Genomic DNA, 109959 nt, shown 5'->3' on the forward strand with positions numbered 1-109959 from the left:
CCTCCCAGAAGGTCCGAGGTTCCTTCCGTGGGATTCTTGGTTGCCACCCAGACTTTCCGCATGACCCAATCTCCGACTCGGAAAGAGCGGACTTGACCCGGAGTCATAGTACCGAGACGCGTTGTTTGTAGGCTTGCCCGGGTTGGCTTGTGCTCGCGCTCTTCGAGTAAGTCGAGGCTTAGAGCTAGCGCTTCTCATTTGCCTTCTGCGAAGGTTTCCGCTCGTAGGAGGGCTCTCCGATCTCTACCGGGACCATCACCTCAACCGAAAGCCATGGAGAATGGTGTTTCGCTGCCGTTCGGTAAGATGTCCGTATGGCCCATAGCACCTCCTAAGCTTTTCGCCATGCCTTTGGCTTTGTCAAGCGCCGCTTCAACAGCCTTCTGACAATTTTGTTCATGGCTTCGACTGTCTGCTCAATTGGTGGTGTGCCGCAAGCAAAGAACAGTTGATCTTGAGTCGCTTTGCGTAATTGTCGGAAAACTTCCGAATCAAATTGCTGCCGCTATCCGTGGACGATCGCGTAGGGATGCCGAATCGGCAGAAATGTTTGTCCAAACGAAATCCTCGATTCGCTGCCGTTATTGTTGCTAGTTCTTTGGCTTCTACCCATTTGGTGAAGTAGTCTATGGCAACAACAACAGATTTTACCTCGACTTGCCCTCCGGCATCGGACCGATTAGATCCATTCCCATTGGGCGAATGGTCATGGGCTCACGACGGTGATGCGGTGGCTCGGCGGGAATGTGAGGGACACTACCGAACTGTTGGCATTTGTCGCACTTCTTGACTAGTGTGTTGGCATCCCGATGCAGTCGGCCGTAAATAACCTGCCGGAAGACCTTGTGTGCGAGCGATCGGAACTGTAATGGTCCCTACAGACTACCATTGTGGACCTCCCGGGATGTAGTCCCCTTGCTCTTTGGTCGCATTTTAAGCACGGCCGTGTAGCCTCGCTTGTACGTAACATCGCTTGATGACCGTGTGTATCTTGCCGATCGGTAGCGGAGTTTCCGAGCTTGGGATTTGTCGGTAGGAAGGGTTCCGCTTTCAGATAGGCATAGATTGGGGACATCCATGTATCCTCGACCGAACGGTACATACCTCGGCCGCGGTTGTACTTGGTTGGGATAATATCTCCACCGGTACCTTCCTTCCGATCCTCGCTCATTTATTGCCGGGCCAATCGCGAGAGTGCATCGGCATGGCTATTTTCGGACACCGGGATCCGCCGATCTCATAGGCTTCAAATTTCAGAGTAGCCGTGGGCTGCCGATAGATAGGCGGACATGGAGGCATCATTTGCTGCAAAGTCCGCCGCTTATCCGGTTTACTATGAGCCGGGAGTCGCTGTGAATGCCGACCGCCTCGTTATTGGAGGTTGGAAGTTGAATCGGAGGCGACTCGATTTTTCTACCGTCGAGTGGTTAACACTAAGCGGCACCACACCTTGCTGGTTTGCCGAGCCGCCCACATGCGGATCCAGAGAGTGGGCGTGTCGAAACGCTCGTATTCATTTTCTCAGTGCGGTAGGGACGACGCCGGTGACGATGGTTCCGATAAAGCAGGTGTGAGCTCGAGATGAAGTCGGCAACGGCCGGCCTTTTCGCGGCCTTGGTTTGAACTGTATGTCAAACTCCCCAACTCGATTGCCCATTTGACCAATCGGCCGATGTTTCCGGCTTTGGAGCACTGCCGAAGGGGTTCGTCCGTAACCGTGACTTCGTGAGCCGAAGTAGGGACGAAGCTTTGCGCCAAACGACCGCCGCTTAGCCGTTCCAAAGGTGGATACCAAGCTCTGCGCCCGGAGGCCTTGCTGATATAAAAGATTGGTAGCTCCGCCTTCTCCGGCTTCCTTATCAACACCGGTGTTGGATACCGAAAGGTACAAAGAAGAGTACCTCGCCCGCAGTGGTTTTGATAACAATGGTGCTTGGCTCATGTAGTTCTTCAAGTTTTGAAATGCTTGGTCGCATTCGGGAGTCCATGTTATATGATGTTTGCCCCCTTTCAAAGCTTTGAAGAACGGTACGCATTTATCGGTGGCCTTGGAGATGAAGCGTGTCGTCAGCGACACGCCTGAAGGCTCAATGTCCTTCGCGTCTTCGCGCTCCACGTCGATTATGGCTTTTATTTTTCGGATTGGCCTCGATTCCCTTTGACTGATCATGAAACCGAGGAATTTACGGAAGATACACCGCGCACGCGGATTCACCGATTCGGTAGTCCTTTAGAATGCCGAACATGAGGCCAAGTTTTCCAGTGATCCTCGCTTCGGCTCTTTACCAACATGTCGCCAACATAAACCTCCATGATGCCGCCGATGTATTTAGTGAAGATCCGGTTGACGAGCCGCTGGTAAGTTGCCCCGCGTTCTTCAGCCGAAGGCATGACATTGTAGCGATACAAACCGCGATCGCTGATGAATGCCGTATGTTCTCGATCGGCAGGTCCATGAAGATCCGTTGTATCCTCGAATACGCGCCCATGAAGCCGAGCGATTCGTGCCGGCGGTGGCATCGACTAGCCGATCGATCCTCGGTAAAAGCGTCTTCGAGAGGCCTTATTCAGTCGGTATAGTCTTGACACATTCGCCATCCTCCTCGCCTTCCAACCATGACCGAGTTGGCAAGCCACAGTGCGAGCTTTCGATAAAGCCGATGGCTTTGAGTTTGTCAACTCGGCACGACGCTTCATACCGCTTCGCATCGTACGATCGGCGCTTTTGGCCCGATCGTTTGTGGGCGGGAGATGCTTGAGCTTGTGGCGATGACGCCGGTGATATGCGGGCATGTCGCCATAAGACCAGCGAAGACTTCCGCATGCCGCCGTAAGAAGTCGGCGAACCGCCGAGGTCGGGTTCCAGATTGGTGCCAATCTTCACCCACCGATCGGGAAGTCCTTGTTCGTGATTATGGTCTCCACCTCGGCCGGGTGTGCCATTGGCGTTAGGTTTTCTCCCGGTCGTCAATTGGTTCGTTACCGCTCGTAGTCCCAAGAAGGTCATGGCCTCCATTGGCGGTTTCGCTACCGACTTAAGGGCGCGGCATAGCACGTCCGCGGGCCGAGCCGACGCCGGATGGCTCCGCACCGCGTGTCGGGAACTTCATCAGCAACATGTGTGTGGATAGGTGGGCCTTGATCCCGGTGAGCGCCGTTCGCCTATGATGACGTTGTATCGTTGGGCGTCAACAATGAGGAATTGGTCATAGGTCATGGTCTTCCGGGGAGCCATGCCGAAGGCAATGGGTAAACTGATGCTACCGACGGTTGTACCACATCCCGAGAAACGAGGAGAGGCGGATTTGCCGATTGACCATGCTGTCCGCAATCCCGTGCCCTTGAACGATCGGGCAAAGATCACGCTTCACCGAAGCTTCGGTGTCAATTAGCACCCACCCACGCCGTAATCGGCGATCTCGCCCGAATGATCATCGGGTGCGCCGTGGGGTAGATGATTCCCTCCTCCTCTTCTTCACTTTGAATGTGATGGGCTCCCATCCCACCTTCGCAACTTTCGCACCGATCCTCCGCTATGCCGAAAACCGAGGCGATGGGCGGCGCGCAGATATCTTGCTTTCGCCGAAGCGGTTGGAGGGTCCGCCAGTGGGGCCGCCGCTAATCGTGTTGATCATGTTGATCCGCCGATTCGCATTCGTGCCGGCCCGTGGGCGGCCTCGGCAAGGTATCGATCCAACTTCCCTTCCGAATCAGCGCCGACAATTTTCCTTAGACCGATGCGCGTCTTGACAGGTCGCTTCCGCCGTGATATCGGCAGAATTTGCCAAGATCCCGATTATCCTACCGATTGGGCTTCCGCCACGGCCGGATCTGGTCGTGTTCGCTCATTAGAACGGTCTCGCACGCCGTGTTCAGCAGGTGAAGACTTCCGAGCACGATCGTGATTCTAGGGTGCCCTGGTGGTCGCTACGACCGCATTTCCCACGCCCTTTCTTTGAATTTCCCGCAGTTATCCGGCCGTCCCTTCCGCTTGTGTCTCGCCGACGGTTCGTTTCGGCTCGATAGCTTTTGGCCGATTCCCTTCCGAGCCGGGCGCCCGGTTTGGAGTTGAAGTATTCGCCGCATGGATCGCCGCCGCTTCATTAACTATACGTCGCCGATTGCTACGCGTGCACGAGGTGGGCGAGAGGACCGTAGGCTACTCTTGAAGGCGCCATAGGCTGCCCTATCGTCCGCTTCGGGACACCTCGAGTACTGCGTGATCAAGCGCCTGCGTATTCTCGTAGGGGTTCGCCCTCCCGCTGCCGAATTGTGTACGATCATCGGCAGAATACAGACGGTCCGTCTCAATCGCGAAGTGGTTGAGAAGATCTGCTTTAGTTCTTCAAAGGAGTGTACCGCCCCGCCGAGACGGTAGAACCCGATTGCGGCTCCGTAAGGGACGAGGAACAGCAGGCATTGTCCTCGTCCGCTAAGGCCCTTACATCCAACCGCCGATTGGAAAGAGTGAAGGTGCGCGAGGGTCCTCCACACCGTATAGAAGGGTATGCGCAACTACGCACCTCCCCGCTCGTCCGGACCTCTTGATGCGCTTTAAAGGGCGGCCCGGTCGAAGTTTTCCCGTGACACAGATCGGTTCGGCTTCCTCCATCTTCGGATTCTTTGAAAAAGTAGTCGGATGGCGGGTCTCACTGGGACATTCTCGAATCAAAGTCTTCGAAGTTTTCCTGACTTGGCGATCTCGCTTTGAGTACTCGGGAGCTCGAACGTGAGCTCGATCGGTGTCCCCGTGGGGATGTACTCATCGCCGATTCTCGCGCCAATCCAAACCCCGAGCCCTCCGGCGGGCGACTTGTCCCCAAGACCTCATCCGAGTCTCTGTTGGCGCTTTAGTCCGATTGGGGACCTATGCCGCTCGGTATCCTTCTTGTCGCTGATCCGATGACGACAATCGGTGTATACCTTCTTCGATGCGTGCGGTTGGCCTGGGTGCCGGACTACACCGCTTGGAAGGCGCGGCGCTGTTTTGCTCTGCTTTCCCTTCTTCGCGGCCGGGTCCACGACTGGAAGATTCGGTGGTCCGAACGTTTTGCGTTCCTCGGCGATTAAGCAATCATGGGTTTCGTCCACTTTGGACGAGAGGAGATTGTTACGCTCTTGAGTTTAGCCATCTCCTTCGGAGGAGGTCATCCGAGCCAAAAGCTCGTCGACCGCGGTCGAGCGCAGGGATTACCGGGAGTGCTAGGTGCGGCGGGCTTGCTCCACTTGGCATACCGTCACGGTAATCCATCCTCCGATAGGAACTGTTGTCCCGAAGTGGTTCCCATTTGTTTTGTTTAGGAATTGTAGGTCGATTATATCGATTTCCCACAGACGGCGCTAATCGCTGGCGCAAAAAATGGTTCTCGCACTTTCCGCGCAACTTAGTGATTAAGTCTCTTGATCCGATGTCCTCTTGGGTGTGCGATCCGTAAGATAGCAAACACACGGTAAATCTAGGGCACCGGTGGTACCGGCCAAGGCTCTCCGATGCTTAAGTAAGGCACGGATTTAGTAAGTTTTAATCGCAGATCAACAGCGGTATGCCGTAAGTTCCGATTCCTTACCTTCAGCCGTGATAGGTGTCCCTTTATAGGCCTTGGGAGGTGTGCAATTTGTCTAGAGTTTCGATGTGGGACTCAGGGCGTCAATCGTGAGCCGCCACGCGCAGGTGGGCATGGTTGCCTAATGTTGTGATCGGTAGGTCTAGTACAGAAGGTGAGTGCCGAAGGCACACGTAGCCCTCGGAATAGTCCACGTGGTTGATGTTCATTGGGTGTTCATTTTGGTATAAACAATTTTATTGTCCAAAAATCGCTAGCCGTTGGATTAAAATTTGGAATCAAATCGAGCGGGGGATCGCCACGTGGCTTCCACCCGCTGTGGTGGCGTCGGATGCGGTTCGCGTTAGCGCGCGCAATGCACGCGCGCAACGTTAAAAATTTGAATAACGCGTGACGACGCTGCCGACGTCATGACGCCAACTCCACCGAGTTTTGGACTTGGGGCGAAAGTTGCCGCCAGCCGGTTGGTGGGTCCCACACTTCGGGCCAGGCTTCGCCGCTAGAACCATTTTTTTGGCTTTTTCCCCCCTCCCCTCGGGGTGGGCTGCATGGTTGGACTTGCTCTAATAGTTTGCTTTTGCCCATTCAACTGACGTGGAATTGGGGCATGCACATTTTGGCCAACCTCACACCACAACCCTACAAAATTGTTATTAATGGTGAATTGGCTGCATTTGCTTTCAGGTCGTGCAAAAATATGCAGAGCACTGGTTTGGTTTGTGTCAGTTGGAAAACTAGTGGATACCCACATTGGGAACCACAACTACCAAGCGTTTAGCCAACAACACTTGTATCATAATTAGAATCTTAATTAGTTTGCATTTCATGTCCAACCGGGTTCAAGTTGGTCCATTTTCAATCGCTTGAACCTTGACCTCTCTCCTCTCACACTCTTTCACCAAAGCAATAATTGAGTACCAAATGTTACATGCTGTAGTTTTCCTTGAGCAATTAGCAATATTTCCTCTTTTTGCTTTTTGACCTGCTGCTTTCTCATCAAGTGTTACGCCTTGTTGATTTTGTTAAACAATATCTATTCAAGGCCAACATGGTCTAACTTGCAAACAAGAGGTCACTATCGCTTGCACTGAAAAAAACAATACCTATTTAAGTTTCAACTTTTGGAGTTTTGAGATCCAATATGTGATTAGAATTTTACTGCATCTGCTAGTTATCCAAAGTGCGGTTTGTAGTTGCTGTTGGAAAAGTTCTGCAGGCCAGGAATGGTCTTGGCTTGGCCTAGCTTGGGCTTCAAACTTGAAAATATCAAAAAACAAAAGCAGAAAATATGTTGTTAATTGCAAAGATACAAAAGGATGAGGTGGAGATGCAGGGTATCGAACCCTGTACCTCTCGCATGCAAAGCGAGCGCTCTACCATTTGAGCTACATCCCCATTTGATATGTCATATATATATTAGGTGTTAATATTTCGTCCTAGAAATTGGGCCTCGAAAGGCAGTGGCAGTGTTTTTAAATGTTTGATAGTAAATGGGCCGGTCTAGCCCAGAGCGCTTCAAGTTTTGAAAAACCGGTCGACTCGGAAGGGACCAATCCAGATCAGTTGTGCGGGGACGCTGGATAAGGCAAAAGGCAGAAAAACCTCATCTTCGTCTTTGGGGATAACACAGAAAGAAAGAACTGAAGACGAAGAAGAAGAAGAAGAAGGCGGCAAAAGAATGGCTTCAATAACAGCAATGTCATTGTCACCTTGCCTTTCAAGTAGAGGCATACAGCAAGCCTCCACACCTTCTGCTTCTCTTACATTCCGCACTGGGTCAAGAACCAGGAAGAGCTCTGTGTCTCTCAACGCTGCCACTCCTCGTTCTTCGTTGCTTCACTGCTCCTTCGTCCCTTCATCCTCTCTCTCTTTCCCTTCCTCGTTTTCAGGTAACAAAGTTTGATGCTTGAATTACTTGGTTTCTCTTTTTGCCCAAGATTGTGAATTGATGCAAATTTTGTTGAAATTTCTCTCTTAAGTTCAAATTGTGGGATTTTTTGTGTCCTAACTTGTGATGGGTCTTCTTAGTTTATGAATTTGGACAGACATTGGCATTCCTCTGTTTGTTTGAAATTTTGTTGATTTTTGGTTTGGTCAGAGCTTCATGAACGGAAGTTTCTTGCTTATAGGCTTAAAATTAGAGCAGTTTTTCTTAGTAAAGCAACATAAGTACTTCAATTGGCAATCAAAATATGCCATGCAGCTTAGTGAATTAGAGAAAGGAATGGTTAGACATTTTGGTAGGTTTTTCTAGATGAATATATGAGTACTTTGTTGGTCTCTCAGGATACCAATATTGCATTTGTAATGTAGTGATTATAAATGATAATACTATGTCATTTTCCTCCTAGGAAAGGCCTTGATCTAAAATTGATTTTTTTCAACTTGAAGGTTTATCTCTTGGGTTGGATTTGAGTTCTACTATTGGGGTTGGAAGAAGAAGAGGCTCTGGCTTAGTGGTGAGGGCTGGGAAGGCTGCTCTGTGTCTAACCAAGAGAAATAGGTCCCGGAAATCTTTGGCTCGAACTCATGGCTTCCGCAGACGCATGAGAACCACTGGTGGTAGAGCAATGTTGAAGCGCCGACGTGCTAAGGGACGGAAGATCCTCTGCACGAAGACCAATCCCAACAGTGGAAAACGTGCCTGATTGTGTTTTTTCGCATCCAGTTTATCAGGTAAATGAAATGAAATGAAATGTAATGATGTCTACTAGCTGGTTCTTGTGAACATTGGCAGAATTTCAAACTTATTTCACATGATATCCCTTCTGTATTGTTTCAATCAGAAAGGCTTTTGTTTGTCCGAGCCCATTTTGCATATTCACTGTGTCCTGTTAATTTTATTGTCTGAATTTGTTCTTAGTTATGCCAATAAATGTATCAGAACCCAAATGGAAGGCTCACTCTTAATAGGGGCTCCAAAAACCTGGTGATTGCTTGTAATGCCATATTGTTTTGTTGTTACACTTCACACGTATGTGCAGATCTTGTCAAGAGTACATTAGCTAGTACAAGATGGGGCATTTTCACAACCAATAATAGTAATTCTGCATAAATATGAAAAAGGAGAATCTGGTAGTCTTGGGTTCGGTCTACAGCTATAGGTGAAGTCGACAAGATTTTATAGTTACATGACAATAAGCATATAATTCAGAAAGCCTTGTTGATGGAAAGCTTTCTGAGCAAGGCCACAAACACCTTCTGGGGCATCCTCATGCCGAGAGACTTCTCCTGTGGCGGCAATGGCAACGCAGGTTGTGCGGATACAGCCTTGAGTTGGTCGATTTCGCTATTGGGAGGCACCTCTCTTCATGACCAGAAGTTCCATCCAGACTCTGGTATGGGTAACTGTCTTTAGTGCATTGCTAGGTGGATCAGTCGGCCATACTTTTGCATATTAGCCTTCTTTATCCTTTGTTTTTCTTAGTTATTTTCAACAAGAAAAAAGCCGTACCTACCAACATATGCAACATCATCGTACAAAAAAACTGTCATCAAACATTGAATAATGACATGACAATAAGCTAACATACATAATTCACAAAGCCTGGCTGGTCTGGCCCTGGCCCTAGTCCCGGTCCCTCCTACTACTTATTCGAGATAATTAAGGACGACTATACTCTTCTAAGCCGACTTAGCCGAGTGAGCGTGATAGGGCAAAGAAGTCTTAACCTAGAATATGACTTAGATGAGTCAAATCAAACAGCAAATAATAAAACAAAATTATACAATATTTGTCCAGGCAAATAGTATCGAGGGTTTATATAGAAGATGATCAGCATATGTTTGCATGTGTACTGCACACAGTGATGATGTAAGTGGCCGAATTGGGAAGGGAACTAAATTCCAGGCACGTTCCTTCTAGAAGTTGATATGTTGTCTTGTGGAAAATTAAGAAGTCCAACTTGAGCATGCAGCCAAGTCCTAACAATTTGTGAATTCTTAATTCGCTACCGTGTTGGTCTAGAATTCTGGATTAATTTGGTCATCAAACTTTCACATCGAGCTAGCACAATCCAGTCCTTGATGTGAATTTGATGTTCAAGAATGCTAAATCGTTGCAGTTGCTGTCTAACTCAGATTTGCAAAACTAGTGGTGCTGCAATGCAAGCTTCCAACGTTCATTTTGTTGCAAATGGTAGGCTCTAAAGGGATGATGATGTGTGTAGAGGATTTCAATTATATTGAACTAATATCATGACCTTGAAAAGAAAAGAAAAAAAACCTAGTATCACGACTTATGTTTGATGAATTTATAAATATTTGGAGTGGACTTATTACATTATACACCAATTTTTGAATACCAACTTATGCAGTAGTGTTATTTATCGCATTACATATTACTTATTATATCAATCTAATGCACTACATACATAGATTACTAAGTAAAAGGACACAAAAACACACTTTTAACAAGGGCTCCAGAGAAACCTGGAGACTAATTGCATGTATTAAGCCGATACGGGCATTTTCACAGCCAATCATTAATGATAATACACTCACTTAGATATGGATTCTATAGCCTATATAAATATATATAGATTACGCAGTCGGATAGCTAGCCAGCTGAGCAAGGCCACAGACACCTTCCTCAATGAGACTTGATTTGTTATTTTTTTCTATTCGGCAAAGACCAATGAGACTTTTGAGGTCTTCCCTGCCAAATGGGAAAAAACCAGAGAAAAAAGAGACTTGATTTGTTATTTTTTTCTATTCGGCAAAGACCAATGAGACTTTTGAGGTCGTCGGTCCTGTAATCCATCGTAATTTATGCATAATAAGACTTTGGGCAGTTTGGCGGAATGAATAGGAGTACAAGTAGTAACCCATGTTATTAGTTCTTGAGTCTCAATTTCATCAAGTAGAGGAATTATATAGAACATTAAACCATATAGGCATTTTCACAGCCATTGATAATACATTCACTTCGATATGGATTCCATAATAGCCTATATAAATATATATAGATTATGCAGTCGGATAGGAAGCATACTGAGCAAGGCCACAGACACCTTCTGGGGCACCAGCATCCCTAAGAATTTTCATATAGCCATTTTCACCCCAGCTTTCACCCCATTGATTCTTGAGTAACCAATACTTAATGCCGTCCTCAGTCATCCCGTACCCAACGACGGTAACAGCATGGGTCGTTTTCGTCCCACAATCTGTGGGCGAGAAGACCCCACTTTGGTAATTCATAAACTCCGCCCCGGAACCATCGATGATTATTGAGACTGGCTGCCTGGACACAGCCTTGAGTAGGTCTTCTTCACTATTTTCAGGCACCTTTTCATAACCAGTGATCTGGACAGCAGGCTGATTAGCGTTACATGTTCCCTCCACAGCCTGGTACGGGTAGTTTTCTTCGCTGGCAATTCCTCCGTTTTGTTGGATGTATTGAAAGGAACTAGTCATGAAACCACCATCGCAGCCTTTGTTGCCATAGCTGCTGGTACAGTCCAGAAGTTGTTGCTCGGACAGTGAGATCAGTTCCCCAGTTTGGATTTGGTTAATCCCTTCCACTGCTGCCACTGCAGAAAATGCCCAGCAACAGCCTACATATATAATACAAAAACAAAAACATCAATACTTAGTAAAGAATATGGATGAGTTAAGAAGGTAATTAATATAAGGAAGGTGGATCTCTTAATTACCACAGCGTAATTGATTCTTTATGGGGGTGACAGCTCCTTTCTCCCTCCAGTCAATGCTAGGCGGAACATCAGTCGGGCTGAGGTCTTTGTACCTGAAAGATATGTTTGCGGATGAGGTTGATTCAGTGGCCCTTTTGTATCCAGTACGCTGCCGGAGGAATTCTTCATCGCTCAAATCAGAATGTTCATTCAGTCCTAACTTGTAAGTCTTGTTCCCTTCAGAGTTGAACTGCTCCACAAACTGCAAGTTCTTCTTGAATATGGCGAAACGCCTTTCCTTCTCTGCATTGTCCTCATAAACACGGTCATACTTTGTCATCCATTGATCATGTTTTGCAGCAAAGGAAGCTTCGGACAGTGTGCGGGATGTGGCTTGAGATGCCAAAGTCCCCAAGACGATGAATATGGCAATGACCACAAGGTTTTTCTCAAGAGCCATTGTTCGCAAAGTATAATATTGGCTTAGATTTTTAGTGATATTGGAAAGCTTAGCTAGCTGTGAAGAAGCAAAGCATACGATCGTGGGTTTATATAGAGGATGATCAGCGTGTTTGCATGTGAACACAGTGTTCATGTTATTAGCGGAATTGGGAAGGCAGCGAAATTTCCAGGCACGTACGTAGCCGAATACTATTAAGTTGATATTTTGTTTTGTTTGTGGAAAATTGACGCATAGTAATGAAGGCATAATAGTAAGTCACAGGGGTGGCCCTGAGGGTGTGCAAGTGGTGCCACCGCACAGGGCCCCTGATTTTGAGGGCCCCAATTTTTTTTTATGTATATAATATATGTAGAGTGCTACTATTTTCACCCACCTGTCCTATTTTTCAACCCACCTTATTTTAAAAAATTTAAAGGCAAATTTATCCCTTTGTAAACGACTTCTAAAACCCTAAAAATAAATTTTAAAAATAAAATAAATTTTTTCTTTTAACTCTCCATATTCTTTCCATCTTCCTGACCTCAACAAATTTAGCGAGCACTGATCTACCCATCCCAATCCTTTGAAAAGTAAAAAAAAAAAAATCAAATCAAATTCTCAACTCCACCTTTAATATTGTGGCTGGGTTGGTGGGTGTTGATAATAGAGGCCAAATTGTCCTTTAATTTTATTCTATTTAAAAGATTTTTTAGTCTGATTAACCCACATGCGGGTCCTTATTCCATATAACATCACTTCAATTAAAATCCATTGTAGTCTTGTTGGTCGTGTGTTGTTGTGGTGGTGGTGTCGTGGTCGTGAAGCCACCAGCACTGCTAAGGGGTTGATGAGAATATTAATATGGTAGGGTAAGGTCGTGATGTTGAAAACACACGAAGAAGATGAAGAAATTTTTTTTTTTTTGGGTTAAAATTTTTATGTTTTTAACTTGGAGTTGATGGTGTTTGGTTGAATTAATAATTAAAGGGTATTTTAGGAATAATGGTGGGTGGAAAAGTAGGATTTTATTTTTTCAAATTTACATAGTGGGTGAGAAAATAGGACAGGTGGGTGGAAATAGCAACACTCCATATGTATAACAAATGTTATATATATACAGAGTGAGCAAATTGTTGACACAAGACGTTTCTAGTTGTGTTGGTTTGTTGGGCCTCAACTTCTATTGAGGGCTCGACTTCAAAACTTGCTTGTGTTAAAGGCTTGTCCGATGTCAACACCAACATTCAATATCCAATCTAGTTTCACAACCACAAACTGAAATAATAAATACTCGATCACAAGGAATTAGTCAGTAATTATGCTCAGATATTCATTTTCGCAAAAATAATGCATCCAACTAAGTCAACCAAAATAATTGCATCAAATTAATGATGGTGGAATTAGTCAGTAATTATGCTCAGATATTCATTTTCGCAAAAATAATGCATCCAACTAAGTCAACCAAAATAATTGCATCAAATTAATGATGGTCTTGGAATATTGATACAAAATAAATTAGGTGTTAAAAAATATTTAATATCTGAATATGATCTATGATGACAAAGACTCATCGTCACAATCATTGTGATTATTCAAAAGATGTAACATCTCTGACCCAATTTAATCGATTTAATCCCATTTAATTCTTTTGTGAAATTTCAATTTTGTCCTTGGGAATAGGGGTACTTTGGTCACTTTAAGAAAAAAACATTCATTGTATGGCATTACGTAATGGTGTAAGTTTGTGTTAGCTTATGTGAGGCCCTAATTTAAGGTTCGCACAGGGCCTTCAAAATCTCAAGACCGGCCCTGGTAAGTCATGGAGGCATAATTGGCGCAAATCATCATTCACCCGACGTCTATGGAGGTACAATTGGAGCAAATCATAATGTATGAAAAGAGTCTTAGCTAAGCATGGCCAGTTTGGAAATGCTTTTAGATAATAGAAAAGTTGATATATATCCAAATTTCCATCCAGAAGTTGGGTTTAATCCTCGGATTTTGTGACTTTGATACAAGTCCTTTGACTTTTGTGCCACATAGGATTACATTCTTTTTTAAATATTGTATGATGTGATCTTTTTATTTTTATATTTTTAAAATCACTTTTGGTTCCAATATTGCCCATTATCTTAGATTACTTACCTTAATGAGATAATTAGCCAATATTATATTTCTTTCCTTATCCAATTTACCCTTGAGCACATAAAATGTAAGAAATAATGAAGTTATTAATTGCAGCAAATTTTTATGGTGGTTTTATAATAAATTACTAAATTTATGGTAAGTAAAGCACCTAATTAGGAAGACTTTTTTCTTTTTAAATGTTATACATTGACATAAGAAAGAAATAATGGAGTGAGTTTGACAGACCGTCCAATTTCCTAACCCGAGATTTAACCTCGGAGACCCGCATCACCCCATGCCGGGTTCACTCCTTAAATCTATGTCCTCGCTTTACAGAGAGGATTAGGGCACGAGACCTCCTGCCAAATTTCGTGAGTCTCCCCATAAATTGAACATTTCCCCAAAATTTCCACCTGCATAAAACACATTTATAACCCAAATGCCAGCATGCACAATATAATCTCATGCAATTTACAAAAATGGCCTTCGGCCTTCAAATGATTTTAGCAAGACTGCCCACAAAGTTCTTAAAATAACTTAATGCATCAAACATGCATATAACAACTTCAAAATCTAAAACGCACACCTTCACTTGCTCAGTCCACAGGACGAGTCTCAATTCAACCAAGTTTTGGGACCAACAACGAGGTCCAAACCAATCCCAATAAGACCACCTAAGTGGGGTCTAATCTGTGGCTGCACCTAGTAACTTCAGCTCGCCACGACTTCTTGAGGATCAAGCCACACGTAGCTCTTTCCTAACTATCCTGGCTCCTAATATCAAAAAAACCATTAACACCACACAATTACATACATTCAAATATTTATCAATCACAACCCATCAAACACAATCACAATATCACCCTTCATACGACGGGACGCACCCGGCCTCGTATGGGGCCTGTCAACACGCCGGCTAATCCAAAGACGCGCGACGACCACCTGGGGCTGGCTACATTCTCACCACCTCACACAACCATACCTCCTCATACGTCCGGGACGTACCCGCCACGATGGGTCCGCATCAACACGGCTAATCCAAAGTCGCGTGCGACCTCACACCGGGCACGGCTACATTCTCACCATCCCGGCTGGCTACATTCTCACCACCATCACATAATCACATCTCCTCATACGCCGGACGCACCGCCACGTGTGGGTCCGCAACACGCCGGCTAATCCAAAGACGCGCGTGCGACCTCCTGGGCTCGGCTACATTCTCACCGCCGCTACATTCTCACCACCATCACATAATCACATCTCCTCATACGCGGGACGCACCCGCCACGTATGGGGTCCGCAACACGCGGCTAATCCAAAGACGCGTGCGACCTCACACCGGGCTGGCTACATTCTCACCAGCCGGGCTACATTCTCACCAGCCATCACATAATCACATCTCCTCATACGTCCGGACGCACCCGCCACGTGATGGGTCCGCCAACACGCCGGCTAATCCAAAGACGCGCGTGCGACCTCACCGGGCTCGCTACATTCTCACCCCTCAACACGTTCACAATATGGGGAGGTACGTGGGGTAGTGCGTATAGCACTGTAAGCTAACATTCAATCGCTTTATTTACCTTTATACATCCACACAATTAATTATAGAAAATATAATTTCTAATCTTATATAAGTCTCTACAAATAAAGCCTTTCATAAACTCCCCCATTTAAATTCACTAATTTATATCTTAAGCTCACGGTCTCCTTTTCACTCAACAACGCTCGAGACCTGTCACTAAGGTCATTCTAGCCCTCCTGGGATGGTAGAACTACAAGGAAAGTCTAGCGGTCAACCCAGGGTCAAACTACCCAAACTTGGTCAAACGGGCCCGCGGGGCCCACGACCTCCAAATTTCGATCCGAAAGTTCCTATAGGTTCTACAAGGTCTAGGACACACGTCCTGCAAGTTTGGTCCAGATCGGACGGTCGGATCGCTCACGATCGCACGATCGGACGGTCGCTAAAACCCTAACCCTAGGGTTAGCATTTCTGGAGTATCCGGGACTCCATTTTACGATCCGTCGAATCCTACATGATCCTGGAAATACCCAGATCAACATATTATAATTTCAGGACCATCCAACGGTCCAAACCTAGCGAACCCGAAAATGCGCGATATGCGATATCCGTTCGAACTCTAACGGTATCCAAAATGAGATCCGAGCACACCTACGCGCTCGTGACATCGAGTGGATCACAATGGGACAAAAATGCCCTCACTACGGTGCCCACGCGCCGCCACACGCGCCGGCGCGTGGGTGTCTAAAGCGATATCGCATCGCCGGAAATCCTCCAAATCGTGAGCCAAGACTCCTACCCTAGGTAATACACCTAATTTGGAGTCACTTTTGTTCTTGGACATACCCCAAAAACTGACCGGAAGTGGCCGGAATCGCGATCGCAAAACTGGCCGAATTTCAACTCGTAGATCGAGCTACCTAGCCTCAAAATTTATGAAATCCTACCCAACCATCAGCTAGAGCATGCAGAAGGGATGAATTTCCATACCTTGATTGCCAAAAATGGCGGCCGGACGACGGAGAACGGCCGCGGTTTACTGTCAAAACCGCGCTTTCTCCTCGTTTCCGCGGCTCAAGGCGAGACCCTACTGGGTAGGAAGAGGACGGCGTCATTTTAGTCTGTCCCAGTCGACTTTGGTGGCGGACGAGAGCGGTGGCCAAAACGTGGCGGCCTCCATTGCGGTCGCGAACCAGCGGAGGGAGAAGGAGAGACACGCGGAGAGAGAGAGAGACAGACGGGGCATTTCCGTCTTTTAACCAAAAATTCATTTTCCAAATATTTACGATTATGCCACTGAGCTTCACTTGACCATATCTCTCTCGTTACAACTCCGATTCGAGCTCACTACGTGTCTACGGACTCATCTCACCGTGCTCTACGCAACGGTACAACCAAAATTCCCAAATTCCTTCCGGGTAAGAAAATGACCAAAATACCCTTATCCCACGGGTAATTTCTCAATTCCACTTAAATTAATTAAACATTGAATAAATTTGGGGTCGGGGTGTTACATACTACCCCCCTTATAAAAATTTCGTCCCAAATTTCATACTGTCATTCCAAAAGGTGTGGGTACTGGGCCCGCATCTACTACTCGGGTTCCCATGCTTCATCCTCCACAACCAGGTTGACAGCCAAGCCATTAGCTCTATCCAAACAAGCAGAGGAAGAGAAGTCTCTTTCTTCCACTAGGAACATCCTTTAATAGCTGCTGTAATGCTTAATCTTCCTCTGAAAGCTAAACGCTTCCATTTGTGATTTGATTCTCTTCCATCTCTCCCATGAAGAGAATCCAAACTCTTTGACTTATTGATATCTTCCTTCTTTCTTTAGAATCAATAAGCAATATTGCCAACACGATTCTTTGAAAGGGATGTCAGAAAGGGTCATTTTTACCGAATTGTAATCATCATCTTCCTCTCTCTACCATGACCCATTTCTGATTCCGATAAAGATTTCTGCTCAAACGTGCTCACATGAGGTGAGACCCCAAAGCATTCTCTTCATCTCCACGGTAAGTTCACCCAATCCATCTAGGTCTCATTCGTGGATTTGACTGGAGTATTCCCACCACACACGAGCCTCCTTCTATAAGAGGATACGGCTATCTAAATCTTTTTCCACACTTGTGGTTTCGATTATACTAAAGCCGTTCTTCAGATCATGAATCTAGTGATTCAATCTTCGAGAATTCACTCTTCTCAAAGAAAGGTTGAGCTCTTAATATCTTCGACTTCGTGCTCACTGCACACAATCGAGAATTAGCAACATGTTCAGGCAATGGAGGATCTCTAGAAACGAGTTTATCAACTCCATGCCCTCCTGCCCATAAGAACTCAACAACCTCTGTCTGTGGTAAAGCTCTAGCTCTACTTCTGCCTCAACGGCCTTTGTACCTTTCTTCTTTCTCTTTCCCTATTGGTTCCCTTTCCAGAGGGGTAGACAGAAGTGATCCAAGTCGCCGGTCAAACTCCCAATGGCCGGACTTCCAAGAAATTTTGGAGTTCATATTCACTGCGTGAGAGAGCAAGGAAAAAGAACCTTGAGGTTTCACTCCACCAATTGCGACATTCAAGCCCACGCGAGTGAGATGATACTCCACCCAACACTACTACTTCTCACTTTAATATGTCACGACCCTCCTTGGTCGGACTCACAACTCCTTCACTCCCTTGTAACTTGTCTTATCACCTTTCTCTGACGATTTCATCTCGTCTCAGCGGATTCAATACTTTCAGCCCTTCCATTTTCCTTATACATAGGATATTGAGATGTGACAATTTGGATAGACACGTTTCTAGGAACGTGACACCCTTCAGCGTACTCATCAATATCCTAAATCCATCCATATTCAACAGTCCTCCGCGTCGAGCGATGACGCCCCGTGACGGAACCCATCATAATCCCACAACTTAAGGATGCACACACAAGGTGCGGGGTCCACAAGAAGTTGAACCTAAGCTTTGATACCAAGCTGACAGGGACCCGTCCCGAATTTCCCGAACCCGAGATTTAACCTGCGGAGACCCGACATCACCCCATGCCGGGTTCTACTCCTTCAATCTATGTCCTCGCTACGAGAGGATTAGGGCACGAGACCTCTGCGAAATTTGCAGAGTCTCCCCTAAATTGAACATTTCCCCAAAATTTCCACCTGCATAAAACACATTTATAACCCAAATGCCAGCATGCACAATATAATCTCATGCAAGTTACAAAAATGGCCTCCGGCCTTCAAATGATTCTAGCAAGACTGCCCACAAAGTTCTTAAAATAACTTAATGCATCAAACATGCATATAACAACTTCAAAATCTAAAACGCACACCTTCACTTGCTCAGTCCACAGGACGAGTCTCAATTCAACCAAGTTTTGGGACCAACAACGAGGTCCAAACCAATCCCAATAAGACCACCTAAGTGGGGTCTAATCTGTGGCTGCACCTAGTAACTTCAGGTGCCTACGCACTTCATCGAGGGATCAAGCCACACGTAGCTCTTTCCTAACTATCCTGGCTCCTAATATCAAAAAAACCATTAACACCACACAATTACATACATTCAAATATTTATCAATCACAACCCATCAAACACAATCACAATATCACCCTTCATACGACGGACGCACCCGGCCTCGTATGGGGCCAACACGCCGGCTAATCCAAAGACGCGTGCGACCTCACCACCGGCTGGCTACATTCTCACCAGCCCTCACACAACCATACCTCCTCATACGCCGGACGCACTGCCACGTATGGAGTCCGCCAACACGCGGCTAATCCAAAACGCTGCGGCGACCTCACACCGGGCCTACATTCTCACCAGCCCGGCCTACATTCTCACCACCATCACATAATCACATCTCCTCATACGCCGGACGCACCGACCACGTATGGGGTCCGCAACACGCCGGCTAATCCAAAGGCGCGTGCGACCTCACCGGGCTCGCTACATTCTCACCGCCTGCTACATTCTCACCACCATCACATAATCACATCTCCTCATACGCCGGACGCACCCGCCACGTATGGGTCCGCAACACGCGGCTAATCCAAAGACGCGTGCGACCTCCACCGGGCTCGCTACATTCTCACCGCCCTCAACACGTTCACAATATGGGGTACGGGTAGTGCGTATAGCACTGTAAGCTAACATTCAATCGCTTTATTTACCTTTATACATCCACACAATTAATTATAGAAAATATAATTTCTAATCTTATATAAGTCTCTACAAATAAAGCCTTTCATAAACTCCCCCATTTAAGTTCACTAATTTATATCTTAAGCTCACGGTCTCCTTTTCACTCAACAACGCTCGAGACCTGTCACTAAGGTCATTCTAGCCCTCCTGGGATGGTAGAACTACAAGGAAAGTCTAGCGGTCAACCCAGGGTCAAACTACCCAAACTTGGTCAAACGGGCCCGCGGGGCCCACGACCTCCAAATTTCGATCCGAAAGTTCCTATAGGTTCTACAAGGTCTAGGACACACGTCCTGCAAGTTTGGTCCAGATCGGACGGTCGGATCGCTCACGATCGCACGATCGGACGGTCGCTAAAACCCTAACCCTAGGGTTAGCATTTCTGGAGTATCCGGGACTCCATTTTACGATCCGTCGAATCCTACATGATCCTGGAAATACCCAGATCAACGTATTATAATTTCAGGACCATCCAACGGTCCAAACCTAGCGAACCCGGAAAGTACGCGATATGCGATATCCGTTCGGAACTCTAACGGTATCCAAAATGAGATCCGAGCACACCTACGCGCTCATGACATCGAGAGGATCACAATGGGACAAAAATGCCCCTCAGCTACAGTGCCCACGCGCCGCCACGCCGCCGGCAGCGTGGGTGTCTAAAGCGATATCGCATCGCCGGAAATCCTCCAAATCATGAGCCAAGACTCCTACCCTAGGTAATACACCTAATTTGGAGTCACTTTTGTTCTTGGACATACCCCAAAAACTGACCGGAAGTGGCCGGAATCGCGATCGCAAAACCGGCCGAATTTCAACTCGTAGATCGAGCTACCTAGCCTCAAAATTTATGAAATCCTACCCAACCATCAGCTAGAGCATGCAGAAGGGATGAATTTCCATACCTTGATTGCCAAAAATGGCGGCCGGACGACGGAGAACGGCCGACGGTTTCAAAACCGGCGCTTTCTCCTCGTTTCCGCAAACACTGGCGGTGGGCGAGACCCATGGGTAGGAAGAGGACGCCCGGTCATTTGGTACGCCGTCGACTTTGGTGGCGGACGAGAGCACGGCCGGCCAAAGCGTGGCCGGCCTCCATTGCGGTCGCGAACCAGCGGAGGGAGAAGGAGAGACGCGCGGGAGAGAGAGAGAGACAGACGGGGGCATTTCCGTCTTTTAACCAAAAATCCATTTTCCAAATATTTACGATTATGCCACTGAGCTTCACTTGACCATATCTCTCTCATTACAACTCCGATTCGAGCCTACTACGTGTCTACGGACTCATCTCACCGTGCTCTACGCAACGGTACAACCAAAATTCCCAAATTCCTTCCGGGTAAGAAAATGACCAAAATACCCTTATCCCACGGGTAATTTCTCAATTCCACTTAAATTAATTAAACATTGAATAAATTTGGGGTCGGGGTGTTACAGAGTTTAGTGCTCAAAGGAAGCCAAACACTCGTTAAAATAGATGAGAAAATAATTGAGATTCAGAGTTGGGGTTCATCCCAAGGCACAAATGACCAAGCATGGTCTAATATCCATTTGCTATGCAGTCATAGTATCGACTTTTTCTTTTTCTTATTCTTCTTCTTTTATTATTATTATTATTATTATTATTTTATGTTGAATATATGCTCAAATTTGAATCAGGTTCAGTTATTTTGTTCTTTATAGTTGTTCTTTTAAGTATGGTATACCTGAGATATAGGTAATACATTTTTTTGATATATTTTTCTTCATATTATATATATATATATATATATATCTAAATTATAGGTAACAGAAAAGTTATTAATTGACTTGTGTTTGTGTTTTTACATACATGAGATATAGGTACCACACTTTTTTGCCTTTTTGTTTATGAATCTAAGTTATAGGTAACATACGCTTTACCACTTATCTTTTTTATGTATCAGAGATATAGGTAGCATATATTGTCTGACTTATGTTTTTGTGCACCTAAGTTATAGGTAATTTAATATTCTGCTTGTTTATTTTTCCACCTTACTTATAGGTAAGATGTTTTGTGGTTTGTTCAGCCTATGATGTAGATATATTATCCCATGGTATAGATATATTGTCCTATTGTCCATCGCATAGGTATAATATGAGGGTCTTACTTTTATTGATTAAATGGTATATATTAGGTAAATATTATCAAGGAAAGAATTCAAAATTCAATTACAAGGAAATTATGCATTAAATTTAGATTTTCAATATGTTTTTCTTATCTATCTCAAAGGGTAAAATCGATACAACAAAAAAAGTAAATAAAGTCAAAGGACCTACATCTAAAACTAAAAACGCGTGGACTAAATCCAATACTAGCTAATTGTTTTGGGGGACATTTTGGAAAAAGCAAAAGGAGAGAAAAAAAATTTAAAAGAAGCAAAAATGGACAAAAATGCCCTTATTTATTTTTAGATTTCCTAAGTAATCCAATACATTTGCATGTCTTTGATTTGAAAGTTGAGTGGTTTTTTTGTCTTTTTTGAAAAAACTTTGGATTTTTCCAAAAGTGAAATTTTTTTTATGTCTAAAACCTAAAAAACCTTTGTTTTGGACATAGATCGAAGAACCCTTTTAGATAATCAAACAAAAGCGCGTTTTTGCATTGTCTGACATAAAATTAAAAATAAATAAATAAATAAAGTGCTAATTGCCTATAAAACTAGTTCCAATTACTTCTTTCACCATAAAGATAAAAGCACTTGAATTTTTAATAAAATTTACATTTTCTTATAATAAAAATATTTATCATAAGAAGTGCTTCCTAAACAAATATTCTATATACTTTCTACAAAAGCATTTTTCAAATAAAATTAAGTGACCAGAGTTGTAAGGCTCAAAATCAACAAGGCCCACGTCTACAAGTGCTGACCATATTATTAGTTCTTGAGTTTCAATTATACGAAACAATTAAATTAACCCATTACTTTTTGTGTTGTTAATGCAAAAATGTATGCGCACCAAAAAAATCTTATTAGTAGTTAAATTTCTCGAGGTGATCATCAAAGAGGATGTAGGCACAAAATCTTAGTGTGCTTTGTACAACACTACGTACTCAATTGTGGAACTGAATATGGAAAAACAGCAGCTTTATTATACCACTACCAATTTTTGATTGCAATGCCATTACTCGAGCTGTTCAATACATATGCAGCCATATGCCAAGGGAGGGTTATCCAACTGGATAAGAAGCATACATGGCAATGCCACAAAGATCTTCTGGAAAACCAACATCTTTGCGCAATCTCATGTAGCCACCCTCACCCCAGTTCGCTCCCCATGAATTCTTTACCAACCAATACTTAATGCCCTCTTCATTTTCGTCAAAGGCAACGATTGTAACACCATGGTCAAGTGATCCCACAACCTCCAGAAAAGACCCCACTGGAGTAATGTCGGAATGTCATTCCTCTGCCTGCAACTGCAGCTGTGACCGATTGCATCGAAGCAGTCTTCTGCAGTGCCTCCTCCCTGTCAGATGGCACAGATTAGTAGCCCGCAATACAGGCAGCAATGTTATTTTTCTTCTCAATGTCACATGTTTTATTATTTCCTATGTATTGGTAACTTGTTTCACTGGTGATACCGTTTGTTTGTATGTAATCGAAGGCATCGAGCACATTACCAGTTTCGCAACCTTGGTTGGCGTCATTTTTGGAACAGTCCACTAGTTATATAACTAATTAAGCAGCTTGAGATCAAGCTTTACCAGTTTTGATTTGTGTAGGGAGCTTTGAGTGCATGTGCATGTGCATGTTATATAACTAATTAATGATAAAAAAATAATGTTCATGTACATGTTATATAACTAACTAGTTTTGGTAGGGAGCTTTGAGTTTTGGTGCTCATCTTACCACATACCCCTTGGAATTTTTGTTGGAATTAATGTACTTCCTTCATTCTCTAGAATATCTCTATTTATTGCAGCAGCTGTAGCTGTCCTTAATTAATTTGGTAGAGTTCCTATGCAATGTATTTTAGGTTCTCTAGGAAGTATTCTCTTATCATTGTAAACAGAAGCTAAGTGAATCCGAATACAAAGAGCTCTGTTGAAGCAACTCATATTTCCAGCACCTCATTTTCCATCACAAAACCAACAACTGGTATCAGAGCAGTGTTCGATCATATCTGGGCGCTGAAATCAATTCTAGAAGATGTCATTAGGAGCCAAAGAAGGTCCATTAGTCCTACTCTATTCTCCCAATCTTTGGAGGTGATAATTATGATTTCTGGAAGGTGAAGATGAGAACTATACTACTGTCAGAAGGACTTTGGAGCTTCGTTGAAAGAGGGCTTCAAGAACCAGAGGATCTAAGTCAACTTCCAGCAGCAGAAAGAGAGATGTTCGAAGCAGAAGTCATGAAAGATGCTAAGGCTCTCTCAAAGATTCAGAACGGAGTCACTTCAGACATTTTTCCAAGAATCACAAGATCTAAAACAACAAAAGAAGCCTGGGATACATTAGAAAAGGAGTTTCAATGTGGCAGCAAGGCCATAACAATCAAGCTATAGAGTTTGCGCAAGGAATTCTATAATATGAAGATGAAAGAATCTGAATGCATCCAAGATTATGCCTCCAGACTAACTGAAGTTGTGAATCAAATGAGAACACTTGGTGAGGAGATCTCTGACCAGAGGGTTGTTGAAAAAATACTGATCAGTTACCTGAAAAATATGATTCCATTGTTGCTGCTATTGAAGAGTGCAAGGACATCACCAGCTTATCAATTGAACAATTGATGAGTTCTTTAAAGTCTCACGAGCAGAGAAGGTTGACACGAAATAATCAATCTGTTGAGAGTGCTTTCCAATTAAAACTAAGTTTCAAATCTCAAAAGTCCTCCAAGAAAGACAATTCTAGAAATGACCAGCGAACGGGGGAGCAAAGAAGGTGGAAGAAAGGAGAATCCAACAAAAGAGATGATGACAAATCGCCCCGAATTCCTCGGAACCCGGGATGAATCCTGTGGAATTCCCGACATAACACCCATGTCGGGCTCACTTTTGAACTAAATGCTCTTTTCCGGAATTAAGGAAAAAGAGTACAAGACTTTTTGCCAAAATTTCAGAAAATTGAATGGTTCTTCCACAATCATGCTCTATATTTTTCTGTTAAATTTTAGCTAAAATATATAAAAATTATTTTAGGAGCTCTCTATAAAATTTAAACTCCAATCACGCTCTATAGTTTAGAGAGTCATAAATGCTATAACTCTTTTTTAATTGGTCCATCTCTATTGAAAAATAATATATACAATAGTTAGCATTAATTAAAGGTTTGAAATACTCATTAAATAAAGCAGCATTAAATTATAGGGAGCCATTATGAGTCATTTCTCTTCGGGACATTTTGGAAAAGGCCAAAGGAGAGAGAAATATTTTTAAAAGAAGCCAAAATGAACAAAAATACCCTTATTTATTTTTGGATTTCCTAATAAATCCTTTACATTTGCATATCTTTGATTTGAAAGTTGAGGGGTTTTTATGTCTTTTTTGGAAAAGTTTTGACTTTTTTTAAAAGTGAAAGTTTTTGTGTGGCTAAAATCTAAATTTACTTTTCTCTATTTGCTAAGATTTAGGAGCTCCTAAAGGTCTCCCTATTTTAGGAGGTGAATAGGGAGCATGGTTGGAGTTGTCTTTTTCCAATTCCTCCTTAAAATTTGTCTAAGGACATGATATAGGAGTCCATTGTGGATGTTCTTACAATTATTATATTATAGATATAAACATACTTTTAAACCTTTACTTAAAACTCAAATTTAAGCCAATGGTTCTAACCCAGTGGAAAAGGGCATTCATTTGTAGACAAGAGGACGTCTCAGGTTCGAATTCCCATGACATCTTGATTGTGTGTGTGTGTGTGTATGCAAAAGTCCCCCTCCTCTATAGTTTAGACTATTGTTTGTACCAAAAAAAATCCAAATTAAAAATAGGTTTCCATGTAAGATAGATTTGTCCTAGTATTATTAACTAAATTACAATATTCTAGCTTCATATTTCTAAAAAATTTTGAACCAAAAAAAATCCCTAAATCTATATCTAAACCCTATACATTATTTACACACACACAAAAAAAAAAAAAAATTGTCAGTTACTTTTGTAATTGAAATTTCTATACATTTTTCAAAAATGAAAATTAGGTACATAATAATTTATATACATTATAGATACATTATTTACAAAATATATATAGGTACTATTTACAACAACAACAAAATGAAGGTAGTTTTTGCCAAAAAAATAGGTGCGTTGTGTAATTGAAATTTTTGCACATTTTTCATAAATTAATAATAGGTACATTATTTATAAAATAACAAGTTCAATATTTAGCAACAAGAAACGGTACATTATTTAGGGAAAAAAAAGTTCATTATTTAGCAAAAAAATTGGTACATTATACTAGGTAAATTGTTATTTATAAAACAAACAATAAATCGATTATCAAATTATTTATAATAAAACAAGTAATGTACATTATATTTTTTTCTTAACAATTATTCATAAAACACTAATAAAATAGATTACTAACCATGTATAAAAGGAAAATAACATAATTTTTTAATATTAAATAAACCAACTAGGTAAGTACTTTTTTTTTTGCAAAAAGTAGCTAGTATGTTATTTAATACGGAGACCGCTGTCGCACCGCGAAATGAGAGACTGACTTCAATTGGCCAGGTGAGAAATTGGTACGATGCGGTGTGGTTTTCGCAAACATCGATGGTAGAGAATTGGGGCAGACATGTTGGGGACTCGACAACCATTAATTTCATGGCTTGAAGTATGGGGAGGAATAAGAAGAAGCCAAAGAAGGAGAGAGAGAGAGAGAGAGAGAGAGAGAGAGAGAGAGAGAGAGAGAGAGAGAGAGAGAGAGAGAGAGAGAAAAGAAAAAATAAAATACTATTATTATTTTTTTAATTCTTTTAGTATTTTTTAAACCCCTTTAATATTTTTAAATTCTTTTAGAAAGTTATAAATACTATGATTATACTCATATTACACAAGAAGAAGAATCAGCCTGGTGGTATTTGGGCGTTATTCTAACATGCATGTTAAGGTTTGAGTCCTCATCAGAGCATCAAAATTTTGCATTATTAGGCAATTGCATGGTGGCGGTCCAATTTGGATTTTCATCGATTTGGGAGAATTTAAATCAGTTCATGATTAGTTCGGTTGGTTTTCCTATCAATTTCATTTCGGGTTTGACTAGTTTGGTCGGGTTTTCGGTATAAATGCCCAGCCATACAAATTTACAAGTCCAGCTCAGCATGCAACCAAGTTGTAACAGCTTGTATGTGATCACAAACAACTCCAACTTCAGCTAGTCTTTCAGCATAATGCAAGAATTCTGTAGTGAGGGTCTTATCCAGATGAGACCCTATCTCTTAACTATTGGATTAAATTTTAATTAGTTGAATCGAATTGGATATTTTAATTGATTTGATGAGAGGATTGAACCCCACAAATAAGTTCATCACTCTAAATTCCTCGTGGTAGAAGCTACCAGCATAATGATGTAGAATAAAAAATTAATGGGCCACCTCTTTACCTGGGTACAATATGTTGGTCTACCATGGGTCAAGTCCATGAGAAAGGAAAAATCATGACATGGAATTGTAGACTAAATGTGCATGCATGAGATACACGTTGGTGTTCGTCTAAAAAAAAGAGACACACGTTGGCGGATGTTCAATTGGTGGCATGCTTTGTGCGTTCACAATGGCTGTGGAGGTAGTCCCTCCCATGTGGAGGATTACTTGTTTGTCAACAATTGATGGCTTGTGCTTTCGACTGGGAGGCAAGGCAATGATAGTGCCTACCAATGGCTGCATGATTTGAAATGATGTGGAGCCATTTTGACCGAGTGGTTAGGCTGGTTTTGAAGTCTTTGTCTCCATACGTTGATAGCCTTCGTTGCTTATTCATGCAAGGTGTGCTTGTGTCACACCAAAGGGAAGGAAATGAGGGAGTGGGCTGCCTGTGAGATGCAAGCAAGCAGTCCCACGAATTCCAGGAAAATCCATCAAGCCAAGTATTCCACTCCACTCCAGGAGAGGGAGAGTGAGAGATAGAAATAAGAGAGTTCCACTCCAAGTTGTGTGAGTTCCACACCATAATAGTGAGTGAGAGAGATATTGTGTACCACTTGTAAAGTGTGTGAGTGAGAAGTGTTGAGCGTACAGTGTGGTGTTTTGTACTCTTGTTTGTTCATCAAGCCCTGGGCATTGGCTTGATAAGATCTTTTTTGTTGTACTCATTATTTGTTATAGTGGAAGAGTTTATATCGATGGTTGCTCCGCGGACGTAGGCATATTGCTGAATCACGTTAATTCATTGGTTTCATTACTCTATTATATATATTTTATTCAAACAAAAATAAAGAGATGGATTGCAGTTGAGGAAAAATGACTTTGAAGGGGTTAAGCTAAATTTACTAATATATTATATTATTTATTGTTGGTTGAGTTTGTGAATTCCCATTCTGGCACTACCAACCGATCCTAACACAATACCAATTGCTGGGGGAGTTTCAGCCTTAATTTGCGACATGACTGAAACTCTCCCAAACGGTATATAGACTTAAAAGGGATTATGTTGTGTGTATTTGTGGTTAAGTAAACTTTTAATGTCTGCCCTGCCAAATGAGAAGAAAGAACAGAGAAAAAAGAGGCTTGATTTGTCATACTTTTCCACTGAGCGAGACCGATGGATTCTTGAGGTCGTCATCGTCGATCCTGTAATGCATCATAGTTAGTGTGTACTGAGATTTTGGGTAGCTTGGTTGGGACTCTATAGTCCAGTCCAGTCTCAATCACCAAACGTACATACAATCATGTAATGCTTTTTAAACTTTGTCTCTAATTCAACAATAATATTGTTATAATTGGCGCAAATCATCATTCACCCGACGTCTATGGAGGTATAATTGGAGCAAATCGTAATGTATGAAAAGAGTCTTAGCTAAGCTTGGCCAGTTTGGAAATGCTTTTAGATAATCAAACAAAAGCATGTTTTTGTATAGTTTGACATTTAAAAAAAATTAAACCGCTAATGGCCTATAAAAGTAGTTCCAATTACTTTTTTCAACCATAAAGATAAGGGATTTTTGAAGAAATGTAACATTTACTTATACATCAGTTTTAATTTGTCACTTTAAAAAAAAATTTAAGCAAAATGTCACCTTAAATATTCAAAATCTATGATTTGTTACCTGACTTTAACATCATCCAATTTTCCATCCATTTTGAAGGGTATTTTAGTCTTTCCAATATGTAAACCCTCTTTTTTATATAATTTAAATATAAAGCTATGTAAACCCCTTGCTTGGAAAGACTAAAATACCCTTCAAAATAAATGGAAAATTGGATGATGTTAAAGTCAGGTAACAAATCATAAATTTTGAAAACTTAAGATGACATTTTGCTTAAATTTTTCTTTAAGGTGACAAATTGAAACTGATATATAAGTTCAGGTGACATTTCTACAAATATCCCTAAAGATAAAGCACTTGAATTTTTAATAAAATTTACATATGCTTATAATAAAAATATTTATCATCAGAAGTGCTTCCTAAACAAATATTCTATATACTTTCTACAAAAGCATTTTTCAAATAAAATTAAGTGAGAGTTGTAAGGGCTCAAAATCAACAAGGCCCGCGTCTACAAGTACTGACCATATTATTAGTTGTTGAGTTTCAATTATACGAAACAATTAAATTAACCCATTACTTTTTGCGTTGTTAATGCAAAAATGTATGCGCACCAAAAAAAATCTTATTATTAGTTAAATTTTCCGAGGTGATCATCAAAGAGGATGTAGGCACAAAATCTTAGTGTGCTTTGTACAACACTACTCAATTGTGGAACTGAATATGGAAAAACAGCAGCTTTATTATACCACTACGAAGTTTAGATTACAATGCCATTACTCAAGCTGCTCAATACATATGCAGCCATATGCCAAGGGAGGGTTATACTAGTGTTTTCAAAGGCATGCTTTCGCGGCCGGAGCGCTCAGAGCGAGGTGGTCGGTTGTTTCGCGAGTTGCACGCTTAGCACGAGGAAGACATGAGGAGGCATTACAAGGCGTTGCAAGGCGGAGCGAGGCGGAGCAAGGCGCTCGAGATCTGGACACTCTGAAACGGAAGGAATTTTCAGCTTCTGCAAATTCGGTGCGACTCTGCGAGGAAGATGATACCGCGAGGAAGACGACCTTTTTTTTTTTTAGGTTTTTACAAACGAAACGATGTCGTTCGTGTTAATGTATGGTTTTTGTTACTTTCTTTTGGCTTCCCTTGACAACTTTGTAATAGGATGTGTATTGTTATTTATCAAGCTCAAGTTTAGATTAAGGAAAACCTTTCTTGGTGTTCTTCTCTAATTTATGCTCCATGGAGGTTCAAGCAAGTTGACAAAGGTATTGTGCATTGCATATCATTACATTAAACAGTCTTCATAAAATGATGACTAGTCATCCGTTTCTCATATGACTAGTCATCCTTGCTCTGTAGGATTTCCAGCTGGATAACAAACTATTTTGTCCTATTCTTCTTTCTCTCTCTCTCTGCTGCCATGTGGGTTTTTGACCTAAAGAATTTTTTGGTCTGTAAAGGCTACGTTTTTGCTCATTTGGCTACTGTCTCTTTTAGGTGGAAGTTTTGGAAAGTTTGGCTTGCCATCTTTCGCTTATTCTTCCTCGAGAGAACCATCTTATTTCATCTATGAGTTTTACCAATTGATTTCTTTTTGAAAAACTGCTTTTGAAACCCGAATATGCATCTAGCTACTTAAATCATCTCTCATTTATATTTAGGTCATATTCAAGACTGATTTCTTCAAGAGTATGGTTTCTTGAAGAAATTGGTCATTCTCCTTTGAATCCAAATATTGGTTTCGGTCTGTGTTGGAGCTTGCAAGCTAGTGTCATGGGATGAACGAGCTGGAGAAAGAGTTGTCATTGCCATGAAGAACTGAGCTTCAAGTTTTGCTAAGTTTGAGAAGAAGATTGCACAAAGGAGGTATTACTCATATTCCTAAATAGACCTAGGTGCTTCTTGAGCTTGGTTGTGTTTCCTTTGTAAGAATCTTTTTCTACTTAGTGGAGTGCCTAGTCGGTTGATGACTCCCAGTTTTTCCTAATGGTGGGTTTCTAGGTGAACAAAATCTGTTTTGCATATATGTAATTTTTCTGGGTTTGTGTTCTTGGTGGTTGACTAGTCATCTTTATGGTTCAATAAAAATTAGCTGTACAATTTAATTGTATTGTATTATTCATAAATTTTTCTTATTAAAATAAATTAATGTTCAAAAGGTTTACGCCTCAATGCTTCAAGGCTTATGCCTCGCATAGAGCTACTAAAAACGCCTCACCTATACGCCTCGCCTTTGAAAACATTGGGTTATACAACTAGATAGGAAGCATACATGGCAATGCCACAAAGATCTTTTGGAAAACCAACATCTTTGCGCAATCTCATGTAGCCACCCTCACTCCAGTTCGCTCCCCATGAATTCTTGACCAACCAATACTTAATGCCGTCTTCATTTTCGTCAAAGGCAACGACTGTAACACCATGGTCAAGTGATCCCACAACCTCCAGAAAAGACCCCACTGGAATAATGTCGGAATGACATTCCTCTGCCTGCAACCGCAGCTGCGACCGTTGCATCGAAATCTTCTTCTGCAGGCCTCCTCCCTATCGATGGCACAGATTAGTAGCCCGCAATACAGGCAGCAATGTTATTTGTCTTCTCAATGTCACATGTTTCATTATTTCCTATGTATTGGTAACTTGTTTCACTGGTGATACCGTTTGTTTGTATGTAATCGAAGGCATCGAGCACATTACCAGTTTCGCAACCTTGGTTGGCACCATTTTTGGAACAGTCCACTAGTTGTTGGACAGTGAGATCAAGCTACCAGTTTTGATTTGTGTAATTCCCTCCACAGCTGCCAGCCACTGCTGTAAATGCCCAGCAACTTCCTATATAAATTAATGATCACAAAAATAATGTTCATGTGCATGTTATATAACTAATTAGTTTTGGTAGGGAGCTTTGAGTTTTGGTGCTCTTCTTACCACATACACCTTGGAATTTTATGGGGGTGACAGCTCCTTCGTTCCTCCAGTCAATGGTTGGTGGAACATCAGTCAGCTTTTTCGTTCCAGAAAGAACTATTTTTGAATGAGCTAGCTTGTGGTTTGTATCCAGTATGAAACATGGTGAATTCTTCATCTGTAAGGTCTGAGAATTCGTTGAGGCCTAACTTGTAAGTGTGATTCGCTTCCTTATTAAACTTTTTGATGAATTCCACATTTTCCTTGAATATCTTGAAACACCTTTACTTTTCTGCATATTTCATCGCCATTGAAGCTTCATCCAACGCGGTGGATGCGGCTTTTGATGCCCAAGTCCCCGAAACCCCTATGAACATGGAAATCATGAATTTCCATTCAAGTGTAAAAGCCATTGTTATTAGCTGATTGATGATCACTAGGTGTGAAGAAGCAAGATCAAAATTTCCATATATATAGATGATGAGCATCTTTGTTCTTCACTGTTAAGGAATATCTTTGGATATATGTGGAAAGGAGCCTGCATATTGAAAAAAACCAATAAAAACTTCAGTCAGATCGACTCATTTTCTGCTTCACTGTGATGAAATGAAACACATTTTCAATATTAGGCCATTAGAACTCGATTAATTCTCGTATAGAGTTTGTCATACCTAGCTAGCATATAAGATGCATACGCATACTTACATATATATCACTCTGATCTATTTTTGTAAAAAGAAAAAGTGCATCAAATTCACTTTTAAGCAATTAGGCTAACAGACGTGGATAAGCATAAACAAATATAGTCTAAATAGCCAAGTGAGCAGGATATGACAAGGTCTGCAGGCACAGATAGGCATCAACCATATACATGCTATGTGGTTTACACCAGTGATCTTGTTGGCCATATATATATATGATGGTAACTCACATATCAACATCTTCGCAAATTCTCATGTGGCTAGCCAGCCTGTTGTTTTAGATTCTTTAAAATAAACTCAAAGAAGAAGCAAGGCTTAATTTCACCAGTACCGATCTATTTAGTAGTTCGAGTGCACTAATGTATTGCCTAAAAATTCAAGAAACAATGTTCCATCATTAATTCCAAAACCTACATACTAAGAAATTACATGATCAATAAGAACACACAAGATGAAGATTGAATATTTCCTAATAATTGCTATAGAAATTCAAGCAGTAGGAAGCTTTCATGGTAATGCCACAAAGGCCTTGCCTAGTATGCACATCTCTTTGAATTCTTACATATCCACCCTCACCCCACTCTGCACCCCATGAGTTTTTGACTAACCAATACTTGGTACCATCAGCACCTGTCCCATACCCAACTACAGTGACACCATGGTTCAAATGAGTTCCACAATCTCCTGTGAGAATTCCACGTGAGTAAAACTGGAATTCGTATCCACCGGCATCAATTGCAACAGAAACAGGCTGATTGGCAACGGCCTTTCAACAAAGCCAACTCGTTGGCTGGTACATCTTCATAACCTGTGATCTTTGCTGCATGATATGCTACCTTGTTCTTGTTGCAGATTCCATCAACTCCTCTATAGGGGTAGTTTGCTTCAGCTGCCAGGCCTTTGTTGCGCATTAAAAACTGAAAGGCATCATCCATGAGACCACCCTCACAGCCTTGGTTCCCACCCTGAGTGTCACAATCCACTAGCTCTTGCTCCGAAAGAGACACGAGCTTCCCACTTTTCAGCTTTGTAGTGCCTTCTGTGGCTGCCACTGCAGAAAATGCCCAACCGCATCCTATATACCATATCACAATACAAGCCCGAGTTAGAAAAGATTAATGCGAACCACAGAGTTGAAAACAAAAATTAGGATGAGGGTATTAGTGATTTTGGATAATTACCACATTCACCCCGGTCCTTGATGGGGTGACAGCTCCCTTTTTCTCCAATCCATGCTTTGGATGGGATTGCGATCACGTTCTCATATCTAAAAGGTGTCTTAGATGACATGGGATTGAGGGATGTTCTGTATCGGTTGCGAGAGGCTTGGAATTCTTCATGACTCTGGTCTGCAAATCCATTGATGTTTAGCTTGTAAGGCTGATTGCTAGCATAGTTGAAGGACTCTATGAACTCCACATTGTCCTTGAATATCTGGAAACGCTTTTCCCTCTCTTCATCGTCCTTGTAAATGTGTACATATCGAGCCATCCACTGCTTATGTCTATCTAACATGGAAGTATGAGCATCAAGCAATGTGCGTATTGGTGGATTTAGCTTTATGCTCATACACTCTAAATGTGAAAGGAGAAATACAATGTAACAAACTAAAGAAATAACATAATTTTGGAGATGTGAAGCCCGAAGGCTACACAGAGCTCTTACACAAACTTACTTGAAACAAACTTCAATAAGATTGATACTCTTGTTACTCACTTGATACACCCTTGACACACACTTGATACACCTTTGACACACACATTACATACAGTGGATACGCCGCCTATTTATAGGCCATAAGATTAACTTAACATTAAACATAACCATAATCACTATACCAACTAAACCTCACTTTTACTTCAACTCATAAACTAGACATAATAGCTAAACCCTTTATATTCTAACTCTTTATTTCCTTAACTCCTGACCTTTGAAGTTACCCTAACAATCTCTCCCGTACTTTCAAAGCTTATTAACATAGATATTTTCCCCCTTACTCTTCTTCCATGTCACTTATGTTCACAATAGTTTGAGGCTGGCCAATGCCATCTTCTGGATTTTCATCTTGTGTTAGCATTCCAATATCTAGCTCTAGATCCATCACTTGATCTTGTAGCGTCTCAATATCTTCCTGCAGCTTTCCACCTTCAATCTTGAAATTCATCAACGCATTAAAGTTGACATCGAGCACTTTAATGATGTCATGTTCAATCCAATAATTTAGACAAAAATATGCCGCCAAGTGTTCAGCATCCTTCTTTGTGTTTTTCCATCTACTTGAAAATTTTGGATGTGCGCCTCCATCAAAATTAATATGACACATGAATTGCATTGCATGAGCCGTTCTCTTGGTTGCAAAATTAAAATGTGATTCAATATTAAGGTTGCGTGCAGCTTCAATCAAAATAGGCTTGAATGGCACAACGACTGATATACTCTTCCTTTTCTCTTTCTGGCTAAAAGAGAGAATGCAATTAATAACCAAACACTTTCCTTCATGAATAAAAAACACTCAATTTTCTTTCTTTTTTTCTTATGGGTGCACATTTGCCCCAATCTTCAAAGGAAACATTGTTCCTTTTTTCTCTTCAGCATCCTTGTGCCCTTCTCTCTTCCTTCGGCATCCATGTGCCTTGCTTTCTTCATTCGGCATCCTTGTGCCTTTCTATCTTCCTTCGGCATCCATGTGCCTTTCTCTTTTCATTCGGCATTCATGTGCCTTTTTCATTGGCATTAATATGCCTCTCACTTACAGCCAACACACACAAATAAATATTTTTTTTCTACACATCTCAAGCCCACGATAAAACTTTTTAATAGCAACCAAAAAAAAATTTCATCATGCCAAAACAATTTAAATATAGAACCACAACCAATGCTTCATGGTACATGCCAAAAATCATTTAAAAATTGGACCATGCTCTAAACCCCACATCTTTCATACAGGTCCTCATGACCGTATCAGCTCTAATACCACTTATTGGTGAATTTAGCTTTATGCTCATACACTCTAAATGTAAAGGGGAAATACAATGTAACAGACATAACATAATTTTGGAGATGTGATGTAACACCCCGACTCGTTATTTTTCCTATTTAATTTAATTAAGGAAAATATTAAATTACTCTGGGTTAAGGGTGATTTTGGTCACTTTCTTATCAGGAAGATTTTGGGACCGTGAGTGGTGTGGTTGCGAGGTGGTAATGAGACGAACCAGAGACAAAAGGCCTGAATCGGAGATTTAACGGCTTTGGCTTATCAAAACTTGTTAAGTGGCGAACTGTAATTTTTTTCGACGCCAGTTTAGTAAAAATCTGATTTTTCACATTTACCTCACTCTCTCTCTCCTCCCGCTGACACTCTCTCTCTCCTCCGCTTTCTCTCTCCCGATTCTCTCTTTCTCTCTCTTCTCACAGCCCAGAACGGAAGAGCTGACCGTCCTGCTTCGACTCACCTTGAAGCTCCGATCATAACCCACCCCATTTCCTCACGGAAAACTCCGATTCCAACCGACGGTTCGGGTTTTTCACCCGACTTTCACCACGGGCGCAGCGATTCCGGCCAGCTTTTTCCGCGAGTGTGGTATGTTTCAATCCTTTCAGATGCTCTAGCTGATTTTGGGTTAGGATTAGATCAATTTGAAGTTTGGAACCGAATTGAAACCTAGGTTTTGGCCGGATTTCAATTTGAAATTCCGGCCACTTGTCGTCCGGATGGACGCGCCGTAGTTGAAAAAGTTGCTCCTTTCTTCGAGTAGTATCTAGGATTGAAGGGTGAACGTTGGTTTGGAGATTTTCCGTCGCGAAATCTCTCTACACACCTGCCGCCAGCGCGTGTGGCGGCGCGTGGGCAAGGTGGGTGAAGTTGTTTTTCGTCCTGTTGAGATCCTTAGGTTGTCACGAGTGCGTAGGATTTCGCGGATCTCAATTTGGATATCGTTGACTATCGAACGGATTTCGCATATTGTGCGTATCCGGTTCGATAAGTTCTGACCGTTGGATCGCTTTCCAAATTGAAGTATGTTGATCTAGGAACTCTTAGAAACCTGTACGGAATTTGCGGATCGTGAATCGGAGCCCCGGATGTTCCGATTCAATAATGTGAAGTTTAGAAATCGCGATCACCGTGCGATTGGGAAGCGAATTCCAATCAGAATCGGACCTTAGGATGTTCCTTTGGACGGAGCGCACCGGGAACTTGGGGATTTAAGTTTTCCTCCGTGAATTCCCGCTTGGAAGTACGTGTTAATCAAGGATTTGTATCTTGGAATAGGTACTTCGGTGATCACTGCAGAGCGGACTCACGGGGCGGGAAGCTTGGGATTACTTGTGAGTGGACTTTGTTTTAAGCATATGCATGGTTTTTAATTATGAAAGTTTTGTGCATATACTTTAAACGATGGTGACTTTGATTTAATAAATCTTTGGTTGATGATTTGAATATGTTTATATGTCTTGGCTATATATTTTTGAGTATAGACATATATATTTGAGTATGATGATTATGTTGATATGGATTTTGGGATGGCTATCTATATTGTCTATGTATAGAGTATGAGAGGTTGTTGTGGTGAGATTGTGGAAAGTTAGGAGTTTGATGGATGGTTGTGAGATATGAGTATGGTAGGTGAGTACCATTCCCTAGTTACTAGGCTTCCCACACACGCCTGGCAGTGGGTGGGAAGGCCATGAGATTACTGGTCTCACGATGGCGCTGGCGGCGGTGTGAGACACTTTCCATACGTGTTGCGGCGGCGTATGGGAGAGTATGTATATTGCTTGAGTATCATCACACACGCGTGGCGCGGTGGGGTGATGATACCGTCTCGCGTGAGGACTTGATATGAGATTTGTGAGCCACACGTGTCGCTGGCGCAGTGCCGGCGCAGTGAGCTATGGAGTTCCGTCCCCTTGGACTACTCATCCCGGACGCTGTTAGTGTTCGAAATCCTGCATACCAACAATCCCCTGCTGGATTGTCTCCCAGTACATTAGTATGGAGAGGAGTATATATATACTATACTAGAGTCCTAGCTATATACAAATATATTTATATATGGGTATTTACGGGTTGTTGAGAGTTGTATATATATTTTGGGAAATGAGTTGTGAGCTTGAGATGTGGAGATGTTTCGGACTTTGGGATTTTTGTGTTTGAGTTTTGGTTTCAAATGTGAAACTGCATGCTAGAGCATTATTTTTACATGGTGGGGTTACTATGTTGTTTTAAAGTGAAACTTTATTTCATCCACTCACATCTTTCGCTTTTGCCCCTCGATGAGTTGCTCAAGGCATTCGAGCAAGTCACGAGCCCGAACTTGTCGCTCTAATAGGGTCTGATAAATTCTTTCTACTCCGCTTGTTGTAAACAAATTCTGAGATGCTCGTTATTGCCTATGTTAGGCTACTACTTGAGGCCGGAGGCCATTTTGTGTTGGATTGTAGTTTGTAAAAGCATGTGGGCAGTTGGGTTGTATATTGATGTAAATTATTGCAGGTTGTTTATTGTTGGTTTGAGCATTTTACAGGAGACTCTGCAAAATTTTGGTAGAATGTCTTGGGTTTTAGTAAGTGGGCCCGCATCGATGATGTCGGCACTAAGATGGGTCCGCCTGCCGGGAAATTCGGCTGTCTGTCACATGTGAAGCCCGAAGGCTACACAGAGCTCCTACACAAACTTACTTGAAACAAACTTCAATAAGATTGATACTCTTGATACTCACTTGATACACCCTTGACACACACATTACATACAGTAGATACGCTGCCTATTTATAGGCCATAAGATTAACTCAACATTAAACATAACCATAACCACTATACCCAGTAAACCTCACTTTTACTTCAAGTCATAAACTAGACATAATAGCTAAACCCTTTATATTCTAACTCTTTGTTTCCTTAACTCATGACCTTTGAAATTACCCCAACAATGCGGTAGTTGGCTTGGGAAGCCCACACCCCCAAGACTAAAAGTGTTAGTAGAATAGATGACGACTTTCTAAGTGTGAAAGCCATTATTTATTGGTTGAGGATTTGTGTGACATGAACTTTGTTTATGCTTATGCTTATAGAAACAATCATGTAGTAACTAGCAGGCACACATTTTATCCCTCAAGATATCTGAGTATATATAGAAGATCTGGATCTCAATTCCCGCAATCTGTGGTGGCTTTGGCAACCAGGTTGCATTCCGGATATGTTGTCATGTTAGCGAGCGAAGTTTTCTTCTGCGGTTGATTAGGACTAAAGATAATTATCTACTAGTACTGTTTCACTATACTGAAATAGTCTTGGAAGTCGTTAATCTAAGCATCAATGTTTCATTTTGGTTGCTGAACCTGAAATCTAATGTGTTTGTTATTTAAGAAAAATGGCCACTTGGATCTAGAAGGTTATACTAAAGCAGATTATGCTGGGAATATTACAGATAGACATTCTACATCAGGTTACTTCACCTTTGTTGGTGGTACCTAGTTACGTGGCGTAGCAAGAAGCAAAATGATGTGTCTCGGTCCTCTGCAGAGTTTGAGTACAAAGGGATTGCCCAAGGGGTTTGTGAAATACTGTGGTTGAGGTGGTTACTTGCTGAAATTGGGTTTAGACCGAATGCTGCAACAAAGCTCCACTGTGATAATCAGTCTGCATTTGAAATTGCTAACAATCTGGTGCAACATGAACGAACTAAGCATGTAGAAGTTGATCGGCATTTCATTAAGGAGAAGCTGGAGCAGAAGTTAATTTCTATACCTTTTGTGCATTTTTCAGAGCAGTTTGCAGATATGTTGATCCATGTCGTGTCAAAGCATCGATTTGAAGACTCACTTGACAAGTTGGGCATTACCGATATCTATGCACCAACTTGAAGGGGAGCGTTAGCGTGAGTTAACGTTCCTATTAGGAATAGAATTTATATTTTATTGTAATTATCTAATTTGAATAGAATTAAGAGATTTTGTACATATTTTCTGCTTGTACCCACTCTGTATGTAGTATATATATTCCTCCTTGAGAAAAGAATAAACATATCAGTTTGAACCCTAATTATTTTGAGTTAAACTCCTGCCCGGCAGCCTTGATGCCTATTGAGACTTGCAGCATGGACACAGCCTTGAGTAGGTCGTCTTCACTATTGGCAGGCACCTCTTGAATTAGACAGCAGGCCGATTTGCCCTGTCAACGTCACATGTTCCCTCCACAGCCTGGTACGGGTAATTTGCTTCACTTGCGATTTCCTCCTTTTTGTTGGATGTATTCAAAGGAAGTGACCATCAAACCACCACCGCAGCCTTGGTTGCCATAGCCTCTGTGCAGGATGATGTGGCTTGAGATGCCGAAGTACCCAAGATGATGAATACGGCAAACACCACAAGGTTTTTCACAAAAGCCATTGTTTACAAAGTAGTGACTGGAAAGCTAGCTGTGAAGGAGCAGAGCATAGTATCGAGGGTTTATATAGAAGATGATCAGAATATGTCTGCATGTGCACTGCACACAGTGATGATGTAAGTGGCCGAATTGGGAAGGGAGCTAAATTCCAGGCACGTTCCTTCTAGAAGTTGATATGTCTTGTGGAAAATTAAGTACAACTTGAACATGCAGCCAAGTTCTAACAATTTGTATGCGAATAACTCCAAATCCAGGTGGGGTTCAGTATGCATGCAGCCAAGCTTTAACTATTGTCATCTTCATTAATTAATGGGCCACCTCTTGATGTAATCAGTACAATACCTGCATACTATTTTCTGGAGGAGTTTAAGCCTTAATTTTTGAGATATGACTAAAAACTCTACCAAGTTTTTCAAGTTCCCAATCCTTAATTCGCTACCGTGTTCGTCTAGAATTGTGGATTAATTTGGTCATCAAACTTTCACATCGAGCTAGAACAATCCAGTCCTTGATGTGAATTTGATGTTCAAGAATGCTAAATCGTTGCAGTTGCTGTCTAACTCAGATTTGCAAAACTAGTGGTGGTGCAATGCAAGCTACCAACGTTCCTTTTATTGCAAATGGTAGACTCTAAAGGGATGATGATGTGTGTATTTGTGGTTGAGCAAATTTTTTATGCCTCCCCTGCCAAATGGAAAAAAAAAAACAGAGAAAAAAGAGACTTGATTTGTTATTTTTTTCTATTCGGCAAAGACCAATGAGACTTTTGAGGTCGTCGGTCCCTGTAATCCATCAAAATCAACACGGCTCACGTCTACAAGTACTAACCCATGTTATTAGTTCTTGCGTGTCAATTTCATCAAATACAAGAACTATATAAAACATTAAACCATATCACTTCTTGGGTTGTTGATTTAAAAATGTATGTACGGGAAAATTTCAAAAACTCCACCATATGCTTCCTATATGCTCCAATTTTTGAATACCAACTTATGCAGTTGTGTTTTATTTATCGCACTACGTACGTAGTTTACTACGTGAAAGGATATAAACATATTTGCTAGCTCCTGCCTTAGCCGATACAGGCATTTTCACAGCCAATCATTAATGATAATACACTCACTTAGATATGGATTCTATAGCCTATTTAAATATATATATATATATATATATATATATTATGCAGTCGGGTAGTAAGCGTCCCGAGCAAGGCCACAGACACCTTCTGGGGGACCAGCATCCCTAAGAATTTTCATATAGCCATTTTCACCCCAGCTCTCACCCCATTGATTCTTGAGTAACCGATACTTAATGCAGTCCTCAGTCGTTCCTTACCCAACGACGGTAACAGCATGGTCCAGTCTCGTCCCACAATCTGTGTTCGAGAAGAGACCCCACCTTTGTACTGCCTAAACTCCACCCCAGAACCAGCGATGGCTATTGAGACTCTCTGCATGGATACAGCCTTGAGTAGGTCTTCTTCACTATTGGCAGGCACCTTTTCACAACCAGTGATCTGGACAGCAGGCTGATTAGCGTTACACGTTCCCTGCACAGCCGGGTACGGGTAGTTTTCTTCGCTGGCAATTCCTCCGCTTTGTTGGATGTATTCAAAGGTAGAAGGAATGAAACCACCATTGCGGCCTTGGTTGCCATAGTCGCTGAGTCCAGAAGTTGTTGCTAGGACAGTGAGATCAGTTTCCCAGTTTTGATTTGGATAATCCCTTCCACTGCTGCCACTGCAGAAAATGCCCAGCAACAGCCTACACATATAATACAAAAACAAAAACATCAATACTTAGTAAAGAATATGGATGAGTTAAGAAGGTAATTAATATAAGGAAGGTGGATCTCTTAATTACCACAGGTTTCTTGATTCTTTATGGGGGTGACAGCTCCTTTCTCCCTCCAGTCAATGCTAGGCAGGGCATCAGTCGGGCTGAGGTCTTTGTACCTGAAAGATATGTTTGTGGATGAGTTTAATTCAGTGGCCCTTTTGTATCCAGTACGCTGCCGGAGGAATTCTTCATCGCTCAAATCAGAATGTTCATTCAGTCTTAACGTGTAAGTCTTGTTCCCTTCAGTCTTGAACTGCTCCACAAACTGCACGTTGTTCTTGAATATGGCGAAACGCCTTTCCTTCTCTGCATTGTCCGCATAAACGCAGCCATACTTTGTCATCCATTGATCATGTTTTGCAGCAATGGAAGCTTCGGACAGTGTGCGGGATGTGGCTTGAGATGCCGAAGTCTCCAAGACGATGAATATGGCAATGACCACAAGGTTTTTCTCAAAAGCCATTGTTCGCAAAGTAATATTGGCTTAGGTTTTAAGTAGTGATATTGGAAAGCTTAAGCAAAGCATGCGATGGTGGGTTTATATAGAAGATGGTCAGCGTGTTTGCATGTGAACATATTGTTCATGTTATTAGTCGAATTGGGAAGGCAGCGAAATTTCCAGTCCAGGCACGTACGCAGCCGGATACTGTTAAGTTGATATTTTGTTTTGTTTTGTTTTGCATGTGAACACAGTGTTCAATGTAAACCCTTAAAACTATTATATTCTAGATATAAACCCACATACTTTTAAACATTTACTTAAAACTCAAATTTAAGCCCATGTGGCTAACTTAGTGGAAAATGGCTTTCGTTTGTAGATAAGCGGACGTCTCAAGTTCGAATCCTCAGGATATCTTGATTTTGTGTGTGTGTGTGAAATCTCCCCTCCTAAGATAGATTCATCCTCTCTCTCTCTCTCTTTCCCTTCCTCATTTTCAGGTAACGAAGTTTGATGCTTGAATTACTTGGTTTCTCTTTTTGCCCAAGATTGTGAATTGATGCAAATTTTGTTGAAATTTGTCTCTTAAGTTCAAATTGTGGGATTTTGTGTGGCCTAACTTGTGACGGGTCTTCTTAGTTTATGAATTTGGACAAACATTGGCATTCCTTTGTTTGTTTGAAATTTTGTTGATTTTTGGTTTGGTCAGGCACTCTAAGCTTCATGAAAGTAAGTTTCTTGCTTATAGGCTTAAAATTAGAGCAGTTTTGCCTAAAGCAACATAAGTACTTCAATTTCCAATCAAAAGATGCCATGCAGCTTAGTGAATTAGAGAAAGGAATGGTTAGATGTTTTGGTAGGTTTTTCTAGATGAATATATGAGTACTTTGTTGGTCCCTCAGGATACCAATATTGCATTTGTAATGTAGTGATTATAAATTATAATACTATGTCATTTTCCTCCTAGGAAAGGCCTTGATCTAAAATTGATTTTTTTCAACTTGAAGGTTTATCTCTTGGGTTGGATTTGAATTCTATTATTGGAGTTGGAAGAAGAAGAGGCTCGGGCTTAGTGGTGAGGGTTGGGAAGGCTGCTCTGTGTCTAACCAAGAGAAATAGGTCCCGGAAATCTTTGGCTCGAACTCATGGCTTCCGCAGACGCATGAGAACCACCGGTGGTAGAGCAATGTTGAAGCGCCGACGTGCTAAGGGACGGAGGATCCTCTGCACGAAGACCAATCCCAACAGTGGAAAACGTGCCTGATTGTGTCTTTTTCATATTCAGTTTATCAGGTAAATGAAATGAAATGAAATGTAATGATGTCTAATAGCTGGTTCTTGTGAACATTGGCAGAATTTCAAACTTATTTCACATGATATCCCTTCAGTATTGTTTCAATCGAAAGGCTTTTGTTTGTCCGAGCCCATTTTGCATATTAACTGTGTCCTGTTAATTTTTTTGTCCAATTCATTCTTAGTTATGCCAATAAATGTATCAATGGAAGGCTCACTCTTAATGGGGGCTCCAAAAACCTGGTGATGGCTTGTAATGCCATATTGTTTTGTTGTTACACTTCACACGTATGTGCAGATCTTATCACTGAGACAGAGGCGGAGCCACGATGGGGTCGTCGGTCGGACGACCTCTTGGAAGCCATGGAAATAGCCTTGAGGTCCCTTGAGTTGGGCGCGACCTCTTGGAGCTGCACACCACGTGGTCGACGGAATGCTTGAAAGAAGAAGGAAGAACAATTTGAAGAAGAAGGAGGCGAGGCTGCTCTGGCGTAGCGTCGCTTTTTTAAAACAACCGGGCAAAACGCGTCGTTTTGGCCCGAGAATGTTTTAAATGACTGCCAAAACGACGCGTCGTTTTGGCCAGTCTGAACAAAAAAAGAATGCCCAGCGTATCCCTTCACCTCTCCTTCTCCTCCACAGACTCAGAATCGATTCTTTCATTCAAAAAACCCCAAATTTCTTTTGTTTTCTCCTCCTCCAACCCTAAGTTCCAAACTCAATCCCCCCCAAGCCTTCAACTCCATCTCCTCCCTTGCTGCCGCCATTGAGGTGTCTTTCTGCTGCCGTGCGTCTTGTGGTGGTGGTGCCAGCTTCTCTCTTTATATTTGCTAATTGTCATTGTGAAATTTCACAATTCAAGTAAGTTCTAAGCCCTATATATGATATATTTAATTTAATTGAAACATAATTCATGTTTATTTTGATTATATTGGTAGTTTGATTATATTGTGAGTTTTTATTTTCATTATTTTGTATATGTAGAATATATTTAATTTAATTGAAATTCAATTCATATTTATTTGATTATATTGATGGTTTGTTTATATTGTGAGTTTTATTTTGCAAGTTTTTGTATATGTAGAATATATTTAATTTAATTGAATATCCAATTCATGTTTATTTTTATTATGTTGATGGTTTGTTTAAATTGTGAGTATTTATTTTGAATATTTTGTATATGTAGAAGTATTATGGAACGGTTTTTTAAGAGAAAGTCATCATCGGGTTCCGGTAGTTCGAATAATGTTGATAGTTCAAATACTGTTGGTAGTTCAAGAACTCCAAGTTCAAGACAAAGTCAGTCAGATGGTGTTTTGGGTAATCTTCAAGCGGATCCTGGATTAAGAACTCGAATGATAGATTATGATGCTAATATGAGAGATGAGGTCCGAAGATCATATCTACAAAAAGGACCTTGTCAACCTAGAGGTCATAATTTCCCGATAACTAATATGTCGGGAATTAATCGACGCTTCATTCCCCAATGGTTTGATGAGTTTGATTGGTTGGAGTATAGTATATCTAAAGATGCGGCATTTTGTCTCTATTGCTATCTCTTTAAAACCAATTTTGAACAAGTGGGTAGTGAAGCTTTCACTGGAGATGGATTTAAGAATTGGAAGAAAGGGAGAGAAAGATTTAAGATGCATGTTGGACCGGTTGGGAGTGTTCATAATAAGGCTAGAGAAGCTGCTACAAATTTGATGAATCAAGCTACACATATTGAAACGGCAGTGAGCAAACACTCTGACCAAGCTCGTAAGGCTTATCGCACATGTTTGATAGCATCAATCAAGTGCACTAAGTTTTTATTGCGACAAGGTCTTGCTTTTCGTGGCCATGATGAAAGTGCCACTTCAAGTAATAGGGGAAATTACTTGGAGCTATTACAATTCCTTGCAGATAATGATGATAAAGTTAAAGAAGTTGTGATGGAAAATGCTCCGGGGAATCTCAAATTACTAGCTCCTTGCATTCAAAAAGAAATTGTGAATTCATGTGCCCTTGAAACACTTGATGCTATCATGGATGGTCTAAAAGATAGATTCTTTTCAATATTGGTGGATGAAGCACGTGATGTATCGGTGAAAGAGCAAATGGCTATGGTGTTGCGTTATGTGGATGACTCCGGGCATGTAATTGAAAGATTTGTGGGTATCCAACATGTTACCGACACTACTTCAAGTTCACTAAAGGATGCTATTGACACATTCTTTTCTCACAACGGTTTGAGCATTTCCAAGCTACGAGGACAAGGTTATGATGGTGCTAGCAATATGAGAGGTGAGTTGAATGGCCTTAAAACAAAGATATTGAGAGAACAACCTTGTGCATATTATGTTCATTGCTTTGCTCATCAACTTCAACTAGCTCTTGTTGCCGTAGCAAAGAAGAATATAGACATTGCCTCTTTTTTTGCAACGGCTAATAGTGTGGTTAATCATGTTGGAGCATCTTGTAAGCGGCGTGATTTACTTAGAGGGCAACTTCAAGAAGAGCTTGTGATAGCTTTTGAAAATGATTGTCTTATAACGGGGCGAGGCTTAAATCAAGAAACAAGTCTCAAACGTGCCGGTGACACACGATGGAACTCACACTATGGTACCTTGATTAGCATCATTTCTATGTTTTCATCTGTGGTTCATGTGCTTCAAATGGTTGTTGATGATAATCCCAATGAAAGTGCGGGTGAAGCAAATAAGTTAATGAGAGAAATACGGAGTTTTGAGTTTGTGTTTCACCTTTTCTTGATGAAGGTCATATTGGGACTCACAAATGATTTGTCACAAGCATTGCAAAGGAAAGATCAAGAAATTGTTAATGCAATGGCTTTAGTGAAATCATGCAAGGAAAAGCTACATTGGATGAGGAATAATGGGTTCGATGCATTGGTTGATGAAGTATCTTCTTTTTGTGAAAAACATCATATTTATGTTCCTAACATGGAAGATGCATTTATACTTCCAGGGAGGTCAAGGCGTAATGCTCCAATAAAGACAAATCGACATCATTATCGTGTGGAGCTATTTATTTATGTCATTGATGAGCAAATTACGGAGTTAGAGGATCGCTTTAATGAGGTAAATACCGAGTTGCTTATTTGTTTGGCATGTTTGAGTCCGAAAGATTCATTTGTAGCTTTTGATAAATCAAAGTTACTTCGTCTTGCTCAATTTTATCCTCAAGACTTTTCGGATGAGGATCGTTTGGCACTTGAAGATCAACTTGAGATTTATATTCATTATGTGCGTTCCATGGGTGATTTCTCTCAATTGCAAGGGATTGGTGATCTTGCAAAAAAAATGGTGGAGACAAGGATGCATCAAGTATTCAATTATGTATATTTGCTCATTACATTGTCTTTAGTTTTACCGGTTGCAACTGCTTCAGTGGAGAGGGCATTTTCTGTCATGAATATTGTTAAGGGTCCACTTAGGAACAAAATGGGAGATCAATGGTTGAGTGATAGCTTGCTTGTTTATATTGAGAGAGATATTTTTGCTTGTATTGAAAATGAAGCTATAATGCTTCGTTTTCAAAATATGAAACCTCGTCGTGGACAATTATAGCTTGTAATATTATTTCCGTTATGAATTATGAATGAAAGTACTATGATTTCATTTTCAATATGTTTTTCAATCCTAAATTTTTATTTGGACTTTTACACTATGACCCCTTGTGGTATGATTCCTGGCTCCGCCACTGGTCACAGAGTACATTAGCTAGTACAAGATGGGGGATTTTCACAACCAATAATAGTAATTCTGCATAAATATGAAAAAGGAGAATCTGGTAGTCTTGGGTTCAGCCTACAGCTATAGGTGAAGTCGACAAGATTTTATAGTTACATGACAATAACCATATGATTCAGAAAGCCTTGTTGATGGAAAGCTTTCTGAGCAAGGCCACAAGCACCTTCTGGGGCATCCTCATGCCGAGATGCTTCTCCTGTGGCGGCAATGGCAACAGAAACTGCAGGTTGCGCGGACACAGCCTTGAGTAGGTCAATTTTGCTATTGGGAGGCACCTCTCTTCGTGACCAGAAGTTCCATCCAGACTCTGGTATGGGTAACTGTCTTCAGTGCATTGAGGTCTTCCCTGCCAAATGGGAAAAAACCAGAGAAAAAAGAGACTTGATTTGTTATTTTTTTCTATTCGGCAAAGACCAATGAGACTTTTGAGGTCGTCGGTCCTGTAATCCATCGTAATTTATGCATAATAAGACTTTGGGCAGTTTGGCGGAACGAATAGGAGTACAAGTAGTAACCCATGTTATTAGTTCTTGAGCTTCAATTTCATCAAGTAGAGGAATTATAGAGAACATTAAACCATATAGGCATTTTCACAGCCATTGATAATACATTCACTTCGATATGGATTCCATAATAGCCTATATAAATATATATAGATTATGCAGTCGGATAGCTAGCCTGCTGAGCAAGGCCACAGACACCTTCTGGGGCACCAGCATCCCTAAGAATTTTCATATAGCCATTTTCACCCCAGCTCTCACCCCATTGATTCTTGAGTAACCAATACTTAGTGCCGTCCTCAGTCGTACCGTACCCAACGGCGGTAACAGCATGGGTCAGTGTCGTCCCACAATCTGTGGGCGAGAAGACCCCACTTTGGTAATTCATAAACTCCGCCCCGGAACCAGCGATGGCTATTGAGACTGGCTGCTTGGACACAGCCTTGAGTAGGTCTTCTTCACTATTTTCAGGCACCTTTTCATAACCAGTGATCTGGACAGCAGGCTGATTAGCGTTACATGTTCCCTCCACAGCCTGGTACGGGTAGTTTTCTTCGGTGGCAATTCCTCCGTTTTGTTGGATGTATTCAAAGGAACTAGTCATGAAACCACCATCGCAGCCTTTGTTGCCATTGCCGCTGGCACAGTCCAGAAGTTGTTGCTCGGACAGTGAGATCAGTTCCCCAGTTTGGATTTGGTTAATCCCTTCCACTGCTGCCACTGCAGAAAATGCCCAGCAACAGCCTACATATATAATACAAAAACAAAAACATCAATACTTAGTAAAGAATATGGATGAGTTAAGAAGGTAATTAATATAAGGAAGGTGGATCTCTTAATTACCACAGGTTTCTTGATTCTTTATGGGGGTGACAGCTCCTTTCTCCCTCCAGTCAATGCTAGGCGGAACATCAGTCGGGCTGAGGTCTTTGTACCTGAAAGATATGTTTGCGGATGAGGTTGATTCAGTGGCCCTTTTGTATCCAGTACGCTGCCGGAGGAATTCTTCATCGCTCAAATCAGAATGTTCATTCAGTCCTAACTTGTAAGTCTTGTTCCCTTCAGAGTTGAACTTCTCCACAAACTGCAAGTTCTTCTTGAATATGGCGAAACGCCTTTCCTTCTCTGCATTGTCCTCATAAACACGGTCATACTTTGTCATCCATTGATCATGTTTTGCAGCAAAGGAAGCTTCGGACAGTGTGCGGGATGTGGCTTGAGATGCCAAAGTCCCCAAGACGATTAATATGGCAATGACCACAAGGTTTTTCTCAAAAGCCATTGTTCGCAAAGGAATATTGGCTTAGGTTTTAAGTAGTGATATTGGAAAGCTTAGCTAGCTGTGAAGAAGCAAAGCATATGATCGTGGGTTTATATAGAGGTTTTGATCAGCGTGTTTGCATGTGAACACAGTGTTCATGTTATTAGCCGAATTGGGAAGGCAGCGAAATTTCCAGGCACGTACGTAGCCGAATACTATTAAATTGATATTTTGTTTTGTTTGTGGAAAATTGACGCATAGTAAGTCATGAAGGCATAATAGTAAGTCATGAAGGCATAATTGGCGCAAATCATCATTCACCCGACGTCTATGGAGGTACAATTGGAGCAAATCATAATGTATGAAAAGAGTCTTAGCTAAGCATGGTCAGTTTGGAAATGCTTTTAGATAATAGAAAAGTTGATATATATCCATGGGTTTAATCCTCGGATTTTGTGACTTTGATACAAGTCCTTTGACTTTTGTGCCACATAGGATTACATTCATTTTTAAATATTGTATGATGTAATCTTTTGATTTTTATATTTTTAAAATCACTTTTGGTTCCAATATTGCCCATTATCTTAGATTACTTACCTTAATGAGATAATTAGCCAATATTATATTTCTTTCCTTATCCAATTTACCCTTGAGCACATAAAACGTAAGAAATAATGAAGTTATTAATTGCAGCAAATTTTTATGGTGGTTTTATAATAAATTACTAAATTTATGGTAAGTAAAGCACCTAATTAGGAAGACTTTTTTCTTTTTTAAATGTTATACATTGACATAAGAAAGAAATAATGGAGTGAGTTTAGTGCTCAAAGGAACAAACACTCGTTAAAATAGATGAGAAAATAATTGAGATTCAGAGTTGGGGTTCATCCCAAGGCACAAATGACCGCTGAAGCATGGTCTAATATCCATTTGCTATGCAGTCATAGTATCAACTTTTTCTTCTTTTATTATTATTATTATTATTTTATGTTGAATATATGCTCAACTTTGAGAAAAATGACTTTGAAGGGATTAAGCTAAATTTACTAATATATTATATTATTTATTGTTGGTTGAGTTTGTGAATGCCCATTCTGGTACTAATAACCCATCCCAGCACAGTACCTATTGCTGGAGGAGTTTCAGCCTTAATTTGCGGCATGACTGAAACTCTCTCAAGTCTTTCCAGCAGTCTGCAATATCCTTAATTCTCTACCGTGCTCATGTGGAATTGTGGATTGATGTTGGTCGTAAAATTTTGAAAATCGAGCCAGAATAATCCAATCCCTGACGTGAATTTGATGTTCAAGTAAGGATGCTAATTAATATACCGTGTTAACTCAGATTTGTAAGACTAGCAGTGGGGCAGGAATAGAAGATGATCAGCATGCATGCAGCCAAGCATTGGTTAGTCAGGAATTGATATGTTGTCTTGTGGAAAATTAAGAAGTCCAACTTGAGCATGCAGCCAAGTTCTAACAATTTGTATGCGAATAACTCCAAATCCAGGTGGGGTTCAGCATGCATGCGGCCAAGCTTTACTTATTGTCAGCTTCATTAATTTTTGAGATATGACAAAAAACTCTACAAAGTTTTTGAAATCCCCAATCCTTAATTCGATACCGTGTTCGTCTAGAATTGTGGATTAATTTGGTCATCAAACTTTCACATCGAGCTACTAGAATAATCCAGTCCTTGATGTGAATTTGATGTTCAAGAATCCTGAATCGTTGCAGTTGCTGTCTAACTCAGATTTGCAAAACTGGTGGTGGTGCAATGCAAGCTTCCAACGTTCCTTTTATTGCAAATGGTAGACTCTGAAGGGATGATGATGTGTGTATTTGTGGTTGAGCAAATTATTGATGCCGTCCCTGCCAAATGGGAAAAAACCAGAGAAAAAAGAGACTTGATTTGTTATTTTTTTCTATTCGGCAAAGACCAATGAGACTTTTGAGGTCGTCGGTCCTGTAATCCATCGTAATTTATGCATAATAAGACTTTGGGCAGTTTGGCGGAATGAATAGGAGTACAAGTAGTAACCCATGTTATTAGTTCTTGAGTCTCAATTTCATCAAGTAGAGGAATTATATAGAACATTAAACCATATTACTTCCGGAGTTGTTGATTTAAAAATGCATGTTTTATTTATCGCATTACATATTACGTATGCTATATCAATCTAATGCACTATGTAAGTAGTTTACTACGTAAAAGGGCACAAAAACACACTTTTAACAAGGGCTCCAGAGAAACCTGACGACTAATTGCATGTATTAATTAATGCCATTTTCTTATAATATTATTTGTTATTTAGAACATATCTTGCACATGGGATATTAATTTAAAATTTTAATTTTCAAAGCCATTGATTATACATTCACTTCGATATGGATTTCACAGCCAATCATTAATGATAATACACTCACTTAGATATGGATTCTATAGCCTAGCTATATAAATATATATAGATTATGCAGTGGCATAACTAGCCAGCCGAGCAAGGCCACAGACACCTTCTGGGGCACCAGCATCCCTAAGAATTTTCATATAGCCATTTTCACCCACCCCATTGATTCTTGAGTAAATCATAATGTATGAAAAGAGTTTTAGCTAAGCATGGCCAGTTTGGAAATGCTTTTAGGTAATCAAACAAAAGCGTGTTTTTGCGTTGTTTGACATTAAATAAATAAATAAAAAAGTGCTAATTGCCTATAAAAGTAGTTCCAATTACTTTTTTCAACCATAAAGATAAAGCACTTGAATTTTTAATAAAATTTACATATGCTTATAAGAAAAATATTTATCATCAGAAGTGCTTCCTAAACAAATATTCTATATACTTTCTACAAAAGCATTTTTCAAATAAAATTAAGTGACCAGAGTTTTAAGGCTCAAAATCAACAAGGCCCACATCTACAAGTACTGACCATATTGAGTTTCAATTATACGAAACAATTAAATTAACCCATTACCTTTTGCGTTGTTAATGCAAAAATGTATGCGCACCAAAACAATCTTATTATTAGTTAAATTTCTCGAGGCGATCATCAAAGAGGATATGTAGGCACAAAATCTTAGTGTGCTTTGTACAACATTACTCAATTGTGGAACTGAATATGGAAAAACAGCAGCTTTATTATACCACTACCAAGTTTAGATTACAATGCCATTACTCAAGCTGCTCAATACATATGCAGCCATATGCCAAGGGAGGGTTATACAACTGGATAGGAAGCATACATGGCAATGCGACAAAGCCCTTCTGGAAAACCAACATCTTTGCGCAATCTCATGTAGCCACCCTCACCCCAGTTCGCTCCCCATGAATTCTTGACCCACCAATACTTAATGCCATCTTCATTTTCACCAAAACCGACGACTGTAACACCACGGTCAAGTGATCCCACAACCTCCAGAAAAGATCCCACTGGAGTAATGTTGGAATGCCATTCCTCTGCCTTCAACCGCAGCTGTGACCGGTTGCATTGGAACAGTCTTCTGCATGTTAACCATATAGATGCTGAGGTGTGCAGACTTTGCTATGAGCTGGAGAGTGGTCACGTGCTTCTCAGTGCACAACTCGTGATTGTTAGTTAGGCTACGTAGAGAAGATTATCAGCTATATAAACACTAGATTAAGCAGTGCTTTAGTGAGTTAGAATTGTAACAGCTTTTTAGTAACAGAAATATACAGACCTCATTTCTCTCTCTCTCTCTCTCTCTCTCTCTCTCTCTCTCTCTCTCTCTCTCTCTCTCTCTCTCTCTCTTCGAATTTCTCTGTCAAAACCCAAAACCTAACTTTCTTTCCTCCATGGTTAACATGGTATCAGAGCTGCAACAGTGGAAGGGCCCCAAACATCTGTATGTAGCTTAGTAAAGGGTCTAAGACTAGTGGTAGATGAGGAAGAAAAAGGCAATTTGATGGACCGTCCCGAATTTCCCGAACCCGAGGCGAACCTGCGGAGACCCGGCATCACACCCAGCCGGGTTCACTCCTTAAATCTATGTCCTCGTTTGAGAGGACTAAGGGCACGAGACTTTCTGCGAAAATTCGGCAGAGTCTCCCCTATAAATTGAACATTTCCCCAAAATTTCCACCTGCATAAAACGCATTTTATAACCCAACCGGCAGCATGCACAATAAAATCTCATGCAATTTACATAAATGGCCTCCGGCCTTCAAATGATTCTAGCAGAACTGCCCACAAAGTTCTTAAAATAACTTAATGCATCCAACATGCATATAACAACTTCAAAATCTACTCACGCGCACCTTCACTCACTTAGTCCCCAGGACAAGCCTCAATTCAACCAAGTTTTGGGACCAACAACGAGGTCCAAACCAATCCCAATAAGACCACCAAAGTGGGGTCTAATATGTGGCTGCACCTAGTAACTTCAGGCTGCCTACGTACCCTACTAAGGGATCAAGCCACACGTAGCTCTTTCATATCTATCCTGGCTCCTACTATCAAATAACCCATTACCACCACACAAATACATACATTCTAATATTTATCCATCACAACCCATCAGTCACAATCACAGTATCACCCTTCATACGACGGGACGCACCCGGCCTCGTATGGGCCTGTCAACACGCCGCTAATCCAAAGACGCGCGGCGACCTCACCGGGCCCGGCTACATTCTCACCAGCCTCGGCTACATTCTCACCAGTCATCACACAATCACATCTCCCATCATACGCGGACGCACCGCCACGTGTGGGTCTGCATCAACACGCGGCTAATCCAAAGACGCGTGCGACCTCACCGGCCGGGCACGCTGCATTCTCACCAGCCTCACACAACCATATCTTCCCTCATACGCCGGACGCACCCGGCCACGTGGGGTCTGTCAACACGCCGGCTAATCCAAAGACGCGCGTGCGACCTACCACCGGCTACATTCTCACCAGCCCTCACACAACCATATCTCCTCATACGTCCGGACGCACCGCCACGTATGGGGTCCGCCAACACGCCGGCTAATCCAAAGACGCGTGCGACCTCACCGGGCCGCTACATTCTCACCACCCTCACACAACCATATCTCCTCATACGTCGGGACGCACCCGCCATGTATGGGGTCTGCCAACACGCCGGCTAATCCAAAGACGCGTGCGACCTCACCAGGGCTCGGCTACATTCTCACCACCACACAACCATATCTCCCATCATACGTCCGGACGCACCCGCCACGTATGGGGTCCACAACACGCCGGCTAATCCAAAGGCGCGTGCGACCTCACCACGGGCTGCTACATTCTCACCACCCTCAACATGATCACAATATGGGGTACGGGGTAGTGCGTATAGCACTGTAAGCTAACATTCAATCGCTTTATTTACCTTTAACCATCCACACAATTTAATATATAAAAAAAAAATATAAATTCTAATCTTATGTAAATTTCAACAAAAAAAGCATTCCAAAAACTCCCCCATTTAAATTCACTAATTTATATCTTAAGCTCACGGTCTCCTTTTCACTCAACAACGCTCGAGACCTGTCACTAAGGTCATTCTAGCCCTCCTGGGATGGTAGAACTACAAGGAAAGTCTAGCGGTCAACCCAGGGTCAAACTACCCAAACTTGGTCAAACGGGCCCGCGGGGCCCACGACCTCCAAATCATGATCCGACAGTTCCTATAGGTTCTACAAAGTCCAGGACACACGTCCTACAAGTTTGGTCCCGATCGGACGGTCAGATCGCTCACGATCGCACGATCGGACGGTCGCTAAAACCCTAACCCTAGGGTTGGCATTTTCGGAGTATCCGGGACTCCATTTTACGATCCGTCGAATCCTACATGATCCTGGTAATACCCAGATCAATATATTATAATTTCAGGACCATCCAACGGTCCAAACCTAGCGAACCCGGAAAATATGCGATATGCGATATCCGTTCGGAACTCTAACGGTATCCAAAATGAGATCCGAGCACACCTACGCGCTCGTGACATCGAGAGGATCACAATGGGACAAAAATTCCCCTCAACTACGGTGCCCACGCGCCGCCACACGCGCCGGCGCGTGGGTGTCTAAAGCGATATCGCATCGCGGAAAACCTCCAAATCGTGAGCCAAGACTCCTACCCTAGGTCATACACCTAATTTGGAGTCACTTTTGTTCTTGGACATACCCCAAAAACTGACCGGAAGTGGCCAAATCGCGATCGCAAAACTGGCCGAATTTCAACTCGTAGATCGAGCTACCTAGCCTCAAAATTTATGAAATCCTACCCAACCATCAGCTAGAGCATGCAGAAGGGATGAATTTCCATACCTTGATTGCCAAAAATGGCGGCCGGACGACGGAGAACGAAGCCGAAGTTTCTCAAAACCGCGCTTTCTCCTCGTTTTCCGCGAAACACGGCGGTTGGCGGCGAGACCCTGGGGTAGGAAGAGGACTGGCCGTCATTTTGGTACCGGCCGTCGACTTTGGTGGCGGACGAGAGCACGGCCGGCCAAAACGTGGCCGGCCTCCATTCTTGTCGCGAACCAGCGGAGGGAGAAGGAGAGACGCGCGGGAGAGAGAGAGAGACAGACGGGGCAATTCCGCTTTAACCAAAAATCCAATTTCCAAATATTTACGATTATGCCACTGAGCTTCTTCTGATCATATCTCTCTCGTTACAACTCCGATTCGAGCCCACTACGTGTCTACGAACTCATCTCACCGTGCTCTACGCAACGGTACAACCGAATTCCCAAATTCCTTTCGGGTAAGAAAATGACCAAAATACCCTTATCCCACGGGTAATTTCTCAATTCCACTTAAATTAATTAAACATGGGATAAATTTGGGGTCGGGGTGTTACACAATTTGTGCATTTTGCCTTGTAAACAAGAATCACACATCTCAGTAGTGGAATCTACAGACAAAGGAATATTAGAGACCTTTAACATGTGATGAAGAACATCATTAGAAGCATGGCCCAGTCGAAGATGCCACAACTTGGTCTTGACTTGTTGACCCAAGAGTGCATGCGGTCTTGAATCCTCTTGTTCTGCTGGAGGTAGATACAAGGCTTTATTGTTGGCTGCGTCTTTTTTGCTATGACAGGAATTGAAGAATCCAAGGGTGACTTGTGAATTTGGGAAAGTTGAGGATGAATATGTGGAATGGGATAGAGCCCTTTGTCACTCTGACCTTTGTACATAATCCTGTGGGTTTGCTTGTCCTGCACATATATGTGATACTCATCAAATATAACATTGCAGTTGTTATCCTTACAGAGTTAGTACACAGATAATAGATTGGCAGCAAGTTTAGGAACATGATACACTTGTTTTAAGTGTAAAGTGCATGGTAAGGCTGATAAAGTAGAATGGCCAATATGGTCTATGCTTAGACCTTCCCCATTGCCGATAGTAATCTTGTCTTCAGAAGAGTAAGGGGCAGACGCTTGCAATTGATGCACATTGGGTGTCATGTGATGGGAAGCTCCACTGTCTGCTATCCAAAGATCATTGGAGTATAAGGAGAGGACAAATTGGCTGTCATAACTTGAAGAGACTGTGGAGGAGGAGCACCTTGATATGCAAAGTTGGCTCGGTGATAACAGTTCAATACTATGTGCCCTTTCTTACCACACATTTGACACTCAAGGATAGGTGTGGATGAGTTATCTGGAATCCTGTAGTAACAATTTGGTGTCGTATGTCCTCTCTTATTGCAGATTTGGCACTCAGGTATGGCATGTGATCTAGGAGCAGAAGAGAACCGTGGTGAAAAACCACCCCTGTGACTATTATGATTATGGAATCGACCATTGGTAAAGCCTCTACCACGAGGAACAAACTGATTGGTAGAACCATAGGCATTATTAGGCTGGGAAAATGAAGGAGAGAACTCTGATGACTGATAAGCTCCATGAGAAGTATTGGTCTGTGACTTAACCCCAGTAAAGCCCATAGAAAATGAAGCTTGAGGGTGAGCAGTGATGGTACCAACTGTAGAGGCAGTACCCTGAGTCTGAGAAGCATCTTGAGAATGGGATGATGAGCCAATTTCAAACGGACTAACACTTATCATACCGGTCATGGAGTGATTCATTGCTAACATTCTGGATTCAATATTCTTTTCAACAGACAGCAACTGAGCTCTAAACTCCTTAAGAGCTATAGGTGTTTTTCTTGCAATGAGCACAGTCTTGATCATGTCAAACTCCTGTGGTAAGCCATTTAAGGCGGCAATGATAACACCACCCTTGTGGATAGTGTGCAACTCAATTTTGAGTTTATTCACCCGAGCCCTTGAGACGAAGCATACTGATCTGTAAGGCTTAACCATGCATCCCTGGCTGTTTTACAACCAATGACATACTCTATGGCCTCATCAGACAGAGTTGCAATAAGCAAACTGAGCAAAGATTTATCAATTTGAATCCAGTGACGATAATCCTCAGTTAATTCAGTAGTAACTCCTGCAGACTCAGTTATGACATATTTAGATGGACACACAGATGTGCCATCAAAATGACCATAGAGGTCGTATCCTTGAAGAACATATTCCAACTGATAGTTCCACTTCACAAAATTATCATCATTCAACTTAATAGTCAAAACACCTAATAAGGTCTCAATTTTCGGAGCAGTAAAAGTCATGGCAGTATAGAATCAAAGAATCAGAAATTACTTCAACGAATCAAATGATGATCTTCCAAGAAAACACAGATCAAAAGAATAGCAGCTTCGTGCTTCAAGAAAACAGATCCAGGAAATTGCTTTGTGCTTCAAGAAAACAGAGAAATTGCTTCGTGCTTCAAGAGAACTAAAACTTGCTTAAATCGGCTTCGTGCTTCAAGAAATTACAGAGCATGCTTCGTGCTTTTAATGAAATCGCATCATACTTAAACTGAAATTGAAGACAGAATCAGCATACCGAAGATGAATATATCATCGAGTCAAGACGCTTGCAAAATCGCCAGAAATAATATCAGACTTTAGGAAAGCATTTGCATCCAACGAATCGCCATTGATGCAATCGATAGCTTGAGCCTCAGAAATTGCTTATGATATAGTAGAGTGGAAGCAAAAAGGATCAGGAATCAAATAGCCGAAGCTCTGATGGCACAGATTAGTAGCCCGCAATACAAGCGGCAATGTTAATTTTCTTCTCAATGTCACATGTTTCATTATTTCCTATGTATTGGTAACTTGTTTCGTTGGTGATACCGTTTGTTTGTATGTAATCGAAGGCATCGAGCACATTACCAGTTTCGCAACCTTGGTTGGCGTCATTTTTGGAACAGTCCACTAGTTGTTGGACAGTGAGATCAAGCTATACCAGTTTTGATTCGTGTAGGGAGCTTTGAGTGCATGTGCACAGTGGCGGATTTGTGTAAAGGGCAGGATGGGTGCCTGCCCATCCCAAAGTTTTTTTTATTTTAAAAACCTATATATGTTATAAGGGCAGCCCAAATTTAAAAACTTAAAAGCTAATCCAATATAAACACGTTGCCCATCCAACTTCCAAGAGGAAGTGGTCCCATATATTTTGTCTTTTCTCTTTTGCCACAGCTTGTTTATCTCTTCTATTCTATAGCGACCACAACAACCTCTTTTCCCCCGCTCTATTTGCTGCATATTCCTATTATACTGGCTGAGCAGTGGGCAACTTGGCAAAATCATCTCCTCTCCTTCCTACAACAAGAAGTAATTTCTAATTCTCTCATTTTCTATATATCTTTAATTATAGTTTTAATTTAAAATTGAATATTCTAGGATTTACTTAGAGATTAAATTATAATTTTGTGATTTTGTTGAAATTAAGTTGGGGCTTTGATTTTAGGAATTTTGTTGAGATGTTTCAATGTTTAATTTGTTGTTTGTTCATATTGTTGAGATGCTATTATTATGAGAATTTGTTTGATTTTTTGTTGGTATGTTTGATTTAAATTATTTCTTTTACATGTTATTCGTAGGTTATCTTTCACTTGTGGTTTTTGTTTTTGTTGTTAAGCTTTTATTTATGTATAGATGTATTTGAGGGTAAGGCTCACTACGTTCCCCCTGACTAGGTGTATATTTTTTCTGATTATTAATGAAATTTACTTATATCGTCGATTTTAGTATGTAAGTTCCGCCCAATTGGCTTTCCAATCCTGGATCCGCCACTGCATGTGCATGTGCATGTGCATGTTATATAACTAATTAATGATCACAAAATAATGTTCAGGTTCATGTGATATAACTAATTAGTTTTGGTAGGGAGCTTTGAGTTTTGGTGCTCATCTTACCACATACACCTTGGAATTTTATGGGGGTGACAGCTCCTTCGTTCCTCCAGTCAATGGTTGGTGGAACATCAGTCAGGTTTTCGTTCCAGAAAGAACTATTTTTGAATGAGCTTGTGGGTTTGTATCCAGTATGAAACATGGTGAATTCTTCATCTGTAAGGTCTGAGAATTCGTTGAGGCCTAACTTGTAAGTGTGATTCGCTTCCTTATTAAACTTTTTAGTAAATTTGGCTTACACCTTCAAATTCAATTTGTCGTACCTAAAACCCTTCACTTTTTGTTCTTATAAATAATACCCAATTTGTATAAGTAAAAACCCATGACTAGAATCCAACTCAGCAAGTTACCTAATTAAGCATAAAATCTGATTTATTGTACTTTTCAGATTCCAAAAATACCCCCAACTAAGCCATTATTGCATTTTGTATATTAATGTAGGAATCAATATGGAAACAGTTTTTAATTGGATTGTATATAATGACAGATGTTGAATTTGGAAAGATCTCCAAATGGTTGTAATGGATGTATGAATTAATTTTGAAACATTTTAAAAAAATTAACAATAAATTCAAATTTAGGTAATCGGTTTGTTTAATAAAATGTTTATGTTATTTTCTTTTTATGAATTATACATGACTAATAATCCACTTTATAATTGTTTATGAATAAAACTATACATACTAATTATGTTGAAAAAATAATGTACCTATTACTTGTTTGTTTTATGAAAAACATAATTTACCTACTATGAAAAGTGTACATAATTATCTATTTCAAATAATGTACCTATACACATTTACAGGTATATTGTAAAATAATTTACTTGTGGGTAAATAATGTACCTATATTTTATATAAATTATTGTGTACCTATTTTTAATTATGAAAAATATACGCAATTACAAAGTAACTGACTTTGTTTTTTTTTTTTTTGGTAAATAATATACCTATATTTTATATGTATATATTTATATTATATTTTTCATAGGTACATTATTGGATATGTAATTTATAGATTTTTTGTTTGTTTGCAATTTTAGGGGGCGAGATGTGAGAGGGAATGACAACTAAAAGAAATGGGGTGATTGATATGCTATTAATATGGAGCATATTAATTACAATTATGACAGTTAATGAAATGCTTGAAATAAATTATAAATAAAACATGAAGTTTAGTGGCAATGATGTAAAAACATAGAAATACTACGACCTCTTATATCCTACTAGTTATTTAAATTTGAAATTGGGTTTTACTCATAGATTTATAGAGTGATGGGTATATGTCTAGGAAATAGAAAATGTAGGGATCTATATTGGAAATGCTTGAAATAAATTAAAAATAAAATATGAAGTTTAGTGGCAATGATATAAAAACATAGAAATACTACGACCTCTTATATCCTACTAGTTATTTAAATATGAAATTGGGTTTTACTCATAGATTTATAGAGTGATGGGTATATGTCTAGGAAATAGAAAATATAGGGATCTATATTGGACAAGCCCTAAACTTTTTGATGAATTCCACATTTTCCTTGAATATCTTGAAACACCTTTACTTTTCTGCATATTTCATCGCCCTTGAAGCTTCATCCAACGCGGTGGATGCGGCTTTTGATGCCCAAGTCCCCGAAACCCCTATGAACATGGAAATCATGAATTTCCATTCAAGTGTAAAAGCCATTGTTATTAGCTGATTGATGATCACTAGGTGTGAAGAAGCAAGATCAAAATTTCCATATATATAGATGATGAGCATCTTTGTTCTTCACTGTTAAGGAATATCTTTGGATATATGTGGAAAGGAGCCTGCATATTGAAAAAAAACCAACAAAAACTTCAGTCAGATCGACTCATTTTCTGCTTCACTGTGATGAAATGAAACACATTTTCAATATTAGGCCATTAGAACTCGATTAATTCTCGTATAGAGTTTGTCATACCTAGCTAGCATATAAGATGCATACGCATACTTACATATATATCACTCTGATCTATTTTTGTAAAAAGAAAAAGTGCATCAAATTCACTTTTAAGCAATTAGGCTAACAGACGTGGATAAGCATAAACCAATATAGTCTAAATAGCCAAGTGAGCAGGATATGACAAGGTCTGCAGGCACAGATAGGCATCAACCATATACATGCTCTGTGGTTTACACCAGGGATCTTGTTGGCCATATATATATGATGGTAACTCACATATCAACATCTTTGCAAATTCTCATGTGGCTAGCCAGCCTGTGTTTTAGATTCTTTAAAATAAACTAAAAGAAGAAGCAAGGCTCAATTTCACCAGTACCGATCTGTTTAGTAGTTCGAGTGCACTATATTGCCTAAAAATTCAAGAAACAAAGTTCCATCATTAATTCCAAAAGCTACATACTAAGAAATTACATGATCAATAAGAACACACAAGATGAAGATTGAATATTTCCTAATAATTGCTATAGAAATTCAAGCAGTAGGATAAGAAGCTTTCATGGTAATGCTACAAAGGGCTTGCACATGAAATGCCACAAAGGCCTTGCCTAGTATGCACATCTCTTTGAATTCTTACATATCCACCCTCACCCCACTCTGCACCCCATGAATTTTTGACTAACCAATACTTCGTACCATCAGCACCTGTCCCATACCCAACTACAGTGACACCATGGTTCAAATGAGTTCCACAATCTCCTGTGAGAATTCCAAGTGAGTAAAACTGGAAGTCGTATCCACTGGCGTCAATTGCAACAGAACAGGTTGATTGGCCACGGCCTTCAACAAAGCCAACTCGTTGGCTGGTACATCTTCATAACCTGTGATCTTTGCTGCATGATATGCTACCTTGTTCTTGTTGCAAATTCCATCAACTCCTCTATAGGGGTAGTTTGCTTCAGCTGCCAGGCCTTTGTTGCGCATTACAAACTTAAAGGCATCATCCATGAGACCACCCTCACAGCCTTGGTTCTCACCCTGAGTGTCGCAATCCACTAGCTCTTGCTCCGAAAGAGACACGAGCTTCCCACTTTTCAGCTTTGTAGTGCCTTCTGTGGCTGCCACTGCAGAAAATGCCCAACAGCATCCTATATACCATATCACAATAAAAGCCCGAGTTAGAAAAGATTAATGTGAACCACATAGTTGAAAACAAAAATTATGATGAGGGTATTAGTGATTTTGGCTAATTATCACATTCACCCTGGTCCTTGATGGGGGTGACAGCTCCCTTTTTTCTCCAATCCATGCTGGATGGGATTGCAGTCACGTTCTCATATTTAAAAGTGTCTTAGATGACATGGGATTGAGGGATGTTCTGTATCGGTTGCGTGAGGCTTGGAATTCTTCATGACTCTGGTCTGCAAATCCATTGATGTTTAGCTTGTAAGGCTGATTGCTAGCATAGTTGAAGGACTCTATGAACTCCACATTGTCCTTGAATATCTGGAAACGCTTTTCCCTCTCTTCATCGTCCTTGTAGATGCGTACATATCGAGCCATCCACTTTCATGTCTATCTAACATGGAAGTATGAGCATCAAGCAATGTGCGGCAGTTGGCTTGGGAAGCCCACACCCCCAATCCCAACAGTGGAAAACGTGCCTGATTGTATCTTTTTCGTATTCAGTTTATCAGGTAAATGAAATGAAATGAAATGTAATGATGTCTAATAGCTGGTTCTTGTGAACATTGGCAGAATTTCAAACTTATTTCACATGATATCCCTTCTGTATTGTTTCAATCAGAAAGGCTTTTGTTTGTCCGAGCCCATTTTGCATATTCACTGTGTCCTGTTAATTTTTTTGTCTGAATTCTTTCTTAGTTATGCCAATAAATGTATCAGAACCCAAATGGAAGGCTCACTCCAAAAACCTGGTGATTGCTTGTAATGCCATATTGTTTTGTTGTTACACTTCACACGTATATGTGCAGATCTTGTCACAGAGTACATTAGCCAGTACAAGATGGGGCATTTTCACAACCAATAATAGTAATTCTGCATAAATATGAAAAAGGAGAATCTGGTAGTCTTGGGTTCGGTCTACAGCTATAGGTGAAGTCGACAAGATTTTATAGTTACATGACAATAAGCATATAATTCAGAAAGCCTTGTTGATGGAAAGCTTTCTGAGCAAGGCCACAAACACCTTCTGGGGCATCCTTATAAATATCTATAGATAATGCAGTGGGATAGCTAGCCAGCCGAGCAAGGCCACAGACACCTTCTGGGGCACCAGCATCCCTGAGAATTTTCATATAGCCATTTTCACCCCAGCTCTCACCCCATTGATTCTTGAGTAACCAATACTTACTGCCGTCCTCAGTCATCCCGTACCCAACGACGGTAACAGCATGGGTCGTTTTCGTCCCACAATCTGTGGGCGAGAAGACCCCACTTTGGTAATTCATAAACTCCGCCCCGGAACTATCGATGGTTATTGAGACTGGCTGCCTGGACACAGCCTTGAGTAGGTCTTCTTCACTATTGGCAGGCACCTGTTCATAACCAGTGATCTGGACAGCAGGCTGATTAGCGTTACATATTCCCTGCGCACCCTGGTACGGGTAGTTTTCTTCGGTGGCAATTCCTCCGTTTTGTTGGATGTATTCAAAGGAACTAGCACCACCGCAGCCAAGGTTGCCATAGCTGCTGGTACAGTCCAGAAGTTTTTGCTCGGAAAGTGAGATCAGTTTCCCAGTTTTGATTTGGATAATCCCTTCCACTGCTGCTACTGCAGAAAATGCCCAGCAACAGCCTACATATATAATACAAAAACAAAAACATCAATACTTAGTAAATAATATGGATGAGTTAAAGAAGGTAATTAATGTAAGGAAGGTGGATCTCTTAATTACCACAGCGTAATTGATTCTTTATGGGGGTGACAGCTCCTTTCTTCCTCCAGTCAATGCTAGGCGGAACATCAGTCGGGCTGAGGTCTTTGTACCTGAAAGATATGTTTGCGGATGAGGTTGATTCAGTGGCCCTTTTGTATCCAGTACGCTGCCGGAGGAATTCTTCATCGCTCAAATCAGAATGTTCATTCAGTCCTAACTTGTAAGTCTTGTTCCCTTCAGTGTTGAACTTCTCCACAAACTGCACGTTCTTCTTGAATATGGCGAAACGCCTTTCCTTCTCTGCATCGTCCTCATAAACACGGCCATCTTTGTCATCCATTGATCATGTTTTGCAGCAATGGAATCTTCGGACAGTGTGCGGGATGTGGCTTGAGATGCCAAAGTCCCCAAGACGATTAATATGGCAATGACCACAAGGTTTTTCTCAAAAGCCATTGTTCGAAAAGTAATATTGGCTTAGGTTTTAAGTAGTGATATTGGAAAGCTTAGCTAGCTGTGAAGAAGCAAAGCATACGATCGTGGGTTTATATAGAAGATGATCAGCGTGTTTGCATGTGAACACATTGTTCATGTTATTAGACGAATTGGGAAGGCAGCGAAATTTCCAGTCACGTACGTAGCCGAATACTATTATGTTGATATTTTGTTTTGTTTCGTTTTGTTTTGTTTTGCATGTGAACACAGTGTTCAATGTTGACCCTTACAACTATTATATTCTAGATATAAACCCACATACTTGTAAACACTTACTTAAAACTCAAATTTAAGCCAATGTGTCTAACTTAGTGAAAAATGACCTTCATTTATAGACAAGCGGACGTCTCAAGTTTGAATCCTTAGGACATCTTGATTGTATGTGTATGAGAAATCTTCATCTTAAGATAGATTTGTCCTATCCTAAGTCACATACCCAATAAATAATGTACCTATAAAAAAAAAAATAAAGAGATGGATTGTAGTTGAGGAAAAATGACTTTGAAGGGATTAAGCTAAATTTACTAATATATTATATTATTTATTGTTGGTTGAGTTTGTGAATTCCCATTCTGGTACTACTAACCGATCCTAACACAAGTACCAATTGCTGAAGGAGTTTCAGCCTTAATTTGCGGCATGACTGAAACTCTCAAGTCTTTCCAGCAGTCTGCAATATCCTTAATTCTCTACCGTGCTCATGTGGAATTGTGGATTGATGTTGGTCGTAAAATTTTGAAAATCGAGCCAGAATAATCCAATCCCTGACGTGAATTTGATGTTCAAGTAAGGATGCTAATTAATATACCGTGTTAACTCAGATTTGTAAGACTAGCAGTGGGGCAGGAATAGAAGATGATCAGCATGCATGCAGCCAATCATTGGTTAGTCAGGAATTGATATGTTGTCTTGTGGAAAATTAAGAAGTCCAACTTGAGCATGCAGCCAAGTTCTAACAATTTGTATGCGAATAACTCCAAATCCAGGTGGGTTCAGCATGCATGCGGCCAAGCTTTACTTATTGTCAGCTTCATTAATTTTTGAGATATGACAAAAAACTCTACAAAGTTTTTGAAATCCCCAATCCTTAATTCGATACCGTGTTCGTCTAGAATTGTGGATTAATTTGGTCATCAAACTTTCACATCGAGCTACTAGAATAATCCAGTCCTTGATGTGAATTTGATGTTCAAGAATCCTGAATCGTTGCAGTTGCTGTCTAACTCAGATTTGCAAAACTAGCGGTGGTGCAATGCAAGCTTCCAACGTTCCTTTTATTGCAAATGGTAGACTCTAAAGGGATGATGATGTGTGTATTTGTGGTTGAGCAAATTTTTTATGCCTTCCCTGCCAAATGGGAAAAACCCAGGGAAAAAAGAGACTTGATTTGTTATTTTTTTCTATTCGGCAAAGACCAATGAGACTTTTGAGGTCGTCGGTCCTGTAATCAATCGTAATTTATGCATAATAAGACTTTGGCAGTTTGGCGGAATGAATAGGATTACAAGTAGTAACCCATGTTATTAGTTCTTGAGTCTCAATTTCATCAAGTAGAGGAATTATATAGAACATTAAACCATATTACTTCCGGAGTTGTTGATTTAAAAATGTATGTTTTATTTATCGCACTACATATTATGTAAGTAGTTTACTACGTAAAAGGGCACAATAACACACTTTTAACATGACGACTAATTGCATGTATTAATTAATGCAATTTCCTTATAATATTATTTGCTATTTAGAACATATCTTGCACATGGGATATTAATTTAAAATTTTAATTTATTCATGATGTAGTTGGATATAGGCATTTTCACAGCCATTGATTATACATTCACTTCGATATGGATTCCATAATAGCCTATATAAATATATATAGATTATGCAGTCGGATAGCTAGCCTGCTGAGCAAGGCCACAGACACCTTCTGGGGCACCAGCATCCCTAAGAATTTTCATATAGCCATTTTCACCCCAGCTTTCACCCCATTGATTCTTGAGTAACCAATACTTCATGCCGTCCTCAGTCATCCCGTACCCAACGACGGTAACAGCATGGGTCGTTTTCGTCCCACAATCTGTGGGCGAGAAGACCCCACTTTGGTAATTCATAAACTCCGCCCCGGAACCATCGATGATTATTGAGACTGGCTGCCTGGACACAGCCTTGAGTAGGTCTTCTTCACTATTGGCAGGCACCTGTTCATAACCAGTGATCTGGACAGCAGGCTGATTAGCGCTACATATTCCCTGCGCACCCTGGTACGGGTAGTTTTCTTCGGTGGCAATTCCTCCGTTTTGTTGGATGTATTGAAAGGAACTAGTCATGAAACCACCATCGCAGCCTTTGTTGCCATAGCTGCTGGTACAGTCTAGAAGTTGTTGCTCGGACAGTGAGATCAGTTCCCCAGTTTGGATTTGGTTAATCCCTTCCACTGCTGCTACTGCAGAAAATGCCCAGCAACAGCCTACATATATAATACAAAAACAAAAACATCAATACTTAGTAAAGAATATGGATGAGTTAAGAAGGTAATTAATATAAGGAAGGTGGATCTCTTAATTACCACAGGTTTCTTGATTCTTTATGGGGGTGACAGCTCCTTTCTCCCTCCAGTCAATGCTAGGCGGAACATCAGTCGGGCTGAGGTCTTTGTACCTGAAAGATATGTTTGCGGATGAGGTTGATTCAGTGGCCCTTTTGTATCCAGTACGCTGCCGGAGGAATTCTTCATCGCTCAAATCAGAATGTTCATTCAGTCCTAACTTGTAAGTCTTGTTCCCTTCAGAGTTGAACTTCTCCACAAACTGCAAGTTCTTCTTGAATATGGCGAAACGCCTTTCCTTCTCTGCATTGTCCTCATAAACACGGTCATACTTTGTCATCCATTGCTCATGTTTTGCAGCAAAGGAAGCTTCGGACAGTGTGCGGGATGTGGCTTGAGATGCCAAAGTCCCCAAGACGATGAATATGGCAATGACCACGAGGTTTTTCTCAAAAGCCATTGTTCGCAAAGGAATATTGGCTTAGGTTTTAAGTAGTGATATTGGAAAGCTTAGCTAGCTGTGAAGAAGCAAAGCATACGATCGTGGGTTTATATAGAGGTTTTGATCAGCGTGTTTGCATGTGAACACAGTGTTCATGTTATTAGCGGAATTGGGAAGGCAGCGAAATTTCCAGGCACGTACGTAGCCGAATACTATTAAGTTGATATTTTGTTTTGTTTGTGGAAAATTGACGCATAGTAAGTCATGAAGGCATAATAGTAAGTCATGGAGGCATAATTGGCGCAAATCATCATTCACCCGACGTCTATGGAGGTACAATTGGAGCAAATCATAATGTATGAAAAGAGTCTTAGCTAAGCATGGCCAGTTTGGAAATGCTTTTAGGTATGAAAACGTGTTTTTGCGTTGTTTGACATTAAATAAAAATAAATAAATAAAAGTAGTTCCAATTAATTTTTTCAACCATAAAGATAAAGCACTTGAATTTTTAATAAAATTTACATATGCTTATAATAAAAATATTTATCATCAGAAGTGCTTCCTAAACAAATATTCTATATACTTTCTACAAAAGCATTTTTCAAATAAAATTAAGTGACCAGAGTTTTAAGGCTCAAAATCAACGAGGCCCACATCTACAAGTACTGACCATATTGAGTTTCAATTATACGAAACAATTAAATTAACCCATTACCTTTTGCGTTGTTAATGCAAAAATGTATGCGCACCAAAAAAATCTTATTATTAGTTAAATTTCTCGAGGTGATCATCAAAGAGGATATGTAGGCACAAAATCTTAGTGTGCTTTGTACAACATTACTCAATTGTGGAACTGAATATGGAAAAACAGCAGCTTTATTATACCACTACCAAGTTTAGATAATGCCATTACTCAAGCTGCTCAATACATATGCAGCCATATGCCAAGGGAGGGTTATACAACTGGATAGGAAGCATACATGGCAATGCGACAAAGCCCTTCTGGAAAACCAACATCTTTGCGCAATCTCATGTAGCCACCCTCACCCCAGTTCGCTCCCCATGAATTCTTGACCCACCAATACTTAATGCCATCTTCATTTTCACCAAAACCGACGACTGTAACACCACGGTCAAGTGATCCCACAACCTCCAGAAAAGATCCCACTGGAGTAATGTCGGAAGGCATCGAGCACATTACCAGTTTCGCAACCTTGGTTGGCGTCATTTTTGGAACAGTCCACTAGTTGTTTGTATGTTATATAACTAATTAATGATCACAAAATAATGTTCAGTGCATGTGATATAACTAATTAGTTTTGGTAGGGACCTTTGAGTTTTGGTGCTCATCTTACCACATACACCTTGGAATTTTATGGGGGTGACAGCTCCTTCGTTCCTCCTGTCAATGGTTGGTGGAACATCAGTCAGGTTTTCGTTCCAGAAAGAACTATTTTTGAATGAGCTTGTGGGTTTGTATCCAGTATGAAACATGGTGAATTCTTCATCTGTAAGGTCTGAGAATTCGTTGAGGCCTAACTTGTAAGTGTGATTCGCTTCCTTATTAAACTTTTTGATGAATTCCACATTTTCCTTGAATATCTTGAAACACCTTTACTTTTCTGCATATTTCATCGCCATTGAAGCTTCATCCAACGCGGTGGATGCGGCTTTTGATGCCCAAGTCCCCGAAACCCCTATGAACATGGAAATCATGAATTTCCATTCAAGTGTAAAAGCCATTGTTATTAGCTGATTGATGATCACTAGGTGTGAAGAAGCAAGATCAAAATTTCCATATATATAGATGATGAGCATCTTTGTTCTTCACTGTTAAGGAATATCTTTGGATATATGTGGAAAGGAGCCTGCATATTGAAAAAAAACCAATAAAAACTTCAGTCAGATCGACTCATTTTCTGCTTCACTGTGATGAAATGAAACACATTTTCAATATTAGGCCATTAGAACTCGATTAATTCTCGTATAGAGTTTGTCATACCTAGCTAGCATATAAGATGCATACGCATACTTACATATATATCACTCTGATCTATTTTTGTAAAAAGAAAAAGTGCATCAAATTCACTTTTAAGCAATTAGGCTAACAGACGTGGATAAGCATAAACCAATATAGTCTAAATAGCCAAGTGAGCAGGATATGACAAGGTCTGCAGGCACAGATAGGCATCAACCATATACATGCTCTGTGGTTTACACCAGGGATCTTGTTGGCCATATATATATGATGGTAACTCACATATCAACATCTTTGCAAATTCTCATGTGGCTAGCCAGCCTGTGTTTTAGATTCATTAAAATAAAATAAAAGAAGAAGCAAGGCTCAATTTCAGCAGTACCGATCTATTTAGTAGTTCGAGTGCACTAATGTATTGCCTAAAAATTCAAGAAACTAAGTTCCATCATTAATTCCAAAAGCTACATACTAAGAAATTACATGATCAATAAGAACACACAAGATGAAGGTTGAATATTTCCTAACAATTGCTATAGAAATTCAAGCAGTAGGATAGGAAGCTTTCATGGCAATGCCACAAAGGCCTTGCCTAGTATGCACATCTCTTTGAATTCTTACATATCCACCCTCACCCCACTCTGCACCCCATGAGTTTTTGACTAACCAATACTTGGTACCATCAGCACCTGTCCCATACCCAACTACAGTGACACCATGGTTCAAATGAGTTCCACAATCTCCTGTGAGAATTCCAAGTGAGTAAAACTGGAAGTCGTATCCACTGGCGTCAATTGCAACAGAAACAGGTTGATTGGCCACGGCCTTCAACAAAGCCAACTCGTTGGCTGGTACATCTTCATAACCTGTGATCTTTGCTGCATGATATGCTACCTTGTTCTTGTTGCAAATTCCATCAACTCCTCTATAGGGGTAGCTTGCTTCAGCTGCCAGGCCTTTGTTGCGCATTACAAACTTAAAGGCATCATCCATGAGACCACCCTCACAGCCTCGGTTCTCACCCTGAGTGTCACAATCCACTAGCTCTTGCTCCGAAAGAGACACAAGCTTCCCACTTTTCAGCTTTGTAGTGCCTTCTGTGGCTGCCACTGCAGAAAATGCCCAACAGCATCCTATATACCATGTCACAATACAAGCCCGAGATAGAAAAGATTAATGCGAACCACATAGTTGAAAACAAAAATTAGGATGAGGGTATTAGTGATTTTGGATAATTACCACATTCACCCTGGTCCTTGATGGGGGTGACAGCTCCCTTTTTTCTCCAATCCATGCTGGATGGGATTGCAGTCACGTTCTCATATCTAAAAGGTGTCTTAGATGACATGGGATTGAGGGATGTTCTGTATCGGTTGCGAGAGGCTTGGAATTCTTCATGACTCTGGTCTGCAAATCCATTTATGTTTAGCTTGTAAGGCTGATTGCTAGCATAGTTGAAGGACTCTATGAACTCCACATTGTCCTTGAATATCTGGAAACGCTTTTCCCTCTCTTCATTGTCCTTGTAGATGCGTCCATATCGAGCCATCCACTGCTCATGTCTATCTAACATGGAAGTATGAGCATCAAGCAATGTGCGGCAGTTGGCTTGGGAAGCCCACACCCCCAGGACTAAAAGTGTCAGTAGAATAGATGATGACTTTCTAAGTGTGAAATCCATTATTTACTGGTTTAGGATTTGTGTGAAATGAATTTTGTTTATGCTTATGCTTATAGAAACAATCATGTAGTATATATCTAGCAGACGCATTTTATCCCTCAAGAGATCTAAGTATATATAGAAGATCTCGGGATCTCGATCCGGCAATCTGTGGTGGATTTGGCAACCAGGTTGCATTCCGGATATGTTGCCATGTTAGCGAGCGAAGTTTTCTTCTGCGGTTGATTAGGACTGAAGATGATTATCTACTAGTACTGTTTCACTATACCGAGATAGTCTTGGAAGTCGTTAGTCTAAGCATAAATGTTTCGTTTTGGTTGCTGAACCTGAAATCTAATGCGTGTGTGTACATCTTGCATCCCTTTTTCTCCGTACCCTTTACATGGAAATGACCAAAAACAAAAAAAGAAGCCAATTAGGCAATTTATGTCCCCTGAAAAGCTAAATAAACATGGTGTTATCCATTATTTGTTCAAAGAACTGCAGGGCTCTACATACATCAACGTTCTTGAGCCTTCAACGACATTATACTTGGGCCTTAATAGACAGCCGTATTAAACACAATTCACTCCTACGAAAATCAACACTCGTTTAATTATGAAATGACAACTAGGTTTTGGAGAATTGTCTAAGGATTAATTTCTCATTTTCTTTACCCAAAAAAAGAAAGAACGAGCACATAAAGAAATATTCAAATTGCTAACCCTCATACATGGGCCTTAACGAACAATGGTATTGACGTACAAAAGACATGTATATATATATACACACACAAATCATTGAATACATAATAAAGTTCCATGCCCAAAAATGCAGTGACACTGTCACGACTATCTAAGTCAATTCTGTACATAACTGGAAAGCACCTTGTGAGAGGTGTCACCGTCTCTAATTCTAAGTGGGCATATAAACTGCTGCAATTCAATTGAATTAGGGTTTCAACCTTCAAATAACACAAACAACTTCCCATCTACATCCTTGAACTGAAGATCACCTCAAGTCAAAATAAACCAGAAAGTGTTCCTGAAATCAAACATAGTCAAATTTTAACATTAGTCACGTAATTGCAGCAAAATCTCCGGAAACATGAACTAGTACTTGATATGGAGAGCTGCTGTAAAAAGATTGATTTGCTGTTGAACTTGTACCTCATGAATAATGAAACTAATGAACAGCCACATGAAAATTACCATGCTTGCTCCTTTTTTCACTGTCATTAGACTACCGCCGTAAGATTTGTACTCGTGTATCTGCCTATCACGTCAACAAGGGCTTGTATTAACGACTTTGGGTCAAATACTACACCAGCTTTTGGATCATGTATAGAATCAACAACGATCTGCAGAAACTCACTCTCGTCAGAGCTTTAATATCCAGGTAACAAAGGAAAGAAAGATATTTGTGGCCATCAAGCACACTAAAAACAGGAAATTGATAGGACAAAGCACTCAACTTAGCCATTATGATGACATGACACTAGAAGCATTATATTTTATAACAAGGGCTTTAATCAAAAGTGCCAAATTACTCTCCATAAGAACTTGAATATCCTAGTCTAGGTTCATGAAAAATATCCAAGAACAGATATTCATCATAGTAAACGTAAACCTTTATAATTCCATTCAAAATTCAACATATATTTCTTTAGTTTATTATAAGTAACAGAAAGCATTTGGACTCTGTTGAAAGTGGAGTTAAAACTACACATACCACGTTAAAGATTCCTTTGGCAGCCAAGCGTTGAACATCTATAGCAATCTCACCACCTTTGGGCACTAATACAGTATTGATGTATTGGCTGGGCTGCATTGAATTACAAATTTGTAATAAATTACATGTTTATACATAAAACAAAAGGAAGCTTTCTTTTTCTTTAACGAGCACCAACAAAAAGAACCCCTCTTCCCCCAACACAAAAAAAAACAAAGAAAAATACTTTTAAAAAACCATGTTTGCCACCAGAGATGTGACATTAACAATAATAGAAAACAACCATCTGTAACTGCACTGACTAACTTACAAGGTTTGCAAGACAGTTATGAGGATTTCCATATGTTCGATTTAATGCATCTGTGATAGCAGTTACAAAGCAAGAAGCTGAAAAGCCACTGGTCTCTCGGTCACGTGTACCATTTAACAAAAGCACCTAGTATCAGGACAAACTGAATCAACTCAACAAGTAATTTGACATGGAAAATAAATAATGCATTTGTTAATGTCTATCTATAAGATGACCCTGGGTACGTCAGAAAACTTTGCAACAGTCAAAGAAGAAACAATATGAAGACTTGTACGATTGGAACTTGTATCATGTAACATGTAACTTAAGAGTGATGAATAGGTACCTTGGGGCAGGACCTTGAAGATATAATCTCCCCAATGCCAATTAATACCTAAACAATGAGGCATAACAAATTAAAAATATGAATATACAGGTTTCTCAGATGTCCAATCAAGAATTATCAGCTGGGCTCTAGAATCTTCTGAAAAAAGAAGAAGCAAATTCTAGTAAAATAAATAAGAAAATGCAGCATATTTAATATGGGAAGTAATGTTACCAGTGATGGGCAAATAGAAGTAAAGAGGGATCCCATAGCATAAACTACGCAATCCACATTACGTAACTGATCCAAGACAGATGGGTTTGCAGCAGGGAAGACCTAATCATTGTGAAAACCATTGTTATGAGTTCTGATTTCAGGAACTGCAGAAGCATATGCATGGAATATGGAAGCATTTTAATCATTAGAAAAATGGGAGCCACATACCAGTATTTTTTTCATAAGATGAGAAAATTAAAATTTTAAGGGTAGCGCCTGATAAAATGTTATAATGTTAAAAACCTTGCAATATCAGAAAAAGGATAAAGATTTAACAAAAGACTCCATTATTGACCCTTTATTTAAGTATACCAATAAAATCAACAAGGAAAACTTTAGGGCATTACATGAAACTGAAAAGAAAAGAAAAATATATGAAGTATTATTCACCTCATGCAGCAAGTTTTGGCCCTCACTTGACATGTAGAATACCCGCTTTATGCTCGAAGGAAGTGCTGGAAATGAAGAGCTTTCCTGTCCACAGTAAGTCATCACTTTCAATAAATGAGAAGTTCTTTACTATGATCCTGCCTCTAGAATTTGAGTAAAATGCAAAAATCAATCAGCCCTTAAATGTCTTTCCCAGTCTTAACAAGATATGATGATAATGTGAATAGATCTTGGCTGGGTAAAATTACAAGAACCAATTAGAACGCCCAAACCCAATCAACTATGGTTGGTCAGAAACCCAAAGTGGAATTGAAACACCATCAAGATTTTAGTAAATGACTTTTATAAAACAATACCAAGAAATTGAATTAATAGTAGTGACATCATTTTCTGTTTCTGGACAGCCAAATTCTCTCTCTTCAAACATGCACTATTACCTCGCCAACAACACCATTACTACCATAGCATGCACCCACCACATTGACATCATCGAATCTCTCAAAACCCCTATATGTTTTTTTATAAGGAATGAAACATTCTGAAGAATCCATGTCATGTATTCTCAGGAAAAAAACTTGAACTATCAGAATACTTCTGACAGAGAACCTATAGATTGAGACTTCCAGATCAAGAAAACCATATCAGCATACCTTATTGACAGGTTCCATATATCCCTTGGTCGGATGAGAAATTTTGTTCTGGCCTCGTATTATAGTTCCATCCTAGGGGGCACAATAAGGAATTCAGCATAATCAAGTATTGGCAGAATCTTGCAAACTTTACTTGTTACATGAATTGATGATGATGGAAAAAGAAAAGAATACAACAAAAGGTTTGAATCATTTTCATAAGGAGCATACAATTGTTATGTTGCATATCTTCTGCAAGTTCCATAAATGAGAAGGTGCCAGTAGCATGGTTGGTAAAGTCTCTTAGCCAGACCTTAAATTAAACATACAATGCAATTTCAACTATGGTTTGAAAGTACACATGTATCTTGCGTTGCACCAGGTCAATTAGTAAACCAATACCATAGTATAAAGTATATGCATGCATATCTCAGGGCACATGAGTTGTATGTCAACAATCATACCCATAATTCACATCCTAATGTAAGCCTGTCGTTAGTAGAAATCACTGGGAGGACCAGACTCTCTGAGGGGATATCTGACACACGGGAAAACAAAAATATTGCAGCATCTAAGGACTGAAAAAATGTGCGTGCTCCTGCAAAGAAGAAATTCCCAATGCTGCAGAAATTATGAAATCAGTTAAGCAAAGAAATAATATTATCACATAGTGAAATCCAATCATGAAAGATATATTATTGTAGTGCATCTTTCAAAAATTTCTTAGTTAAAGAAAGTGGATTACTGAATTTCAATTAAGCACCATAATGAAACAACACAGAAATACACCAAGTCATAGCTATTGTGAAGATTTCACACCTGCCATTACTGAAGCAAAATGATTCATCAGATCGCCGGAGTATCTGCATTTGAAAAAGGCAATTGAAGAAGTTCAGAAGAGTTCAACAGCAGTTCGAAATCAGAACACATATAAATCAAATTAATAGAGGCAATATAGCATTGCCAACCCGATTACTAACCTGATTCTGAAAATAAACTAGAAAAGCTCGAATGGTTTCCCTGTAGGGTTTTGATACTCCCGTCCATAGCGAATGTTCTCCTTCCACAATATCATACCTGTCAAATTCTCAACTCAGCAGACTGTTACTCAATACCCCACCATAGTATCACCTAGCACGTAAATGAGAATAATTTAGGATATAGAATAACATACCACCTAGAAATGACAAATACAAAAGAAAGTAGGCAGGACCCCAACTATATACATTGTTGAAAATCAGAAGAAATGTCCATAAACATCATCATACTTCACTATTTGCTCAACATTTTTGCCTAACATCAGTTCTAATGCAGAACACTGCTATAGAATTTCCATAAATAGTAGTAAAAGCAACAAAAATACTGGTAGCAAAACATTACCATTCAGATTTGGCTTGACGCGAATCAAGAGGTAAACGGTGACCAAGCAATCTCCGGACTGCCACAGCCTCAGAAGAGCTCTTGTCAGCCAATCTCAAACATCTGGACCGTATATCTCCGACAGCAGGACCACCTAATACACAACCACGAGCAATGAGAAAAAAAATACCAGATACGAAGAAATTGAAAAGGAAGAGAGAAGTTAATTACCGAGAACACGAACGATCTCAGCCGTACTTCCTCCATCGTCGGAAACAGGAAGGACGTGAGCTACGCGAGTAGTGAAATTCTTGAGCTCCTCAACGACGCCGTTGAACGCAGTCCCACCTGCAATTACGAAACGAGAAGAGGTGAGCTTTGTTTCCTTTTCCTGAAATTTTCTATTGCATTTGTTAATTAACGTGGCGGAGAGGGACCTGAAAAGACGAGCAAGGAAGGCATGACAGGGCTAGGGTTAGGGATGGAGGAGAAGGAGTAGCAACGGAAATGTTTAGGGTTTTGGGAGCGAAGGGTAGACATGGAATGAGATCTCCAAGGAAATTGGGGGAAACTGAGAGTGAGAATCAGAGAGGGAGGGCGAGAGGGACATGGGCCCAACCAACCGTCCGCCATATTCCCGCGTCTTTCCTACCGCACCTTCTCTTTTCTTTTCTTTCCCTTTTTTTTAGGGAAAATCTCTTCCCATCAATCTTTTTCCTTTTTTCAGGCCAAAAAATAAAATATATTTTTCCATTCTGACAAAAAACAGAGTATCTTTTTTCACCCCAAAAAAAAACAGAGTATCTTTGTGAGCGGATTATAGCTCACAATGTGGGTTTGCCCATAGGTTCTAAACTCCCATGCAACCATGAATGCTGAGTGGAGTATAGCTCATTTTTAGTATTACTCTAAATTGACATGCAAGCAACAATTATATATATCCTTATCACCCCATAATTCACAATAAATTTGCAGTTTATTTTCATCATTTTTTAGGGTGATATTCTAAATCATTCTCCGTTGTAAGAGGTTGGCACACTACACTGGCCAACTGACCTAACCACATTGCATTTCCATCGCAATTTTTACTCTCGACAAATGCAATTGTGGATACCAAATATCATTAATCTAGTCATAAAATTAACTGCTTTATTAATTTATGTTAGGATGTTGGGTGTGAGAGTTTAATTTAAATGTGATGGGTTTGGTTTTAACATAAAGAAAACAAAAAACTTTGGTGGGATGTTCATATCAGTATGCAACCTCAACCGACCAAAGCCTATAACATGCAAGAAGCTCTATGTCAACGAAAATGAATTTTTGTAGGATGTTTCAAGTCATCTCATGGTGAGAGACCAACTTCATAAATAAAATATTCATTTGACATCTTGTTTTTGGGATATCAAAAATAACATTTCAACCTCAAGTATTCATTCCACATCAGTTTTGACATATCGATTGGAGTGATGTGATATTTTATTTCTAGTTGTTAAATGTACTATGTGGCACGTTTGACACATTGATTGAAGATGCTCTAAAACTCAACCAAAATAGTGAGCACATTTAAAACAAATTCTGAACCAATGTGTTGTTTTCATTAAAAAATAAATAAATTAAACAAATTAAAATTGTTTGACAGACAAAAACGTGCACCGCATCTTTCTTTCTTTATTTATTTTTTTCAATAAGAAAATGAAATCATGGTTTATTGAATGAAAAATCGGCCAAAAGTATTCAAAGAACACAAGCACGTAAGGCCAAATCTTTGAGAAACAAAACCCATAAAACCCCAAATAGAAATGAATATTTTAAAAAATAAATATTAAATTTGTATTTAATCTAATAGTTTCTTCAATCAGTTGAATCTAGGCAAAGATCCAAACACCAAGTTAATACAATAATAGTAAAAAAATGACTGGGACTTTTACGTGACAGAGGGCTGATGTGGAAAGTATGGAAGGACCACCGATGACAAGGCAAGACCCTCATATCCTCTTTAAAGAAAGTCTTCCAAATATATTATATCATTAGCATTTTCTGTAGCAAAGTTTCGGTTTTTGCTTTTGTGTTTGTTTATTTATTTTATGGCCGGAGTCTGATGTGTGTTTTGAAGGGCGAGTTGTTGAAGGCAACTCAATATTGGCCCTTGCGTATATGTGGACTTTTGAGCTTGCCAAAAGGAAAAAGGAGTTTATGCAAATAAAAAAATAGTAAATTGACGTTGCGCGGTGTATAGGTTTTCATAAATAAACTCATTTTAACATGACATGTTATCGCTCATATTTTCTTTTACGTCTTGTTGATGAGCGGCCAACCTTGAATATCTTAACCTTCCTAAAGACAATAATGGCAATATTCTGTATTTTAAGTCTTAACAGCATAACCTCGTTGACCAAAAAAGAAAAACATGCCCCAGAAACTTATTATAGTTAAATGTTGAATTATGGCATTATGTTTTTGTAAATCATTCTTAATTTTTTTTAAATTTTTTTCCTTTAATGAAGATCACCCCCACGTGGATCTAATCCCCACATGAATGAATTAATGTGGCTGGCTGTGATGAAGTTTGCCACATGAAGAGGTTTTGGCATGGAAATTGCTACATTTTTCACCCTAAGTAGATTAAGCAAATTTGAAAAATTCGAGTTAAACTTATACTTGATGATCAAAGCTTATACAATTTCATTTATTTTATTTTTATTTATCACATAAATCGTACATTAAAACAACGTCGTTTTAGCCATATCAATGCGCAAAAATATACGTAGTAATTTTGTTCACGTTCATTTTGTATACTTTTTCATCTCAAGAAATTGTCTATTTTATAACATGTCTTGAGGAATATGTTTTGTCATGTATGTATATAAGTGAAATAAGTTTGGCATTTTTTATGTATTATATATGTTAAAAATTATTGCTATCGATATGATAGTGGATTAAAAATTATTGCTAGCAATATATATATGGTGGGACTTGGTTACTCCTCCGTCTCAAACTCCACAAAACATTTGTTCTCATCCCTTCTCTGCTCCTTAAAAAGACGCCTTCTTCCTAACATTTGCTCTCCGTGAACCAGTAGCCTTTGACTCTCTGTCTGCCTTTCTTCTTCATCTGCATCGAAAACCCAACAAAGTTTTCACCTTTCACGTTATTATAAATCTCTTTCCCGAGAACCCAGTTCCCAAAACCCTCTATTTCACTCTGCTTTTCGCCTTTTTGAAATCCTCGACTTCGAGACCATGAAGAAGAAAATGTGGATGTTTTCTCATTGATCACCTCCTCCAAACCCCCAAAGCTTGTCTTTTGCGTAATGGAAGGTATGACCAAACCCACAAGAAGTGTCACTGCCACCACCACAGCCACCATAATCAACACCTTGCTAAGCAACAAAGCTGGTTCTCAAAGCTTCCCTTTCCCAAAGCTCTCTTTTTGGTTTGCCCCAACTACTCGCCCTCCTGGTCTGCTCTTCTCCAGCTTTGGTTCATAGGTTTGTGTATCGAAAGACTTAGAAAACCCATATGGCTTTTTACAGTTTTAACTCCAACTCTTCATTTAGGTCTGAATACTCGAGCCTCTTCGACCCTTTTACGCATGGCTCAAGTGGGTTTGGTGGGGCTCTGCGAGGAGGTGGGTCTGTTTTGCCTCACTCTCTGGTTTTGGATGGTGAGAAAGGTGAGCTTGTTAAGGCTCCAGCGAGAGTGGGAAAGAAAGGGGTATCAGAGGCAAAGGCCTTGGCGGCTTTGAAGAATCACAGTGAGGCTGAGAGGAGGAGAAGAGAGAGAATTAATGCACATCTCTCTACGCTTCGTGGTCTCGTGCCCTGCACTGAAAAGGTAAAGTATAATTTTCATGTAATTTCAATCATACTGGTTGATTATACTTGAGATTGTTGGATTGTTGTTATAGCTTATTAAGTTTTAACTGGTTATTAGATACTAGTCATTGGAAAACATTACTAGTAAGAAATTGGTCTTACCTTAAATTTGAAGTTCTTTATCGAAAAGTTATTCGACATCTTTTTGCTGACTGTAAAGTAGTAACCTACCATATGAAACTTAGATTCTTTAATCAGACCATAAGTGAAAATAGAATTGTACAGATCAATTTAAGATTAACTTCGAACGGCTATTTGGTCTAATTGACCAAATATTTCAAATATGAAACTTTTGGCTTAAATATGATAAGTTTTTTCTTCCCTTTTTGTGGCAACAAGGGGTTGATCAGAATATGACAACCGGGCAGAGCTGAGAGTGTTTTGCTTTTAACAGTCATTGTTTTCTGTGCCAAAAAGCGAACATGTTTAAACAAATATTTGGTGCTATGAGAATTCTGTTGAAGAGTTATTGAATTGAATACATAGATTCTGAACTCTAATGAAGCTTTTCTCTATCAGGAATCTTGTTCTAATGTATTTTTATGGATCCTGTATTCAATTTTGCTCCAAGAAGCTTAAGGTGATCAATATGAAATACCCCTTCTAGTGATATGCTGTCATTATCTGAGTTATGAAATCATGAAAGAGAAGATCATTCGTGCTTTAGTGCACATCATTCAAATTAACAAAGGTTTTCATTACATTATTTGTGCCTTTGCAGAGTCAACTCTAGTATGGAAGTTACAAAAGTCAACTCTAGATATGTTAAATAATTTGAAAAGTAAACTTCTTCCATACTTAGAGAGCTTCAAAAACATCTGGAAAATGAATCTGCTCAACTCATGGATATGTTAAATTATTTGAAAAGGTAAACATCTAAAATACTCAGAGCTTCAAAACCATCTGTAAAATGAATCTGCTGTAAATGTCTAGGTGCACTTTGGATTTGCATTTTTTCAATTAAATTCAGAAATCAAGCATTAGGGGTGGGTGGGATGGGGTGGGGTGGATTTTCAACCTGTTAGGTACAGCACACTACGCACTATGTTGGAAAGAAACGTAGAAATGGTTTTTTGTTGGCAGAGAAACTCTGACTTTAGCTTATAAATCTACCAAGTCAAATGCACCTAGAACATATTATAATTAAGTAAGCTGAACAGTGTTTCACGGGAACTTCATCTTATTTATTAATTTTATAAGTCTGTGGTTGTTTAACACTAAGTATATATATGGGATGCTTTGCTGTCAATAGCTTCAGTCTTTAGCAGACCATTCTATGTGTTTTGGGAAGTACTAATGATTATGATTGGATGATGGGGTACAGCGCCAGCTGTGTAGTAGATGCCAACATAAGGTCTACATCAGGACTATAATTTATGGCTTAGATGTGTCTTGCTCAACCGTTCAATTAAGATATTATATCATGTTTGGGGCGGTAAGCAAGAAAATATGCATGGGGCTAACTAATAAATTTTTTATGTTCAAGCTTCAGAGAGTATCTTCTAATAAAAATAATTTTTTTAATCACACATTTCTTTCCTTAATGTGTCATCTACCCCGATTTCCAAGTCGAAGCAAGTTGGATGACTAGCTCTGTATTTCGTGGGCTAAGTCTATCCTCTGATAACTTATGAGCAAGGTTTTTCTCATGCTACTATTTCTTAAATATTAAGTCTACCTAGGTGAGCTTGGAAGTATGTGGAAGCTTGTATTGAAATTGTTAGGTAGCAGGGGAGGCCCTGGGAACAGGCGGGCAAGGCGGCCGCCTAGGGCCTCCAAATTGGGAGGGCCCCCAATTTGTATAATGACTAAGTTAACTGGGTTTATGCTATTGACAAAGAAGACGTCATGCTGATGTTAGTAATACCAGCCAATAGGTTGGCCTTGACTTGTTGTGAATGACCCTTAATATGTATATTATATATGCATCATGTATTTGTGTGTGCATGTATATGTAAGCATATTGGAGAAGCTATGGTGTTGGCTGTTGATGGCAACTGATTTAAGTCTTTAACCTTGACCTAATTGCTGCCTATAGATGGACAAAGCCGCATTACTTGCTAAAGTTATCAGCCAGGTGAAAGAACTGAAGAAGGATGCCCTAGAATCTAGTAAGGGATTTCTCATTCCAGTTGATGCTGATGAAGTGCAAGTTGAACCCTATGACACTGGGGCAGGGGATGGAACCATATCTGTGAGAGCATCCGTCTGCTGTGAATACCGGTCTGAGCTTCTCTCTGACCTAAGAGAAGCTCTCGATTCCCTTCACTTGAAAATGGTGAAGGCAGATATAGCAACCTTGGGAAACCGAGTGAAAAATGTGTTTGTTTTCACCAGCTGCAAAGAGAGAAGCAATGATGCTGATGCTGATGCATTCCAACTTCTTGCAAGTTCTGTTCACCAGGCCCTGAGTTCTGTCCTTGATAAGGCTTCTGCCTCACCAGAATACTCCCCGAGAACAACGCTGCCGAGCAAAAGGCGGAGGGTCTCTTACTTCGATACCTCGAGCTCATCCTCATGAGAGCAAGATTGTGTTTGTGTTGGCGGTGATGAAGATGTGCATATTGTATTGTAATATGGATTCTGTATTCGTATCTTTAGACATGGATGTGCGGAAGATAAAGTATTTGTGAGATCTTTATGTATACATTGTATTACAAAACCCCCAATAAAGTATGAACTATATACTAAGGAAAGACAATACTGGTTGTATGTAAAATATGTATGTAATTGTGAATTTCATGGAAAATTAGACTCCCATTATTTCGATGTCCTATATTATATTTATATTTTAAAAAACACGTAACATTTGGAAGCAAATATTTGAAAAGACAAAAAAGAGAACCTTGGGGCATCTTAAGTCCGTCATCAGAGCATCCACAATGAGAGGGTGTATAAGGGGGTGTATGTTAAATATACACCCTTTGTCACCGGAATAATCTCCAATGGGGAGATGTAAATGATTGTAAACATACATCACAACTATGGAGATGTAAAATAAAATGCACATTTGCATCTATTTTTACATCTTTTGCAGGCAGGACCCACCCGAAAAAAGAGAGGAAAAATAAAGAAAAGGGGATGTAAGAGCAACTTCACCCATTTGCCATTTGCCATGGCAAATGAAGGGCTAGGGCAGCCACTATTCATGTGAATAGTGGTTGCCTTGCAAAAAGCCATTTCTGTTTCCACACGTTGTCATGGCAAAGGGCAATTACTATTCATTTTTTCAATAATTAATTTGGATAATATTTTCGGGTTCCTACGTGTCAATATTATTCATATCTCATAATCGAATAAAATTTTCAATTTCAAATTTCAGATAAATTTTTTATAAAAAATTGGCTGGTATTTATAGAAAAAAATTCATTAATTTTTGGGTATTTTTAAAAAAAATTTCTGAATTTTTTCCAGTCTTTTATTGCAAAAAAATTAGCGCCATTGGATTAGAGAAAAAATCTGACGGAGAGTCCAGGATGACGCCATGTGGCAAAAAAAATGAGTGGGTTGGCGCTAGCCGGCGTCGGCAATGACATCACCCAACCCTCGGGCTTGAGCTCGGGTTGAACTGGCTTGAGGGCTAGCCCGTCTTCATGGGTCCCACTCCCAACCCAGGCTTGGGCTCCTTGTTGGAACGTCATTTCCCTAGACTTGGGCTCACTCACTGGTGGAGTTGTTCTAAAAGTGGTTTTACATCGTTTCTCATTGAAGCAAAAACGATTTATACCTCCCGAAGATGTAAAAGTGCATTTACACTCTCGAAAATACACTCCCCACTGTGAATAATGCTCTCAATACAGAACAAGACTTGGATGGGACTGGGTGTGTTGTGTAGAACGGGGGGTGTGAATGGAAGTTTTGTTAACTAAAAGCCCATATGACTATGCAGTGGGTCCCAAGTGCTGAGTTGGCGCAATTTCATTAGAAACTACCCGTAAAGGCTTGAAAGAAAGGAGGGGGAAGGCAACCGTAGAGAAAACAATCTCCTCTCGCCAACACAACACAACAACACAGCCGAGGTATCTTCTCCTTTTTGTACTTGAACTGTCTCTGACAATTTCCTGGTGACTTTTTTACTGTTTATTTAATTTTCACAAACCTTCAAAAACAAGAAAAGAAAAAAAGAGGACAAGAAGAAGAAGAAGAGGGCAAGCAGCTAATCGCAGTAGAAAAATCATGGAGGGGAGCAGTGGCAAATCAATACTTCAATTCGCACCGTTTCAGAGCTCGGTGGACGAGGGTTTCTGGCACCGACTGTCTTCATTGAAGCTCAACAAGTTTGGCATCGATGACTCTCCCATTCCCATCACTGGTTCGCTTCCTTTCATTGTTTTTCTCTAATCAGATTATGAAATTTCTGGAAACAAGAAAAGAAAGAAAATTTCAGCTATATCAGATCATGATTTTTGGAAATTCCTTTTCTATATTCTTGTTAAAATATGCTGTGTAGTGTCTGAGTTCTTTTGTTTTGTAAAAATTGGTGATTTGTACTGTTTTAGGTGCTCAATGATCAAGCATTTGGACTATGAGGGGAAAAAAAAAAAGTCGACTTTTTCTTTTGCTGAGTAAATTTGAGGAAGCAGGAAAAAGCAGCACAAGTTTTAAATTCTTGTGTCATATTGAGCACTAGCAAAAATAGTAACTCATGAAACTAACTAAAAAAACAAAGCTTTAGTTCAGAGATGAATGCTATACAATGTTCTTAAATTCTATTATCCAAATGTAAATTTCTCTATAATCTGAGATATGGACCGACCCTGCTCCAGGTTTCTATGCACCGTGCTCACATTCTCAAGTATCAAATCATTTAACTCTTCTAGCTGAGTCTTTGCCTTTGGATTCAAGTGAAGAATCAGATGTACCAGAAATAAGTCGAGGGAATAGGAACAGATGCTCCGTCCCTGGCATCCTTTACAACACCAATACGGTAGAAAGGTTTCATGGACTTGACAAACAGGGCTTACTTAAGGCAGAAGCACAAAAGGTATTGCCTTCAAATGGATTTAGTTTCTAAATTTGTTTAATTTTTTGGATGAAAGTATTACATCTTTGAATGACAGTAAACTATATGATTCAGTTGAAATATCGTGTAGGTAGATGAATCTGATTGCTAAAAGTGAATTTAAAATGATCCATGTTATGTCTTGCTTCTTTTCTGTAATCAGATTTGGGAGGACATCCATAATGGAAGAGCTTTGGATGACAGTTCAGTACTTTCCAGGTTCCTCCTTATCTCTTTTGCAGACCTGAAAAAATGGAGCTTTCATTACTGGTTTGCTTTTCCTGCTCTGGTGCTTGATCCTCCAGCAACCTTGGTTGATTTGAGGCCAGCTTCACAATGTTTTAGCTTGGAGGAGGTATGTACGATATTTTTCTTATTGGATGCACAGTGGCAAGGCATTTAGATTTCATCCCTAACTTCAACACTAATTTCATATGTATTAGGCGGAATCTCTTTCAGCAGCGTTTAATGAGTGGCGTAACTCAAGCTTAACAGCAGGTATATAATGTCTCCTGTGTTATTTTATGGATTGTCTGTAGAAACATCTTATGTGCTCATATGTTCAGATGCAAGCTTGTGATTTCGGTGGCTTGTGGTTTATATATAGGCATGCATAGTTTACACTTGCTTAGTGTTCCTTTCTAACCTAAGTTATCTGATTCAGATGTGCCGTTCTTTTTGGTTCAAATTGATACAAATTCACACACTACTATTAAGCATCTAAAGGATTGGGAAACCTGCCAAAGTGCTGATGGTCACAAGGTCTGTCTCCAAACTTTTTCTTTCAAACTATAGCTAATCATTTAGGTGATGGGAAACTGGAATGAATTTAGATATTAGATTTTGGGGTTCAACTTCCTTAGAGCTGCTTTGCATGCCATTGCAGTTACTATTTGGCTTTTACGATCCATGCCATCTTCCAAACAATCCTGGTTGGCCTCTTCGCAACTTCCTTGCACTTATTTGCTCAAGATGGGATATAAAGTCTGTTCACTTTTTATGCTATAGAGAGAATCGTGGTTTTGCAGATCTGGGATTGTCCCTTGTTGGTGAAGCTCTGATTACAGTTCCACAAGGTAGAGCTGCAGAAATTGGGTAACAGCTTATTTTTTATTAAGTTTCTTTCTTCTGCAGTTTGAATATGCTTGCATTTTTAGGTACTCTAACTTGGATTTTTATATCTGTTTAGGATGGAGAGATCATCCTTATGTACCTAATGCAGTGGGGTGGGAACTTAACAAAGGGAGAAAAATACCCAGGGGTATTAGCCTGGCTAAATCTATGGATCCAACTAGGTATGTCGTTTGTATTGGCTCTCTGTAGTCTATAATGTTAGTTGTCCTTTGTCATCTCGGTGTCTTATGATAACTTGTACAGGCTGGCCATATCTGCTGCAGATTTGAATTTGAAACTAATGAGATGGCGTGCTTTGCCTTCGCTGAACTTAAATAGCTTGTCTTCTCTCAAGTGTCTCCTCCTTGGAGCAGGTACACTTGGATGCCAGGTTGCTCGCACGCTTATGGTGAGTGCTCCAAACTTTCAAAAAAAATCTGGTTCTATTCTATCTATTTGGGTGACTGAAGATTATGAATTTTACAGGCTTGGGGTGTCCGCAGAATTACGTTGGTTGACAATGGCAGGGTGGCTATGTCAAATCCATTGAGGCAATCCCTGTATACATTAGATGATTGCCTAAATGGTGGTGAGTTTAAAGCTACAGCAGCAGTTAATAGTCTCAAGAGAATATTTCCAGCTGTGGTAATTAATTTCATCTGTTTGTCCTCTAAAACACATGGTTAAGCCAAAAATTTGTTGATTTTCTTATATTGTTCATCCATCTCTTTCTTTTATCAGGAAGCAAAGGGTGTTGTCATGTCTATACCAATGCCTGGACATCCTGTTCCTAGTCAAGAAGAGCAGACTGTGCTTGATGATTGTCAATCCCTACATGATTTAATTGATTCTCATGATGTAGTTTTCTTGTTGACTGATACAAGAGAAAGTCGGTGGCTACCATCTCTTCTTTGTGCAAATACTAACAAGGTCTGTTGACTTAATCTTTAAAAAAAAATTCACTGTGGTATAATGTGGCACTATATTCTCACATCTAAATGTGAGTCACATCTGCGTTAAGACAATCTACTTACCTGATTCAAGCATATAGGATATTTGGATTAGGTATCTTTATCGAATCGGCATTCATGTTGTCCAATAAAAAATAACTTTTGTTTATTTGTTTGCAGATTACTATAACTGCAGCTTTAGGATTTGATAGCTTCTTGGTTATGCGCCATGGAGCAGGTCCTTTTAGCTCTAGCCATGACTCAAAAGCTGAAGCTGCAAATTCTTTATCTGCTGATATGAGCAACCTTGGCCTGACTGATAGAGATGGAGGGAAGAGATTGGGCTGTTACTTCTGCAATGATGTGGTTGCGCCTATTGATGTAATTTTCTAGAATGCAATAGATATGATATTTTAGCTGTTCAATGTATGTCAAGTACAGCCATAAACCTTTTGTTCTCTGTGCAGTCAACTTCAAACCGCACACTGGACCAGCAATGTACTGTTACACGCCCAGGCCTTGCTCCTATTGCCTCAGCTCTTGCAGTTGAGCTCTTAGTAGGAATCCTACATCACCCTCATGGGTAAGTGGTTGGAAATTTTTGAAAAGGGCCTGATTATTTATTAGATTTATGAGGGTTCCAATGTGTTTAGTTTTCATGGTTAATAGCTAAATAGAAATTCCACTTCAGTTTTTTGTTTTTTTCAATGGTTGACCTGAGATTTCGGTATTAAACTGCTCGTGTTCAGGATATTTGCGGAAGGTGATGTTTTAAACTCCAGTAATAGTGAAAGCAGTGAGCAGCCTCTTGGTATTTTACCCCATCAAATTCGAGGTTCCCTTGCGCAGTTTTCACAGATGACACTTGTGGGCCACTCCTCAGACAGTTGTACGGCTTGTTGCAGCACTGTAAGTTTTCCCTTGCTTGTTGACTTTTTCCATGGCGGTACCCTGAGAAAGTCACAGCTTGTTCTTAAACTGTTTGAGCTATTAGTTCTATATGCTATTCAGGGAATAAACAGTTCATATGGTTCAATGAATAAGTAGTATTATTGGATGAGAAAGTCACAACTGAATTAGTAATTATAGGGGCCTGCATCCTGACATTTTGATACGCAAGCATTAATATGTTCATTTCTATCAAATATTATATGAGGGGTGTTATTTTTATTCATAATTGTAGCAAATATAAAATGAAATTACAAAACCAGTAGCAGGCGTCTCATTCTACTTTGTCAAGTCTATAAAACTAAAGAACTACTTTTAAAATATATTTTCTAATTATTCTACTTATTAGTTGAGATAAGGATTTCCTTGGGTAGAATAATTAGAAAACATGTTTTAAAAGTATAATAATTTTAACTAAAGGAAAAAATTATGAGGAAGCTTGATGGGAATGAAAATGGTGATAATCTGCTAGATTCTCTTTGTAGTTTACTCCTTATGCATTCCTTTTAGCAATGTCTTGTATATAACTATAATTTCAAATAAATAATTGCAAAATGAATATTTCATTCAGGTGGTGTCTGAATATCGGAAAAGGGGAATGGAATTTATACTGCAAGCAATCAACCACCCTACCTATCTGGAGGACCTAACTGGACTGACGGAGTTGATGAAATCAGCTAGTTCATTCGATTTGGACTGGGATGATGGAACAGATGAAGATGATGATGATTGCATTGAAGTCTGATTTTTTATTTTCTTTTGATAGGTGGGCGGTTCTAAATTTTTTATGCTGCAATATATTCTCAACTGTACAGATGCTTAGGAAAGTTATATTCAATCATGTATGTATGTTTCAATTTGTTCCCACCACGATTGTTTCTAAACTGCAAACCCTACTTCTATACGAAATAATATATTCGATGGGGCTATTCATTACAATTTGTATGCTATGAAACAGAGAAGACATTGGTGGTTGTTCTTCCGACTATCATAGAAGAAGAAGAAGAAGAACCAATATCAAATGTATGGCAGAGGGGGTAGAAAGTTAAAAACCGTCAACCAAAGTGCGAAGTGTGACCTGAAAATTATGGTCAGAGACCACAATGCTGCGTATCTGAGCATATCATGGCATAAGTTGGCAGCCTAAGATTTGGCCTAGCAGCGGGTCTAGTCGTTTCAATGACTTCTGAAAATTTCGAATGGTGCTGCCGCCACTTCAAATCACAAACCTTAAAACTGCTTACTTTTGAAAATCAGAACTTGAAAGGAAGCTTCAAGCTTGGAGCTCCAAAAGCAGAAAAAAAACAACATTAGAGTCTTTTTCTCTCAAGGAAGTAGGATGAGAAGAAGTCTCAAACTCAAAGTCTGCCACTTTAAAGTCTTGGCTAGCTAGACTTGCTTAAGGTTGAGGCTCAGTGGGTTTTGCACTTTTTGTCTCACTCAGTCTCATGAACCATCATGAATAATAGAATGTTGTTGTTTGTGGCTTGTGGTTGGGTTTGGGTTTGGGATGATACGAACGATATCAGTTAGTTCAACGTAGTTAGTGCAGCTGTGGTTTGGTTCCGCAACCCTTGAATATATATATGACTAATCTTCAACCTGAGCACATAGGTTAGTGGACTCTCCAATTCGAGTTTTAGCCTTAGTTATCCCAATGTGTGTGGATCACGTGCTCGGTTGCAATATAATCCAATTCAATCCTAGTCATCGAACATAATAGAACAACAATCCAATCTTAATCACCAACCATAACAGAACATCACGGAGTAGCAGGAGCAGCCAGCAGTTGTACGAAAAAGGTAGCAATGGTTGATGGTGGTACACATCATAAAAGCACTACTAGTTTAGGTTCTTGTCATCATTTGGGTTCTCCCTCAACACCTCCCGCTCGTGTTCCAACAATCTAAAGCCCTCCCTCCCTTCCCTCCTATTGCGCTTGCTGTGGCTACTGTTTCACACGTTGGAAAAATTCAATGTTTTTTAGGACTCAAACAAAACTCAAATGATAAATTGGTGGTGGAACCTGCCCACGCCATCATCATATTCATGTCATAATCTCTCTCTCTCTCTCTCTCTCTCTCTCTCTCTCTCTCTCTCTCTGTGTGTGTTTTGGATTTTGCCGTAATGCGACTCCACCAAAAAAACATACTTTGAATGAATTGGTCAATATTGGTGATCAGTGTTTCTGTCAAAGTGGTGCACTAAACTTATCAGATAAGCATTGTTTCGATTTGTTCTTGACCATCAGCAAGCAAGGCACCGCTAGAGCTAGAGTTGTAATACAATTTTAAAAAACCCATAAAAATTGTTAGTACAAGTTTAGTTCCATTTTTGGCACTTTGGTCCCCAATTTGGACTCGTAATTGGTCTTTTCTCAATTCATGCCAATATGGGATATAACCTAACTACTATAGAATATAGACCTCTGCATTCTGCCCGAAAAATGTAGAAAGCTACAGGTGCAAGATGACCAATATTTTCCATAGACCAACCAAATCTGGCAGATCACAGATGCAATACCTAATTCCTATTTTCAAGCATAGAATCCAATTGGAAAAAAATGACTTCAATTTTGACCCGAATGACAACCTCAATATCGTTGCATGTGAATGACTTGAAACCGTTGTATCTTTTTAGGTCAGATCTCATAATAATATAATAATAATACAATATGTGTTTATGTTCTATGTCTATGCCACTCTGTCCTATAAACATAATCGGATATACCTGCACGAATTTAGTGTAACAAGCTGTTCTTTTTTTTTCCAAGCAAGATCGATTCCATTAATTTATGTAACATTAGTTAAGCAGCTATGTTTTTGTTTCAGCAACACATCCTGCAGACAAATCCACCAAAAGAAACTATGCATGTGAGAGAATCTCAAACACTGATAAAAGATTAAAGGAAAGAAAAAAACAAATGCTAGATCTGACTGAGGTTTAATTGTGCAGCATAAGTAACCCATTAATTCTGTGCATGCGTGACACCTGTACGAGATCAAAAATTTCTGACCGTGCAAGAAAATCAGTGCAGGTGCCCTTTGTCTCTGATCCCACATGCCATTAATGTAGCTCACATCTCAGAACCAAGATTAATTAAAGATAATACATTGCTAATAAATAAATAAAAACTTCAGCTCAGCAGAGTGTCATTCCCAGAAACTATGGCACATAAACATTGATAATGGGGACAGTCAACAATAGTCTAAGCCGTCGGATATAGATTACATCCAAGCAACTTCCCCTCAATGGAGTTGGTGATATATGTAGGGCCCCTCCCCCCGTACACAAGTAACACAACCCCAAAATTCAAATTATGCAATGACTGATATAGACACATACGTCAAACTTTCGTAAGAAGAAATGACTGGCACTATATCGATTTGGTTGGAATGACATTTTGGTAATTAGAGAAATTAAACGGCGGCATTATGGGGATAGGAGTGAATAATACGAATAAAGATCACATATAATCTGTGTTTTTAAAATATCTATCACGGTTTGTGAGTTCCAATAGACTAGTCAGCACTGTTTGCTCTGCATGTGCTTTGTGCTCCCTCTGTTTTTCATCTTCTAAAGTCGTCCTTCTTCTTTGTCCCACAGATCCCATAAACCCACAAACACCTCTCTCTCTCTCTCTCTCTCTCTAAAAGGTCAGACTTCCATAGAAATTTATATAAAGAAACGAAAACCCAACACAGTTTCTCAACCCCCCTCTACTCTCTCTCTCTCTCTCTCTCTCTTTGTATTTCTCTGTCTCCCTTATTCAAGCACCAAACATGTCTGATTCTAATTCTACTGCTACCTCTTCTTCTGCTTCTCCTATATGGTTATATTCTTACATCAAGCTTCGGTTTTTCAATCGAATCCGACGCTTCCTGCTCTCCAAAAACGCCCGCAAGCGCCCCACGCCGTCTGATCACTTCGACACATCGTCATCAAGACCCGCCAAAGTTATAAGTAATAACAACGAAGCAACAATGGCAGGGCAAGTTTTGGAGAAGCAGAGTGGCGATGATCATGAGGATGATGTGTTGGGGTTGCAGAGGACGGTGAAGAAGCTTCACTTTGGAGTTTGTTGGGAAGAGAGGGAGTTGGCTGCTATGGAGATTGGGACGTTGGCTAAAGAAGATGTCAAGGTCAGGAAGTTGGTGGGTGGGCTTGGTGTTATACCGGTTTTGGTGTCCATGGCGGCGTCCGAGGTGGTTTCCAGGCGACGAGCGGCGGTGTCCGCCTTGATTGAGCTTGCTAATGGAACTTACACGTAAGCTCCTAGTCCTTATAATTATATATATATATATATATATTTTTATATATTTATACTTTTAGTTTTAATGCATAGTTAAACTTACATAATTTTGAATTTGATCTGCAATGTATTTTTGTTTGAATGTAAGGTCAAAATTGCAAGTCTCACATATCATGCTAATAAAATTTTAATATATATATATATATATGTCATTTTACGGGTACAAAGTCAAGTGGTGATGTCTACTCAGTTCTAATGACCAAATTTGACTTAAGGATAGAGTTATCTGATTTTTCTTGAGGGTTATTAAACATGAATTATTGTGATCTAGTAGAGTAGAAAATGATTTTGACTTACGGAATTGGTCATCTCAACTTCGAATTCTTTTGAAATTTTGGTAGTATGTGTGAGAAATCTCTCTTTTTTGTGTTTAAATATATATATATATATATATTATTAAAGAAGAAAAAAGGGATCCATATTCAGTCGATTAAGAATTAAGTGAGTTAAATTTTTCATTTGAATCCTGCCAGACTCAAGTGATGATGTGACAGAAAATCGCTGAGTTTGCTATAAAGGCAATGACATTTTTAATGGTGGGGTAGGTTTTAGCCAGTTAGTGAAGAGAAGCAAGAATATAGCAGACCTAAAAGAATAGTATATTTGAGTGGTTCCTAACCCATTGTCCAATCAACTTGGCCATATGCAGCAGATATGCTATCTATCTTTCATGGCTGCATTTATTTATGGCCCAATTAACTTGACAGTATAGCTTAAGCACATTTTGCAACTTAATTAGCAGTTGAAAATGGTTGCTTTAATTATCATGTGCATTATCTGAAATCCTTGAAGCAGAGAAGCCCGCAGGCTGCGGTGACTGTCGACCCACAAACCCTAGTGGTTGGGAGAGTTGGAGGAGTTGGGAGAGTTGGAGGAGTTGGAAGAGTTGGAAGGGAAACAATATAATCGAAGCTAACGTGACCCTTTTTTTCAAATGAGACGACTTATTTAGGGTTGTGAGATTTGTAGTGTAGTTGTTCAGATTCCATTTGATTTTTGGACAATAAATTACCCCATTTTGTTGACCTCCAAATCTTGGAATCTCGTTGACTTCATCACTCTGCTACAAATTTCTTTGGTTTGGTTCATATAAAATGTTTATTTAATTTTATCAGTCGGTCACATTTCAAACCCATTATTGACTTGACCTGTTTAGTTTTATTCGTATTGTCATCATGAAGTTAGACAGAATAATAAGTTGGAGACATTTTGTGCTTCTCTCTCCTAATTCTCTCTCTGCATGATCTGTTTCTTCAGGAACAAGGCTCTCATGGCGGAGGCAGGAATATTCTCCAAGCTACCAAAAGACATCAACATTCTTGATGATCCAACAAGGCACCAATTTGCAGAGCTGCTCTTCTTGTTGTCCTCACTTGCAAATACCCAATTTCCTCTGTCCTCATTAGAAACTCTCCCATTTCTTGTTGGCATTATTGAGTCAGGAACTTCAAGCATTGAAACCAAAGAGACATGTTTGAGTGCTTTGAACAACCTCTCCACCATGCTGGAAAATGCAGGCAATTTGGTCTCCAATGGGGTGGTGGAGGCTCTGTTGAATTTGTCCTCCATCAAAGAGCTTTCTGAGAAAGCTCTAGCCACATTGGGGAATTTAGTTGTGACCCTAATGGGAAAGAAGGCTATGGAGAATAGCGCGGCGGTGCCGGAGAGCTTGATAGAGATTTTGACATGGGAGGACAAACCCAAATGCCAGGAGCTGTCTTCCTACATTCTAATGATTTTAGCTCATCAAAGCTCAGATCAAAGAGTTAAAATGGCCAACTCAGGAATTGTGCCTGTACTTCTTGAAGTGGCCTTATTGGGGAGCTCTTTAGCTCAAAAGAGAGCACTAAAACTATTGCAATGGTTCAAGGATGAGAGGCAAGCCAAAATGGGCCCACATTCTGGGCCCCAGACAGCAAGATTTGCAATTGGGTCCCCACTTGGTTCACCTGTAAACCCAAGAGAGGCTCAACAAGGGAAGAAAATGATGAAGAATTTGGTGAAGCAGAGTCTTTACAAGAACATGGAAATGATAACAAGGAGGGCCAGTGCTTCTGGGGACTCATCTAAGCTCAAGTCTCTGATTATCAGCACAAGCTCTAAGAGCTTGCCTTACTAATTCAAAGACACAAGTGAAAACAATTAAAAATTTGCATTTTGTTGTGCATATAGCTTTATGACAATTGTACATCTGATCTGAACAAATCTTATCCAGATGGGTAACAATGAACCCTTGCATGGGGCACAAAGGAATGTAGTGGCTAGTTTATTTTTATTTTTATTTTTATTTATTTATAAATTTTATTCCTTTGTTTCAATGTGTTAAGGAGTGCACCATTCTTTGTGTAAAATAATAATAATAATAATAATAATATATTTTCTGATTTGAATAATAGAATATTTTCTTCCATATTTATTTATTTATTTTCTTGAAATTTCCACTTTTATTTGTCTGAAAAACCCAATTTCTCTATCTCAAAATTATTGGGCCAAATAAACCAGATGGTAAGCCCAAGTAAGGCCCATGATCATTAGAGCCCCAGGCCTACTCAGCCATAACGACACCAAGTATAATGTCGTATAAGTTACCCCGAAATTTACAGCGAACAGCTCTCTCTCCCTAGGTCTAGGGTTTATACAAACTCGCGCAGTCCAGGCTCCGACTTCCTCCCCAGAATCCCAAACCAACCAAACACACCATGGACTTCACGAAGAAGCGCAAAACTGAGCTGAACGGCACCGTATCACTATCTCCAACTTCCCAATCGAGTTCTCTAACCTCAGAAGACGCCCGCAAGCTCCTCCAACCCTTGACCCAGGACCAGCTCATCGACATCCTCCAAAACGCCGTCGTTCGCCACCCCGACGTCCTCGACTCCGTCCGCTCCGTCACCGACAAAGACTCTACCCTCCGGAAACTCTTCATCCGCGGCCTAGGCGCTGACACCACCTCCGACTCCCTCCGCTCTCTCTTCTCCGCCTTCGGCGACCTCGACGAGGCCATTGTAATTCCCGACAAGGCAACCGGAAAATCCAAAGGCTACGGCTTCGTCACGTTCAAGCACGCCGACTCGGCCCTTCTCGCTCTCAAAGAACCGAGCAAGAAAATCGATGGTAGAGTCACTGTGACGCAATTCGCCGCCGCCGGCTTGACGGCGTCGTTTAGCAACAGCAACTCTAATTCCGCCGATGTCTCCGCCAGGAAGATTTACGTGGGAAGCGTACCGTTTGATATCTCTTCGGAGAGACTGTTGTCGACTTTCTCGGCGTACGGAGAGATTGAGGAAGGACCGCTAGGGTTCGATAAGGCCACCGGAAAATCAAAGGGGTTTGCTTTCTTTGTGTACAAGACTGAGGAGGGTGCCAGGGCTGCACTTGTTGAACCCATAAAGAACATCGACGGTCATCAGGTGGCTTGCAAATTGGCGGTGGACAACAAGAAGAGCAAACCTGGTGGGGCCCAAGCAGCTCCTGTTGATAACTCCGGCGTCCCTCCACCGCAATCTACGATGCCACCGGGGTTGTATCAGGGCCCGCCGCCGCATCAGCAGGGTCCATATTCCGGTTATCCTGGCGGGCATCAGCCTTTGCCTGGGCTGCCTGGTAATAGTTTCGGTGCTAGGTATAATGCCAATTTGGGAGGTGCATATGGTTTGCCGCCTCCAGGTGAATTCACAGCTCGGTTGCCGCCAAGTTCTATAGGAATGGGTCATGGAGGGTATTCGGATGGTCCACAATATGGTTTAGGAGCATCAATGGGGCTTCCTTCTCAGCATCAGCAGCCTCCTCCTGTACCTAGAGTCCCGCCTGGTGGACTTTACCAGGGCATGCCACCATACTACTGAGTACTTACTAAGGTAATTTTTGCATTCATAGTTTTCCTTTTTGTTTTTTTTCAATATATATATACACACATGGTAATTTACAAATTTAAGAATTTAACTTGGTATACCAGAAGGGTCACAAATGTTTTATGTTGTAAAATGCCAAACTTGAATCGAAAAGTTCTTGTTTTTTTTTTTTAATTGTCTCTTGGCTTACTTGTCCGTCAGTCAATTTCATCTTATGTGCTCTGTTCGTAGTTGCTTTTGGTTTATGGATACTTCCCCTCAGTTTGATTTGGATTTTGATCAAAACTCACTTCTCTTTTTGCGATCAAGTTTCATATAATTTTCTTTAGTTAGTCAAATGTTTTAAAAGATTTACAATCGGCTGTACTATCTTCTTTTTGCATCTGACTGCAGAAGCTTTTCGTTTTTGGTTTGTTTAGATTTTGATTACTTTGTTTGAGTGGTGAATGGGTATTTGGTTCAGGTCCTTGAGAAGCTTCTTGGGCGCAAATGCTTTAAATGGTTATGGTGATTTCATGAATGCAGACAATGAAATCTTTGGATTGATTATATGGACTGCTGTGATTCTGTTGCTGCTTCACTTCATCTGCTTCTATGAGTTGTGCCTTGTTTTCTGATCGATGTTGATCTAAATGTAGAACTTATTCGAAAGGATAGTGTACCTTTTGTGATAAATGATGTGCTGAAATAGGGACTTCCTTTTTTGTTGAGTTGATGACAATACTTCCTGACAATACTTCCTCTGTTTTGTGTAAACTTCCTTGCATTTCTTTATGCTATAATGCTGATAGTTGTTTTCTTTATGTGATAATTTGTGGCTTTACCTTTATATGTGGCCCATGAAAACCTCTAATTTTTATCATGACATACATGATGTCTTTCTTTGTTCGACTTTGGTTGGGTGTTTGAGAGAAAGTGTTCATATTCATGATTGTTTTGTAATGTGGGCTTTGATGTAAGCTTTCCATTCTGCGGGTTCTCTACGTCCTGCCCAGTGATTTGATAGTTTGTCGTCTATTCGATGCTTCCTCACCACTAGATGAAAAGTGCAAAGTTGGTACTTTTCTATTTATTGAGTTCAGAATAGCTGTACAACTGGCACAGATCATAATGTGTCTTTTTCCATCTCTCTTATGAACCTATAGATGAAGATCCTAAAAGTGATTCCTTTTTCCATCACATTCATGCTCAGTTTGGTCTTTGTAATGAGGGAGTTTAACCTAAAATTTCAGGTGAAATATCTATCTTCTCAATATAACAAAAATAGGACACTTTATTCTCTCTCAAACACTTCTCAGTTCTGTGATCTGTCTCCTACCACTTATTTCAGTTAGTTTATGTTGAAAATAAAGTTGTTATACAGCCTTCCACATCATTTCGGATAGTTGCTAGTATCTTTATTGGTTAGCTTATGTTAATTTTGTCTCTTGTATATCATGTTTGACTAAGCAGGTTGTGGGTTTTGTGAACTTGTTTACGTATGACAGAGTTTAAATTGCTTTAGAATGAGCCATGATGTGCAATTAAAGTGATTATGATGTCTTAGGTGTGTAAGTCATTCTGCTGAACTGATATGAAAATTATCATATACATTAAAGCGCAAGTATCATTCTGTCTTTCTTTCTATTGGAAATTCTTGTCTACTGCTTTCCCTATTCCCTCAATTCAAGTGAAGCATAGAGGGAAGATTCTTAAAATGGTTTCCTTCCGTTTTTTTTTTTTTTTTGGCTTTTCATGCCCCACCATCTATAGAAAGCCTAATGCATCATATAATTAGAAATGGGTTTTCTTATTTTCTCTCCCAGACGTAATGTTGAATTGTCCTTGTAGCATTTGTTATCTTTGTGTATTTTGAGTGTGGTTGATGTACGAGGAAAGCCACTTCCATATATTATACGTATTATGCCCTGTGGTTTCTGTTGGCTTTTGTGGATATCATGACTCAGGCTTACCCTTTTCTCGGCTGCTGCTAACTAATGAACTCGGAGTTGGCTTCTCTGTTCTTTGTTGGTCCATTCTTGTGATGTGGAAAAACATATATGGCCCTCGTGGAGGTTGGATCCTAATCAGTGTGACCTGCTTAGTCATTATAGTTTATCCTCATCTTGAGATCAATGGCCTTATTATGATGGGTGGTGCTGGAAGTGTTTAGTTTTATGACATTGCGTGGGATGAAACTTTAATGCATGGAGTTGAATTTGTTTTAATGTTTTGCCAGTTATGTTTATGTGTATTTCTGGATTGTGCCAGACGAAGAAAAGAAATATTGAGATAGATGAGTGCGATTAGAGTTAAACATAAAAGATGTTGCTGTTCATGTATGTCCGATCTTAATTATTTCTCAAAGTTGGTTGTAATGATACAGTTCCAGTTCTTTATTCTTACTTGCCAAATCTTGAGACTTGCACAACCAAAATCAAACCCTGATATGTTGATTATTCTGCTTGATAAATGAATTGATCTTTCTATGATAGCAGGAGGAGTTTCTTCGTGCATCTTGGTGACATTCTACAAAATGCTTTTGTTAAATGATTTAACATAAAACTGATCATATGCTTTCGATTGTGAAGTCACAAGTCCTTCATGAAAATTAAGTTGCTGGAGAGTAACATTACCAAACGTTGCATGTATCATTAACATATATTAATAAAGGAATTAAACACAACTTATCCTAACCGTCGTTCGTTTTATTGGTCAACAAGCTTGATCTATCTGTTTTCTACTGTTTAAGAGCAAAATCAAAAGAAATAGGAAAGAGCCTATCTAATCTCAGCTCTCTCTCTCTCTCTCTCTCTCTCGTGATATTTGTCTGCTTGCTTGCAGTTTTACTGTGCATTGGCAGTGTCAGGCACCAATTTCATGTGGTGTTCACCTCGCTTGGGGCTATGTCGTGGGAAGTGTCATCAGCTTCAAACTTGAGGTTCTGTGGCTGTTTTTAGGGCTAGTTTGGTATTGCTATGTTTTCTTAAAAACTGCTTTTGTTGTGTTGTAAGAATAAACAGCAATGCTTAAATCATTACTTAAATCATTAAGTTGTAAGTTTTATTATTGTCTAAAAAGACAAAAAAGGTCATCCAACTTAATAATTAATCCTAATGCACACACACCCCACATAATTAAAATCTAAAACAAAACTGTCAAAAGAGATTAAAGCAATATTAATAATATCAATAGAACATGTTCTACCAAAAGGAAAAGGTTTTGAATTCTCAACATTAAAAGAATTAAAAACCACCATTTAACACACATTTAAAATTTCAATTCAATAAAGATAGTAATAATAACAAATATAAATTTAACAATAATTTTGAATTTTGAAATAATCACAAAAATTCCAACACATGTTTAAGCATAAATTTTTACAATAAGAGCATCTACAATGGTTAGGAACCACTCTTTATATTAAGTTTTAGAAACCTCCTTCCAACTGCATGTTTACAAACACTCTCTCTCTCTCTCTCTCTCTCTCTCTCTAATAATACCTAAGTGTTAGAATTATATTCTTGAAAGAGGTAAAATTGTTCTCTCCTCTAGAAAGTATCAAATTTCAGATTTAGGATTTCATTTGTTTATGTTTTTTAACAAAGAAAATCAATTAAATAGAAAATCTCTTTTAGTTCTTATTTTTTCATTTTAGGGTGTATTTAAGGGTAGTTTGGGAAGATTGTGGGGTTTTCTTAGAAATTGTGAAAATTTAAATTAAAAGTTGCAGGGTATACTTAGAATATGGAGGTGGTAAGAAAGTGTACCTTAAATAGAAAATCTCAATTTTTATTAGAAGTGCTTTTAGTATGTATAATGACCAAAAAGGACCCACCCACACCGTACCCACCTGCATCTCTCTCTCTCTCTCTCCATTGCCCCAAAACACCAAGATCAAGAATTTTTAAACCAAAAAATCAACTCAAACCCAGATAAAAACTGTGTTGTCATCAAAGAAAACAACAAGAAGGAAATCAAATCCAAATGAAAATTTTGTTTTCCTGTGGTTTTGATTTGAGTTTCAACTTTCCCTTGATTTTGGTTTCCAAGAGAAGGTCAACGAATTGTTGATGGATTCAAGAATCTTTTTTTGTGTGAAAATCGTTGATCAAGGAGGGTAGATGCCTGTGTTGCTATCGATTTTGGTCCTCCACAATTCGCATACAGATGTTTGAAGATATATTTGGGGTTTGGATCTTTTGTGGTTGGAGTGGAGATCACAGCGTGGAGAGCTAGGGGCTATTTTTTTTTTTGGTATGAATCGAGTTGCAGACAGAGTCGAGTTGCAAGATAGACGAAGAAGAATCGAGTTGAAAGGGGATAAAAAGCTGTCAATTTAGAAAACTATTAGGGGAATTATGGGAAACGTGAAAATTCATTTAAAAGAACCAGCTGTTTTTTTTTTTTTTAAGTGATTCTAAACGAATTCTAAAATTAACTGAGTACACCATATTATTTAAATATATCATATTATTTAAATTAAAATGTAAAATTAACTAAGTACATCCTATTTGACTACACAAAAACCTTTGATACACCCTAATATACTATATCACATCTCATTTGCTACATCATATTTTAATTTCTTCTAAAGCTTTTGTTCTTCACATTAAAAGGAGTCAATTTGAACAAATCTGGGTTTTTTTTGGTTCTGCAAATTCCTTTTTTTTTTTCTCTCATCTCAATGGGGTTTTGATTTAGTCTTTAAATAATGAATTTGTTCAAACTGGTTCGACAGCAAGCCATATGGGTCTAATAGCTACTGCAAACTTGGTTCAAATGAAAACTAATTCCCAAATGCCTTCTTATATTTGAACTTTAGATCTAACTAATATCTTCAATGATTGTTACTAATAGTTAAAAGGTCTTTCACTTTCAGATTTGGTCTCTTAATAATTTCCTTAACCTTCATCTCTAATGGAGGAGTTGTTGGGCAGCAATGGAGGGCTGTTGGTCCGCAAAGGAAAGGGCAAATGAACAAACATTCAACGATGCCTCTTTGCGCCACCGCCAATGCTCGCTGCGTTATCAAGTAATATGTTTGATTAGGGTTGGATATGGTGAGTAGGGTGTACTTACTAAAATTATATTTGTTTCACAATTCAACATATCCTTTTTAGTCATTTTATATTATAGTAAATTAGTCATTCAATAAATAGTTTGGTAGTATGGTGTATTCTAAGTTAATTTTAAAGTTCAAAGCACCTTTAAGAAGTAGCGTGTTGGCTGCTTTGAGATTCTGCTGTGGATCACCGCAGTTTTTAAAATAAGCAGCCTTCAATTGTTTTACCAAACGCTTTTGTTTCCATAACATTTTTTATAAGCTGCTTATTTATTAAGCGCAGCAATCCCAAACGCCACCTTAGATTGGTTTCTAAAAGAGTTCCTCTCCAATCTTGAGAGCCATGGGACATTATAGTTAGCGCAACAGGAGAGGTATTTTTGTCTGCTAAAACCGCATGGGAAAGGATTGAGACTAACTGTAGGTTTCTAACCACCTCAGAAAGAAACTTGTGATGATTTGGACCTCTAAACACATATCTAAGTTATATATACAATATAGCACATACATACATGCATATCATATAATTGGTTCTGGAATCTAATCTGCATTTTATTTTATTACTTATCAAACTCTACAAACATATTACAACCATACGGGTCGACTGAAGAATATGATGCAGAGCATGTTTTGTTTCCTCTCACACATGCAGACACTGGAAAAACTAAGATAACAAAATGATGGAGAATCTAACACTACTGGCTAATACCAAGAAGAAGGAAACAGAAACTAAAAGAAAGAAAAACGCATGAAATGACCTTCTGCTTAAACCAGTCGATCAATTGGTGCAATTAGCTTCTTCTATGAATGTGTGGAAATAAGCATCTAGGAGTAATGCACTTGTTTTGAAGTTGAGCTTTACAACTCAATGCTGGAGGGAATTATTGGGCTGACGGTTTGACCCTTCTGGTGATTTTCTGTCACCCTCCAATTTCCTGCTCATCCTCTTGTACTCGTTATACTGCTGCTGCTTCTTCCCCATTCTAGACAAATCATAACTTATTAATCCACGTAAAATAGAATCATTATCAATTCTACTCTTCTGCATGGTCTTGCGCCCGCCATAAGAATCTGTTGCTTCCAAACCACTGACATGCATTGACCAAATAAGCATGACCATCAGCACTGAAACTCTCATGAGTAGACTTGAATCTGCAGCCATTGATTTTTGATGCCCAGATTGCTAGCTAAGCGCTTAATTGATTATAAGCAGAAGCACTTAAGCAGAAAGTAGTGTAATTCCTTCTATGACAAGCCCAAATTTATACTAGCACAAGAGCAGAGTCGGCTCATGGCATGTAGGGCTGTGCGACCGTACAGGGCCTCCAAAATTTAGGGGCCTCCAAATGTTTTTAAAAGCCTAACATTATATTATATTTGTGGGTATGTGTATTTTTTTGTATGTAAAAGAAGATTGAATGAATGTGAGTATGTGAAAATAGATGAATGATGATCTTAATTCTATTTGTAGGTCCTAATGTAATTGATGCCACATATTTCTATTTAATTTATGATTTATGAATTTTAAAATTTGAAAAATTATTGTTTAACTTATACATATAGGGCCTCATCATCTTTCTTCGCACAGGCTTCATATCTATTGGAGCGGCTCTGCACAAGAGATCTCAGCAGAGAGAGATTGGTCGATTGATTAGACTAGTGTTTATGGTACGGCGTCCACAAGCTGACAAATCCAATGTGGAACTTCGGCTTTGTGCAATCATATTGTTTCAAACTTTGCTGCTATATTAAATATCTTCTGGTATATTGCTCTTTGACCCCTCCGGAGCATATCTTTGTGATATATGCTTAATGGCTGGGTGCCATCATCACACTAGTAGCCCGATCAATTATATATTATTAGAGATTAACGTTTTCTTGAAAAATTGTTCGATACATAATAAGAAGTTTGTTTTTACAGAATGCGGAGTTCAAAGTCATAGCCTAACAGCATAAGTAGTTATGTAGAGACATGGATGTAATTCTTAGATCCATGATGCTACGTTTCTAATGTTGCCAACATTTTCTCATTCCTCTTTGCCCTACTCTTTCATGCATTTCCTCTAAAACCACTGTGCTCTAAGTCATGCACACTCTTGTACAAGCTGCACTTGAAGGAGTAGGGCGAACCACTGAGCATATCTTTGTGATATACGCCGCATACTAATGTATCTTGCCCACTTCTAGTGTTCAACATTTGGCCATTTGCTGTCATTTGTCTTCAACTCCATTTTATTTTTCTTAGGGAAGTCGTGCTTTTTGGTGGGCTACTGCACAATCCTACCAAATTTCTTAAAATATTCAGCTAGTGATCTGAGACATGACAGCAAACGTTTCTTTTATTTTCTCCCATGAGCTATTCAAGCCTCTTAAGAATTTTGGTTTCATTCTCAAGAACCCACGCATTTCATGTATTTAATCTCTTAAGGCCAACTCAAATATTTTGTGATTAAATATTAGTACTTCATCTTTTGACTAGTGGACAAGAATAATTTGTGATTAAATATTAGTTGTGCACTTCCTCTTGTATTTCACCCATATCAATTTTTAAAGGGAAAAGTTTGATGTGTAGCAGGCATCACTTTTGGTGACGAGTCATTTAGGTGTGTCATCATATGACAAAAGGTCTGGACTCGTACCCATGACCATCCCAATCTTCATCCTACCACAACCCAAATTTAAATAGGCAGAGGAAGCCCCATCTTAATACATAATTTTGGAATTTTGGAATTAAAATTCTTATTTTAAATATTTGTGGAAAAGGATTTAGGAAATAGTTTTGGATTTAAGAAATAAAAAATAATTTATTTATGCCTCATTTAAAACGGTAGTTTGCCAATGAGGTCTAGCCTAGTGAAAAAGAACCTTGACTTCCAAATCAATCTCAAGTTCGAACTTCCATGGCATGATATTGTGTGTATGAAAAATTCCCTCCTTTTTTTAGTTTAGTGTATGTTTGATAACCATCTCAATTTTAGTTTCTTGTCTTCATTTTTTTGTTATGGAGTAGAAGAAAATGAGAATGAAAATGGGAGTGGGAATGAGATTAAAGAAAAGATGAGGAGGAGGATGGGAGGGAGGTGTAATAAAATGATATAACATGCTGCAAGCTTTGTATGAAGCCCAAAATGAGAAATGAAGAAAACACCTTTAACTAACTGGGCCCGGATCCTCAGGTTTGGGCTTAGCAAATACTAAGTTTGCCGGTCAGGAAATCACAAGATGGGTTTAGTAAATAGTAAATTTGGGTCCTGCATAATTTCCACAGTCAAAATGCACATAATTTGAACTTGAAGAGCCGAGTGAGGACATAACAACAACAGAGACAAACCAAACCTAATACAGTACTTGTTGCATATTTTAAGAAATAGAAATGTTGTGGCCCTAGGCAGACCCCCCCTCCCCTTCCCCGAACTAAGAAGAAAGATTTAACCCGTGCAACCGAGGTTTTAGTTTCGATTATCCCTTTATTTAATATCACTTATATAAAAAATAAAACAGAGAGAGAGAGAGAGAGAGAGAGAGAGAGTTGAGGGTGTCATACTTCTTGTCAACCTCTAGAGACCACTTGCTTCCCGAGAAGCTTTCGAGTTGGAGCAACACCTATCTACATACGCTGCAATTCACTAGTTTCCTTCTTTCTAAAAGTGGATTGAATTGGTCCAAATTTCGTCAATCCTTGCAGATGGAAAGAAAAACAAAACCATAATTAGGGAAGGTGATTGGACTCCCAATCGTTGTTGTTGTCATCCCATATGTCATTCTACATGTCTTTCAACAAATAAGTTCTTTTTTTTTTTTTAATTGGTGCATGTTTAATTAATGTCAACCTACTTATGTAACCAAGTTGTGATACTTTACCTAAAAATGGAAAGGGGGGCTCAATCTATGATAGGATCCCTTGTGGTGCGTTGTCGTTTCCAATCGATGACGACGGACTAATTGGATTATGACTATATTTATATAATTTTAAATTATATTTGAATGTGTGCAATTTTCAATTATAATTAACAACGTAATATAAATACCTTAAAGCCAATAAAAGTTTAATTAGTTGATTACTTATTTTAAAGTGTGCTAACTGTGCACGCGTGGACATAATAAATACTTCCAAAACTGAGATTGTGTCCATCTTGTCTGTTGTCCTATTACTACCGCTGCTAATAGTGATAGCTGCCCACCAAAAAATAATTAGCCACAATTTGTGTTCTTCATTTGACCGTCCTACAAATTGAGCTGAGGCAACTGGCTGACTTCAAAGTGCGTCCACAACTGAGAACTAGGTGGAGAATCAGATGATGGCCAAGCGAAGTATGCTCTATATCCAAGCTTAATCACCTTCTCTCCACTGTGTGTGATGTCACACCATCTAGAGTGAAGCGGTCCAACCATATTACTCGACCTTTATGAGAAAAGGGAATGCTCTGCGTTGGGGTCTCACAGGGCTCCATCGATCCTCAATACAGAGGATTCTCTTTTCTTGTGAGAGTGGTGTATGAAATGAGCAGTTGAGTCAGTTTTGAAATATAATATCAATAATTCTTGATGACTTCACTACTTTCATACTTGTCTTTATTATCTTGGTATGTATCTTTCAAAACTTGATAAAGATCTGTATTACTCATGTGTCAATTAATTAAAAATATTAATTACATTTAGTTTAATCTTTTCATGCCGATTATATAACTAGTGATTCCGGTTTTCTATTAGACTCATTCCAAGGGACAAAATTCTTGTTAATTGGTTCATAATTAACATGTTAACAACTACAATATATCTTCAAAAATATGTATAGAACTCAAAATTCCAAACCTTCTTCTAATAACACAGGCATGCATGCATATAATATATATATATATATATATATATATTGCTTCTTGTTGAAGGTATAGGATTGCTGTTATGTGCGCTATATGCGCCATTTTGCAATAAGGTACGATTAATCAACAGACACTTTTCTCCATAAATATACAAGCTAAATCTATCATTGAGTAACAATATTTCCATAAAAGTGCATTTATTTATGTTTTTGATACATGTGATATTGGGGAGTAGGAAATCGAACCTAAAACTTCAAGTACAAGAATAAATTAATATTCTTAACCACTTGAGCCAGTTGATTTATTTTTTTCATCCAAATATATCAAAGACAACCGCCATATACACACACGTATAACGGTATAAGTTGATTTAATGATGGCGGGGGTCAGGTCCTCCAGGGCTCACTCTCATCGGCACCTCATAATATCTGTGGTGGACAAGTGTTGCCATGCTACCTTGATTTAATCCTGGGAATGATATTTTGCTCTTGTACTTATAATTCCTCAGAGGCCGAGTTTCTGCACTTGTTGCTGATAGAAGCAAGACCACCACAATTATGCACAACATGAAGAAGCAGGCAAAATTAAATTTCCTCATTCTTCTCATAATTATCATTTGCAAGTAGCTTGCTCGAGAGCTAGGTGTTCATAATAATTACACCAGTTTGTGCCAATTTATACTTGTTGTTCATCGTATTTATTTGCTGTATTTTTTCTTCTTTATCTGATTTATAACTTAGTGGAGGAGGTGGCGTACCGTGTACATATCATTCTTATGCAATCAGTAGCTGTCGTATTGTAATTTATACGTGTGTTGGTTGTCGTTTTTCAGTTGTCTCGATCACTAATAAGATTTTAAGGCCAAGCCTGTGTCATCTCTGCATTAATTTATTGTAACCTTGTCACGTATAGATCAGATTAGCATTGGCCATGCAGATGAGGCTTAATTATACTATAATTAGGGCTTTAAAAAGTAACACCTCTTTCTGATCTTAACTGGATAAACGAAGGTCGGCACAGCCGCACACGGATTAAAATTTCCAATGCAAAACTAGTGGCGTGGTCCATATTCCATGCAGATTCATTACCACTGTGATCGGTTGACAGTTGATGACACGACAATTAATTACTTTAAACAAATGGATTAATATATTTTTGGACGGTTAATGAGGTAACTCATCGTATTGCTGATGAGCTAAAACTAGCTAGAAAAAAATTATAATGGGTGGAGTATCTATGTTGATGCCCGCCCATTCTCATTTGGATGCAGTTTAATGGAAACCACCTCGGATATGAAATGACCTCAATGGATTATGGATAAGCCATGTATAAGATACGTGTAGATTGATTCTACGATAAGTATTTAATTGTTAAGGATTGGTTACATATTTTTGATCTTTGCCTTTAGATTGCATTCATTAGATGTTGTCTAGATTAGAAATATGTAAAAAATCCTTAACATAAAATACTTATTGGAGAATTCTTCTTTTCTCCTTCAATCTGCTTCTCTCTTCATCTTCGCCTCTCAATGGGGAGAATTTGGTTGTTTTGAGTAGGTGAACTCAGTTGGTTCTGTTCCTTCATATTACTTTGGCTCTGCATTTGGTTTGGTTGCTGCCATTTAATTTGTTACTTGTTCTAATCAATCTTGTGTTATTATGTTCCTAAATCCTAATAGAAATCCGTACATATATACACATAATCTTAAAAAAAATGCTGAAACAGAGAACAACTTAATGAAGATCTGTTGCTAATGAGCAGATTAGACATTGTTCTCGCTTCTAATTGGTTAGATGCTTGATGCAACGGAAAAAATAATATCAGCAGCAGCAATATTAAAAGTTTTCTTTCATGAAACGTGCTTAGCATCTGTCAAAAGATATGTTCTGATGAAATTTCACAGAATTTATGTTGCAGAACTGCAAATCGAACATTTTGCTATTCCATATTAACAATTTCACTGGCACTGAACAAGCCTTGGGCAGTATATTCCTTGCTTCCATAAGTTAATTGAGAGGGTAATATGGCCTAAAGTTGAGAATAAGTGAGAGCAAGCAAACAAACTTCTTTTAAGTCTTCAAGGCTTCTGAATCACAATAATGGGAAACTTGAGGCTCAAGCACCAAACCTTTTTCCGATGTGGGATCTGCACTCTACAACCCTGTGTCCATTATCCATGCATTTCTTTTCATATAATGCCAGAAAACTGAAGGTAGGCTAAAAGCTTGCTCTCTTACTTAATGCATTTCCTGTTTGTTATGGCATGATCTCCTTGTCCACGTTCTGTCTCATATATATACTTTGGACAAAAGCTTTAAAATTTGTCAGTACATATAAGTTTTGCTTTTAAGGTCCTAGACAAATCCATCCGGACCTACCATGCTTGGCTTTCACAAATCAAGGCATCGGATATCTGAGACTGAGAATTGGGTGCTATAGCCATCCCCTGCAAGATTAAATTTGAAACTCTCAGCCAGTCAGCTTCTCACCATATATATAATATCACTAAGGAAAGTTGAGACTTTAATTTTTCGAACTTCTACTTGCAAGTGTTCTAGTGGATTTATATATGCAACTACTTATCATGGCTTCAAAACTCAAACAACTGTGCTGCTTTTTTGTTGTGCAGTTATTATATATTTCAAAAGTACTAACGGGTGTTTGACTTTGTTAATTTAGCGATGATGGTTGCATTTCTCTGTATAACACTTTGAAAAGCAGCTCAATTGAATATTGAAGGTGCTTCAAGCATAAACACAAATAAAAATGATCACACGAACAAGATAATAGGGGAACCTACTTGCAATGCAAGCTTCATATTGACTGTGCAAATTGAAAGAAAAAAAAACAAACAGATCAACCTGTGAAAAGCCTCCCACAACGTAAGTTTTGAGGGAATCTTGAATTGCAGAGGTATCTGTTTTGTAGATTATGTTAACTTATGCTGCAAAAGAACAAGTTCAAGCTTTGTATGTAGATCAAACGCTGATGGCTTTGACTTATGATTCTGATGTGACTTGAAGCAACTTATTCGTAGAACCCGTATATGCAGAATTGAGTTGGAAAAGCAAGATAAGACACCATTTGAAATTGAATAATATATTTAGTACAGTTTATCTTATCCTTAATTGTCACTTGTAAATGAGCATTAGCTTTGGTTTTTGGCTGCTAATAATATAAAACTTAAAAGTGCATGTTGTGAGCCAATCATATATAATATCCTTGTAGTAATCCTCATTATGAAAGAGAAAACATTCTGTTTTGCAGATTTCTTTCCCATCATATCATGATTTTGAGAAAGCGATACTTCTTTACTCTACTCCCTACCATTTTATATATAATATACCTGGAAAAAGGAACAAAATTACAAACAAACAAAGATGGATTCAGGTAATATATTTATTGCTCAGCAGCTGCTGAACCATCAACAGTACATTTTTTATTTTAAAAAAAGAACAAAACATGAATTATTCATTACATGACACTTCTCTATGCCATGATCGATGCTCAACGATCATAAAAAGTTCCCTCAAGTTTCAACAGAGTTTCCGATTTTCATTTCGACCAAAAATGAAAGGTACACCCTGAAACCGAAACATATGTATATATGCTAATTAGAGCCCTCGAGCTCTCTCATTGAGGTTGTATAGTCGTCAACTTTGGAGTGATGTTGTGGATCGGGACCTCCCGGGCTAATTCGTTTGGGTTTGTAACGAGGGTTTGCGCTTGTTTTCGCAACCAAACGTTGAGTAATTCCCTGGCACTTCCAGCCAATGCTTGGCCAGAACTGGTTAAGTTGCTCTTCTTCCCCAAACTTGGATTAAGAGGGCGAGTTTCAGAAGTAGAAAATAAAAGCAGCAGCATTAGTGCAAACCAGACACAAAATCTCCACCTAAAAGCATTTTCTCTAATGGTTTTTTTTTGAAAAAATGTTATGTAGTAGAGACTCGAATGGAAGAGGGTATGATATATATAGAGCATCAAGGTGTTTATTTTTTTGTTATTAAAAAGTGGTGGAAATGGCACCTCAAAAGCTTCTTTTGTTTTGTTTTTGTTTTTGTAATTTGTAATTTGTAATTTGTGGTGTGATGCTTTTTGTGTTGT

At 39.6% G+C, this 109959-nt stretch overlaps 11 protein-coding genes, 1 non-coding gene and 5 pseudogenes across 16 annotated transcripts; 7 read left to right on the forward strand and 10 right to left on the reverse strand.

The window, feature by feature from the left end:
• Window positions 1-6886: 6886 nt before the first annotated feature.
• On the reverse strand, window positions 6887-6959 carry TRNAA-UGC (transfer RNA alanine (anticodon UGC)). Its single transcript has one exon. It is a non-coding gene; the product is annotated as a tRNA-Ala (tRNA).
• A 161-nt stretch (window positions 6960-7120) lies between these two features.
• On the forward strand, window positions 7121-8382 carry LOC148918431 (large ribosomal subunit protein bL34c-like). Its single transcript, XM_089047806.1, has 2 exons — window positions 7121-7453; window positions 7956-8382. Exons 1-2 carry the CDS (start codon window positions 7243-7245, stop codon window positions 8210-8212), a joined length of 468 nt encoding a protein of 155 aa, XP_088903932.1. The 5' UTR covers window positions 7121-7242; the 3' UTR covers window positions 8213-8382.
• A 1989-nt stretch (window positions 8383-10371) lies between these two features.
• On the reverse strand, window positions 10372-11768 carry LOC148918432 (senescence-specific cysteine protease SAG39-like). The gene is made up of 2 exons (XM_089047807.1): window positions 11219-11768; window positions 10372-11119 (listed from the first exon to the last, which is right to left on the reverse strand). The coding sequence occupies exons 1-2, from the start codon at window positions 11655-11657 to the stop codon at window positions 10533-10535; spliced, it is 1026 nt and encodes a 341-aa protein (XP_088903933.1). The 5' UTR covers window positions 11658-11768; the 3' UTR covers window positions 10372-10532.
• A 20977-nt stretch (window positions 11769-32745) lies between these two features.
• Window positions 32746-34440, reverse strand: LOC148918433 (senescence-specific cysteine protease SAG39-like; annotated as a pseudogene).
• A 6403-nt stretch (window positions 34441-40843) lies between these two features.
• LOC103324884 (senescence-specific cysteine protease SAG12-like) lies at window positions 40844-41998 on the reverse strand (annotated as a pseudogene).
• A 54-nt stretch (window positions 41999-42052) lies between these two features.
• LOC148918434 (large ribosomal subunit protein bL34c-like) lies at window positions 42053-43369 on the forward strand. Its single transcript, XM_089048091.1, has 3 exons — window positions 42053-42130; window positions 42322-42442; window positions 42950-43369. Exons 1-3 carry the CDS (start codon window positions 42053-42055, stop codon window positions 43204-43206), a joined length of 456 nt encoding a protein of 151 aa, XP_088904217.1. The 3' UTR covers window positions 43207-43369.
• Window positions 43370-44319: 950 nt separating this feature from the next.
• On the forward strand, window positions 44320-46865 carry LOC103333322 (uncharacterized). Its single transcript, XM_089049344.1, has one exon. The coding sequence runs from the start codon at window positions 44429-44431 to the stop codon at window positions 46805-46807; it is 2379 nt and encodes a 792-aa protein (XP_088905470.1). The 5' UTR covers window positions 44320-44428; the 3' UTR covers window positions 46808-46865.
• Window positions 46866-47488: 623 nt separating this feature from the next.
• Window positions 47489-48877, reverse strand: LOC148918435 (senescence-specific cysteine protease SAG39-like). The gene is made up of 2 exons (XM_089049345.1): window positions 48334-48877; window positions 47489-48234 (listed from the first exon to the last, which is right to left on the reverse strand). The coding sequence occupies exons 1-2, from the start codon at window positions 48770-48772 to the stop codon at window positions 47648-47650; spliced, it is 1026 nt and encodes a 341-aa protein (XP_088905471.1). The 5' UTR covers window positions 48773-48877; the 3' UTR covers window positions 47489-47647.
• A 12613-nt stretch (window positions 48878-61490) lies between these two features.
• Window positions 61491-62879, reverse strand: LOC107880648 (senescence-specific cysteine protease SAG39 pseudogene; annotated as a pseudogene).
• A 181-nt stretch (window positions 62880-63060) lies between these two features.
• Window positions 63061-64326, reverse strand: LOC103324982 (senescence-specific cysteine protease SAG39-like; annotated as a pseudogene).
• Window positions 64327-66084: 1758 nt separating this feature from the next.
• LOC103324935 (senescence-specific cysteine protease SAG39-like) lies at window positions 66085-67388 on the reverse strand. Its single transcript, XM_008227048.3, has 2 exons — window positions 66887-67388; window positions 66085-66787 (listed from the first exon to the last, which is right to left on the reverse strand). Exons 1-2 carry the CDS (start codon window positions 67323-67325, stop codon window positions 66201-66203), a joined length of 1026 nt encoding a protein of 341 aa, XP_008225270.2. The 5' UTR covers window positions 67326-67388; the 3' UTR covers window positions 66085-66200.
• A 2196-nt stretch (window positions 67389-69584) lies between these two features.
• On the reverse strand, window positions 69585-71292 carry LOC148918436 (senescence-specific cysteine protease SAG39-like). The gene is made up of 2 exons (XM_089048973.1): window positions 70522-71292; window positions 69585-70415 (listed from the first exon to the last, which is right to left on the reverse strand). The coding sequence occupies exons 1-2, from the start codon at window positions 70961-70963 to the stop codon at window positions 69826-69828; spliced, it is 1032 nt and encodes a 343-aa protein (XP_088905099.1). The 5' UTR covers window positions 70964-71292; the 3' UTR covers window positions 69585-69825.
• Window positions 71293-71698: 406 nt separating this feature from the next.
• Window positions 71699-76645, reverse strand: LOC103324934 (uncharacterized protein YNL011C). 2 transcript variants are annotated; one of them, XR_001677492.2, is made up of 14 exons: window positions 76379-76643; window positions 76173-76289; window positions 75963-76095; window positions 75563-75659; window positions 75402-75445; window positions 75047-75203; window positions 74604-74675; window positions 73954-74037; window positions 73522-73623; window positions 73309-73356; window positions 72984-73109; window positions 72674-72766; window positions 72112-72302; window positions 71699-71986 (listed from the first exon to the last, which is right to left on the reverse strand). XR_001677492.2 is itself a non-coding variant. In XM_016792892.2 (14 exons), the coding sequence occupies exons 1-13, from the start codon at window positions 76572-76574 to the stop codon at window positions 72180-72182; spliced, it is 1392 nt and encodes a 463-aa protein (XP_016648378.2). In that variant the 5' UTR covers window positions 76575-76645; the 3' UTR covers window positions 71699-71986; window positions 72154-72179. The 2 variants fall into 2 exon arrangements, 1 of the variants encoding a protein (XP_016648378.2); XM_016792892.2 differs by having other exon boundaries at window positions 72154-72302; window positions 76379-76645.
• Window positions 76646-78925: 2280 nt separating this feature from the next.
• Window positions 78926-82564, forward strand: LOC103324936 (transcription factor bHLH30-like). Its single transcript, XM_008227049.2, has 2 exons — window positions 78926-79774; window positions 81854-82564. Exons 1-2 carry the CDS (start codon window positions 79460-79462, stop codon window positions 82334-82336), a joined length of 798 nt encoding a protein of 265 aa, XP_008225271.1. The 5' UTR covers window positions 78926-79459; the 3' UTR covers window positions 82337-82564.
• Window positions 82565-83827: 1263 nt separating this feature from the next.
• On the forward strand, window positions 83828-88767 carry LOC148918437 (ubiquitin-like modifier-activating enzyme atg7). Its single transcript, XM_089048999.1, has 14 exons — window positions 83828-84127; window positions 84582-84799; window positions 84981-85172; window positions 85261-85315; window positions 85482-85579; window positions 85704-85893; window positions 86007-86112; window positions 86195-86339; window positions 86417-86575; window positions 86672-86860; window positions 87061-87261; window positions 87348-87463; window positions 87630-87789; window positions 88400-88767. The coding sequence occupies exons 1-14, from the start codon at window positions 83992-83994 to the stop codon at window positions 88571-88573; spliced, it is 2139 nt and encodes a 712-aa protein (XP_088905125.1). The 5' UTR covers window positions 83828-83991; the 3' UTR covers window positions 88574-88767.
• A 2581-nt stretch (window positions 88768-91348) lies between these two features.
• On the forward strand, window positions 91349-94458 carry LOC103324938 (U-box domain-containing protein 45). The gene is made up of 2 exons (XM_008227051.3): window positions 91349-92095; window positions 93398-94458. Exons 1-2 carry the CDS (start codon window positions 91611-91613, stop codon window positions 94257-94259), a joined length of 1347 nt encoding a protein of 448 aa, XP_008225273.2. The 5' UTR covers window positions 91349-91610; the 3' UTR covers window positions 94260-94458.
• Window positions 94459-94749: 291 nt separating this feature from the next.
• On the forward strand, window positions 94750-99017 carry LOC148918438 (UBP1-associated protein 2C pseudogene; annotated as a pseudogene). Of its 3 annotated transcripts, none has more exons than XR_016125485.1 (2): window positions 94750-95997; window positions 96455-96712. The product of XR_016125485.1 is annotated as a UBP1-associated protein 2C pseudogene, transcript variant X1 (transcript). The 3 variants fall into 3 exon arrangements; XR_016125487.1 differs by lacking the exon at window positions 96455-96712 and adding an exon at window positions 98815-99017 and having other exon boundaries at window positions 94763-95997; XR_016125486.1 differs by lacking the exon at window positions 96455-96712 and adding an exon at window positions 97938-98369 and having other exon boundaries at window positions 94763-95997.
• Window positions 99018-109959: the final 10942 nt, after the last annotated feature.

Source organism: Prunus mume, linkage group LG3 (genome assembly GCF_029339155.1).
Source record: "Prunus mume cultivar Tortuosa linkage group LG3, ASM2933915v1, whole genome shotgun sequence".
NCBI classification, from domain to species: Eukaryota; Viridiplantae; Streptophyta; class Magnoliopsida; order Rosales; family Rosaceae; genus Prunus; species Prunus mume.

Excerpts from the sequence above, each read along its gene's own strand:
- LOC148918434 (XM_089048091.1), top strand. The coding sequence starts at position 42,053 with ATGGTCAGCGTGTTTGCATGTGAACATATTGTTCATGTTATTAGTCGA. Across the intron at positions 42,131-42,321 it reads CAGCGAAATTTCCAGTCCAG|ATAAGCGGACGTCTCAAGTT; the intron begins GCACGTACGCAG and ends TTTCGTTTGTAG. Across the intron at positions 42,443-42,949 it reads TTTCCCTTCCTCATTTTCAG|GTTTATCTCTTGGGTTGGAT; the intron begins GTAACGAAGTTT and ends TTCAACTTGAAG.
- LOC103324936 (XM_008227049.2), top strand. The coding sequence starts at position 79,460 with ATGGCTTTTTACAGTTTTAACTCCAACTCTTCATTTAGGTCTGAATAC. Across the intron at positions 79,775-81,853 it reads TCGTGCCCTGCACTGAAAAG|ATGGACAAAGCCGCATTACT; the intron begins GTAAAGTATAAT and ends TGCTGCCTATAG.
- LOC103324935 (XM_008227048.3), bottom strand. The coding sequence starts at position 67,325 with ATGGCTTTTGAGAAAAACCTCGTGGTCATTGCCATATTCATCGTCTTG. Across the intron at positions 66,788-66,886 it reads AAAGAATCAAGAAACCTGTG|GCTGTTGCTGGGCATTTTCT; the intron begins GTAATTAAGAGA and ends TTATATATGTAG.
- LOC148918436 (XM_089048973.1), bottom strand. The coding sequence starts at position 70,963 with ATGGATTTCACACTTAGAAAGTCATCATCTATTCTACTGACACTTTTA. Across the intron at positions 70,416-70,521 it reads CAAGGACCAGGGTGAATGTG|GATGCTGTTGGGCATTTTCT; the intron begins GTAATTATCCAA and ends CATGGTATATAG.
- LOC103324934 (XM_016792892.2), bottom strand. The coding sequence starts at position 76,574 with ATGGCGGACGGTTGGTTGGGCCCATGTCCCTCTCGCCCTCCCTCTCTG. Across the intron at positions 74,038-74,603 it reads ATATGGAACCTGTCAATAAG|GAAAGCTCTTCATTTCCAGC; the intron begins GTATGCTGATAT and ends TACTGTGGACAG. Across the intron at positions 73,110-73,308 it reads CTTCAAGGTCCTGCCCCAAG|GTGCTTTTGTTAAATGGTAC; the intron begins GTACCTATTCAT and ends TCCTGATACTAG.
- LOC103333322 (XM_089049344.1), top strand. The coding sequence starts at position 44,429 with ATGGAACGGTTTTTTAAGAGAAAGTCATCATCGGGTTCCGGTAGTTCG.
- LOC148918437 (XM_089048999.1), top strand. The coding sequence starts at position 83,992 with ATGGAGGGGAGCAGTGGCAAATCAATACTTCAATTCGCACCGTTTCAG. Across the intron at positions 86,576-86,671 it reads AGAGAATATTTCCAGCTGTG|GAAGCAAAGGGTGTTGTCAT; the intron begins GTAATTAATTTC and ends TTCTTTTATCAG. Across the intron at positions 87,464-87,629 it reads ATCCTACATCACCCTCATGG|GATATTTGCGGAAGGTGATG; the intron begins GTAAGTGGTTGG and ends GCTCGTGTTCAG.
- LOC103324938 (XM_008227051.3), top strand. The coding sequence starts at position 91,611 with ATGTCTGATTCTAATTCTACTGCTACCTCTTCTTCTGCTTCTCCTATA. Across the intron at positions 92,096-93,397 it reads CTTGCTAATGGAACTTACAC|GAACAAGGCTCTCATGGCGG; the intron begins GTAAGCTCCTAG and ends CTGTTTCTTCAG.
- LOC148918432 (XM_089047807.1), bottom strand. The coding sequence starts at position 11,657 with ATGGCTCTTGAGAAAAACCTTGTGGTCATTGCCATATTCATCGTCTTG. Across the intron at positions 11,120-11,218 it reads AAAGAATCAATTACGCTGTG|GCTGTTGCTGGGCATTTTCT; the intron begins GTAATTAAGAGA and ends TTATATATGTAG.
- LOC148918435 (XM_089049345.1), bottom strand. The coding sequence starts at position 48,772 with ATGGCTTTTGAGAAAAACCTTGTGGTCATTGCCATATTAATCGTCTTG. Across the intron at positions 48,235-48,333 it reads AAAGAATCAAGAAACCTGTG|GCTGTTGCTGGGCATTTTCT; the intron begins GTAATTAAGAGA and ends TTATATATGTAG.
- LOC148918431 (XM_089047806.1), top strand. The coding sequence starts at position 7,243 with ATGGCTTCAATAACAGCAATGTCATTGTCACCTTGCCTTTCAAGTAGA. Across the intron at positions 7,454-7,955 it reads TTTCCCTTCCTCGTTTTCAG|GTTTATCTCTTGGGTTGGAT; the intron begins GTAACAAAGTTT and ends TTCAACTTGAAG.